This window comes from Rhipicephalus sanguineus, chromosome 7 (genome assembly GCF_013339695.2).
Source record: "Rhipicephalus sanguineus isolate Rsan-2018 chromosome 7, BIME_Rsan_1.4, whole genome shotgun sequence".
In the NCBI taxonomy this organism is placed as follows: domain Eukaryota; kingdom Metazoa; phylum Arthropoda; class Arachnida; order Ixodida; family Ixodidae; genus Rhipicephalus; species Rhipicephalus sanguineus.
Window position 1 is genome coordinate 105,165,178 of NC_051182.1, and position 144,179 is coordinate 105,309,356.

The 144,179-nt window shown below is 46.9% G+C and overlaps 4 protein-coding genes across 5 annotated transcripts; 2 read left to right on the forward strand and 2 right to left on the reverse strand.

The window, feature by feature from the left end:
- The first annotated feature begins 4,382 nt into the window (after window positions 1-4,382).
- LOC119399699 (uncharacterized) lies at window positions 4,383-11,210 on the forward strand. 2 transcript variants are annotated; one of them, XM_049417821.1, is made up of 3 exons: window positions 4,383-4,436; window positions 7,068-7,199; window positions 10,956-11,210. In XM_049417821.1, the coding sequence occupies exons 1-3, from the start codon at window positions 4,412-4,414 to the stop codon at window positions 11,159-11,161; spliced, it is 363 nt and encodes a 120-aa protein (XP_049273778.1). In that variant the 5' UTR covers window positions 4,383-4,411; the 3' UTR covers window positions 11,162-11,210. The 2 variants fall into 2 exon arrangements, with proteins under 2 accessions (XP_049273778.1, XP_049273779.1); XM_049417822.1 differs by having other exon boundaries at window positions 10,983-11,210.
- A 1,443-nt stretch (window positions 11,211-12,653) lies between these two features.
- LOC119399695 (sorting nexin-29) lies at window positions 12,654-54,578 on the reverse strand. Its single transcript, XM_049417816.1, is given in 24 exon segments — window positions 12,654-18,424; window positions 19,506-19,645; window positions 20,073-20,213; window positions 23,445-23,480; window positions 23,482-23,538; window positions 23,642-23,704; window positions 24,364-24,480; window positions 25,326-25,429; window positions 25,796-25,881; window positions 28,923-29,051; window positions 29,823-29,886; window positions 30,409-30,567; window positions 35,693-35,808; window positions 37,046-37,175; window positions 38,001-38,233; window positions 38,907-39,000; window positions 39,612-39,743; window positions 41,150-41,220; window positions 44,344-44,518; window positions 52,111-52,166; window positions 53,100-53,177; window positions 53,443-53,495; window positions 53,760-53,821; window positions 54,328-54,578. Coding segments are annotated over 24 exon segments (2,445 nt in total). The 5' UTR covers window positions 54,335-54,578; the 3' UTR covers window positions 12,654-18,282.
- A 1,316-nt stretch (window positions 54,579-55,894) lies between these two features.
- Window positions 55,895-65,017, forward strand: LOC119399698 (60S ribosomal protein L10). The gene is made up of 5 exons (XM_037666530.2): window positions 55,895-56,077; window positions 56,198-56,256; window positions 57,902-58,148; window positions 61,522-61,684; window positions 64,803-65,017. Exons 1-5 carry the CDS (start codon window positions 56,055-56,057, stop codon window positions 64,971-64,973), a joined length of 663 nt encoding a protein of 220 aa, XP_037522458.1. The 5' UTR covers window positions 55,895-56,054; the 3' UTR covers window positions 64,974-65,017.
- A 13,591-nt stretch (window positions 65,018-78,608) lies between these two features.
- LOC119398898 (endothelin-converting enzyme 1) lies at window positions 78,609-83,997 on the reverse strand. Its single transcript, XM_037665712.1, has 3 exons — window positions 83,950-83,997; window positions 83,597-83,803; window positions 78,609-80,588 (listed from the first exon to the last, which is right to left on the reverse strand). Exons 1-3 carry the CDS (start codon window positions 83,995-83,997, stop codon window positions 78,609-78,611), a joined length of 2,235 nt encoding a protein of 744 aa, XP_037521640.1.
- Between the last annotated feature and the right edge of the window lie 60,182 nt (window positions 83,998-144,179).

The following is a 144,179-nucleotide window of genomic DNA, read 5'->3' on the forward strand; positions in this document are numbered from 1 at the left end:
TCTTTCTTCATTCTGGCTCCTGTAAAACGCGTATGAGCCTTTTCGCTGTCGTCTTCGTCTTTCTCATAGCACGCACGTGGCAATATTAACGCACGCAAAACCACATATAGCATAGCCAACTGTAGCATGCGGCGCTCGCTCCACTCCCCTCTTTTGGGAGAAATAAAGTTTTGATCATCATCATCATCGCTCCACTCCGGCGCGTGCTCTAGTTTCATAAGAGACCGCTAGAGGGCCACAACTGCGCGCTTCCTCTCTCTTTCTACAGTCGTCAGTCAGTGCGCTTCGATACTAACAACATGAACGAAGAAAACAAGGCGGCTGAGCGGAGGGCTCGCAAGGCAGCAGCATTGCGGGCTCGCCGCCTAGACCCTGCGGTGAGAGCTCGCTAGGCCGCAGAGAGACGTCAGCGTCGTGCGGACCCCGAGATACAAGCCCGCGAAGCTGAAGCAGCGCGGAAGCGGCGGCAAGAGAACCTCGAAGAGGTACGGGCGCGGGATGCAGCGGCCAAGCGCCGAAAGCGGTCGCTGCCTGAAGCTGGTGGCGCCTACGCGCGCTTCTAGCGCGATTTCCTCCACCACACGTTCAGCCACAGCTGCAAGGTCTGCGACCGCTTGTGGTTAGACAACAACCTGACCACACTCGCTACTATAACAACGTGTCACGTCGTTATATGACAGTAGAGGAATTGTACGGTGCATTCACGGTTTACCCGATTATCTCCGAGCCAGCTCCTGTATCATCATTCACTTCGTGGATATGGCGTGATTTTTTTTTCATCTCCATACATACTGTACTTTCATTCAGCTTTAGCCTTTTTGTCTGCTTAGGGATGAACACTTGTTAAGAAACTTCATTACTCCCGTATTTTCACCCCCGGTGTGGCACCCCCTGGCTACGCCACTGCAACACACACGTTGGAGCAGTGGGAGGCGCGACTGTTCAGCTCTGACCTGGCCGACCAGCAAGCGCTGGATCTATATACCAGGTAGAACGGGCGGCTAGGGCCAGTGGGGCCCTCGACTAAGGCACCTCGATCCCATTCGAATAACGTATAGTTTATTAAAGCTTTTCCGTTCTGTTGACAGAAAACTTCGTTTTCTTTGACTCGTTATTTTCTTCTTGGTGTAGAATATGTTTCTCCTCTTCCATTTCTGGCCTTTTTCCTTTCGCTCATACCATATATGTGATAATTGTCTCCGATTATATTGGTCATTCTTAGGCTCGTTCATACGTATCTATAGCTAAAAAGTACCAATTAACATAGCTTTCTCCATTCTGCTGTTGGCCGCATATGTGCAGTGATTATTCATGAGAGTCTGCGGTCATCATCATTCCTTGCTACGGCGCTAAGGCGCTAATTCGACGTAGTCGTTCTATGCCTCGTGCAGTCACGTGTTCAGTGCACGTGCGCGTCCTTCGAGAAGAAGCGCACCTCCGGCCTACCGGGCTGCGAATTTCACGAAACGCCACTATAGGCCGTGGTGCACACGCACGCGTCTACGAGCAACCAGACCGATTCCGCGTCATGCCCAAGAGCTACTGCGTCGTTGCGCGGTGTCCATCTAGGGAAGTGTCGGACGTCGCGTACCACAAGTTTCCCGTCGACAGCCACCAGCGGCAGCAATGGATCGACTTCGTTCGGTCGTCGGGACGCGGGCTCACGTGGACTCCGCGCGTATCGAGCCGCGTTTGCTCGCGTCACTTCGCGTCGTCCTGCTACCGGCATGATCCGGTGCGGCTGGCCCAGCTCGGTTTCTCGGCGAAGGGGCTCCTCCTCGTACCGGGAGCACTGCCGACCGTCTACCTCGGTGCCGACCCACGCCCGGCATGGGCCGCTGCCTCCGCTGCAGAACCTTCGCTCGCCAAGCGTCCACGACACGAGGTTTGTGCGGTCGCTGTGCGCTCACTGCAGTCACGTGCTCGGGCGTTTGCGTACTTCAGACAAAAGGGGTACCAAAGCGTGCGTACGTATACATAATAGGCAGCTTTAGAATAGGGTACGCAGCGATAGCGTTCGTTGGGTACGACATATTAGAGAGTTTTAGTGCCGGGGCCCCAAAGCGGCTTGCGTACGTAAGCCCTTGCGTTCCTTTGTATTCTCCGTGGATGCGGCTGGGAGTACAAAGGAACGCGTGGGCGTGCGTACGCGGGCCGCTTGGGGTCCCCAGCACTAAAACTCTCTATTTTCGTCGCTTAACGTGGGTACCCAAGAGGATAGCCTAGGACGCATGCGCGGTGGCGACAAACGCGAACGCAAAGCTTTGCGGAGACGTTAGGTAAAATACGCTGTTTCCGTAACTTGACGTTGGTGCCCAAGAGGACAGCGTATGACGCATGCCCAGTGATAGCAAACGCAAAGGATAGCGTGCGCAAAGCTTCGGTATAACCTAATCAAAATCTTGCTGAAGGCCTTTACTATTTTAAAGAAACGCATTTTTATTACTTATTTTCGGTAATACAGCCCCTTCATCAGAACTTCGGTCTTCCACAATTCGGGCGGCCCCATTTTCCCGATTGGGGAAGGGCTCGTCAATTTTTTTACGCTCAGTTTACGCTTTCGCGGCATACACTTTAAACATATTTTAGGTATGTTCTGGGTGATATTAGACGCTAATATTTTGTAGATGATGTATGTGTGTTCACACGAATCTAATAAGTTATCTCGCCTTCCAAAATTTTTTGTGTTGATATTCTAAGATTGTCGTTCTGCGTCACGGTTGGCGAGCTTGCGGGGAAATTTCAAACGTATCCGGAGTTACCTGTGTTTATTTTTTTTTCGGCCTTTATGCATTATTAAGTTATCATTTAGCTTATCAAGCTAAATAAAATAATGTGACCTAACAATTATTTTTCGCTCAATGTTACTAGTAATACTATCACATTTGATCGTCGCAGCATATAAATACTTGACTGTCACAAAAACTCTTGGTGTGCAGTTGTTTGCTCAGCTGTCCCGAGACGTGCATGTAAATTACTTCTGTAAGATGGCTTCTTCCGTGAGAGGGGCTCTCTCAGTATGTCGCAATCTACGTCCTACAGGCACCGAAGTGCAGAATTACAATGCATTATCGAACGCATTTATGTTTTGAGATTTAGTATGGTGTATAACAACAAAAAATAACATGCATGCAGGCGCCAGGGGACGACATTATTCAAATTGACAATCTGTAGACTTTTCGCTTGTACTACACAATAGTCTTCAGAATTTCTCGGGAACTACATGAAACACTTAGCATCCTTAGAGAGGCGTCGCATCATTGCCAGTACAAGAAATCCTGAGATATGGTCAAGTCCGTATTTCAATACGGACTGTAAACACAGTGATTAATACGTCACATATGCTATTTACGTTGAACAAATACAAAAATATAGAAAAGTTTGGCAGGAAAGAACTCTCGTACTTTCTTGTAATGTATCGCGGTGGTCTAGTGGTTACGGCGCTCGACTGATGACCCGAAGATCGCGGGATCGAATCCCGGCCGCGGCCGCTGCATTTTCGATGGAGGCGGAAATGTTTGAGGCCCGCGTGTACTTAGATTTAGGTGCACGTTAAAGAACTTCAGGTGGTCGAAATTTCTGGAGCCCTCCACTACGGCGTCTCTCATGATCATATCGTGGTTTTGGGACGTTAAACCCAAGATATTATTATTATTATATTATCAGTAATGTATCAGATGTGATTATTATTGTGCGCCTTATGTATCGTTATGAGTGTATACTGTGCAACCTATTTTGTTTTCTTACCAATTGTTAATGTGCTAGACTTTAATTTCATGCTGCGTAATATAGCTGGTGCATGTTAGATTGTTTTGTATAGCATTGTATGTATGTTTTCTAAGCACCGCTGTGTAGTGTCGTACAAAGCTCATTGTGTTCAAACTTTAAATTTAGGTAACTCACCGCGATGGAAATAATTTCTGTCTGTCCGTGATTTTTTTTAACAGCAGTTATCCGCGTATATTTCCAGTTAATTGCTGAAATTACATTTGAATAGACATCTTGCTGTAGTACTGCTTTGTCTGGTCTTTGGCTCGCGTCAGGCAACATATGTAGGTGACTCGATCAGCCTATAACCACACCAACCACGTGTAATAGAGAATAAAATTGATTTTACTTTATTTGTGTGTGCGCAATTGTTCTGTGCTGGTGAATAGGAATTCACTAATGTGCTGGACAACTTACTTTTTATTTGCGAATCACGTCTTGCAAAGATTACAACGCCGACCATTTCTTTGACAAACAGGCTGCCGGGCTGGTTGGTACTGCATATAATTAGGTCTAACGTAATGAGCGCCGTATCCTCGTGATATATATGTTTTCATTGAATTATTTCTTTGCCTTTTCAACGCAGCGCCGTTCAGACATGAGACGTGCGCCCACTGTCTCGGTGGTTAACCGCGAGGTCAAAATGATCAGCAGGACGACGACGACAGGTACTATGCAGCACTCACGTGCCGTTCCCAATGCAAGAAGTACAGTACAGTTCTGGCGAGCGAAAACTGGCGCAAGATACGCAGTAACTACCGTATTTACACGATTGTAAGTTGACTCGAGTGTAAGTCGACCCCGTAAAATCGCACGGCAAAAAAAAAAAAAAAGCGCGAGCGCATTTCTCAGAGAAAATTTATTTACGATGTCGCTGAAGAAAACAAACTCGAATTCCGGTATGCAAAGGTGGCTTCACGGCAGTGCTTCAAAACCGTGCAGAGAAGCTAGCATCGCGACAATACGCGGGAATCGGTTTTAGAAAACTTTCCGCGAATCGTTGCCGCGGGTGCCGGTTGTACACGAGTAAATGCGGTGTGTGTTAATAGTAGAGCCGTAACGTAAACATAATGTCGTAACCATGCACAGCGTGCCTCGTTTCTCATTGGCTTCGATTGTAAGTCGACCCCCCCTCCCCAACTTCGGATTTCAAATTGAAGATAAAAGGGTTCGACCTACAATCGTGTAAATACGATGTACAAGCCGATGGATATCGTGGTTGTTATTTGCTTTTATAGTTTTGCCAGTTCCCACCGACCCCGCACCGCAGAAAGTTGCATGGCTGCTTCTCACTGGCGTAGCCAGGTGGTAGGGGGCGGGTTCAAACCTCCAATCCCAACATTTTTCGATTTTGCATATGTATGTGTACACGCACACATACAAACGCACGCAAGGACATACACAAAGGGTGGTTGAATGCCCCCCCCCCCCCCCCCGAAAAAATTTTTGGCTGGACCGCTTCTGCCCCTCATTGCTAATTACTAAAGCTAGAAATTCTGATCTATACTTTTGAAATAATGGGACAAACACACGCGTATAATAGAGTGTGTGTGTGTAAGCCAGAGTTGCCAGTTCCGCTCGCGCATTTGGGCTTTTTTGTTTCGCCGAGTCACTTGTAGAATTTTCCGGTCGCTTGTCGCGTTTCTTGGACTTATTTGTATTTTTCCAGCAAATATAGTTATTTTAGTGGTCTTCACGTTCACCAATAGCGCGTTCGTCGATGACTGAGTAGTTGAGTGTTGAAGTCAAACATACGTTGGGGGAATCAACAAGTAACGTTAATCATGCACCGGGAAACGTGCTTTCAAGCGAATAGAGATCTGCCCTGGAGACAATGTTAAAAGGTAAATATGTGCTTTCGTTCATAGTTACGCATATTTCCAGTGTACAATTTTAATTAGTGATGTTTTCAACTCCGGGCCCTTTGTATTTGAGTGCCATTTTTTAATTACATTCAAAAATAGTTCGATGAATGGGAAACATTTATTATATTACCGCTCCTTTTGTCACGCTGCTTTTTTTTTTCGGGGGGGGGGGGGGGGGGGGATAGGCTTCTTTTGTGATAACTCCGGTGTAAGCCGACCATCTCAACCGGAGAGACATCTTTATGCAATGCTAGTGTTGCATGTACGCAGTGGCCAAAGGTAGTGTAGTCGCCCCCCTGAACTTTTCCTGACCCCTAGCTTGCTCCGTTGCTCCCCTAGAATGTTAAAATGCTGACCCTATAGTCGGGTACGACTGTGGAAGTCCTGCACGTCCTCCTCAAAGGCGGATGCGCACAAGCCTGCCCCAATGGGCGAACACTCCAAACTGACGTTATAGGCACTATACTGATGTCATATGAGCCGGATGGTCAGTGACCGCGCCTTTGGAGAGCGGGACAATTTTTTTAGTCGCGGAGGCGATCGGCTGCCGCGCCTCGGTCATGTGTTTGGGGCCTCTCTGGACTCCCTATGGTGTAGCCAACTACAGTTAGCTCTCTCCATGGGCTTCCGAGGGGGGGTAGAAAAGGCTGGGGGGGGGGGGGGGTTGCCACCCCCCCCCCCCACTACTCATGGAATTTCGGATAACATTTTTCTACGCAGTAGCAATAAGCTACGCGGCTTGATTAGCATACTCAGGTCTCGCATATCCGTGAGAAACGCCTTTTACGATTGCGAGCAACCGTTTCAACCTTCCTTAATTACTATGACTGATCTTGCCGGTCATTTCACGGCAGTGAAATAATTAGGCTGGCTGTTCTGGACGCCCCGCACTCCCCTGCAAAAAGTTCTGCGACGCCTTTCGTTCTCTCAAGGGTGTCCTTACGCTGAAGGGTTAATCTACATTGTATTTGCTCCCCCCCCCCCCCCCCAGTGGCATAGCCAGGCCCGGGGAGGGGGGGCAGCAACCGGGCCTTGTGCCCCCCCTCCCCGGAACTTTTTTTGTTTTTTGCTATGGCATAAAGCCCAAAATCACACTTGACCACATCTGCCTGCCCGGCTCCCACTTCAAATCAAGGAGGTACCCCCCCCCCCAAAAAAAAAAATCTGCCTACGCCCCTACCGCCCCCCCCCCCCTTTCTCCCTAAATCCAGTGAAAAAATCCTGGCACTGCCCACATGGTACGTACACCGAAGGAGTTCGTAAATAGCACGTACACAGTTTACTCTAAGGCATTTAATGCTTCACTTCCATCCGCATTCCCTGCACAGTTTTTACTGCAAAGAGGCGAACACACGCGCTGGCGTCTCGCACAAGTTTTGTATAGCCGCGAAAGCGCGCGCTGCTCATTGTGATCGCTTGCTTGATTTCATGCAGACAAACTGAAGGTTGACGCAACGACGCAGTGCGCAGTCTCCATGACGACCAAGGCCACCATGGCGAGCCTGTCAAAGAGCACGAACACGCGCACGGTGTGCTTGCAAACGGGACGCATCACGGAGGAAGTGGGTGCGTATACTTCTGCATGTGTACCGTAATTTCTCGCATATAACCCGCCTCTGCCTATTAGCCGCAACCCCTAATTACTTTAACTCTACAAAAAAAAAAAATAAACATGCATACAACGAAGCAAGGTGTGGGAGCGGGCTATTCCATAATGTTAAAGCTTCAGTGCAAAATATGCTCAGGCAGACAAAGAAACGACGAGGACAGGCGCCGACAGTGCAAACTCTCATTTATTAAGGCACCACACAAATATATGCCTGACACACGTGATCACGTCATCTCTGTGTAAGCTTGGGGGCGATAAAACAAACTAAAACCAAAAAGCAGCAAAAATATACGCGTAACACTATGTGCAGGTGAATTTAAGTAAGCTGGCCTCTTAGTGTTAGTGCGATAGATGGCTTGCTGACGCAACTTCCATTAGCTATTTAATAAATGATAGTTGGAATTCAGCACTTGTCCTCGTCGTTTTCTTTGTCTGCAGCCGTGCATTTTTTGCGCTGAAGCTTTAACATTGTGCATATAACCCCCACATATGACCCACACACCCACTTTTTCAGCGCTTTTTCGTTTTTTAGCGTTGGTTATATGCGAGAAAATACGTATTTTCACTGTCAGTTACGTACAAACAAAAAAATAAAATGCATACAAGCGTTTACTTTGTGGTGCGTATCAAGGTAACTATGGTGAATCGAAGATGCATGGTGCTCTTACGGTGTCAAAACAGACTCGTGAATAGTATACACAGGCGCCCTGTGTGTCTGCGTGCGTGCGTGCGTGCGTGCGTGCGTGTGTGTGTGTGTGTGTGTGTGTGTGTGTGTGTGTGTGCGTGCGTGCGTGCGTGCGTGCGTGCGTGTGTGTGTGTGTGTGTGTGTGTGTGTGTGTGTGTGTGTGTGTGTGTGTGTGTGTGTGTGTGTGTGTGTGTGTGTGTGTGTGTGTGTGTGTGTGTGTGTGTGTGTGTGTGTGTGTGTGTGTGTGTGTGTGTGTGTGTGTGTGTGTGTGTGTGTGTGTGTGTGTGTGTGTGTGTGTGTGTCTCTTGTCCGTCGTCGTCTTCGCGCCTTCTACATCCGATCATAGTATACAAACACTCGCACCTCCCAGGCTTGTCTTACGAGGACTCGAAATTCAGAGCCATAGCTTCTACTACTGTGAAGATGGAAAGCCATCGGCTGCGGCTTAATTCTCGTCGTTTTCGCGCCCATTCGCGTTTCTGTGCGTATTGGCTCTCCTTCAGATTCCCGCTCTTCTTCCTCCGAGCGTACGACACGCGTCCGTCCCATAGCGAAGTCCAAATGGCAACTCTATGTCACGCGCGCGATCTCTATGTCACGAAACAAAGGGACGCGTAGCCGCCGCCGAGTATTGCGGCGGCTATGCCCCTTTGCCGCCGCCGAGTATCGCGACGCTCTTTCAAAAGAAGCATTTGTGGTGGCGAGGGGAACCTGTGACGAAGGGGCGATGCGTGAGGGGCGCCGAAAATTGTTCTGCGTGTCTTTTTGTAAGGACGCAATATCTGCCAGTACAGCTTGGCTCTAAGCAAAACAACCCGCCGCTGGTATACGTACAAAGCCCACAACATTCGCAGCCTAGCGCTTTGAGGTCACAACACACCTTGCATTCCCGTATCTGCTTGAAATCTAAACGTTCCTGACAGTACATAATGTAGTAACTGGTGCCATGTACGACGCAGTAGCTGGAAGGGTATTGCTTACGGAATCAAACGCAACATCAAAACTTTTAAGTACAACTGGTATGTGCTGTTGCTCGATATAACCATATATGTAATGTGGTTGCGCATCTGGCCACTGAAGGTGATGTCCGTATAGGGTAATAAATAAGTGTACGAGCCAGGGGCGTAGCCAAGGGGGGGGGTTGGGGGGGGTTCAAACCCCCCCCGAAATTTTTCAATTTTGCTTGCGTATATAGGCACGCACACATACAAACGTACGCACGAACATACATAAAGTATGGTTGAACCCCCCCCGAAAAAAATTTCTGGCTACGCCCCTGGTACGAGCTAACACCACACTGATGGGACACCGATTGAGCGCATATTGGGGACGAAGGTATTATTTAGCCCTAAATTGAAGCATTTCGTTCTATGACCATTGCACATAAAGCTGTTAACCATAATTAATTGCTCCTATGAGAACACCTAATATTAATTGCTGGGGTAACGTCCCAAAACCACGATTTTATGATATGAGAGACGCCTATGTGGAGGGCTCCGGAAATTTTTACCATCTGGTGTTCTTTAACGAGCACCTAAAGCTAAGTACACGGGTCTCAAGTATTTTAGCCTCGATCGAAAACCTATGAAAGCACCTGTGCCAAAGAATACGGATTAGTATACCTTGGAGGCTCCAAACGCTCAAACGATGGAGGAGTCATGGGAGGCTCGGTGTAGTAAAATGCTCAGAATTTTTTTACTGTCTGGTAGGCATGTGCGAATACTCGAGCACTTCGAATGTTCGAACGAATATTACACCATTCGCATTCGCTTCGACACGAATTTAAATTATTCAAAATTTCGAAGTATTCAAAATGAGCAAATATAGGCCGCATGCAACCCCCTGTAAAGGTGGTTTCACTGCAGCGTAGGAATGCTATGCCGTGAAAACGTCTATAAAAAAAAAAAATCCGCCCTGCCACAAAGCCCCGGTTCAAGGTTAAATGAACATATACCCTCACTTCGATTAATAATATTTCAAGTTTAAAGGCTTATTATACAGGCTTATATGTGCGAAGTGTAGTAAATTGCAACACGTTACATATTTTACCGGTTATCACTAGTACCCTACTGAGATTCAGATCCTGCTACTATTCAAAATTTCTTCTACCTCACTACGAACCAAGGAAGTGACATTCGCACATCCTTGTTCCAAGCTTTGAAAATATTGTGCAGGTTAGTTGGGTCATGACAAATATGCTCATTCTTTATATGTAGGGATGGGCGAATAGTAAATTTGAGGTTCGAAGCGAATCCGAAGCGAATAGTGATTTGGTCGAATAATTTCGAATCGAATAGTTCGAACAGTATATAGCGCATATTATTAAGAAAAATGAGCATTTTCGTCATGACCCTTGCACAATATTTTTAAGCATTGGAACTAGGTATGAGTGAATGTCACTTTTTTGGTTTGAAATGAAGTGGAAGAAACCTTGAATAATATAAAAATTTGAATAGCAGTTGCTAGGGTGCAAGTTATAAGTGGTACAATACGTTACAATTTAAAAATTACTAGACTTAGTGCACATAAGCCCATATAACACGCTTCTAAACTTTAAAAGAAAATATGTACATTTAACCTTGAAGTGTGGCTTCGTGGCAGTGCAGATTCCTCCTGAATTGGTGGTTTCACGGCACAGCAACCGAACGCTGCAGTGAAACCATCTCTACAGGCAGTTATGTGTGGTCAAATATATACATATATTCGTTCATTTCGAATACTTCGAAATTTCGAATAATCTAAATTCGTATCGAAGCGAATTCGAATACTTTAATATTCGTTCGAATATTCGAAACGCCCAAATATTCGCCCATCCCTAATAATATGCAATATATACTATTCGAACAATTCGATTCGAAGTTATTCAACCAAATCACTATTCGCTTCAGATTCGCTTCGACCCTAAAATTTACTATTCGCACATCCCTACTGTCTGGGCTTCATTTTAAGCGGACTTTTCTTTAAGCGAACCCAAGCATACGGATTTCAGTGTTAAAGCGGCGTTTGAGGTTGCCCTTGCACCCAAAAGGGTGTTTCTGTTTTCCACACCTTCTAGGGCCAGCAAAGGCTGATGCGTCAACGCAGTGCGCGGTGCGAATGACGCTGAAGGCCACTCAAGTATCAGTCAACCCACGGGGCTCGAGGACGGTGGCCGTGCAGACCATGACCAGCATGGCAACGGAACCATCTAGTGGGTGTGCATCGACGCACTGTGGTGTGATGTATTTTTGCTGATTGTAAATATTCGCGCACATTGAAATAAAGGACTTATGACTTTACCAAAGACTCCCTTTTGCAAGGAGTGAAATTATCATCTCTGTGTACTGTCTAAAAAGTCGTGTCAGTTGGGGAGTAAACTTTTCTTAAAGAACGTAAATGCTCCAAAGTATCGTATAAATGCTGGCATCATGACGAATTGTGGCGTTACCTCGAAACGCCCGGCTAGAATCATGAGAAACTGGCACCCTAGCTATTGCGGTGAAGCACCATAAAATCACATGCGCTCAAGCTTTGGCGACATAGACAGCGCACTCCATGAATGGAATGCGGGGGGGGGGGGGGGGACATGCTGGAAGAAATAAAACGAGTGGGCGCTGCAATATCCGTTAGCATGTGACGCAAGAGAGCGTTCTAGCACCAAAATTTCTATACTACAATGAAACACATGTGACGCACCCACTTCACTGACAAGTGTCCTTCCTCAGAAAAAAGAAAAATTCTTTAAAGGAGAACTCCGGCGATGTTTCAGTGTTCACTGATTCCAATAAAATTGACAGCATATGTTGTCTCTGATACGTTGACGATATGTGCCAAATGATATTTATGGCATCTTCATCAAATCGCACCAGTGCGCGCCTGGGTGCCCTGGCATGCCGTTTTGTCCAATCATTGTGGCACCTTTAGTTCCATTAGGTGCTATTAGTTCCTTCTGAAAATGAATTTTGAAGATTAATAGCCAATTCCAGAATCGTGCCTTTAAATGTGGGCCACCCTGTGTTTGTGACGTAGTTACCTATCCTACGTACTTGATGGCCTCCGTCTCGCCAAGCAGAAGCAGGCCCTTTCTTCAACAGGATGACGGCGATGACAGCTGCCACAAATTATCGACGAGTCTCTAACCACCCTAGCAGTTACAGGACTGTCACTAGGATTTGAAAATGGCAACATATGCCAGAGTTCCCCTTTAAGCTCCAGTGTATTTTTTTTACCATATTAAGATAATGCCATTTCAAAATGGCATTGACAGTCTTGTAACACCTAGGGTGGTTCAGTTTGCTTAGAGAGTGTGTTGCTTAATTTATGGTGCAAATGATTTGATAACGCTGTGGCCTACGCCACAATTTCAAAAGCCATTTCAGAACTCATGATTAAACAAGGCGCAACGGACACGATATCGAAACGAAGAATACACGAAGACAGGCGTTTGTATATCACGTCCGTTGCGCCGAGTTTAATCATGAACTCATACCAACTCGCCCAACAATCAGTGTTACTGAACGCCATTTCAGGAACTACTTCTAAGAGCCCCCGAAACGAGACGTGGTATGCATGGCGTCTTAAACCGTCTTGTAGCACAGTGCAAGAAACACACTTTCTAGGGAAGTGGTATGTTTGGTTGTTCCAAGTGTCACATGGTTTGCTGCTGCACTGCAAAGTTAAAAGCATCAAACATTCATGCACGTAGGGAAAGACTTTCGACACGGCACTCTTGGCACACATCAAGCAGTTTGAAAGTAAACTTTTTTTTTTATTCATAACATTCATTCAGATGCTTTACATGTGTGGACAAAGTACAAACAACGCTGCATGCAGCAGCACGGTGTGTGTGGTACGTTGAAATGTAACCGCAAAATTTCTGTACAGCAAAAGTTCGCAATTCGGCAACATTTTTCCTCCGGCTGTCCGCTCTGAATGCACGATCAAGCACAATTCCGATTCTTATCACAAGACAACAAAGCTGAAAGGAGTCCGTCATGTTTTCAAACATTTCGCCCACATTAACCTTTGCCTCTCGCGGCTGCCGAACACACAATAGCATATCTAGACCAGTATATATGCGAGAAAGATTTGGCAAGCTGCTGTGTACATGGAGATAGAAAGTCGCTGCACATGGATGAAAAATAATGGCGCAAATGGATTACAGGCATGCAGATACACATAAATGTGTCACAAACAACATAATGCATGCACATACTCCAGACCAGAAGTCTCATTATACGAAGCTCACAAAATTCTTCTGCGTGAACGTCCTTAAATTTTTGCTGCACTTTCTGAAGCCTAATCAGCCATCATCACCACTACAATGTGACGTAAGTGCTGCCCGCAGAAAGCTCTGTGCACAGCCAAGCACCAGGCTTAGGTTTTGAAACTTCTGCTCTAGACAAAGCAAACATAGGCAGTCATGTTCTTTCGCCGCTCGCCACATCTACATGGTCTCGCAGCAATCGCCAACTCTCGCACTCTTCTGCAAACAGCAGATCGCGGAGTCGCAACCTCACAACCTTATCGTGACAGTGACCTTCACTGCTAAATCCTGCTGATGATGTGTCATAGCATGTGCCGTTTAAAATCTTGCCTCACGTCTTCAATCATGACACACATGCAGGTTCCATGCTGCACGGGAGTTCCCATGCCTTGTACAAGTACGACGCTTCCAATCACAGTTAATACACGACCGTTTAAACCTTCGCCATCTTCTTATCATTCGGGGCGCAAATGCTATCTGCAACAGCCATGAAACGTAACAACGGGTATGTGTGCTGCGATGCAACAGGGATGAAAAAGTGTGCACCGTGAGAGTACGAATCCATACTATACAGTATATATTCCGTGAGTGCAAAGTACAAGTGCACATATATATGTATAACTACTATTAATGTTTCTATGTACAAACAAATATGCGTAATAATAATGCAGGCTACAAATAAAATACTGGCAGGAGGGAATGTGTTGCACGTTAAACAACGCGCAGTGTGTGCACAGACTGCATGACGGTACTTAAAAGCGAAAAAAAAAAAAACAGGAAACACAACAAAGGAACCTTGCATGCAACCTTACAGTGCTACCCAGCTATCTGTTCCCTTAAACACAGACTGCAACCAACTCACAGATAAAATAGCAAAGGTGTTTACACAACGTCCTTGTAACTATCCAATGAGACATACATCGTATCTTCATGATTATAAACTTTTATGTGTGTGTGTAGGTAGGAAATAATCAGATGAAACGAGCACTCTGCGTAATGTTTAAAAACATGCAGAGCAGCTGGATTTCGGCATAGCATGACTGGCAGAGTGCTAAAATATACGCTTTTACATCTACCTCTGTGGTTTCTAATTATATTGCAAATATCTTAGCTCATTATTGTAAGTTGTACTCTGAATAAAGTCTGGTTTGGGCTGTTGGTTCACACTTTTATACAAGGAAAGAACCCATCGGTTCTTTCCTTGTCTGTTATTTTTTCTCGTGCTTTCTTCTAATATTACATCATCATTATTACTATATTATTGTTACTTATTTCACTGCTGCATGCAAAAACTTGCTGCCGTTTTTCTTTTTTGGCAGCAACGTTTTTCTTTCCTTTGGTTTAATGTCAACAGATGTTTTCTTTACAAACTTGCTCTGCTGTACTGCAATTCAAGTACAAACTTCATTTGCACATAATGCTAACAAGCTGACCTAGGTAGCAAATAATATTCAAACAACAGCAAGCATTAAATGTCCATAAACATTACTGGGTTACTGGAGTTGTAGGTGCAGTTGGTAAAACAAGTGGAAATGGCTGATGACTTGCCCAGTTGCGATGTGCTAGTATTACAAGTTGTATTACATGCGGGTCTAAGAAAAACGTTGCAAAAGCCTTCACGTAAACAACCGCCAATGCGAACAATAAAGAGTCAAGTCCAATGTGGTCAGTCACTAATAACAGCCCTGCATTCTCTACAGTTACATCCTGCACCACCACAGGACACTATGAACATCGCTCCTGCTATCCACATTTTACGGTAACCCAGCACTTTGCAATAATAGTTTCACACACAGTCTATGAGCATGTAGCAATTAAGACAGTGTAAATGCAAGCTTGTGCAGCTTCAAAGTCACCAAGGAATGGTAGTGGGTCATACAGCACTTAAAAGTATGCGCACATCTTAAACTTACAGGTAGAAAAGCACAAGAACCTCCACAAAAGTGTTTACACTACGTGGCACAGGTCCATCAGTTGTGGCAATATTTTGCAAAAGCAAGACTCTGGCTAACATAATGAGATACTATACCACTATCAGAAGCCATGCCGCACTACTACATCAAAGACACAGTCGTCATATCCCACCACTAGTTGCAAACTCGCTTTCCAATGCTGTGACAATTGCATTCACGAACCTGCAAACAGCTGAATGATGACAAAGCACAGTAACAAAAAATAAACACAGTGACAAACAAGGTAAACTTTTTTTTTCATTTAAAAGACATTTCAGCTCTTCTGTCGGAGCTGAAACGTCTTTGATGGTTAACAACACTGCCAAACAGGCATGTAACAGTCTTTTTAAATGAAACAAAACTTTAGCTTGGTTGGCACCGTGTTTTGTTTTTTTTGTCATTCTTGATTCTTCCCAAACTAGATGGGTTTCCGTCTAACTCGACCTCATAAGCCTGACTAAACATGGCCAGATATCAACTAACAATCTGTGAACTCCAAAATTACGCCTGAGATGCCTAGTAAAATGCTGTTCTGCGAAACTTGTGTGCAAAAACACCAACAGCCTATCTCATTCTACGAGTATTCTTGTTTTCTGACTGCGAAGTGTTGCACTGTTGTCTTGCAAACCTAAACCTTCTACGTGTATGAATGCCAGATGCAGCAACAATGGTCGAAACACTACGTATAGCTCTTTCGAAGCCAGCTGCAAGGCAGCAAGAAATGCCTGTAGCAATCACTAAGCCTATTTGCTAGAGACGTGCAGCAAATGACTCAAAAGCTGTACGACACAGCACCGTGTGATGTGCATGAATGTGTCATGGAGCAGCTGCAACACACAACCTTATTACCAAGGTCAGTATGCATGGTACTAAACAATCTCAAAGTTCTGCTATATGATGGATTAGAATTTCCAGGTAGGGCTACGCTATGCTTACTTTCAAGACCTGTTGGCTGAAAAAGAAATCTGGTTGCTTACTGCTTGGCTACCTCTTGGCTAATTCGATAATCACTATTGAGTACGGCAGTTACATCCTTGTATTTATATACTTAAATACTTTAAATACCGAGGTACCATAAAACACTGGCATTAATCGAATTTCACAATAAAAATGGGATGCATTCAGTCGCACTGCATATTCAAGCATTCCATAACGCTAACGTGTTGGTATTCACATCCGAGTGGCATAGCATTCCTGTGACCACTATTCAGCCCCAGTCTGGCTATTTTCAGCATTGCTTATACCAGAATACATATATACTACCTAGTTTCAGGTTACTTCCAGTAAATGCTTTGCACTAAGTAGTGCAGAGCATAGATTCCTCTGACCACTATTTAGTCGCAGCTTGGCTACATATCAAACTTGTTGCCAGAACTCGCTCATTTTCGGCTAGTTTTAAAAATTCTGACAATTTTCTAACTGTCAGCCTAGAAACTTGATCGTGACTATGAACGAATATGCTGACCATGTCTCGAGACGCAAGGCTGAGTGGCCTCAACTTGTTGAGGACTATGACAAATATTCAGTTTATACTAACCTTGGCATTATCAAATGGCTATTCAATGACAAACCTTCAGTCAGCACCATCCATAATATACTTTTTTTGTTGTTGTCTACTGTAAATCTCAATACGTGTCATTTCTACAATTCTAGCAAATAAATGTACTTGCGTACCCATAGCTACGTACAGTTGCAAGTTACAGGTACAGATTCTATAGCATGTGACGCTATTACAAATACAAACTAAGCAAGGTTATGTGCTGGCATGAGTGAATCCAAGTTTTTTTTTTTGTTTACTGGCAGTAGAAGTATACTGTAATCTTGCCTGCTTCATAACACCTTATGCAGAACACATCTAAACATTATAGAAATGATTGGTACAGACATGTTTCTTGCTTATGTGGCATCATCAAAAGTACGCAGCAGCAGAACAAAATGACAAATTCCAGTGAGTTTCAGCTACATCCATGAATGTAGACTCTGTGCCCTCAACCCTTGGAAATACTTCAGGTACACGGAACATAACCATTTCACACGTAGTGCAGGGAGAAAAACGCTGCCATCCACTTTACGCAAATTTCCCTGATGCAAGTCGTCAGCATAAAAATCGAGAGAAGACTGCATGCAAACTGCCTAAACGCATACAACCACAGATCTTTCCTCTCATGCAAGCTTTGTATAACCAATTTCATAACACAGGTCCTACAAGAAGTCACACAGACACATTTCTGTTTACTTTATTACGCTATTTTCGTTATTAATTACAGTTCCAAGGTCTCAACTTTGGTATCTACAATTTAAGATTGTAAAGGCTGAAATAAGGCCTTAGGCTCTCAGCACAAAACAAAACTAAACAGCGATCCAAACTAAGCACAGTATTGGATCACTCGAATGCATCAAACGTAGAAGCGTTCACGTTTCAAATAAGGAACGATGAACAGCCTATTTTCAGCCCTCTGACTGCATTTTCTTCGCTACCTATGGCAATACTAGACCAAAGCTGTCGTGCTGCGCTATTCAATATAGTCTACTTCGCTATCCAAATGCAATGTTTAGGTGAGCAGCACCGGTGCCATTGAAAGCACAGAAATGGTGCAACGTGAAAATACAGCCGGTACACTGCGAAGGTGAGAGCGCCGCCGCGTCGTTCTCCGACAGGAAGTTATATAAACTCTGATGGCTACGACTTTGATAGGCAACGTAGACATTCGCGGAAAACGTCAGCATCTGGGCAGGCGTGGGACGGCCCGCCCGACTGAGGAAAACAAAGTCTCGCGTGCCTCCCAACAACGGCGGTCATGCCGCAATGCCCCGGGCACGCAACAGGTGGCACGATCGAGCCTGCGCAATCGGCAATGTACGGCATTTTCTCCACCACAAAAAAACTGCCATTCGTGGGCGTCAGCACCTGTGGTTAAATACATCGTTGCGACAGTGAGCAAACTCTTCGGAAAGAGCACTCCTGCGTCGAAAGGAACATCGCCACTTTCACGACGGGATACAGGGTGAAAGACAGGAAATGCACGGCACTTCCTCGACCTTTGGTAATGCGAGACGGCAGCAAGATGGAGGAGGACGATGGGAAAGGGCGCCAAGACTTGACAAGTCGCTGAGATTCTCTGAAGTGGTTTGGTCTCTTCTTGCCCCCCGAGTGGCGTTCAGTGACCCATGTAGTGGCGCACGGGTACATGGGCCGAGCTGGCACCTTGGCTCGGCGAACTGCCCGCTACCACTGGCACACGGAGCCGCTGCGCAGTGCGCCGTGCCTGTCGTACCTTAGAGTGCGTCGTGTCTTGTTCCCTGGAAAAGTGAACGGGGATGTTCCATGTGTAAATGCTGCCTTTAGGAAATCTGTATGTATTACAACCATCAGATACATCAGATTGTGTTTGAACTTTGAAGGACGTTATGGAACCTGTCGTATGCACATGGGACACAGTTTTTGGTACAGACTATGACACCTAGGCTTTCATGTAGATGATATGCATCATCATCATCATCATCATTTAATTAACCATATGGGGAGGGAGAGGGACAATCACCAGTAGTAAACAAAGGTCATACATTTGAATCAATTTTCACTCAACACACACAGGACTAAAGGGAAACAGTAAATCGGCCCAGAGAGGTCATTTTCAATTTCTTAGTGCAATGGGCAACCAATAATCGATAGTTGCCAACCGAACTTTGCAAGTGCATGCTAACATGGCAGCATAGTTGAGCAGGAAGAGCGATGTTATAGTTTTGTTATGTCCCTGGCATCCCTTCGAAAATGAAACTACTAAATTCATCAATTTAGTATCTGCCAATGCACACAATGTGCAGAGCAAGGCAAGCCAAGTGAATAAACTGTAACAGCTGTGTTTGCGTGATTTGTCATGCGTGCTTCTTTTCGCGCACCCAGCATTTCTTAATTTGAGTTTTAAGCAGTGACACAGTCTCGTGCAAACTTCTACTCAACAGCATTCACATTTATATGTAATCATCACTGGCACAAGACTGCCAGTGCTGCCAGTGTGGCACAGTGCTTACGGTGCTTGGCTGCAGACCCAAAGGTCACGGGTTCAATGTCGGCCACGGAAGTTGCGTTTCAGTGGAGGAGAAATGCTAGAGGCCTGTGTACTTAGGCTTAGGTGGTCAACATTTCCGTAGTCCTCCACTATGGCGTGCCTCGTAATTATATCGTGGTTTTGGCACGTAAAAACCCAGAAATTATTATTAACTGTAACCACTGGTACAACGAATGCCCACTTTAGAACAAGGGCATTGGTTCTGTAACAACAACACTTGTCTGCAGCTGTACTAGTGGTTCAGTCCACCACCAGTCGACTTCATAAGTTGCAAGAACACATAAATGATCTCATTATGATCAGTCTCTCACCTGAAGAAAGGCAACAGCCTGACGAGGGTGGCTCTGTCAGGACTGTCGATCAGTTCCTGTGACGTCTGCGTGAGGAAGTTGAGGACACTCCGCAGGTATCGCTGGAGCCGTTGACGCCTCTCTTCTACGACCTTGGCATCCTAGAACAGCCCGAAAAACAATGACAGACGATGAATATAACCCCTGTCGAAGTTTGTCACCTGAATTGAATAAATGGAACACAGCCGAGGAAGTTTGAAAAAAGTTGTAGTGGCCCCAGACTGACGTATAATAAAGAACAGCCACCGACTGAAGATGTGAAAAAATTGAGCACTCCTGAACAGAAACTGTTTGAACAAAAATTTTACCCTTGTTTTATGCACTTATTTTCACGAGTTACACATAAAAATACTTTTGTTTTTATCTCTATGGTGCTGTGCAGGCTATATGTGGAAACACTGGGGATCAGTTGAGCTTCGGACATGTCTATGTTACTCTGCGTTTCTAATTTCATGGGCACTACTCCCCCACCCACCCCCACATTTGAAGACGACACGACTTGCTTGCTAAATGACCTGAGTGGCATACCTTGTTGCCTATTGACTTCTTGGGCGGGAAGTCAAAGGAGTAGACGACGGGGTTTTTCTTGCACAGCTGCTTGTGGAGGGCATAGAACTGTGAGTAGCGTCGATACACGTTCCACTCGTCGTCTCTAATGCGCACGTACACCTGAAAACAGTGCGTAGGCACGCACAGAATAATGACACTTGCACCCATCCAGCGAAATGAATCAGCAACAATTAGTGTCACATTTCAGCATATAATGGTACTTATTCCAAAGTCCTTTGTTTACAATAAACAGTGAAACTGACGGTTCGTGTGCACGTGAGATTGTGTACACAACATGTTGTGGAATTAACAGGATGGGAGTCAACCTGCAAACGATCTACACATGCGCTCTGTGCAATCTTGCTCTTATTCAAAATAACTGCCTTTGATATTTACAGCGCGTACGAGACGACAGAGAAAAAGGCATGCATTCTGTAAGTATGGAAGCTAATAACCAACTCGCCCAACATATTGAATTGTGTGTGCTTTCCACTACAAATGAGGAACCCATTTGGGCTGAAACGTAGTGCTTTAGTCATTTAATTTTCAAGTTTTTGTGAGAGCATGTTTGATTTCAACAAGTACATTGGAGTCTTGATAATTAAAACTCAAAGGGACCGCAGGATTTTGTATGAATAATCAGAAGTTCTTATAAATATTGCCACGCACACTTCTTTTTGTATTTTCATGTAACCGGTCTGTTACACGTATAACAATTGCCTTGTGCAAACCGCACCCGAATATCTGGGAACCTTCCAGATTATTTTAGAATTTTCCAATAAGACTGTGCGCTGCATGTGAACAATAGAGTTTATTTTGGAACTAACATCGGCCACCAACGATAACAGTGGAAGCTTCAATGCCGCAGGTATAAAAGGCTAACACGCTTTAGTGCTGATAAGATTACCGATGGCCGACACTGTTCGCCGCTATCAGTGCGAAGCGTATGTTGTGTGTACGTTGACTTTTTGTTTCCCGGGCACAAGTTTGCCCAAATAAAGAGCTTCGTCCTTGAACACATCGACTGCTGCCTTCTTCGATGTCATGACCACGTGATAATATGCATTGTGATGTTTATTGTGATGTTTATTGCTTCTCGGTGCTGCAGCAACATCATAGACAGCTTTGCATGATTGCCAGTAAAGTCTTTAGACCTCAGCAATCATACTGGTACTTGTCATTATACAACGCATGCACGCGTGTCTAATTAAGGGACGAAATGTGTTCAGTCTTGCGACAGCTTGTAGCCCCTTCCCAGTCTCAGGGCGCTTTCCCGCATCACACCAGTTACCGTGACGAAAGTGAAGTGATGAAATTTTTTTTTCCTTCCTCAGTCAGCATGCGATTGTTGGGGTGCCCGGTATGGCGAGTTTGGCCATTTTGTAGACAGACAATCGGCCTTATTTGCGACTGTGAGGGACATAAAAACGCAAATGTTCAGCTGGAAGCAAGAAAGGCAGGAGATATTTCTAGGCACAGACAAGCAAAACGTTTGAATTAACCTGATTTGTGCAGTGGGGCAGTTTGAATTAAGGGGGGAGGCTACCTTGGAAGGGCAACTTTTTTGTTTGTCGAGATATCCTATTGAAATTTTCAGGGTAGGCTAATAGCAAAGCCATTTGAATAACCCCAAAATTTCATGCATTTATGCTCACTGGTTCCCAAGTTACAGCCATTTATCAGGATAGTCTACATGGGTTTCTTAGTCAGGCTCTGGTGAATTTGGTAAATGTGCTAGCACTGTGAAATTCACTATGATGATTCCTGGATGGGTGCTCTACACTAAGACAAAGCTCATTTTTAAAATTTCCTTGCTGAAAATTTTTAGCAGGGCACTGGATTTAGTGTTTGCCATTAGGCTTTTATCAATGAAATTTTAATTAATTATCACAAATTACAGACACAATAAATTTAAAAAGCGGCTTTGTCTTTGTTTGGGCAATTTATTCAGGTGCATAATAAAAAAAACCTGTCGGAAATCGGATGAATGGTTCCAGAGATATGTCTCGACTAAGCAGTATCACCAGCCAAAAAAGTCATTTCGAGATATTGGGCTTCGAAAGTTTCGATCACATATCTTGTTCTGAAATGACCCTGTAGATTAAAGAAAATTCGTTTTTATTGATTTCTGTTCTTTGCCACCTTTACTGGCTTTTATCTATTTTCATACGAGTCGGGGTTGCGATCGCCGAGGTTGATTCGAGACGCCAAGCTCATTTCAACTATGCATTCACGTGCCGCTGGCGCACACTGGAGATACGAGGGCTGACACCGTCGATGCAATCGTCTTTACCGATACAGAGGTTGCTTCGCTGTGAAAAGGGCCATCATAATCGTTGTTGGAGGTGCGCTTGACCACGGTAACACAGTTTATATAACGATTCAGCGCACCAATCCACCGAACGCGTGTACCGTGACCAGCGGCGTGTCCGATAACACAACGATCGCAGGCACATGACACTTCTTAGTCGGCGGGCAGGATGCGATATCGTAAACACGGTGTAGAGTTCAGAAAGTGCCGCGAGCGATAACGAAATGCGAAGCTGCGATAACAAAGGCTGGCTGCACGACGGTGAGGCAGCTAAGAACGAAGCAAGCGCTAGCACTAGTCGCAACCGACGACGCACGGAGCAAGCCGCGGAGAAGGCCATCGCGTCATCGCGCGCGGCAGCCAATAGCAGCCGCGCGTTCCCCCACTCTCTCGAGGAGCGCGCGCTTAGTCCAATGGTAGCTGCGCGTCGAGACGCGGGAAACTCAAACCCCTGCGAGCCCCCCCAATCATAAGCGAATCATGCTTCGGCCGCGCCACCACCCCTACCGCCGCGGGCGGTAAAGAAATGCGCGGGAATTCACGAACAAAACAAAACCAAGATGGCGCCGATCGGTTGAACGGCGCGGGAACGGTGCTCGCTCGAAGTTGGGCTTGTTTCGGCGCTTGTTTGGCCGGCGCAGCAGCTGCCGCTGCTCGTTATTACCCGATTTGACGTACTTTTACGATGTTTTAGGCGTTCATAATTACAGGAAAGGTCGTTTGTAATACGTACAGCCCAAATATACGGTTTTTCAAGAACCGAGATTTTCGCGATTTTTCGATTTTCAAAGGGCGCGTCCCCCCTTAAGTGGCTTTAAAATACATTCAAAACATGGTGGGCCAACGAAAAACTTAAGATTTGTTTGAATTAACTGAAATTTTGAATGATCGAGACTCTACCGTAGATGCTGAGACCTGCCAAATAAATGCAATATGGCCTTTCAGTGAGTCATTTTTCAGTGAGTCATTCTTTTCACAAGAGCCTGCTAACCTACCGCATCCTCGTGAGAAAAGCTAATGGTTCTCTGCACTGTGCTTACTTGGTAGACGTGGAATGCATGTGACTGATGCCCAGCGAAGGAATGCTGAAGGTATCCACAAGTTGATCAGCGGCCTCAGAGATGCGCTCTGCGACTGACCTGCAAGCAAAAACCAAAGGGGTGGCAAGCTCGCTTTACAGCATGTTCAAGACAATGTGATTAAACAAAAGCGGAAAACGAAGCAAGGAGACGACGACTCACGCATCATAGTCCGATGTTACGCTCAGGTCGTCATCGGAAGTCTGGTTTTCATCGGGCAGCTGCAACCAAAATTTCGAAGGTGCTAAAGAAACTGCCTCGAATTAGGCAACAAACTTGGAATGCATCAAGAGCTTAGTTTGTCTATGTAATTCCACAAAAATTGCGCCAAGGCTGTTAAACCTAGGCTTGGAAACTCTCTTGTGGATAATGTTGAAATGAGACGGTAGGGCGGTGGCATCAAGCAACAGTGTCGGTCTATGCCAGGAGCCACACAAATTTATAAATAATTTTATCTGAACAAATAAAGAATAAGGTACCGTGAACGATCAGTTGCCCTACAATAACCATGACAAAACCACGACAAACCAAATTAAAACCATGACTAAAACCATGACAAACCAAAATTATGATACTAAAACCATGACAAACCAAACCACAACAAACCATGACACACTAAAACCATGACAAAACCAAAAGTGACTTCATGTTTATGAGAATAAAACAGAAGACATAAAGATGAATGTACAGTATAACAGTCACGCGTCCTAAAGAGGAAATTTGGCTCATTACTAGTAATTTGCTAGGACATTTGGCCATCATCACGTCAGCTGGAAAATTAAGGACATTCACTCAGAAATCTCAAATGCGTCGTTAAACTTGGAGCTGTTAGCAACCTTAGTTCAATCACAGCAGAAGGAAGCCATGACATTGTGCTCACCGGTCCGCGCAGGTCTGTGAGTTCTTCTCGTAGCCTGCGGATGGTGCACTCGCGGAAGAGCAGCATACGATGCAGCCGCTCGTTGAACTCCATCAGCTCCCCATGCATCTCAGCCACCTGCAAATAGCACCCACAACATGATCATCATGTACGACAGGCGAACGTAGCACACAGCCCTGAAAATCCGCTGGTTTATGCAGACAATTAGAAATTACGTTCATTTATTGTGCATGTGAACACCACGTAGCCACAAATATGTGATGACGACTTTGACAATAAGGCATATAACTATGACGCGATTTGACGTTGCCTCTGCTATGCCTGCTACGCGTCACCTAAAATAGCAATAGCTGTCTAGATGACGATAATAATTGTGAACATAGTCAGTTCAGCCCGATGAAGACAGCGACGATGATGACGAAGCACAATCGTGACACCCAGAAACCGTTTTTGGACAGCAACATTGGGCAGCAAGTGACAAAGCTACTCCAATGCTCCAAGTCACAGTTTTTGCCCTGCAATGTCCTAGCTCTTCTGCGATGTTAAGAAGGCAATAGAAGTAACAGATGCCGAGTGCATTATCATAATTTTTAGACAGAGGAGCCCTCCATTGTAGCTATTCCTGTAAGGTTAACGTCCATTCACGTTCATTCATTCATGTCGTCACCTTTACATGACATGCTTAAGCACATCTAAAGGATCACTGCAAGGATTAAATATATGCAGCTGTGCTCATGACTTGTTCTAAAGATAATGCATTGATATTGGCAACCCCTTACCGAACGATTTACGTGCCTAACATGTTTGCAGGAACCTAAATTGGAGAATCTAAACTAGGCAAAAGAAAAACAGCAAACACAGCTCTGAGAGTAGTGTTGCCTCAGTGCAGCTTCGCGCAACTCGTGGTAAAGCAACTGCGTACGTAGGCAACTGCGCTTGGTGCAGTTGGCAGCGTTGCATACCTGAACCAGCTTCTTCTCATACTCGCTGGCCTCGAACTGGTGGTCGATGTGCGGCTTGGCGTCCGGAATGGCGGGCTCGACATCTCCCACCATGTTTCGGAGCTCTGCGACAGCAAGACCAAACACCAACAATCGCATGCACATTTGCTGCTTTACTAACTTCACACGTCGCATTCATGAAGGACTTGCATATGGCCCACTAGTATAACCACTAGTCTTGGGCACAACCACTCAATGCGTGGCCCTGAGTTCATTTGCGTGATCGGCCACATAAAATCAGTACTAGCCGTAATACAAGATTTCATCAACGCATTCCCAGTCCAAACAAACATAAAAAAAAGTAGAAAGAGCAAGCATTCTTCAGAGCAACTGCGTCATCCATACGCAATCCAGGGGTGGATATATTACCATGTTTTACAGAGATAATCGAAAGATTCCAGCCTCGACAAGTTTGGCGGGCTAACGCTTACCCTCGTGAGCTGCCAGGCCGTCCCGCTTCAGCATCTGCACTGCTGCTATGTACTTCTTAAGCTGGTGCTTCAGCAACTGGTTTTCCCTGCACCAAATCAGGGAAAAATCGGGTTTTGCCGTTCGACAGTCACAAACAAACAGCCAGTTCTGCACAGGTTGCTCAATTCTCATCCACAAAAGTTGCTGCAACCCGAAGTAGGTCGAATTTAAGAGACTCCGAGTGAAAAGCGCTACAAAAAGAAGCAAGACTGGACTAGTTCAGTTGGGTGCCTTAATAAGGAACGCCTCTACAAGAAATTGATTCTTTATGTCCTAGCTCTATTGTGAGCACTATGGCACATGACCTGTACCATGAAATGACATGCATTTCAAAGGCCTCAAGAACTTTACAAAAACGTTTGACTGTATTTCACGCTGCAGAAAAATGGCAACACGAGTCGAGGACTAAGGATACGCGCATTGTAGTATACTGCAGCGTTCACGTATTGTGTACGCCAGTCCTCACTGATGGTACTCTTTTCCACTATGAAAGAAAAGTGAAGAGGTTAACTAGAAGCAAAGTCCCCATTTTTTTACCCAGTTTGTGAGCTAGGGGGAAAAGGAGAATAAACCAAATGCAGCTCCACTACTGGGAATCCTGAGGAAGTGCATAGCACGGTCACGTAGCGATTCCTGTTCGTAGGGTTCCCACCAGGCCCATAGCCGGGGGGGGGGGGGGGGGGGCAAGCTCGCCCCCCCCCCCTATATTTTTTGAAGTAGGTGTTTTGACTAAAAATAAATGATAAAAATAGTTGTTTTTCTCAAATAGTCAAGTTTTCAGCAAGTGGGCCCCCCCATCGAAAAAAATTCCTGGCTCTGGGCCTGGTTCCCACTGCTCCGTTTACCTCATTGACGACAACGTTAATGTTTGAGGTAAGCGTGTAGGGTTTCCCCGAAACAGGTAGAATCTTGTTAGGGAGATTGGCAAACTCGGTGTGCTACATGCACACAACTTTTTGATGCGCTTTATCGACTCCTGCTTGTCACGGCACTTGGGATACGTGTCGTCGGCAGCAAGTTCCGTCAAGTTGTTTCCCCCTGCAGATCTAGTGACCAAGCGCCGGCGAAGTGCACATGGGAGGAGCTATCGGGCTTATGGCGAGGCAGTGGCGCCACCTCTTGTGCGCCACGAGAGTCAAGACCATGTTTCCGAAGCGTATTTAGCGATTTTAGGTTAATTATTCCAATTACTTCTTGGTGTTTTCTGTTAATTAGAGGCTTGTGCGAATATTCGAGCACTTCGAATATGCAAACGAATATTACAGTATTCGAATTCGCTTTGATTTGAATTTAAATTACTGGAAATTTCGAAGTATTCGAAATGAACGCATAGGTGTATATTAGTCTGCATGTAACCCCCCCCCCTGTAAAGGTGGTTTCAATCAGTGGAGGGATGCTATACCGTGAATACACCTTTCCAGGCAAAATCCGCACTGCTGCGAAGCCTCACTTCAAGGTTAAAGGGACGCTAAAGAGCAAAACGATTTTTCTCATATTAGTAAAGCACTCTTTCACAATACCAAAAACACCACGCTTGCGGCAAGAAGCCGCTTAGCAAGCGAGAAAACGCGCCAAACAAAATGTGGGTGGCGGCGCCACCTTGATGTTTCCACACCATTCGCCGTGATGTCACATGTTTTGACGGCGCCTACTAGGGACTATGTACTAGCTCCTAATCGTTGAAAATAAGTGCATTGTCCTCTGAGGGGGCCATAGACTTAACATACCAAGTCTGGGGTAATTTTGTTGAGCTAATGGCGCCAAAATACGATAAGTACACTTTTAAATCCGTGACGTCACGCGGGATTTCGGCGCAAAATTTAAAAATGAAGCTTTGAACTTGATTTTCTCCTCTATTAATAAACGTATGATGGCGATATTAACGACATTAGAGTTCTCAGAGCACAATTTATCTATGTGAACCGATTCATCGTTTCTCTTTAGTGTCTTTTTAAATGAACATATTACCCTCACATTGATTCATTATTTTTTAAGTTTAAAAGCTTGTTATACGAGTCTATATGCTCTAAGTATAGTAAATTTTAGAATGTAACACATTTTACAGCTTATCACTTGCACTGTACCGAAAGTCAAATCCTGGTACTATTCAAAGTTGCTTCCACTTCCTTGCAACCAAAAAAATTGGACCATCTCCCCGAAGGGAACGCTGATGGGATGCGAAGCAGCAGCGTTGCGCACGGGTGGCGTCACGGGTTGAACGGCGCTAACGCGGGTGCTGCGGTGAGCGCTGGAAGATTCGTTTGAAGCGAAACTCGGCGTATCGTGTACTGGTGTAAACGTTTGTTTGAAACGCAGACACGGGAGGCGAGCGGGCGTTGGAGCCGGCAGCTGCGGGCGCTCCGGCGGGTGAGGGAGAGAGTGACGTACGCGCGCACCTGCGAGGGAAGCGTGCGAGGGGTGCGTGACATCAACGCCAAGCTGCAGCGTGACCTACTTGGCACCGCTCCAACACCTGCGCCGAAGGAAGCGCGTTGCCTTGCTTTTGTGCGGATGGAGGGACAGCGTTACACAGGCTAGTCAAAGAGCTGCTTCGCATCTAAAAGAATGACATTTGCACATGCTGCCTTGTTTCAATTTAACAAAAACATTGTGCAGGTTAGTTGGGTCATGACAAATATGCTCATTTTTCTTTATAACGTATGACATATACTATTCGAATTCGATTCGAAATTATTCGACCAAATCACTATTCGCTTCAATTCGTTTCGGACCTAAAGTTTACTATTCGCACAAGCCTGGTTAATTATATTGTTTTAGACCTTGGTCGTTCATTTTCACCCAGTTTTGAGCGGTTTTGGCCCCTAAAGTGCTCCGCACTTGAGATTCACGTGATAAAAGTAGAGGCTTTGAGGCGCGAGACTCTGCCAACCAACGGAACGGGGTGCGCGGGAAAGGAGACCAACCCGACACTGCGCATGTCCGTTGCCATGACGACGTACATGCAAGGAGGAGGAAAGTGACCTTGTCTGAGCTTCAAGGTCAAACACATGCACAAAGTCGTATTTTGGGTTTGTACAGGGAGGAGTACGAGCTATCACTCTAAAAGGTTTTGTATTGATACACTACCTGGTAAGTGTCTGTATCCGGGACTCCTGTTTGTCCAGCCGCTCAATGGTCTGCTTTTCAGCCTCCCGGGCATCGGCCCGCAGTTTGGCACTCATTTCGCTCTCCTGCTCCACCATCCTTCGCAGGGTACTGCACAGAAGCAAGTTGAATGGATGTTAAGCACCAGGCTGTATGCATTTTAACGTATGTGTACTAACTCTTTCTGTTCCAACAATTCTTTTTTTTTTAAATAAAACTACCTTATTATCCTAAATTTTTGCATAACTGACAAATTTTGAACAGTTTCTCTTAAATAAAAATAAACCTTCCCTTGCTTCAAAACGGTCCACCGCGGTGGTGTAGCGGTTACGGTGCTCAGCCATGGCGGTCGCATTTTGATGGAGGCGAAATGCTAGAGGCCCATGTAGTGTGCGACGTCAGTGCACGTTAAAGACCACCAGATGGCCGAAATTTCCGGAGCCCTCCACTATGATATGCCTCATAATCCATATCGCGGTTCTGGCACATAAATCCTCAGATATTATTCCTTCAAAACGCTCCATATAAATGCCCCATGTGGGTATTGTAACACTCGACTTTAGCCAACATGCAGATTAAAAAATAAATAAATAAATAAAGTCTGTTAGCATCCATACTTTATTTTGCTTATGATTTCACCTGAAGCATTGAAAAACTCTTTCCATTCTTTATATATATCTCTTGTTTATGAAATTGCATCCCTGCTTCCTTTAACATTCCTGAATTCCTTGCTAGCCACAAGATAACTAGCGTGCAAACATTTCAGCAAGTTAGTTACGACACTATTTCCTCCACTCCAAATTTACCAAACATCAGCAAATCGCCCATTCATTCAATAAATCAATAAGTAACAAAAAAAATTTCTTTTAAGGTAGCACTCACGTGTTCTCCTGTTCAACATCCTTGATTTGCTGAGTCATCACAAGCAGGGCTTGCTTGAGCTCATCTGCAACATAAAGAAAGCAGCAGCTATCAGACAGTCTGACATTATCTAGTAACATAACATTTCATATGCTTCACAAGATTCATGTCTTGAATCTTCACAAAATTCAAGTTCCACGTCATCACAAGATCTTTGACGCGATGATGTGATCATCACAGGATGTTCACCATGATGACGCGATCATGTTATGTCATCGAGTCAAATGTGACATCACCACTATGTCACGTGGGTTTGGGCACCATAACGTGTTAACACTGCATTTTTCAGTTCGTGGGCCTTATGATGCCTTTGCACTTATAAAAAATGGGTGACCCTGTCCACAGGTGCGGTAATGGTTTTCCACAGCTTCGCTGGACATTCACGTTCGGACGGCCGGGATGGCGAGTCAACATTTCTTTTTCATTTAGGTGGTCTCGGAATGCTAACCCGCAACACCACAGTCACTCATCCACAAAGTGCTAGCTGGGCAACAGAAAAAATACAAGCAGTAACACACAAAATGTGCAAGCTACTTTGCCTGCTAACCTGGTGTTGCCGACGCCATGTCAGAGGAAAGCTCAGCTTCCACAGCCGCAGCACTCGGCGACTCAACGGCGCTGAGCGCGAGAGACGACACGTTCTGCGCCAGCATTAGAGCAGCCGCTGCCGTCTCCGTGTCTTCACTGTAGCTGGGAATGGAGTCCTCTGTGCAGAAAGAAAAGATAATAATACTTGTTCGGGTTTTACATCTGAAAACCATGATACGATTACGAGAGACACCATATTGGAAGGCTCCGGAAATTTCGACCACCTGGGGTTCTTTAACGTGCACCTAAATCTAAGCATACGGGAGGCGGAAAAGAAAGAACAAAGACAGTCTCACGTTACTTTTATGCATCAACGAGCAAAATATCAGAGACATATGAAAAGAAAAATGTGTATCATGTGACTAACTGCTTCACATTATAAGAATGATCTTAAATAAAATGTAAGGAAATTCTGGGGTTTTACGTGTCGAAAACTGGGATGCGATTGAGGTGTGCCTTAGTGGGTGACTGCGAATTAACGCGAATGCAAGAAGACTACATGTAGACTGGTCTACATATGTCCAGAATCAACAATGCTCTTGGAACATGGGGCAGCAGAGCGGATAGCTTTGGGTGGGGTAGCATTCTGCTGTGCAGCTTCATCGGGTATAATTGATAGTGAAGGTAGCGTCTGGGTGAGAACCAGCACCTCCACCACTTGATGACATACTTTCGTGTTGAGCCCATGAGGCATTTATCACAGAATTAGCACAGGTGAAGTGATCAGCAGTCAGAGCAGTGCAAGTACAAGCACAAACAACAATTCTCTTTATAGCACTCTGAAACGCGGTTCCGAAAACACAGCGCGGTTTATTAATGTATCTCCGCCATTGTTCCAACTACTTCTTCCTTTTTCCTCAGCCGACTACCCACTACTAGTCTATGTCCCAAGTGCGTCGTGCCAGAAGAAGAAGAAAAGTATGCCACAGATAGGCCCCCCCTGCAGACAAGTGGCCGTGGGCACTTGAAGAAAAAAAAATGATCAGACGGAACTTGTCAGAATGGGTGCCGGCTTGATCCTTTCAATGCTGACTGTGTCTTCATGCCCATTACGCAGGATTGTAAAATGATGTTCAGAACGCTTGATGACTGGGAAAGGACCGTCATAGCGAGGCTGAAGAGCACGGCGAGACGCATCGACACGAACAAAAACGTGTGAAGATGTCTGTAGGTTTGCCGGCAGAAAAACGTCGTTCTTAGTGTGAGCTGAAGTTGGTGATGGGCGCAAGTTTTGCATGAAGACCCGCAGACGCTGGACGAAAGAAGATGGATCCGAAACACTCTGCGTAGTAACGGGGCTGACGAGGTCACCAGGCAAACGGAGTGTGCAGCCATAAACCATCTCGGCTACAGAGCAGGCAAGTTCTGGCCGAAGTGTTGAACGCAGGCCGAGAAGCACGATGGGGAGGTGTGATACCCAATCTTCGGCGTGAGGCTGCGAGGCGAGTGCTGCTTTTAGATGACGGTGGAGTCTCTCCACTAAGCCATTTGATGCTGGATGATACGCAGTTGTGCGAATACGCGCACAACCCAGTAGAGATGTGACAGAGGTGAAAAGCGCTGACTCAAACTGTCTGCCTCGATCGGTAGTCACCGTTGATGGTACACCGAAACGGCTAATCCAGGTAGCAAGAAAGGTACGAGCAACTGTTTCTGCCGTGATGTCACGCATTGGAGCTGCTTCAGGCCACCTAGTGTACCTGTCAATACACGTAAGCAAATACGTATTTCCCCGACATGGAGGTAAAGGCCCGACAATGTCCAAATGAGTGGTGTCGAAACGTGCATCAGGGAGAGGGAATTTTCCCCATGGAGGCTTGGTGTGCCGTTGTACCTTGATACGCTGACACGCTGTGCAAGTGCGAACCCAGTCACGAATGTTAGCGCGTATGCGCGGCCAGACATAGCGTTCAGTGACCAGGTGTTGCGTAGCTCTTACGCCTGGATGGCAGATGGAGTGGAGGGTGTCAAAAACAGCACGACGCAGCTGTGAAGGAACATAGATACGAGTGCAGTTGTGTGAAACATCGCACCAGAGCGTAACGTCGTCGTCGGGAAAGTTAACTTGTTCCAGTCGGAGGGAAGTAGAGTATCGGAGTCGTGGAAGCTCATCGTCTAATGCCTGTGCCTCCGCGAGCGAAGACAATGAAAGGTCGGTGGTGCCTGTCGTGGCATTGATGGTAATACGACTGAGAGCGTCCGCTGCACTGTTAAAGCTGCCTTTTACATAACGTATGTCTGTGGTGAATTCGGCAATGAAAGCAAGGTGCCGAAGTTCTCTAGGAGTGTGCGTGGCACTGCAGGAACGTAAAGCCGAAACAAGTGGCTTGTGGTCGGTGAGAATGGCAAATTGTCGCCCTTCAAGGAAGTACCTGAAATGCTTCACCGCAAGGTAGGCCGCGAGGAGCTCCCGTCCGAAAGTACTGTATCGGCGCTCAGTGTCGCGTAACTTGCGGGAGAAGAAGGAAATTGGAGCCCATGCACCATTGATCCATTGATGAAGAGCGGCTCCAACTGCTTCTGAAGAAGCGTCCACCATGAGGCTAGTGGGAGCAGTTGGTGAAGGGTGATGCAGGAGGGTGGCCTGGGCGAGTTTGGTCTTAACCGCGGAAAAAGCTTGATCCGCGACCGTGTCTCAGGGAAGTGCGGCTGACTCGGCTTGCGAAGTCGAGAGTAGTGCTTCCAGAGGCTGCAGCAGTGTAGAGCATGTAGGGATGAAGCGGCGATAAAAATTGACGAGTCCGAGAAAACGTCGCAGACTACGTATGGACGTGGGAGGCGGGTACTCGAGGATAGCTTGAACCTTGTCAGGTAGAGGAGTGATGCCATCTTTAGTGATCTGATGTCCGAGGAATGCTATCTCCGAGACTCCAAACTGACACTTTTCTACATTGATGACAAGGTCGTAATCACGCAGTCGAGTGAAAAGCTCACGTAGATGTGCCTTGTGCGTTTCAGCGTCCTTGCTGGCAACGAGAAGATCGTCGATATAGGCGAAACAAAACGGCAAGCCTCTTGTGACTTCGTCTATAAAACGCTGAAATGTCTGAGCTGCGTTTCTCAAACCGAAGGGCATTCGTAAATACTCATAGAGTCCAAATGGGGTAATTATTGCAGTTTTGGGAATGTCAGAAGGCTCAACGGGGATCTGGTGATAAGCTTTCACGAGATCAATCTTCGAGTATACTGTTGTGCCGGTTAAAAAGGCAGTACAGTCCTGAATATTGGGTAACGGGTATCGATCTGGAACGGTGACTGCATTGAGAGCCCGATAATCACCACAGGGCCGCCAGTCATTGTTCTTCTTGGGAACCATGTGTAGCGCCGACGACCACGAGCTTGATGACGGACGAATGATCTGCAGCTGTAACATATGCTCAAACTCGTTGCGAGCAATGCGAAGTTTATCAGGGCCAAGTCGGCGAGGGCGGCAGTGAACCGGTGGGCCTGTGGTTACGATGCAGTGGGTCACAGTGTGCTTGGGGGTCTTATCCATTGGAGACTGCGTTGTAATCTCCGGAAACTCTTTGAGCAGAGCTGTATATGGTGACGTAGGCGGTTTCACGAAAGTGGGGTTTAGGGCCGTAGCGCGTGACAGAAAACCATTGACCGATAAGCCGGTATAGCTATCCACCAGGCGACAGCGGTTCATATCCACGAGCAGATGAAAATGCCTTAAGAAATCGGCGCCTAAGATTGCGTAGCGTACGTCTGCTATCCAAAATAACCACTGCAGTTTCCTCTTGAGACCGAGATCAAGGGTCAGAGACTTCTGTCCGTAAGTTGCGATGACCGAAGAATTGATCGCTTGTAAAGGAGTTGACTTCTCGCGGAGACGCCGGTCAGTTTTGGACGCTGGAATTATGCTGACTTCTGCTCCAGTGTCCACCAGCAAGCGAAGACCTGTGGTTCTGTCGGTGATGTGGAAGAGGCGGCTTGATGCTTGGCCTTGATCGCCCGCCGCTGTTATTGACGATCGGCCGGAGCGTTTCCCATGCGCCATGAGCAGGGTGGCACACATCTGCGAGCCGCGGCACGAAAACGCCGGTGATAGTAGCATGTGTTCCGCGGTGAAAAGCGGTGCTCGGGCTGGTGGCGGGGCCGTTGCGGAGCAGGCGACGTGAGAGATGGTCGGTGTGGACGAGGCTGGTCATTTAAGTTGCGAATGCTCAGCAATTGCAGACGCAAGTTGGCGACTTCAGCTGCGAGATCTTTTACCGTTTCTCGAAGGGAATCTGCTTCGGAAATCGGAGAGGTGTGGGCAGCGTTTATGACTGCCGGAGCCACGTCCATCATGTCATCGGCCATTTCTGCCAGCTCCGACAGCGTCTTATCCTGAGCTGGGACAAGAGCCATTCGCACGGTAGGTGGAAGACGCTGTAGAAACAACTCACGTAGTATGGATGTTTCCAAGCCGTCCGGCTGGTCCCCAAGTAGATGCTGCAGGTGACGTAGAAACTGTGTAGGACGGCGGTCCCCGAGCTCTTCGTTGCACAGAAGTTGCTGAATGCGCCGATGCTTAGGCGGAACGAGTCGGTGAAGAAGAGCCTGTTTGACTGTCGTATATGGAGTGTCACCAGGCGGGCCCACGAGGATGTCGCGTATTTCGGCCATTGCCTGTGGCGGCAACGCTTCAACGAGCATCTCATGCTTGCGAACTTCTGACGTGATGCGATGAATGCGGAACTTGTTCTCGACTCGAATGAACCATAAGGAGGGATCGGCAAGCCACAGCTGTGGTAGCGTTATAGTAGTAGTACCTCCAACAACACCGGAAGAGGGTACATGGCCAGGTGCAGTGGCAGCGGTACCAGGGCTGAGGCCGTCGAGATGCTCACGCTGCTCCATGGAAGGTCGCGTTCGTAGTCCGGGTCACCAATAAATATAGCACTCTGAAACGCGGTTCCGAAAACACAGCGCGGTTTATTAATGTATCTCCGCCATTGTTCCAACTACTTCTTCCTTTTTCCTCAGCCGACTACCCACTACTAGTCTATGTCCCAAGTGCGTCGTGCCAGAAGAAGAAGAAAAGTATGCCACATCTTCATCTCCGTCTTTTACTGGTGCTCCTATTTGCACCCTAACAATGCAGCAGCAGCTGGAACAGGTTTTCCTCTCAATGAAGTTGCATCTTACAGGCAGATACCTTCGTTAAGTGGAGCATTCACTATAACTATGAATGACATCGGCGAAGGAAAGTATGGAAGACACTACAACGTCATTGCAAGGGCCAGTTGTCGCACCTGATCTAGCGCCATCTTCCGCGGGATGGCACACTGGAATGAGGTCCCCGATGGAGAGGTCCAGGATTGGCGTCAGCGACGACGGCTGACAGCTGGTCCCCGCTTCCTTGCCATGGCTGCAGCCAAAGAACAGAAAAACGACGTATCCCGTATAATAGATGAGTCTGAGATGACACTTAGGGAGGATACCGCGTTTGAACACTGGCTTAAAAAGTCTTTATTAGGTGCGAAGCCCCTTGTGCACTCAGGCTGTCGGCATGTCCTGTCGTTGTAGCCCGTCAAGGTGTGTCCTGTCGTCACCCATCACGGTAAAGCAAGTGGCAAATAAGACAGCACATTTGCTCAAGTAAAGCTGTTTCTACGCTGGACGCTGTCTGTAGCAATGAGAGGACACTGTCCTCTCAATGCTATTGACGTGTCCTTATCAGAGTTTTTACGTTTGTGGAGCTGTTTAACGCAGCCATCTCTAAACTGCTCCAATTTCGACTTAGATGAAACTTGTCGAGTTTATGCGCATTTGTTACGCAGATTTCAAATATGCAATTATTTTTCTAGTACAACGTGTAGTTTTCAAAATATCTTCCATTCCACGTGCCGTTTCGGAGCTACAGTTTGCCTAGACTGAGAGAATTACAAAGTAAATCAACATATCAGAATAATTTGGGACGAGAACTGTACGCAAGAAAACAAAAATGGATGACCAAGACCCACGTGAACAAAAGTTACGGTACGTTGGACATTCGTGACTGAAATCCCAGCTTGACATAGACTCACTTGCGAATGTTTATAACATACCTTAACTTTTGTCACTTCACTTGGCGCTTAACTTCCTCCCAACCTTTACCTAGCGACACTTTAGAATGCTACTGGTGCAATACAAAAAAAAAAAGCTGATAATCCAAACCATGGAAGTCTGACATTGTTGGCCACTCCCTCTATGCTTCTGACTTATAGCAGGACGTAAATTTCACTAGACCATGACTTCTGAGATCACTGGCTCAGCTATATAATTGAAACCATTCACGTTGATAAATTAAATTTTTTTTCATTCAAACATCTTTTGGGTGATTCAATGTCTACCATTACTGGCCCAATTTGTGGGCTCTTGGTTGGAGTCAGCCTCGGGAGGCAAATACATATGTTGAAATTATATGCAAAAATATTAGGTCAGGGGCCTTTATTCCAAATTTATTATTCTTATATCTGATTCCATAAGCTTTTTTTGCATTAAGGGGTTCAGCTATGGCGAATGGCAAAACTCATGCAAGCTTTTCCACACATTTCACTGATAGCGAGGCATATAATGCTGAGGAATTATTAATGAGTTAGCAGTATTAACAAAAGGCCTGTCACCTCATTGGCGATGAGGACACAGAACTGGGCAGCTCAGGCCTCGGTGATCCCGAAGACTCGGTTGACCCTGACCACGTCTTTGCTCGCTCGACCGGGATGGCCGCTGATGGCTTGCCCCGTGGGTTGGGCTCTGCAACCAACGCAGAAATCAATCAATCAATCAATCAATCAATCAATCAATCAATCAATCAATCAAACAATCAATCAATCTCAGTAGTAGTCATTGATACAATTACCAATCAAATATAATATGGAAAGGCCCCATAGTAATATCTATCAAGGGGACTCTTCTTAGTACACCCATAAAGATGTAGAACATTCAATAACACTGCCTGGTAAGTGCTAGTGTAACAACAGACTGCAGAATTGGTGTGCCAGAAGCTGTCAGCAAATTCAAGTGAATTTATTTATTTCCCCCATCAAATAATGATGCCAGGACTACAGGTATATATGTGTAGCTTGACATGCCTACAGCCCCATTTTTTAAGTGCATTTTTGCAGTAGTAAATACAGTGCAAAATCACACAACAGAAGCAGATCACAGCATGCTTAAACAAGTTTGTTTGGCTAGATATTAAATTCAGGATTAAAAATGACATTCTTGAATGTAATAATCAAGGTATGTCCCACACCAGAAGCAGCAAACATCAAGCATAAACACATTCATTAGGCAATACAATAATCAAGGTAAGATATACGTTTCATGTACCTCATGATACAAACATACCCACTGTGTTATCATGAAGACTGTTAAGAAGCGGCGGATTATGTTCAGTGTAAAATCGGGATGTGCAGTGTCGTATCCAACGTTTGTCTGTTGGCGTTAAGAGCACTGATGCTAAGAAAGTTGCAAGCCATGACGTGCTCAGTGGTTTCAACTGCCAGGCTTTTTCACATCCTGCGACACGGATGGACAGCACTTATTCTTTCCAGAAGTGACGTAGCCTTCACTGACCTCTTTCGTCGGACAGGTTCCCATCGGAAGTGGCAAGGGACTCGACACTCTGAGTGTCGTCTGCCGGCGCCCTTGCAGGCACGGCAGTGGTGGCTCCCTCGTCATCGGCGGTGTCTCCCGCGGCGGACGACACGTCACCGTTTGCCTGCAGGGTTGCAGCTGGGAACTCGGTTGCCACGGGAGACGAGACGCATGTCGCTGGTGCACTGAAGCAACTGTGGTTGCCCAGAAACCTGCATTTCGGCCGCATGCAGCGATGTCTGGACTCCCAAAGAAGTGCAAAATTCTTTTTGTCAGTTTGCCAAAGGAGAATTACAGTGTGGAAATTATTTAATGAAGTGAGCAAGGGGCACAGTACTACACAAGCATTATTTTTATAATATCGTTGTGAGTGAATACCCAACGTTAGGCAACACTAGTTAACATTAGTCGGTAGTCAGTAGTCACTTTGCGGTGTATTCACTATGTTCCAGTTTAATTGTACTGGTATAAACATACACCAAGATACTGCAAAATGTACAAGCAAGCACCCGGCATCAACACATTCTCATACTGTGTTTATAGAAAAGCATACAAAACTTTTGCAGCACTGGCCAAGTGCACTAGACACAAAGGGAATTCTAGGTGCTCGAAAATGATCTTGCCCACTGACCACTCACAATAAGACTGGTCATTTTGTCGAGGTAGAACTTTTGGCGATCCTTTATTGTGCATTTAAACATCGCTGCATGTATGTTCTGCAACCACAGTTCACGCACTAACTAATTGTTCGTGCTGGCATGATTCGTTATGCAGCAGCAGTGGAAATAGAAAACGTCGATCAAGACACGACACGGACTTCAAGGCACAGAATGAGAGGACAACAAAAGGGCTGCACAGAGCCAGCAGCCCGGAAGAAACCCTAACCTGCTGTCCAACGTGTAATCGTCGTCGTCTTCGTCGTCGAAGGAGACCACGTTGGACCGAGGCTTGCGGCGCTTCTTCTTCCGCTTGCCCTCAACTGTGAGATCAAAACACGGTTGCTACAACCTTAACATGCGCCTAAAACATTCACTTTAACATGCACCTAAAACTAAGCACGCAGGTGTTTTTGCATTTTGCCCCAACCAAATTACAGCTGCCATTGCTGGGAAGTGAACCTGTGCCCCCTTGGGCTTAGAAGCGCGACACCACACCCATTAAAGTGAGTGAATGAGTTAGTGGTGTGGGCGAGTGAATAAGCACCGTATCTTGTCGCTTATAACTCACAGAGAAAATGTTTCAAAATTTGAAGCTAAGGTCACGACAAAAAAGAAAAAAAAACGCAATATTCTGGTCTGCAAAGGTGGATTCACGGCAGTGCTTTACAGCTATGCAAGGAAGCTAGCTTCGCAGCAATAAGCACGAATCATTCTTCGAAAATCTTTCGCGAATAATTGTTGAGGGTGTGGGTCATCCCCGAGAAAATACGGTAAGCAAAGGAAGTAAGTTTAAGCCACCACAGTAGGTCTTCAAAAGGTTCACTCGCTGCCCTCCACCACATGCCTTGCACAAATGTGCAAAATAAAAGGCTCATTTCTCAGTTTTTGAAATTCGACAAGCTAGTTGCTTCCAGTGACAGGGGAGCCATACCCAAGCCTTTGGCGAGAACTGGACGTGTGTCTGCGAGTCCACTCTGCGTGAGACCCCGCACGGTGACGCTCGACTCGGGAGGGTTCAGATCGGGATTGTCAATGTTGATTGCAAACAGGATGGATCCCAGACCTGCAAGAAATACACAGTTCTTGGATTGGATGGCTACGCCGTGTGATCGTCTAAGCACATACACAGTTTATGACAAAGACGCAAAAGTCAGCCTGTGCACAGTTCGTGTTCTGTTACATTAAGCAATTTGGAAGTTGCACATTTTTTAGAGCGCAGCTCTTAGGCGCCCTTTGCTGCGTTGAGCAGCGTCGGCGTAACCGGCAGAGCGAACGTGGAATGCAGTGGAGGATAAAAGATGGCGATAGCGAGGAGAGCGTGAGGAGGAGTGAATGACAGTGGCGAGACGACAGGTTCCGCGGCGCCACAGTAGTGCGTGCCGTCGTGTGGTCGCCGATGACGTCATCACTAAGGTATGTGGCAAGGGCGTCCACCGATACCATATATGGAAATAAAGCGCTGCATGAACGGAGGCCTGTCTGCAACAGCTGTTGTGGAACGTGCCCACACGCTGCCTTCTGTGTTGTGCTCACAACTTCACAAGCACTGAACATGCTTCATGCTTGTGAAAACGTTAATAAGTATAGTGAACACAAACAGATGTTATCAACGAGCATTTATAATGGCCGTTTAGAGAAACAGTAAAGAGTAACAGATTCACCTAAGCTGACAAAGTGTTCTTTTAAAAATACATTTTTGTTAGCTTGGGGTAAGAAGAAAATTAGAAAAAGGTAGAATGGAGCCAGAACTTCCTGAAGGACATGAAATTTTTACAAAATGTCATGCTGAGGCTTCAGCCCCTTTATATCAGTGTGAAGTCACAGATTTAAATGTATTTTTCAATCAGTTTCAAATAATAAAAACTGATTGATTGCAAGTATTTCCTCACATTTTAGCCACCGTGGCTTCACAAACATTCTTTGGCCATATTACATCCAGTTTACAGATTTTTTTAGCTCTGTTTATCAACATCAAATCAACCACATCCAGGAAAATGATATCAAAATACACTACGTCAAACTGACTTAGTGCAAGAACCTCAACCCGGTGTGTACATCTGTGTTTTGTTTTGGTGTCGTATCTGGCTTATCGGGTCTGTGTCGTTTGCGCTCCTAATCAAAGACCTTCCTCTTGTGCAGTATTGGCTTTGCGTCCTCTGATACTGGCGGTGATAACGCTCGAGCAAAGAACACACAGATAACCTGAAGAGTGTGTTTTGGACCCTTGACGCGTGCCCGCTGTAACAGTTGTTGCGAGACGCTTAAACGCAAAAACAGGAGGCACTCACAGTACCACTATGTGCCCACCAACAACTATCTCTGGCAATGGATGGAAAAGCTAAAAGGCAAATGAAACGCAAACACCTGAAAACTACTTTCATTGTCTCATTCACGTTAGTTTATGCCACAAAGCAACAAACGTAAGCATTTTGTTCATTATAACTGATATATCAAAATGAGCCGACTCACCTGCCGACATGGTGGGAAGCATGCTGCTTTTTTCCTGGTCCATCAGGAAGGCAGTGTCCTCGTAGAATTGGCTGCAGGCAATAGCACAGCAAACCTCACTGTGACCTCGCATTGTGTACAATAGTAATTTGTTTCTCTGTACTTGAGATTATATATTCCAGATGTCTAATTTTCCTACTTACTTGCAATGCTACTTTTTAATTCTGCAGTTATTGCTTTGCAGCTAATTATGCATTAACAGACACTATGCTGTCAGTTGCTAGTTTTCTCAACTTTTGGACATCCTCCTGTATTAATGAACAAATGAATGAATGAATGAATGAATGAATGAATGAATGAATCAATCAATCAATCAATCAATCGATCAATCAGTCAACCAACCAACCCTCGGCAGAAGCCAATTCCAAATTCACCGTTATTGCTGTCCAATGTTTGGATGCCAGTGACTCAACCTCATGAGTCATTTATCAGGTGTGTATCACCTGATATCAGGGTGTATCAGTCATTTATCAAGTTATTTTGGAACATGGCAACTGCTACATCAAAAGAAACGATTAGTTGGAGCGAAATTACATGTATTCTGCAGAATATGTCACTGATATTGAGAAAGTGTCCACTGAAACCATCCTGAGCATCAATGAGTGAATGTGGCTGATATCCCAAATCTGCATCACACACTCTATGCAGATGACCTCACGCTGTGGGTTACACGAGGTAGCGACGGCCAAATCGAAGAAACCCTACAAACAGCCATCGACCGCGTGGGCAGCTATCTCTCTACGGTTGGCCTGTCCTGCTCGGCAACCAAATCCGAGTACATTGTTATTCCATCACAGGGACGCAAACCTAAACAGGTCTCTTTCCATCTCCAAGTACAGGGGATGCAAATCCCTCAAACAGATCACATCCGCATCCTAGGACTGCACCTACAGGCCAATGGTGGCAACTCCACCGCTCTTCAGCGAATCGACCAATCTGCCATCCAAATTGGTCGCCTTCTCAAGCGGGTTGCCAACAAGCACGCAGGCATGCGCGAATCCAACCTTCTTCGGCTGGTTCAGGCATTTGTCTGCACACGCGTCACCTACGTGGCCCCCTACCTCCGCCTTACGCGCGCTGATCTCGATCGCCTCGATGCTTCGCTTCGCAAGGCATACAAGACCGCCTTAGGACTCCCAATGTCCACTTCTACCTCCAAACTTATGGCCCTTGGGGTGTCGAACACGGTCAACGAGCTTATCGAAGCTACCCTCACGTCCCAGTACCAGCGACTCTCACTCACGCATGCGGGACGCGCTGTATTGCACCAAATTGGACTCATCCCCATGCGGGCGGCCACCACTTACCAAGACATACCGACAGCTCAACGACTCAGCCTCTGTATTCCTCCACTCCCCAAACACATGCACCCCGAACATCACGCGGATCGCAGGGCCGACCGTGCGCGCCAACTACAGAAACGTTTCGCAAGTCGCCCCAATGTCACCTACACAGACGCCTCTCGGCACCCACATCGTTCAACAATGGTGGCTGTCGCCCTGGCCCCACACCGCGGTTGGAGCACGGCATGCAGTGTAATTCACTCCACCGATATAACAGTTGCTGAAGAGGTTGCCATTGCTTTGGCAATGACCGACCGTACAACCAAGGTGATCGTAAGCGATTCCCAACTCGCCATCCGAAATTTTGACGCGGGCCGTATCTCTACACAGGCATACTCAATCATAAAGGACCACACCCCCCCTACCTCACCTCGCCTTCTTATCTGGGCCCCGGCCCATGAATCTCTTAGTGGAAATCTGCAGGCACACACTCTCGCCCGAGATCTCAACTACCGGGTGGAGTTCCTTACGCCTCACACTTCCCATTCTTCGCCCTCGCAGGCCTGCGAAAAACAAACTCCTTTGTTTACTTACACAGACATTTTACAGCACTACAGACTAGGCCGTCTCCACTACCCTCCAGCTCATAAAGACCTCCCCCGACGTGATGCCGTCCTGTGGCGCAAGCTTCAGACGGGTGTCTTTCCCAACCCCTGGCTTTATAGCAAGGTATACCCACACCTCGTGACACCACACTGCAGATACTGCTCACAGTCAGCCACCCTTATACACATGGCGTGGACGTGCCCACAGTACGCTGACGCTTCACACACAGAAGATACGTGGGAGTCCCTTCTGCGTACCACCGACTCGGCACAGCAACGCCGGGTAATCTCACGCGCATTGGAGGCCGCGGCGTCCCAAGGCATTCCCGCTGACCTCCTCTAAGCAGCGTAACCGATCTCTGGGTCGGTCCCCTCTTTTGGGTGAAATAAAGTTTTGATCATCATCATCAGCAGAACATCTTAAAGCTCATACTGTATCAGGCAGTGCATAATAACAATGACCATTTCTTGCAACACAGACATCTTCTGTGTGTTTTCTATATTATGTGGATGCTAGACTCACTGTTGGTAATGAGCCCAGGTATAAGGTGACAAAGGTGTCGATGATGACAAAGTATACAATCCGAGTATTCGTTTTTCTGCACAGATCCACAACCGCTTTCACAAATACCTTGAGCACACGGTACAAGCTGTTTTGATTAGTGCACGATGCTTAAAGGAACACTTAAGTGAAACACTAAATCAGTCTAGACTGCTAAATAAGTTTCCTGCAAACTTTGTTGTCATTAATTTCATTACAATAGACTATTTTTAGGCTCTTTTTTTTTCTTCTATCGCATTAAGGCCTCAGCAACTGAATGTCAGACACTACAGATTTCAATGTTTTGTTGTTGTTTTTTTGTTTTAGCCATATTGGCTAAATAAACGTTGCATATAACTTGCCATGTTAGGTTTCTGGATCCCTTAGAACACAATGTAATTCATTTCCAGCAATAAAGAAATATATAGGCCCCAGCAGACACTGTTGGAATCTATGCACATTATGGCAGCTTGGTGCGGGATCCTCAAGGCAGTATCCTCCGACACAAGTTACTCCACCGGTGTTTCCTTTTCTTGTGTTTTCTGGCTTACTGAGTGTCTTGTCACTGCAAAGGTAGTGCTTTCGACATTGAGAACGGGTAATTTGTAATATGAAAGAAGACATTTTTTTCTTTAGTGCCCCTCTAGTACAGCCACTAACAAGGCTGCATTCAAACCACCCATGTGCTGTACAGCACGAGGATGCGGAACAGAGCATATGGCACACCTGATGTGCGCAGGATCGCCGACGAGCATGTGCATGTACCGCTCGAGGGCGTGCTCGTTGAGCGCGGACCGCAGCCAGGCCCGCCCGCGGCCCTCGTCGGTGTTGACGTGCCGTAGCACCAGGTACCGCTCCAGCTCGTGCTTGGTCAGGTGGGTCCGCACGTAGTGCCAGAACACTGTGATGTGACAATGGCTAAAATTAGACGCATCAATGCTCACTTCCCCAGCACTTCTGATGGTTCACTAGGACTCATAAAGCACGTCAAAGGGGCCCTGCAACATTTTTTCAGCATGGTCAGAAAACACTGCCGATCGGTAGTCGAGGCTCTCGAGGACACGCGAGCCAATTGTTACAGCGCAGCACACAGCCTGGAATTTACAATTAATTCTCAAAGTCAGCTAGAAATCGTTCCCTCTTCTTTCTAGGAATGATGCCATGTACCCAATGACCGCGCCATGTACCCAAATTCACAGCCATTGGCTGATTCGAGCATCGTGAGCTGCACAGTTACCGTGGCCGCCACAGGAAACCGCCACATGCCTGCGCGCGCGCTCTCGATCACACTGAAAGTAAGCCGCGTGTCCGAAGAAAAAAAAGAAAGAAAAAGTGTTCAAGGTCCTGACGCATGCACGATGTAACTTCTTTTCCCATGACATCCCTCCCTGCTTAGCTTCCAGCGCGCTCCTCAGGACGAGAGAAGAGAGAAAGCAATCACAGCGTGCGACAAAGCTCTGTAACCCTGCTCGTACTTTTGCGGCGGTTGATTCATAAGGCAATAAACTCCGTTAATGAAGCCATTCAATGGCTACTTGGAAAAATGTTGCAGGGCCCCTTTAAGAGGTGTAGACTGCAGTCCTGGCCACATGCCAGCAAACCTGCTTATAAGTCAGTTTGCCGACTCTTGATTAACAGTCATGTGGTCACTGACACCCTGTTAGTTATCGACTCCCAACTCCCAAATCACCGACTCCCCAGGTAGAGACTGACCGACTAAAAAATCATTAAGTCATATGTGGTCACAGACCCCAAATTTAGTCACAGACTCCTTACTCCCGAGTCACCGATTCCCCATGTAGTCACCGACTACCAATTCACCAAGTCATGTGTGGTCACCGACACCCAATTAGCCACAGACTCCCGACTCCCCATGCAGTCACCCAACGACTACCGATTTACCGAATCATGTGTGCTCACTGTCACCCATTTAATCACCGACTACCAGTTCACCAAGTCATATGTGGTCACCGACACCCAATTAGCCACAGACTCCCGGCTCAGTCACCCAACGACTACCGATTTACCGAATCATGTGAGGTCACCGACACCCATTTAGTCGCCGACTTCTGAGTCCCGAGTCACCGACTACCAATTCAACAAGTTGCATGATCACCACAGGTTTGAGTCTGAATGTGCAAAAATGAGCTATGGGTTGGAAAAACTTAGAGCACAGCAAGGAAGTAAGACAAAGAAACAGGAAAAGATTTCATCTTGCATGTTACTTGTGTTTTAAGTTTCTAATAATACAGTATGAACTAAACCGCTTTGCCATTCGGAAGTGTGTTTTCATTTAACTGTGTGGGAGGACAGGACACAAGAAAATTAGAGGTGCACACGAGTATACAATTACAACTGTTTTTACAGAAAACGCTTAAATACCTTTAAATATCGTCCAGCAAGAGTGATGACAAGTAAGGGTGTTTGCATGCACCACATTTCAAGGACAGAAAAAAAAAAAGAAAACCAAAACAGAAAACAAAGTATACTGTAACCTCACTATGACAGTCACATACGACACGAAAATAACTTCGTTATATTTGCAAATTCGTTAAAAACGTGCATTCATAACACTGTAACTATGACAAGACTATTTTTCATTTTCTTCGTTATAACTGATAATTCGTTATATCCGCGTTCATTATATCAAGGTTTGAGCGTAATACCTAAACAGCCATCCCCTTTGCTACACCAATTTGTTATGTTCCCCAGAAATGCTCGTGAACACCAGGAGACCATTTTATACAGTCAATACATTAGACTATGAGAAATACGATTCATGTTTTCGCTCCGCTTTATTGTTTATCTATTAAATCAATATGCTTTCATTACAACTGACTGGCCCACATTAGGCCGCAAACTGCCACACAGCTGAACCATCTCTCTTAACCGAATGATACCCTTCACTGAATAATATAGCATCGTGGGGGAAGCTGTTGATACAACGTTCTTGTTGCCAACACTTGCAATCCATAAAAGAATAAAGGAAACATTCAATACAACAGAACAGGACTATCTCCATCAAGACTAATCCATCACTGGCTCTGGCCGAAGGGCATACAAGCATGAACGCACGGATTGCCGCTGATAACAGTGAAAAATTGAGGTCACGGCAATGTAGGCTAAAACTCACCTGGGACAAGTAAACAAAACAAAAGAAATCCACTGACGTTCTAATGCTCATAAAGCCATTGTGTTCTGCTATAAGTAGGAATGTGTGATTCATTTCTCTACAACACTGATTAATCCTTTGTGCAATGAGGTAATTGAAGCAGATTTTCATATTTATGGCATGGTGCCTGTAAATATGAAAAAATGACGACAATGTGAAATGGAACTGTTCGTTCAGTACCATCACAAAAACGTGCTCCCCATAATCCTGTTAGATAGTTCTGTCTTTCCACCCTCCTATTGATGTATGAAACTGCACCTGTCACCTGTTTTTTTTTTCTTAATGCATTTTCTGCTCTTATTTTTTTTTTCTTTTCCAATACCTGAAGCCCCACAGGATGCATTTGTCGCCTCGCGCTAAAGCTCTACTATGTTAAAATGCTTACACCATGGTCTCAAAATGTTTTTTTTTTCCATGTTTCTTTTTTTTCCTTCCCTTGACTATGGTCTTATTATGCGAGCCTATTTTCTTCATATGCACATACCACTAATCGCTCTTGTGTTGCACTTTCTTTGTAATTATTTGTTGTTTCCATTGTATCACAATTTGTGTTATTTTGTATTCAACTACTGTATATGCCCTCCTGCTATGATCCCTTTGGGATTGGCAGTATTTACAAATAAATAAATAAATAAATAAATAAATAACGTTCGTGATGACATTTTTACTATTGAAAGACACATCGGTTGAAATTACTGTTACGAAAGCGTATGTAAAAGGCGTTTGTGTTAAGCTTGGTGCAGAATTTGCCCTGTTCGAGTTGAGCGAAGATAAAATAGGTAGATAAACATACAGTGTAAAATGTTACCGCAAAGTAAAGAGATCAATTAACGTCACTGTATACAATACACACCGAAAACCGCACTGCAGGGGTTATTCCATAAGGACGATGTGACTCCACTATTGTATTGGATGCAAGTTCTATGGCTACATGATCTGATTAACACAACAAAAGCACGGTTGTAAGGCACAATCTGTCACTGCAATTACTGAACACTAACAACAAAATGTGCACAAAGGGAGTATTCCAAGAAAACAAGAAAAACTCATTCACAGTGTATCAGTGCTGAAGTACTGATAACATAATTACTGAGAGCTCCTCTGCAATACACTGCGACCTTACAAACGTCATGTGAGTGCGACGCCGCAACACTTCGAAACGATAAGAAAAAGGACGACGCCCGCAGGAGGCACGTACCAGGACGCAACAAAGGCGTGCGCCGCTCAGAAGCCTCGCAAACCGTCGCAACTTGACAGTGCATCTCCATTGTTTTAGACTCTGCTTATCAGTGCGTCGATGTCACGAGTGTGGAGCTTCTAAAGCCGTGTTATCAGCGCTCTCGCGTCACGAGTCCACTTTCGCCATGTAAGCATTAACGTGATGTCGAGATAGCCGCACTGCGCGTCACACCTCAGTTTAAGCCCTTGGCTTCCAAGGTTGTATGCAGTGAGGTAAGACTTCTAAGAATCGCTAACGATCGATTAGCATGGGTCACTGTCCCGCAACCTTGGTAGATTAGCTGACGATGGTTGCCGATATTTCTTCCAATTATAATGAAGGCTTGAAGCTTGCTTTGGGAGGGCCTCGTGCTAAAGCGGAGTGCTTAGTTTTCGAAATACCGCGCCGTTTACTAAACTGTGGCATTAGCAGGCAAGTCGTAACGAAAATGACTGAGAATTGTGCCTCTGCAAATGAATATGTGCAGATCGAAATTCCGTTGATTGTATTACTGAGTTTAAGCACAGCGTTACTAGCCATTACAAGTAACCTTCTTGGGTAAATTTACTAGGTTGTGGCACCAACTGCTCCATTAAAAAAATGAAAAGAAAAAGTTACGAAATGGTAATGATGATGACTTTCTTATAATTTCTAACGTCTTGAATGTTCCTAGATGAGGTTCTTCTATTTTTAATGAACAGATTTAAATTCTGAGATTAATATTGGTGCCCATATCCTCCTTGGTTATACCATGGTGACAAAGCATCAAACTAAGCCGAAGCCACAACATAAATTTTACCAGGGCAATTGACTAGCTGTTTAGAAAGGTTTTATGGCTAAAAAAAATGTGCACAAACTTCTTATAACGTAAAATTCACATCAAAGTGACTAAATACCTTGCCAGAGTTGGTGACTTCTGCACCAACTTATAACACTATTACAAACTTTTACACAACGGTGTCACTAAATTCTGTACATCAGCATTACCACCTTTCATATGTAATGACACATTACGACATACGACAGCATTATGGACCATCATTTGTAATGGAAGCAATGCGAAAGCTTCCCTAGTTCGTAATTCAGATGAATAATGAATGCTGTTACATTAGACTTATTGTCAACATTGAGCAATATCGGTATCTACAAAGAATCAGGTCAAACATTGATCCCAGAAAGTCACAGGCTTAAGCTGGGAAGCACTGATCCAATTATGTTGAACGTAACTGGAAAAGCTTTTCTTTGTATTGGTCATAACGAAGCAGCCAATGAGGGGATGCAAACAGAGCACTAACAATAACAATGCACCAAGGCATCACGCCGGTATCAAGTTTTAAGACACTAAAACAGCTACGTTCAAAAGCACAAGATGGAATGCGGTGGGCAACAAAGCTTTGTGCAGGCAGGCATACTTCCTTTACGACTGAATACTGCGATCTAAAATTATTCAACAAGCTGAACAGCCTCACAGGACCTCTGCTTTAATGAATTCCTTGTTTCCCACACTCAATTCAATTTAATGCTTCCCACAGATCATTGCTTTAGACTGCATTCACTTCAGCCAACTCACCCTAACTGCTATCCTAATCCAATTCGCATCCATAAATCCAGCTTCTGGATAAGCGGCACAGGCTTCCATGACATCGAAAGAATTGCACCATGCCTTTTGCGCACTTTGTTAATGCTACAAACGATATCACCAGACGAGCACACTTACACGACAACGCTGGGGCACAGCTCTCTCGGAGTGGGAACACATTACAAGAGAATCAGAACAGACTAAGCACACACTGCTGGCTAGAGCCTGCCAACATCGATGTTTTCATAGCTCAGCTGCAGAGGGTAGACGTACAGAGCCCGCGGTTCGCAGCTGGCAGAGTCGCTACAGACACGCTGCAAGACTGCACTGCTGTCTACCTTCATACTGATTTATGGGTATGTCCCTTTTTTCTTCTTTTCTTTTTCCATTTTTTCTTTTAGAGTTCAGTGCACTGTGCATTCCTTTTCCGTAACTCACAATAGCAGCCACATCATTTTCTGTGACTGTCACGTTTTAGGTCAAATGAACAAGCGGCAAAAACAAAGATAGCAGTATTCATTCGTTCGTTCGTTCGTTCGTTCGTTCATTCATTCATTCAATTTCCCTCAATGCCAGGGGGAATTGGGGCAATGAATGCTTACAATGGTAATAAACACAATATAAATGACAGTTACGACAGAAATCATAAAATGGTACAAAAGTTACACAAGTGCTGACAAATCAGGGATGTTACAGCATTTTGAAGAGGAATTAATGCTTTTAATGGCAGCGACAGTAGATGAAAACAGGTGCACGTACTCGGAGCAAACAAGTCGTGCCAACACTTTGTTGCCGTTTGGCAAGCAAAAGTAAGTATGCAACAAAATGGGTCATTCTGTGACAAAAAAAAAAAAGAATAAAAGCTGGAGGGAGAATGCTCTTGGTGAAGTTTCGCTTGCTACGTTTGGTTGTTAACGACACAGGACATCTCAGTGACATAACCTAACCTAACAATGAATTCCACAGGGAGGTGACAGTTTTCCTGCACCATATTTGCTATTGTTTTGCCTGAAGTTGTTATTTTTCCTTACAACATTTAGAAAAGACAAGTCCACTATGCAACGATTTTTTAAAGAACACAAATTGTCTTAAACGACTAGTATTTGAAAAAAAAAGAAAAAAAACATCAAGTTCATTCACAGAAAGACCATCAAGACTGTCCTCCTTTCTACTAGAAAAGGTTTTAGAAACTAAGCATTTCTGCTAGAAAAAGCTTCAAATAACACCAATAAAGGCATAAATAAGAGCAATATTTTGAAAAAGAGAAATTAGCATCACTTAAGTTAAAGTAATGATGTTCACAGTTTTGTTGTTTGTGTTCCTGTTGTCATTCCATGTGATCCACTAGCACTGATATATAGTACATTACATATTAATATTAGAAAACATATACCACACCCCTGATATTCTAGCAACGGGATTAAGTTAAATTCTATAAGTCCTATTTATTTGTCCGGCTCCTCGGTGAATATTCGTGCACAAAAGCTCTCACAGCACAAAATCTCTCACTGCAAGGGTTGTCGAAGTGACAAAAACACCTCCACAAGTCAACGACAACAAAGTAAACATGAGCACAAGAAATGGCAGCAAGAAAATAACACGTTCCTTGATCCAAAGCAATGTGTTTTGTCCTTGTCGTCAAGGCAACGGACAGCCAACTCCACAAAAATTTAAACTTGACGAAGCTCGACCGTCGCAAAGCAGCCCCAAACTGACAGGTGTGCATGACATGTTTTGTTTGCCAAAACCGTAGAAGATTTTGTTGCCTGCTGTAAATGTTTGCACCGATAAGATAACGTGGGGCGCGGGCACTCGGCTACCTTTGAATAGGCGCAAGTCGTCATTAGTCCGGCAAACACACGATTGTTATTGACAGCTCACACGTGGCCTTCGCTGATAACGGGCTGCTGACTGCTAGTGCGTCACTCTGAGGTTAAAACGGGAGAAGTGAGTGATGTACGCTGAACTAAAAAAAAAGCAGCAGGTCACGTTGAGTCACTGTCCATAGCTTTTTGTCCCATAGTACTGTTTAGTTGGCTATCTCTGCAGTGCTTCATATGCAAGCACTGAAACAGGTATGCATGACACCTTACATAGGAAATGTTGGTCATCAATAAAAATATTTAACGTGATCAATAAGTATCTTTTCTTGGATCAATTATCGATTGAACACTAAGCACTTCCCAGTATCATTCAACAGTATTAAAAAATAAACAAATAATTTCCATTTTTTCCTTGTACTATACTTAAGGAGATTAGTTCTCGGGTTTAATGTGTCAAAGCCGCAATACAATTACTACAAGGCATACGGTGTTCGAGTATTGTGAATTAGTATTTACTACCTGGGGTGACTTAACGTGCACGTCAATCTAAGCATGTGCGTACTTTTGCATAATGCCCCCTTTAAAATAAGGCCACCCTGGCCGGGAATTGAACCCACATCTTTGTGCATAGCAGTGCTGTTGAGCTGCCATGGCAGCAAGCTTTCAATGGCTAAACAATTAAACGAGGAAGCATTCTTACCGTAGTCAGAGTCGCTGTTCCAGAGATTCAAGCCCTTGACAATCTCTGAGACTTGCCTGCAAGTTTTGGAGAAATGTGTCATGGGGTTTTTGTCAGTCAGATGACAAGGGCACCTAGATGTTTGAATATTCCAAAACATGCGGCAAGTGCCGCTGTCCCTTCAATTTCAACTGAAACACGCTACTTTGAAAAACCCCTATGGCTTGATTCCAAGCTACACCGCACCATTTTATGAAATATATCAATGTAAAAGCATGCTATAGAAAGAATGCTCTGCATGCTGTACAAATGACAAATTAAGTGAAGATACCTGAAAAAAAAAGGGACTAGTTTTAAGAATCACAGGTGTGGATAGCATGGTGCAGTACTTTATAAAACAGAAAGTTTTTGAAATACAAAACTGAAAATGCCACTGCAGCCTTTGCTGATGTCTGGCAATGATTGGTCACACAGGCAGCTCCCATGCTTACTACGCCCATAGTGTTTCATCTAATCAAGTAAAATGAAAAGACAATCAGTCAGTACCAATAGAGTAGTTTAACCAATCAAATGAGAGGAACGCAACTTCATAAGAGAAAATTAGGCCACGGTGTAACTCGCTACTCCTGGAATTTTGTGGGAATGCTTTATTGCCTGAAACGGTTAATAAAAGATCAACCAGTGATGCATCGAACCTCTGGCAATTGTTGATAATAGAATGGAAGAACTGATGAAAATAGACCATGTCATGTCGCACAGGCTGCCGATTCAACAATGAGAAAATTAATGCTAGCGAAATTGAAAGCCAGGTAAGGTTAAACAAGGTCTATACAGTACACAAGATGGATAAACAAGAATTCAAGCCACAGGACAATGTCTCGGTGCGATAAACTTTAACAGGTCTCACTGGCATTTATATACTCACGATTTCATCATGAGTCGATAGAAATTTGATTACAATTACAACAACAAACATGGACAAATGATGTAAAAGAAAGTAATATAGTCACCTGATCGAGCTCAATCCTTTGGATTTTTTCATCCCATGCTGCAGGACGGCCTCGAACTGCGTGCACAGGTTGACAACCCTGTGACGGGAGCCAAAACAAAAACAACCATAAGCGAAACTAAGATATAACCGGCCTGACGCGCCGTAAATGTCACTGTCGCGAAGGCATGCAAGCAGCTGCACATTCGCTAGTTAAAAAGAAAGTTATCAAGTACAGGCCGCTCACGTGCCAGATGTTCAGAGAGCGTAGCAACGCGTTGCCAACAGAAAGGAACAAATATAAAAACACGCACAACGTTGCAACATTGGAAAGTGACAGGACTAGTACGCGTGACGAAACGCACCTGCTATCGCTCTCCGTGGCAAGTTCCTTGCGTCCCCCGAAGCGGATCTGGCACTGCGCACCACAGAACGATCGGGTCAGGTTGTAAGTACGTCACTCGATTGCTGGATAACTGCCCACAGCGATGTAAGCACGTGCTCGGAAAGCTCGCCGTCATTACGTGTACGTTTGCAACTAGTCATCACACGCTAGACACTTCACACAGTGAAAATCTCACACAATGACAATATATGCTGGGAATATTCCACGCAAGAGTCAACGAACTCGGTAACAGAGAATGGATGGTACGGGGAATTCCCGCCCGCGCGGTCAGGTCACCTGTTTAACGGCGTCCAGCAAACGGGAGAGCAGGATCTGACGATCCGAAGGACTCGTATCCTCTGAAACACGCAGAAAAAAAAAAAAAGATGCACACCACAGGGATGCGACACAAAACGTCAGAAACAGTACAGGAGGAACACCATACAAAGAGACATCGCGCGTCGTAAAAACTGAAAGGTGCGCGCTTCGCTTGACATGCATACATCCGCTCTCAAAAGAGACGGCCGAAGCGAAACCATGCTTACGCATATTTTTCGTGCCGCGTGCCGTCAGAGAAAAGACCGGAGCTTGGAAGAATTAGAGATCGCGCGGCGGTGAAGAAGCGCTGTATGAAGTCCACCCCTTCGGAAGACACACAACACCGCGATTCGAAAGACAGTACTGAGACGCGAATCGTACTACATCTACGGGCAGAGCCAAGCAGCGCGAAACGATACTCCCCCCCTGACTTCGCGAACGCAACGACTCGGGTATCTTTCGTGCAGCGCGTCCGGAGTTGCATCGGGTTACTAGAAACACCAGGCTGCGTTTGTATGGAAATCAAAGTAAAGACAGGAGATCTCACCGCTCATTGTCGAAGAGACCGTGCAGCCGCGGCGTTTTCGCTTCGTCCCGTCAGCGGCTTTGCGCGCACATGATGTTTCCCTCGGCTGCACGTTGACGAACGAGCACGCGGGAAATAATTATCTCGCCGATAACGCGTGGCGCAAGATTACGCCTCCGTCCCGGAGTCCATCACGACGGACGAAAATCGCACAACGGAGAGAAGATATTTCGCAAACACCTCCCCACGATCGCTTCCCACATCACCCCACACACGGCGAGAGCGGAGAGAGGAGCACATCGCTAGCGACTGCAGCGCTGTTTTCGGCCACAGACGACAACCTCTGGAATCAACAAAATCAATGCGCTGGCCGCTCTTGTGGTAGCGGCCGCGCTTTCGTTGCGCTGCTGGACGTCGTGACTAATCAATCGTCGGCTTTTGTTGACTCTGCTGCCCCCCCGTACGGTCCTTATTGCCACTTATGCTCTGCCCGTATCGATCTGTTTTACGTGCAGGCAATGAATGATCCCACGAGCTGTGGACTTGAGGAGGAGCGCGACTGAAGTGGCTAGTTGCTATGTTGCTCTAGATGTCCTGGAAAAAATAAAGAAAAAAAGAGAACATTTGCGTGATCGGCCTGGAAGGATTAATCATCCTCGGTTAGCGGGAACCCGGTCAAATACTTCGAGTGAGCATTTATATGTCCCTGAAAACGGTAAACCCTCTGAAACGTGTGAAATCCTTCTCAAATGTTTTTTTTTTTTTTTTTTTTTCACGGAGGTCTAATGTTTGAAGCATGTCCGTGTGAGCTGTTTATGGTGACTCCGAACTATTTGTAGAGTTAATAACGGCGAACTGAACCTACCGTTTAGCTACATGTGTGTATTCTTCGGAAATGTGTGTTTCTTTCTTTATTGAATACAAATTCAGTTCTTCAAGAAAAGAACGGCAGAAGTTGAGATAATTGGTCAGGATTCATCATAGCAAAACTTAATCGTGCAGGCTGACACAGTCACAAACAAGTAAGCGGAATAACATGAACGTGCAAGATGAACGGCAAGGAACAAATTTGCCTTGATGTAGCTGTGTGGCTGTTCCACTGATTGTACACTAGTGGGCTGCTCACTTCCACAGTGTAGGACGTTACTGCTTTAGCAAAGCCATTTGTATTTGTTCAAGGTCGTTTGCGTAGATAATTTAGTTCGAAACTGGAAAGTGCATGCTTTCAGGCGCGATGGATGGATACAACGTTTATTAATCAGAAGAAGAAAGAAAAATAAATAAAAATAAAAGGAAGGGAAATTTCAAGGGTGGGTTCCCCATTCCAGGACACCAGTGGCCGCCGCTGCTCGCCCGGCTTGATCCAGGAGACCCTTTTGGGTCTTCAGGTGCGAGTATCACTGCGCGGCTAGCGCGGCTGACGTTCAGCAGCACTTGAAAAAAGAGCGAAACCGAAACCAGTTTGAAATGCGCATAAATCCAAGCCTAGTTTTATCTAGCCAAAGTTGGGAAAACGAGGCAGGGGGCGCCGTTGTGCTTCCGTTTCTTTTCACCTCTTGCTCGGTAAGCTGTACGCTCGTGCGTTCCTTGAGAGTTCGATAAATCTAACTTAATCGGCTTATTTAATCGCCGAATCTGGTCGTAGAATAGCTTAATACGAATCACGATATTCCATTACTATGATGTAGAACGCGATTTAGTGATTGTTTCGCCCTTCTTTGTCGTTTTCAGGCACTTCAGCCAGCAAGATGGGTCGCCGACCCGCGAGATGGTACGTAGCATTCCATGTCATGCCGTATTAAGGAATTTCGCTGGTTCGTGTAATCCTGCACAGAATGAGTGACAGTGTCGCCGAGTGTTTCTAATATATTCTTTTGTATTCGTTTCGTAGTTACCGCTACTGCAAGAACAAGCCGTACCCCAAGTCACGGTTCTGTCGTGGTGTACCCGGTGAGTAATCCGGCACGAGGCCTAGCTGTCAATGAAATCGTAGCGTTTTTATCGTGCAGTCGTTGCTAGTTACAGCATTGCACGCAAGAAATTACTTCCGTTACGACTTGGTTAGCAGCTTGTGTAACGTGTTGCTCTTATTAGCCTTTCTTCGCGGTCTGATGCTTAGAACTGTCCAGTTCGTGGCGTTGCATGTGTAGTCTGGAATGCTTCTTTGGTAACTTCCGACAAGCATAATTGCCTAGAACATTGCTTGAAAAGGCGCTACATTTCAAGGAACTTCCTAACCATGTGAGGCGAAGCGCTGCCGTTGCTCACGACTTCAGGTTTTTCGTGGCATGCAGAGCGATATCGGCAGTGGACAACTCCGTATCGAGTGTAAATTCGGTGTGCGTGGCCGATAGAGAGAGGCAATTAGCTGGATTGCCTTATTTGAATAGTTGTCAGTCAAGGATATTATACAGCCCACGTGGAAGCAGAGGTACGTTTACCGGTTCAGTGCCTGCAAAAGTTGGTAGTGGTGCGAATAAATGGCCTCGCCTTTTATTGCACATCTGGATAGTCAAGTTTTTTGTGGATTTGAAATATAAATTCACTGCTTGCAAACCTGGCTGTAAGCGCAATTGTAAGATGAGGCACTGGTTCTCGGCCATACAAATTTGTATACAGGGGTGGCTGTGAGCAAGTATGGAGCTCAGTAATTGCTAACATATTTAATCTTGGCATTAGAGTCAATTTTTGCCTGACGCACTCTCTAAAGTCGACACTAGTGCAATGTCAGGCTATAGCGTCAATTAGACGAACATGGTATCTGGCACCATCACGGCTAGTTGCGATGTTAGGTACCGTATTGCGGTCATTTCATGGTCTTGCATGCACATGCGACGCATGCGTACCATGCTCTGATGTCAGGGTGCCGTAGGATCTCTAACTAGCTTTCGAAAAACATTTTGTAATTAATCTTGCAGGGCGCACCCGTGCTTACGGTCGTTAGTTGGATGATGCTGCCGATTGGCAGTCGAGGCTCCTGAGAACACTCGAGCCAAACATTATAGGGCAGCATGCGGCTTGGAATTTATACAATTCTCAGTCCGCTAGAAATGGTTCTCAGTTCTTCCTACAAATGATGCCATATACCAGAATGACCGTGCCATATACCCAAATTTCATGGCTATGGTCTGATTAGAGCATTGTGAGCTGCATAGTTACCGTGGCCACCACCAGAGGCCGCCACGTGCGCACCTGCACACTGAAAGTAAGCCACACGTTCCAAGAAAAAGTGCTCAAGGTTATGACGTGCTCTTGACAAAGCTTCTTTTCCCCGTGTAGCTTCCAGTGTGCAACAAATGTTGTCCAACTCTGCACATACTTGACGGATTCCAAAAAAAATTTGCAGCGGTTGATTCATGGGGCGGGCAATGAACTCCTATAATGAAGCCATTCGATGCTTACTAGTGTTTCGGGGCCCCTTTCACGACAACTGGCTTTTTTAAGTGAGCTTTAGAATAGCGTAGCTCTTATTATCTAGTGGCTTATGGCTGATGTAGCATAGCTGTAGTCTCTTTTGCGCTGTAAAACCTGATTTAACTAACGATCCAGTTCGGTGTTGCTGAACTGTTGCGCCGTTTTTTCCGCCTCTGTGCAGACCCGAAGATCCGTATCTTCGACTTGGGCCGCAAGAAGGCGCGAGTGGACGAGTTCCCACTGTGTGTGCACCTCATCTCCAAGGAGTTTGAGCAAATCTCGTCCGAGGCGCTGGAGGCTGGCCGCATCTGCGCCAACAAGTACCTCGTCAAGACCTGCGGCAAGGACGCTTTCCACCTCCGGATGAGACTTCACCCCTTCCACGTCATCCGAATCAACAAAATGTTGTCATGCGCTGGTGCTGATAGGTGCGTTTTGTTGTTTGCCTCGTATCCTCTTTCGAGCAAGGCTTGGTTTGGTCGTAGTATCCTGCTAGAGTGTGTGAGAATGTACGAAATTAGTTGAACCAGGATATATCTCATCTGAAGCTGATTACAAAATTGTTATATAATGTGTAGGCTATTTGACATTTCAAATGTTTTACAGGGGATTCTAACAACTGTTCAGTATTCCCAAGAATTCGTTATATGTTGGTTTACTGTATTAGGTACAGGCGAGCTGGACGGTCAAAGCTACGACAAGCTGCCAATATTCATACAGAACGAATGTAAATAATGTTTGAGCAGGCAGAGCAAAAAAGCTCCATGGGGACGATAAGTGCCGTTGCATCAATCCTTAAATAACAAAAGCAACCACAGTGTTCCTGTGGGAGTACTTGCTGGGATGACGAACCACTACAGCTCAGTGCCATCTGAATTGTAAAAGAGCTACCAACTGCTGCATGCAGCCTCGTCAACATAAAATGTCAGGACTAGAATGGCTAGATGTTTTAACGCGATAGCTTTACAGCGCACGACCGAAGAAAGGCTGCCTGTGTGAAAGTTTGAAATAAATTACTGCATTTTTGCTCATTTCCGGAAAAACTTCATTGAATCGAGTTCAGGGCCCTGGCAGCTTCGTTAATCTGAGTTGATGACAACATTGAACTCTATGGGTACCTGCTGGCGAATGTAAATTTCTTTGTTAGCCCAATTGGGAAATTTGTAAAATCTTGTTTCGTTAGATCAAGTTTAAACTGTATAATTTTACGCTTTCCGTCTCCTTATGTGACTGCACTCATTCCATGTCGCGCAAAAAAAAAAAAGTCCCATGCCAGTGAGGATAGGCCCAAGTACAGGGCTTTCCAAACAATTTTCACATGAATACAATATGCAGATCAGATTAAAAGGAACCTGAAACGCTCGACAATTTTTATTTTGTACAAGTGCATTGAGGTGGCTGTGCAAGAGCTTTGTATCATGAGCAGACCATTTTAAAAGCCTGGCAAAAAGGGCTTGAACGTGTTTGAAAGAAGGGGGCGGCAGAAATAAATTGTGTCAGCACTACTGCCCTTTTCCGGAAGTACAAGGCATCTGTACGTGATGCATGTGTAGCTTCTTGTGATGTGTGCTCAGGACATAAAGGGCCCCTCACCGGCCTCCGAAAATACAAAAAGCGAGCGCAATATTCTCCTGGCATTTCTAGTCTTTCGGCGCACTTCATGGCGCAGAACAGTGATTCCCGCGACGTCTGTATATATAGTACATACTCTCAATTAACCCTTTGAGGGTCGAATTTTTTCGCGAAATCCAGTCCAAAATTGTGTAATTTTTTTATTGCTGAAATAAATTCTTCAGACGATTCTATTTAAGAAAAAAATTGTCTAAAATTTTTTTCGTGACCGTAAAGTGACAAAAAAATCAGTTTTGTTGCTACATACATATGGTTTATTCGTAGTAAAATCAAGCAGAATCCTAAAAAAAAAGCTTCACCGTTTTTTATGAATAAAAATTATGCAGTGTATTAAAGATAGCTCACAAACATACAAAAAGAAGCGCACCAGAGTACGTTTCCGGTTAAAAACGCTCGTGCTCTAACACTAAAAACTTTTCAGCGTGTGATAGTCTTTGAAGCATGGCTCCCCGCGCACGCGTTTGAGATGTCGCTCCTTGATCGTCATCGGAGTCTGAACTCGTCAAAAAATGCTCGTCTGACGAACTGAAATCCAATGAATCACATTCTGATCGGCAATTGGGGAATAGTCCGCATCGGAAGAATCGCTGCTCGACTCACCGGCAGCAGCGCAACCGACGCGCGCTTCCATAGCGTGAGCGAACTGCGTCAGTGAGCGCACGGAAGAAAACTCTATGGTTCTGCGCCCGTCCGGAAAGCAAAACGAGTGAAAAAGCTACAGTAATACTTCGTCTTATCGCCAACAAGACGTAGTTAGTTTTTCCGAGAACCCAAAACAGGAAACGCAATCACGGCGGCGTCGTTTGTGTAACTTAGCGCCGCGCGGAAACAGATGTAATCGCGCGCCGGGGTGCAATAAATGAGAGAGTAACAAGCGGTCACCCTTTGAGAGATTAGAAACCAAACAGCCATCAGCTTTGCGGGCGCAAGAAGCGAAAACCACCCGAAGGACGAAACCGAAACGAGCCGGACAGCGTGCGCGCGTTCTGATGCGAGACTACAAGCCGCCGCGCCTCTTTGAAAAAGAAAACAAAAAAAGACGGGGAGACATTGCCGCATTAAAAAAATTACACGTATTCCCGAAGCGTGGCAGCACATTCCAAGCAAGAGAAATGGGAGAAGGCGCGCGTTTGAAACCAAACCGCGCCGCGGGCGCTCTCGGTTGCGCAAGCGATAGCCGGCGCGCCATTTTGCGAAGCATAAAAAAAGCAACAACGGAGAGACATCGGCGCATGAAAAAAATTCCACGTATTCCCGAAGCGTGGCAGCACATGCCAAGCAAGAGAAATCATCGAAAAAGGCGCGCACTTTAAACCAGCTGCACCGCGAACGCGCTCGGATGGGCAAGCGATAGGCGGCACGCCGTGTTGGGAAGCGAAAAAAAAAATACAACGGAGAGACATCGGCGCATGAAAAAAATTCCACATATTCCCGAAGTGTTGAAGCACAGGCCAAACAAGAGAAATGATCAAAAAAGGCGCGCGTTTTAAAAATAAACGCTATGCCGTACATGTACGACGAAAACCCTTTGGTACCAGGAAGCTTCTGCCGTACATGTACGGCGAAAACCCTGAAGGGGTTAATCCATATATCCGAAGTATCAGATGTGAATGGTCTCCCGCACTGCTTTGCCATGCAGCTGCCCATCTCTTCTTCCTAGCCTCGTATGACTATCGTGCGTGATGAACTGATCTCACTGCATTCTGTGTTTGCGGCTGCGCAAACTGAGATAGCTGCATGTAGCCGACCAGCGCGAATTCTTCATAGGTTCAACGCTTCTAGTGCCGACATTTCGTGGTCCCTAGACAGTCCAAAAGATCTACATTGACTGTAGTAGACTTTTGTGTTGCTCATTTTGAATAGGAAACTTCAATGTCATGGTGGATTTCATCAGGGGATGTTAGCATTGTTGCTCAGCCAAACATAATATTTTAGGTAGTAACGACGAACCTTCAGCCCTTAATATGTGAAGTACTTACGGTTCAAGCGGAAACCAATAACAAGACTGCTCACAGGTGAATGGCAAGCTCGCCAGATATTTAGGTTGTAACAAACTATCGATGGAAATGGGGCCTGGAAAAAAAGAAAACTTCTATTTTTAGGGGAGGTGATATTATACAACTTCAAAGGTGCTCAGAATGGGCCCGATGTCTTTATTCTGTTTTGCAGGCTCCAGACAGGGATGCGTGGTGCCTTTGGCAAGCCCCAGGGTACCGTTGCCCGGGTGCACATCGGACAGAAGATCATGTCCGTGCGTGCCAAGGAGCAGCATAAGGAGAACGTGATCGAAGCACTGCGACGTGCCAAGTTCAAGTTCCCGGGCCGCCAGAAGGTTAGCATTTGTCTTTTTTTGTACTCAGTGCTGTTCTTGGCAATGTGCAAGAGCGGTATGCCATGTATGGGGCTGTTTTGATGTAAGCCTACGCCGAACCGCACCAGATACTGAAGGTTGTCTGACATTGCCCCAGAGCAGCTTTGGAAGGCAATTTGTGCGCATTTCATGGCGTGTCACGGTTTCGCTTCGATGGGACGACTAAGCCACCTCTGGACCTCCTCACCCCTCCCTCCTTCACCAACCTGTCTGGATACCCAGTGGCTGGTCCGGCCAAGGCCGCTCGTGTCGATTCCCCCTGTGGTGCAACCTAGATTATGCGACTTAGAGGGGATCAGGGCTGGGCAGTATCGCGATAGTATTTCAGAGATACTTTTGTGTATCTGTATTTCTGTATCGAGATACATTTGAAAAATGTATTTGTATCTCAGTAGTGAAATACATTTACGATGTATCGCTTGTATCGCGATACTATGCAGGACACGGGTATCTTGTTACATTGTTTTTTTTTTTTTTTTTTTTGTCGGAAATGAGTTGAGGCGTGTTTCCAATGGGGGAATGCCGTTTTTTTTTTTTTTTTTTTTTGTGCCAAGACAAGCAAAGGCGCGCCGCCGGTCGCCGAGAGATAGGGAGGCGATGGTTTCCCCTCAAGCACAGAATGGTCCATGTGGTAAAGCGCGCTACGCCGCAGACGGCAGAATCGCGGGGGCAGTGTTGTCGGCCTCTGCCGACGAAAATCGCTGTCTCTCAAGGTCAGTGCAGCACGCCTAATTTTTTTCGGGTGGCAAGCCATTACTTCGCGACCCCCCGCGCGGATACCGTCTTGGAACAGGCTTTGCAATGCTTCAAGTGCGTTCAGTTCTCAAAGCGGCGGCACTTCCAAAAGCAGTTCCCGTAGTCGCGGCGGAAGTGACTATAAGATGGCTATCTTTGACGCGCTTTCAGCCACCTCTCCAATGTCGGGGTGCGTTCCTAATTGATTCCATGCATGAAACGGTCTTTTGTGGTAGCAGGCTCCCCCACCGCCGGAGCCGACTTCGCCTGTTGTGGCTTTCTGAAATGGGTGCTGGTAGCGTTGGTGGTGGTGACAGCTTCATTGAAGCCGACAGGGTCAGACGGCTGAGGATTCCGAAAATGGGGACAGACTTCGGGTTCTGAACAGTCAGAACAACCCAAGTGAGGGCGGAAGTGTTTCGGTATCTAGATGACCTGAGAAGAGATATCGCCACGCTGCAGGGCAATTTGGCTATGAAGGCGGTATTTATTCACTATAACACGAATTTGTGCTCGCCTTCAGCGGTAGACAGACTTTCTTTCTTTCGTGAGTCTTGTGCTGAGGCTGAACCGACGCTGTTAGAAGACAGCCAATTTGAGAAGCCTACACAGTAACTTTCTCAGCAAAGCAGATCTTATGTGCAAAGTAAATACATACTTTTTCTCAATTCACTGGTGTTCATTAGTGATTCGAGTGATTTGCTTAAGGTGTACTATTTCTAGCATAGCTTAGTTTGTTCTCCAAGTATGTCGATTTCGGTGTCAAATTCTTGTTACTGTTGCTGTGAAATAGTGTATTTTTAGTGCATTTGATACTTGTAATTATGTCATTATTACTAATTATGTACTTTGTGCACCCCCCCCTCCCCCGCAATGTCTTAATGGTGCTGAGGGTACTGTAATAAATAAATGAACTGAACGTTTCGATGCGCTGTATTTTTAATTACAACATTATGCTGCACTAATAAGTGTCTTTGCGTAGTATGAGCATCCTTCATATTTAAAAAAAAAAGTATTCCAGTATCTGTATCGCTGTAACTGTATTCCGGAATACTTTTTTCGTCTTATTGCAAAAGTATATCCGAAATATCCCGTTACGTTAAAGGCAAATGTATCTCAGTATCTGTATTTTAGGCTTCCAATTAATGTATTTCGATATCTGTAATCCGGAATACTTTTCTGAGTATTTCTGCCCAGCCCTGGGGGGGATCATGGTAATCTGTTCGTACAATATGGGCATTGTATAAATGACAAATACAGGCAGTGACACCAAGCCTTTCTAAAAAAAATTGGCACAGATCGCCTGAATAAGCCTGCGCTGCTCTAAGGAACAGCTGCTCTAGGGAACATAGATTACATTACTTTTAAAATAAATGACAGCCAGGCATTTTATTGTAGGTGTGAGCAAATCTTTATTCTCACCTTTAGAAAATGTTGAATTGAACGCGCCACTTGTTTCTACAAAGAGACTACAATTGGCTTCGCGTTCTAAATCGGATGTGCATTGGATTTCATTAAAAAACGGCTTTTCTGTTTTCCACGGACGGTACCAGAGAGCCGTGGTACAATGCAAGGTCTGTGTTAAGACCCATGGACACAGAATATCTGTTGCTGGCATAAATGAAATGCGCACTGGTCTACTGGTAATACATGCGCTGTCCAACTTTTACCTGGGATGGACCACTTGATCTGAAGACAGCTGCTCTTCTGTGCCAGCAAAATATGAGTTGTAAAGCTGGCCAACTGGAAGTCAAACTAATCCTTCGCCTATTCCAGCGATTGCTCAAGAAGCAGAAGCTTTGATACATGGCAATGCTCTCTGATGGTGTTTCACGATTTCATTGCAAATGCTGTTTTACGATTCGTAACTTTCCATTTGCGTAAAAAAAAAATTTGACATTAAAGTAACGATAAACATACAGTATTTTTCTTTTCTCACAAGGGACATAAGAATTCCCTGATATGTGGATGCCCTGTGTCAAGGGAGTTAGTATAGTCTCGGAAGCAGCAAATCATGAAGTGTACTCCGATATGCGAGGCCGCTGTTCTGATAAAACCTGTTTCAGCGCTGAGAATGTCCTCTCCTCAATGGCCTGTGTGACTGAAACCCTTGAGTTAGTACGTACATACAGCTACGGTTGCCAACTCATTTGGTTCTTCCCGAAATTTCCATGCGAACTTCTCCTTGAACGGAAAACTGGTAAAACGTATTTTGGTTACGTGTTTGTTCCGCTCAAAACCGTTTTTTTTTTTTTTTTGCAAAACACTAACTCAAATATCATACCTTACATATCATTGTGTGGCCTGCTCAACTCTGATCAATCTCCAAATTCTCTCTTTGCAGGTGCATGTCTCCAAGAAGTGGGGCTTCACCAAGTGGGATGCCGAGGAGTATGAGGAGATGCGTGCCGATGGCCGCCTGAAGCCCGACGGCTGCTACTGCCACTACCGTGGTGGTCATGGTCCCCTCAACAACTGGATGAAAATCCAGAGGGAACTGCGCGGCCTTGAGTAGACGCTGCCCGTCACAGAGACAATAAACACCCTCCTTGTCTTGCACTTGATGTCTCGTTGTTGCCATCACTTCGCAGATTTTGTGCAGGATCGGTTACGCAATGCTGTGCCTGCGCGCTTTCATGTTGATTATAATTTATTTCCTCATGCACTGTATTGCATGCTGCAATGGCTGCTTTGCAACAGCAGCTCAGGTTCAAACTTGCTGCGTGCTTGATAAAATGGTGCACGTTTCGTTTGCCCGTAGGTTTGCAAAGTGTTGCTATCCCAACTTGGCAGCATAAAATTTTGAGCCGGAAGTAAAGAGACGTTCTTGCTGACATTTTAGAAGGGGTAAAGAGTCTATTTTAATGGGGTAGCTTTAAACAGCTCGTTTCGTAGAAATTCTGGTGTCTGCGTCGTCGGTTGTGAGCGAGACATCTTCGGTTCGAGTGGGAACTGAGCCCATGCCTTGTGCGTGGCAAGGTGTACTAACACGCAGCCTCGCCAGTGTTTGAAACTGTTGCTCTATGAATGTCGTGTAGTGCGTGTTCTACTTAATCCATGTACCATTGCGTGGCAGAAACGTAGAATCGCACCAAGCGTCGATGAATTGTGTGACAAGGCTTGAACCTCCCAGCTACGCCAGTGTGTGTGCAAAACCCTGTTGAGTGTTCCACCAACAGTGTGGACCATCATGCATTTTAAAGGGCCCCTCACCAGGTTTGACAATTTTGAGCTAACGAACGCAATGCATGCACTGGGCGTTCACGATCACGTCTGCCAAAATTTGCAACGCTACGCGCCGCGGAAATGGGTCAAATTTCAAGCTGAACGCCGCTTGCCCTTCCTCTCGCGGGCGCGCGCCCAGAGAATGAGGGGATGATGTACATGAGAAAATTGCCCGACGTAGATGGTAGTGCTGTGACGTCGCTCCTCTAAGTAGACTGCTGTGCTTTGACGTCGCCATTTTTTTTCGTGAATTGCAGCGAGGTGCGGGGCTAATGTGCCTCCCTTTCCCATGCGTTCGTGTCCCCGCGGTTGGCGCATTGAGCAGACGCTAGTCCTGGAAACGAAAGTAATGCTCTGGCGCGTTCGAGCACTCATTATGCTCATACCGCGTCCAAGTAAACGTTAATGCGGCACTGGCTCATGATACCGCCACTCTCGTTCCCGTACAAATGTCGCAGCTTTCATGCCCGTCCCGCAGAAACAGGCAGTGCACCACAGAGAACGTCAGCACAACGCCCACGGCCGCTACATAAAAGAAAGGTAGCGGGCCGTGCAACGCCGCTCGCGTGCTCGGGCTGGCTCGGGCACGTCATGCGCACATGACGATGCATGCGCATGACGTGTTCATGCGTATGTGTCAAGTGAAGAGGGTAGGGAAGGGATTTGGCTTGCGAAAGCTACACGGGGCGAGTGGCAAGGGTTTTAAACTCGCCTCCTCGCATCATGGTTTCGCGCCGCTACAAGTTATTGTTTTTCTCAGCTCGTAATGAACCGATTTGAAAAATTCTTTCAGCATACTTCTCTTCATTCGGCACACAACAACTTCCAGCGTCTAACTAAAATTTGTTATGTGGCCTGGTGAAGGGCCCTTTAAGCACTATGCTGTGCAGAACTTTACATTTGGAAATCCCACCTGTAAAAAAAATCACAGCATATGCACGGAGTGAATGATGATGAGTGGGCGAAGCTGCGGAGGTGGGCGAAGCTGCGGAGTGGGCGAAGCTGCGGAGCTGCGGGGGAAGCTGCGGAGGCGAGCTGCGGAGCTGCGAAGCTGCCTTGCCCGATTCCTGTGGCGCATACCCACCTGAGGAGTTATGCACGACGGAGCACAAGTTACCGATAGCTTAATAAAAAGGGCCTTAGATTATTCCCCGAAAATCTGAGCTCTCAGTAATCACAAACAGGAACAAGAAGGATGGCCCCTCCAAGGATAACACTTGATGGTAGCGCAGACTAAGGACAAGGACACAAATTTTAAAGAGACACTAAAGAGCAAGACGATTTTTCTCGCATTAGTAAAGTAGTGTTCCACGATACCAAAAACACCACGCTTGCTGCGAGAAGGCGCTTAATAAGCGAGAAAACGCGCAAAAAGAAAATACAGGTGGCGACGCCACCTTGGAATTCCCGCACCATTTGCCGTGACGTCACATATTTTTCACGGCGCCTGCTTGGGCCTACGTAGTTCCTAATCGGTTAAATCAAAGTACATTGTTCTCCGAGGGGGCCAGAGACTTTACATGACGACTTTGTGGAAATTTCGTCGAGCCAGTGGCGCCAAAATACGTTAAATGCTCTTTGAAGTCTTTTACGTCACGAATTACAAAGTTCAGCGCGAAATTTAAAAATGAAACTTTGAACTTAGTTTTCTCCTCTAATAATAACCCTCTGGTGGTGAAATAAACTACACAAGAGTTCTCTGAGCACACTTCATCAATTGTTTCTCTTTAGTGTCCCTTTAAGGCACACGTACTCCACGAAACACAGCGCTAACTTTCAGCAACTGGTTCATTATTCGCTCATCCCGCTAGTATATACTCTCACGACGTCATACGTCACGTGTGCATAGCTTTAACGAACATAAATTGTACACTACGCGCATACATCACTAAGACATGACAAAACAATATCGCTGACCACGTGCAAACGGATTTATCCAAGTTACTAAGCCAAATGAAGTTTATCGCGAACAAATGTAGTCGAGTTCTCTATTTGACAACACAGCTGATGGACTGCTCATGCATGTGTCACCAAAAGTTGAATTTCTGCTGACCTCCATTGTCAGCCGCGCCATCTCCCACCTACTCCTACTCATGATAGCCGTTTCTTTAAATCTACGCTTGCACTTACATCTCCGGCAGTGAAGGACAAGAGAACTGCCAGGAGCTACGTCACTTACCTTGCTTTGCTCTCGCTACCTATCATTTATACACTTATCGGTCTGTAAGTCCAGAAGTAAGTGGAATCCACAGGTAAGTGGAATCCTCAAGTGGAATCCGGTAGACAACACACGCGCTACATTCAACAATTTTGTTCCCATGCTTCTTTTCACATACGCTCTCTGTTGTTCTATCTGATACTGTGTTCCTACACAGTCTCACCAGTTTATTGGGTGCTTAAAAAAAAAAACGCTTGCGTCACACCTTTCAGCGATTTTCTGTATTCTATGGGGAGAACTTATGTACTTATGGGATGACGGCAATATTCTTTTTTTTTTTTTTTTTGAGCTCGTGCTATCCACTTGCTCGGAACGTTTCTCTAGCGCTTTCCTATGCGGGCCTTGGGCAACTGATGCGATGAGGTGTTTAGTGTAAACAGCGTCGCTTAAGCGTAAGACCTGCTGCCTGGAGCTTTCGTGTCTGAGGCATTGGCTTAGCTTCTTCAGTGCTTCACTAAAACACATGTTCGTGATTCTCCGCTTCATAAATTTCGTATGCGAAACTGTAACAGTGGTTTATATGCTCTGGGTTCATAACGCCAGTACGTCATTTCATCAAAGAGTACAAATTTAAATTAAAGGAATCTAATCCTTCCGCCGCCCGGCATTTCAAATGTTACTTCTAGGGGGTTAAGACAGTTACGAAAAACGTGAGAAACGCCAGTACATTGACTAAGAAAACTTTCAGACGTGTGATCGATAAAAACTAAGGAATCAACGTACCTAAAGACTTACAACATTTGATTTTTGCAGGTGCTCTGATAGGTCCCTTGGTCCCTGCCCAGTTCTGCTAGAAACTGATTCTAGCAGTTGTCAACAGACGTACCCGCTTTAGAGTCGGAGGCGTGACTGAGCCTTTTGACGAAGGATTCGATATTTTAGTGCGCAGCTCTTTATAGGCGCCCGGGCCGTTTCTGCGTTGAGCGGCGTCGCCGTTGCCGTCGGTGGCGTCACCGATAGAGATGAAAAAAAAAGAGCAAAAAATACGAAGGCTCGACCGGTATTTGAACCCGGGCCCTCTGCGTGGCAGTCGAGTGTGCGACCACAGAGCCACGGCAGTTTTTTCTTTAATATGCATAGTTTTCAATTTCATGTCACAAACATACATCTTCAACACACAAAATACAAACGCACGCGCACAACAATGATGGTGCTATTTACAAAGAGCAATCTGTCGAAAATTTAAAACCGCTTCAATGAAACCAGGTCATCTAACATAGACATCCATATTGGTGGTTCTTCCTGAACTCGATACGTTTCTCTTAAATATATTGCGCATTCAATGACATACTCTCTAGCGGAACGAGCTTATAGATCATTTTGGACCGCCATTCTCGTTTTCCATATGCTGTGCATGCATGCCAGCATAACCATGTCATAGGACAAACCTGTTGCATCTGTGGGAAAGAAGGGAATACCACAGAGAGTAACCGGTAATTCTTTCTTTAAAGCTTTTCGCCAACTGCAAAGTCCTCAGCCATATTTCTTCATCGTCATCAGCCACATGCAACATCAACAAAGTGCACATAATACCTTACAGATGTGTAGCGGGTACCTCGTTTATCCACATGAAGACGAATAAAGGCGTAGTGGGTGCTGTCCTACTTAAAAAAAAAAAGATGACTTATGGCGTACTCGATACCGGGCTCGGTCGACACCGGCTTTCGAACGGCGTTGAACGTTCGACGCTCCTGCCGTGCTGTCCGTCTTCGGGGCTAGGATCGGGCGGCAGTATCCTTCTTCTCGTTGAGAGTTTATTTCATTTTTCTTGCTCATTTTATTACCTGTACTAGTTATATCGGTCTTTCTGGGCTCAAGCGAGTCAGACCATCTCGATGTCATTTTCTTCTCCTGGTCAAGGGCACTCCCCTTGGCTAGCCTCTATACCGGCCAAGGATTGGCCTATTGATTCTGTTTTGCGCAGTGGAGTCAGCAACGTCCCTGTGGCTCTGGTACCTACCAATGGGGGTACTATACCGATGAAGAACCCAAAGGCGCTTCAAGTGGAGCTTCGTAAAGCCACTTCGCATTACCAGCAGATTACCGAGGTTCGCCAATTCGGTCGTGGAGGCATTCTGTGCTGTTCTGCAGATCAGGAATGCGTTCGAGACCTCCTCAATTGTTCCGAGTTTGCAGCGCATCCGGTGAGCCCGTTTATTCCAGCACATCTTGCATGTTCGAAGGGCATAGTCCGCGGTGTAGATACGAGCATGACACCTGCAGAAATACTGGATTTATTCTCGGTAGCCGGTGTAGTTTCAGTCTACAGGTGCACCCGAATGATTGACAACAGGAAATCACCGACCGAATCGGTGATAGTAACCTTCGTAGGAACAGTTAGGCCATCAGAAATTAAAGCATGGCCACTCATATATAAGGTAGAGCCACTTTCCCCAAAACCCCTACAATGTTTGAGATGTTGGCGATATGGCCATAGCGTAAAAGGGTGCAGGTCAGTTGCTAGATGCCGTATCTGTGGCGAGAATCATGACAGCCGCGATTGCAACTCTGCACAAGAGAAGTGCTGTTTATGTAATGGAGCCCACCCTGCTGACTCTGTAGACTGTGTGGCAAGAGAACGAGAACTTGGGGTTCTTGAAATTGTGGAACGAAGGCGTTGCTCCCGTAGGGAAGCAGTTGCGGAACTGCAGGACAGATCAAAAGGCTATGCAGGCGTAACAGCGCGTCATTCCGCTGCCATGGATGCATCTTTGGCAAAATCTATAGCAGAGGCCATAGAGAAGGCTACTGAAAAGGCAATGGAACGCCTGGCAAATAACCTTTTTGAAACCTTGGCACAAATGCTATCAAATCAAGTGACTCAAATCCTTGGTGTAGTGTCAACGAGAGATCAGGAGTCTCAAGCTTTAGTGACTCCAAAGCGTACGGAGATGGAAAAATCGACAGCACATCAGCGATCTGGCTCTCCTCAAGCAGGACCTTCCAAAAACTTGGACCAAGCTGATCTGGAAACCCTAACAGATGATTCCGACGATATTGCAGATATGGACGCGGACTCTCAAAAGACACTGAAGCGTACTAGGTCGCCCCCTGAAAAAATGTCTCCTCATAAGTCGAAATCAAAAAAGTACCTGTCAAAGAAAGACTACTTTGAGAACCTCTCTAAAAAAGACTTCTTGAAAACGGATATATTCGATCAAGCAGTTTCAGCTACTGTTCTAGCATCAAAATAGGCTCCCTAAACATTTTGCAGTTGAATTGCCGATCGATTGTTTCGGCAGCCACAGATTTATCATACATTTCTTTGCAACTTTCCCCAGACCTCATTGCTCTCCAAGAAACCTGGCTTACAAATGGTCAAAAATTTTATCTAAAAAATTATCGACTATTTCGATTGGATCGACCTGGCAGAGGAGGTGGACTTGCCTTCTTGGTATCAACTAAGTTTAGTCACAGAGCCAAGATATCTTATCAGTGTATGGCTACTGACTGTGAAATTCTCGTATTAGACGTAACACTGCCAGACTGTTCTCCTTTTTCTTTTGTTAACGTATATTTTCCGGCAGGAGTGCAAGACACAAGATGTCTAGACGTCATGTTAGCTTCCTGCAGAAAGGACATATTACTGACTGGGGACTTCAATTCACACCACGTGTCTTGGGGTTTCAGAACAGATTTAAGTGGAAGACGCTTGTGGGAATGGGCTGTTGACAATAATCTATCTTGCTTGAATTCGCACGTTGCTACTTTTGTTAGAGGTCAGTCTAAATCGGCAATAGACTTGACATTTTCGAGCTCCTCTTTAAGTATATCTTCATGGAAAACTTTGGACTGCGCTACAAATAGTGATCATCTGCCTGTTACCTTTGACATTAAATTTCCGAGGATATGTTTCGGCGAAAAGGTTGGCTCATTTGTTAATTATGTAAAATTACAAAAAGACTTAAAGGCTACTTTGATTGCTCGCAAAGACATGCACGAAGATATTAGGGCTATGAGCCTGTGTGCAGTATTGAAAAGATCATTAAAAAACTCAACTTTTAAATTAAACTCGGGCACAGAAGGATCTTTTAGTTCATGGTGGAACGCAGAATGTATGAGGGCTTATCGAAAACGAAAAGCTGCGTGGAAACAACTGCTAGTGAACCAATGCCCCAAAAATTGGTGTGATTATAAATTCATAGCCGCTGATTTCAAACGCACTATACGCAAAGCAAATGATGACTACGATATTAACAAATTTAGTTATCTTTCTCGGGCTAAGAATAAAAAAGCGCTTTTTAGATTTTTACGTTCCCGAAAAATGCTTCCACCGTCAGAAAATATGGATTCTACAATTCTTTCACCCCGTGAACTCTCTGAATTATTAGAAAATATTGCTAAAGGATTAGAAGATAGATTTACATCAAATATGCCAAAATACATGGTGAACCCAATTGCAGGCGAGGACTTCGATGAGGTTAATGTAGAAGAAAAGGCGGATGTAATAAGGCATTTAGCTCCTGCAGCACCTGGACCAGATGGGGTGACCTCTGCAATGATCAAAGTAATATTCGAAGTATCGCCAAATGAAATCCTTAATCTGGTCAATTATTCTTTGAAAAATGCTTGGATACCTGCAGATTGGAAGCTATCCAAAGTAATTCCGATACTTAAAAAACAGGGAATTGGATTTGCCCTTGACAATATAAGGCCAATATCACTAACGTCTCACCTGGTTAAACTCATAGAAAGAGTTTTGAATGTCCGGTTAAATAAATATATAGATGATCAATCCATACTAAACCCCAGTCAAATTGGCTTTAGAGCTGGATGCTCAATATGGTGTGCGCATGTTGATTTAGAGAGTCGCATACAGCTGGCTCGGCGTCAGCGAGAATACTGTGCGTTAGTTACTCTGGATTTAGCTAAAGCGTACGATAAGGTTGAGCATTCGATACTCATTAAACAGATGGAAAATTACCGATTTCCAAACTACATAACAGCGTGGGTTTCAGAGTTTTTAAGAGAAAGGGAATTTTATTGTTTTAAAGATGGCTGCTCATCTAATAAATATAGGCAGAAACGTGGCGTACCACAAGGGGCCGTGTTGTCGCCCGTATTGTTTAATATATTCTTAAGCTCCATTCCTACTCATCAGGATATTCAATTGTATGTGTACGCAGATGATATTGCTTTCTTCGCGTCAAATAATGATCTGCACTCACTATATCTGACGTTACAAAACTATCTCAATACGCTAGAATCATAGCTTCAAAATATTCATATGACGTTGAACGTCAAGAAAAGCGCGCTTCTTGCGTTCTCTTTTAAGGAGCCTGTCAACATCTCGCTGATTTACAGCCAAGAGCTCATTCCACAGGTAGATTCCCTTAAATATTTGGGCATCATATATAATAAAACATTAAACTGGCGATGTCATATTGAAGAAGTTTACTCTAAGGCAACACGTGCAATGGGGTGGCTGCGGAAGCTTGGTAACCGTAGAACGGGATTGCGAAGAGATACGCTGTTAATGATTTATAAAATGTATTTGAGGCCTATCTTGGAATTCGGGTGCGTTTTATTTTCTGGCAGCGCAACTTATAAAATGAGACCCCTAGTACTATTGGAAAGGGAAGCTATGCGTTTGTGCCTTGGACTTCCAAAGTTTGTTGCTAACAATGTGTTGTATATGGAGGCGCGACTACCTTCTTTGTTAAATAGATTCAAATTACTTACTGTTCAAACATTCCTCAAGATATACGATTCGCCTCAGAGACGATCATTTTACGTTTTCATTAAAGAACCGAGTTTATTCTTTGAAAAACATTGGTCGAGACTACACACCCCACAGATTATATTTGTACAAGCATTACTAGAACCACTGAATGTAAAAATTAAACATATTGTCTCAACAGGTAATCCTAATTCAAATCTTCAAATACAATTTCACGATATTTTCCCTTCTAATGCGAAACAGATGCCATTTCGGTATCTAAATAACCAGTTTGAAGATTATATAGCTCACCTGAAAATAAGCAATATAATTGCGACTGATGCATCAGTATCAAAGGAAAAGGCGGGGGTTGGCATCTTCTCTCCTTTTCTTGACTGGTCTTTTTCGGTTCGACTGCCAGATTATACTCCTATATTCATAGCAGAATTATTGGCAATTGTTCTAGCATTACGCAAACTTCCCTCAAGTGAATCAACAGCAGTGATAATTACAGATTCTCTCTCAGTATGTACTGCACTTTCTGCGACTACAAATTTAACACTCATTCGTTTGTTTAGTCACCTAATACCGGCAAACTTACAAAAAGTTCAGTTGCTATGGGTACCAGGACACCGCGGATTAACTTTGAACGAAATGGCTGACTCATTAGCCACAATCGCCCTGAGTGGACCCCTCATCCCAATTTTACCAGATACGGCTTACGCGACAGCATTGAGATTCAGAAGTGCTGGTTTGCAAAGCGAAATAGGCAAATTCTCATTGGATAAATTTAAAGACTTCGCACATCTAAGATATGGCTGGAATAAACAATGGTGTTTATCTCGCCAATTAGAAGTTTCATACACCAGATTAAGATGTAGGATTCCGCAGTTGAATTATTACCTTCATAAAGCTGGCCTCAAGGCGTCCTCGTTATGCATGTTTTGCAATGAAATTGAAACAATAGATCATTTCTTTTTATTTTGTCGCCGCTACTCTAATCAGAGAAAAAGATACCTTGTAGCGCCATTTAAGAAGTTAGGATTAGCAATGAATGTTCCAGAAATTTTATCATTTGGCGACACTTTGTTAGGGTATAGCCACAGGGATGTCTGCTCTGCTGTGTTCGATTACATCAATGAAACAAAAAGATTACCGTGTTAGTCTATCTCTGTCCATAATCTTGATTCGAAATCTGTTATTATTTATCTTAGAAACTACCGAAACGATAGTCTGTTCGCTTGCTCCTTCAACAATTACATTTTTTAACCTAAATTTAAAGATTTGTTTAGTATAATTAGTGATTACTTCAAGCATCCTGCCGCCCAGTTCTTGGCCCATCCCCCTTTGTGGGTGAGCGCCATAAAGACGAGGACATCATCATCATCATCACCTTGCGAAACGGCAAAACTTAAAACACAGTTGGCCTTGCCACAACACGAAGCTGCGCTCAGAATTTGCGTTAGCTAGTGACGTAATCGTCGGTGAATTTTTTACTTCGACAAAAACCTCAAAAATGCTGAGTTTGCGGGAACGCAGAGAACTGATATAACAGAATGTTGACATGTCGAGCTTATCAAGAAAACAACAAATGTCTACTACATCAACGCACCAACCTTTTGCTTTATTTGTCACTCCCGCCATGCGTGTGCCTTGCATTATTACTGTTCAGTCACCCTGCATACTTCCTGACCTTTGAACACTTTGTTTCGCTTCTGTCGACGTTCATCGGGGGCCAAACAAGGAATGCGAGTTTAGAAGCTCGCACAAATTAAAATGGCCTGTGCCCATCTACAAACTGCATGCTCTTTACTAGAATGATAATAATAATACCGTCGCTCGGCGGAGTACGCTCTTCGATGGCATGGAGATGTCATCAATCATATTACCGAGCCAAAAGAAAATACTGAGCAGTAAGCACCAAAGTGCACATTTCAGCCACGACGCATTACGAGGCCTACCCGTGTCTCCGGTCCCGCGAAAGATACCCAAGATTCACCATTGAACGTCCCGAACGTTGAACGACACCGCTAGAACAGAGGCGGTATTCATAATCCCATAATACCGATCCGTGCGAACGCAGCCGCCCAAACCGATCCAGGAACTGAGGTGTCCAATGCCATTGGGCACGGCCACATATACGTACCTACCGCATCATGCTACATACCCACGCCGCAGCTACCCTCGTTGGTTTGGTAGTTACAACCTGGGTACATCAAACCGTACCCCCCTGATACTCGACCACCCTTTGCTCGTCGTAAGCAGAGATAGCGACCGAGCCCCGCGGCCTCGAATCATGCATAAGTGTGCTTTATAGGAGAGTCTGGAGGTGCTTATATATCGAGCGCGTCCTCGGCCGATGCTTGGCAACGCTTGCGTCTGAATTAAGTCGTAATCCAACCCATTGCCTTTCAGTAGTCATCGTAACATCGTTAACCACTCGGCCACGGCTCTCCTACGTTAAGCACGGTATAAGTGTTCCCTTTATTATTTGAGCTCCGCCGAGCTGTGCCCAGCTTGAACGATGACTCTGTGAAGAGAGCGTTTTTGAGGGAGCCGCCGCGGCTGAGATTAAGTAAGTTGGTCGGCGTAGCTGCTTAGGTAGATCAATTGATTGAGTTAATTCGTTGCTTGAAGACAAACGAGTTTCGGAGATCTTGCCGGATAGCAGAAAAAGTCGGTGTAGCGTCGGTTGACTATACGATTTAAATGCGAATTCTTAGCGATCCATAGGCACTTTGAGCGTTTCTATCTATCTATCTATCTATCTATCTATCTATCTATCTATCTATCTATCTATCTATCTATCTATCTATCTATCTATCTATCTATCTATCTATCTATCTATCTATCTATCTATCTATCTATCTATCTATCTATCTATCTATCTATCTATCTATCTATCTATCTATCTTGTCACTGGCGGCCAATGAGGACAGGCGTTTCGCAGTGACGTAAGCTAGCTTGGGCGTGAGCATTGTTCAGGCATGTTCGGACGCGTGGCTCGTGCGGGGAAGACCAACGCATGGCTCGCACCGAGGAAAAAGGCCTGGCGGCGTAGCCACGGTAGCCATGTCGCCGATTAACGGCGGTTCCCGGCGCTCGAGCCGTGCGGGGCCAGCACACGCCGTAGTTGGGGAACGAGGCGCCAAAGGGGAGGGCGCGCTCGATTCTCGCACAGTAAAACGGGGTACAAGCGTATATTGCCATCGGGCGTCACACCATGTGAAGTGCATAACGAGTTTAATGGTTTAAAGCCGGCCACCTATTACAAAAGACAAACACATTACTGTGCGTATTCCCTTACGAACACGTACGTTTTTTCGAAATTGCGATGCACCCATGGTCCTTGTCTCATGCTGCCCTGGCACTGCCCTGGCAAACGTGCGATGCACCCATGGGTGCATCACAACTTCGAAAAAAAGTATCACGCGTGTAATTGCTGCTGGTTTAAAGAATGCCACCCGTTACAAAGTGCATACGCTTTAGTGCGCGCATTCTCTTACACACATAGTGGGTACACTGTTGTCATAAAAGTGCTGTTGAAGATGGCGGAAACCTTTACCTTTAGTATGGTATGTCGAGTGTGTGTGTGTGTGTGTGTGTGTGTGTGTGTGTGTGTGTGTGTGTGTGTGTGTGTGTGTGTGTGTGTGTGTGTGTGTGTGTGTGTGTGTGCGTGCGTGCGTGTGTGAGACCGGGCGACTGAACATGACAAGCGAATAGAGCACGATGAGGATGGGGCCGGATATCGCTATCGCGTCCAACTCTTAAAGGCGATTAAGCGTCCCCCAATTTTTTCAAGCGTTGCTCGGCCCCGGAGCAACACATTAAAATATGCTACACATCTTCACAACATCGCAACGTAGCGTGCGATGATGTGAATATTATGCGCAGCATTGGTTAGTGTATTGCTCCGAGGCCGAGCAACGGGAAATGTTAATCACACCGTAGCGAGCGCTTCGTTTCAATAAAACCATGTCTGTGCTCTAAAATGAGTGCTGACGTTTCGTCAGACCGTAAGTTACCCTTTAAATGCCAGTGTACATAGTCGGCGTGCCTGGTAAGTGCACGATGTGCACACAACTAATGCATTTACAAAAACACGTCGATGCACCTCGTAACGCTTGACTCAGCAAAAAAAAAAAAAAATTGAGAAAATGCAGCATAGACAACTCGCTTACTGCATCTCATGAAATCAATTCCTACAATGCGTGGGATCCGCCGAATTTTTTCATTGAACTTTCTTAAGAGCCTAAGAGATTTCAGCCAATCCCGATGCCGGACATATCACTGGATAAGGCAGTCAGCCAATGAGAAACAATACATACCAATGAGATGCTTTGTGAATTCGGTCGTCGCCGCCTTCCTAGCGTCGGAGTATTCTCTGGGCTTGTGGTTTGGTGCATCTCTGCTTGGTCGGAATCTCAGTAGTAGAGAAAAGGGTCTGCTTTATATGTTCAAGGTACTCCGACAGAAATCACTAAGCATAGAACTGCCCTCCAATTAATAGCTTGCATAACTGTTGATTCGCTGTGCACGACTAAGTGGGGAGCGATAATATACAGTGAAAAGAGACGGATTGGTCAACATTGAATGCGTTTTGTATTTGAAGCAAATATCCACTGAACGAATTCGTACTGAAAGCACTCTAATCAAACTTAACAGTAAATTGCGGGAATCGCGTGTTATAAGGAGAAACAATTGCATTACAATTTCCATTAGGATTTTAGAATAAAACGTAACAAAAAAAAAACGCTTGTTGATATTTATAAAGCATTATGCAAGAGCTGCCGCTCATAAGCTTCAGTTTTTTTCGAGGCGATTATGCAAGGACCAGATAAAGAAAACGACTAAGAGATGCCTCGACAGAAGTGGCTGACCCCTTACGAGACAATTGGTTTTACGGCCAATGACTATAAACATACATTTGCAACAGATTCGACAAGGTGGTTGCATAGCTACCAACGGTTATAATGCACACCTCTGCAATCTTGTAGATATACCGTAAAGAGTGTCCAAGCCCGCCGAGGACCGCGGACGGATTCAACTCAAAGAAACCTGCAACGGTGCGATGGATTCATCGGCGCTCCGGCCTGGCATCGAAACGCGTCCGCAAACTCGGGCACGTACTGCAGTAGCGCGTTGCACACGGGGTCCTTGTTGCCTCTCATGCTGCCCTGGCACTTGTTGTGGCACATGGCGATGAACAGCATCTGCATGCTGCTGTACGCCTCCATGCCTTCGACGGCGTTATCGGCAGTTGCGGTGAGCTTGTAGGCGGCCACGAGTGCGCTGACGCCGAACGCCTCGGCCAGGAGATCCTCGATACTGTCCACCGCTCCAAACTGTCCGCGGATCAAGCAGGACCGCGCATCGGCGAGCGCGGTGGCCGATGCCGGGTCTCCGTACCGGCGGTAGGCGTCGAGAAAGAGTCCTCCCAGCGCGCGACCGACGACGGCTCCGAGGCCTCCGTAATTGACAGCCGCAGGCAGGCTTCCTTCGTACATGGGGAAACGGAGGGCGTACGGCATGAGTTGGAAGTCGCCTTCTCCCCTAGGTAACACGTGGTAGCGGAACTTGTAGACGGCGTAGAGCTCAGATGCGACGTCCTCCATGGGCGTGTCTGTCAGTGACGCGGCGAGGACAACCCAGTTGTGAGCGAGGGAGCCGACGTCCATGTCCACTAGGGGACCCCGCGCGAACCTGTCGATTTCAGCGGGGGCGAAGGTGCGGAACGGCGCGTCCAGCGAAGCCCAGTTGGAGACCACGGTGACGTTCTCCTCGTAGTGAGGCCACGCTTCGAGCCTGTCTCGGAATGCGCTGCGGACGGATAGCGTCACCTCCCGCGCGTCAACCATGGCGTCACTGCGTAGGACTTGAGTAGTGTAGGGCGCGAATAGCGCTGCGTTCGACATAATCATGGCGCGACTGACGCAGAAGGCGTCGCTGTAGACCTGCGCCTTGCGGCTGTCCTTGTCGTAGTAGTTGAGTATAAGTTCTCGGTTGGTGTACAGGGCGGCCACCTGGACCGTGCACCAGGACACAAACGAGTACATCCCAGCCTCGCCAAGTGCCGCCCACAGGGAGACGAACGTCTTAACGTAACTGGGAGACCTGGTTGCTACGTTCAGACCTCCCGTAAGATTGATCCGGAATCGGGAGAGCGCTGCCGTCCATCGGGCTTCCGACAGGCCGGCGTCGGGTGCGTCGACAAATTCCTGCGCCCGCGACAAAGTGCCGTTCCGTTCGCTTACCGAATAAACTTGCGCTAGCTTGCCGAGCGCCATGTTTTCGACGGCGATGGTGTCTTCGTAGCTGACTATTCTGGCAGTGACGTTGCGCCGGTCGCCTCGAAACGCCCGCATCAGCTCGTTGAAGTAGACCCGTTTTCCTTCCTCCGTTTCGAAGCCGACCGTCTTGTCGTAGACGAATGGAAACGAGCTGCCAGGCTTGACCACCAGGGCGTCTTCGAGGGGAGTTCTCGAGATGGTAAATGTGACGACCGCGTCCCATCCGAGTCTCAGCGAGGTGTACAGGAGGGTGTGCAAGAGGTCGCAGGGGCCTTCTGGCACTTCGGGCCACGTGATATTCGCGCCGCGCAGCAACTCCGTGACCAGGGCCAACTGGTCGCTCCTCCCGTGGACGACGTCGTCGCAGCTGCGGTACAAGGCGGCCGCCATCTGCGTCTCGTTCTGTCCCTTTACCGGGATCTCCATTGCGAACGCGAAGTCGCGCACTCGCTCCACGACTTCGGCGAACTGGTGCTGTCGCACGCTGATGACGTTGTCGCGCTCCCAGCCGTCGCAGACGAAGTGCGTGAAGCTGCGGCATGGGTCGACCGACGTGTTGATGGACGTCTTGAGGCTGTCCGAGTAATCGCGACATGCCGAGCTCGAGCACAGCATTTCCGGTCCGGAGGCGGACAAGCGCCTCCCGATGAGCACAGAAACGAAGAGCAGGGAGGCGCACAAGAACACGGCGACTACAATCAGCGCCTTTTTGGTGTTGGACCAGCTTTCGCGATGGGCCTGCAAAAAAGACGTATACGAATAGATTTCACTCTGGTTAAGTCAACCTACGTTGAAGAGCGTGTGCTGCTACGGTTCGGTCGCGATCCTCTACACCAAGGGTCGGCAACCTGTGGCCTGCGGGGCAGCATTGTGCAGGCCTAGGCACAATGATTGAACCACCTCCTCCCCTTGTCCCTTCCTATCTGAAGGCCGACATAGCAGTTTTGTCCTGGTATGGTGTTAGACAAGAACAAAGAAATATCATTTCAAGTTGGCATTGTTCCCCATCTTCACACATAGCTAGATAACGTCTTCATTTCCTTTCTTTGTACAGGTCGGAAAAAAAAGATGGGAGGGGGGGGGGCGAGAAATGTTTTTCGGTTAGAGAAGGACCTCCTTCCTATAGGAAAAGGGAAACTCGTGTCTAGCATGTTTGCAGACGTATAACGCTTTTGAGCTGAAACTCAACCTTTTCCAACAGCAAGCGTGTGAGTCTAATCTTCGACACGTCCCGTGCTGCAGAAGTTTTTGTGGGAAATACGACCTCACCGTTTTCCACAGAACAACTCTGTCATATATTACGGGGTTCAAAGAGGGAGTTCGAGGTTAGGGTCCCTGACTTTCAAAAACATTCGAGTAGCATCCGATTCTTTCATAATCCTTTTTCAGGTGGGACTATCACTTGGAACTGGCTGATCTGCAGACAGACGATGAGCTCTAAATATAGCAGGGAGCTGAGCTAATTGGTACGTATTCATGTTAAAAGACTAGACGTGCGAACCAGGGGCGTAGCCAGAAATTTTTTTCGGGGGGGGGGGGTTCAACCATACTTTATGTATGTTCGTGCGTGCATTTGTATGTGTGCGTGCCTATATACGCAAGCAAAATTGAAAAATTTCGGGGGGGGGTTTGAACCCCACCAACCCCCCCCCCCCCCCTTGGCTACGCCCCTGGTGCGAACACGGACAGAATCAAGACACCACAAATGCCGTGGCGTCATGACCGTGGTGACTGGTGTTTGTGGTGTCTTGACTTCTTATGAGGCGTGACAGGCCATGGCTCTCCCATAGATAGAGTGCGTGTAGTACTCTAAAGCGTTTACAATTTTTTTCTAAACACGTATTATTGTGTCCTTGTTTGCACGCCCAGTCTGTTAACATGGATGAGCTCAAAGACGCATTTGATGCGAAAGAGATTTACACTGATGCGAAAGGTTTTATACGCTGGCCTCACAGATTCAAAGTTCTCGAGTTGGAAGAAACTATAGCGCGCAGCCACGGTAACTGTGTTCGCCAGTACATATATCGTCTGCGAAGCGACTTTCTCTAGCATGAAGTTCGTGAAATGAAAATTGCGTTCCCGACTAACCGATGAACACCTCCACGAACTTCTGTGCCTGTCGGTGAGCAACCTTGATGTATATATTTGCGATATGGCTAAAAATGTTCAGCAGCAAAGTTTCATTGAACGAGGTTTTTTTTTTGTTCGTTGCTTCTAACCTACGTCTGCAAAGTGCAACCGTCTGACATGCTTGCTGACAATAGTTATGATTCCTGTCCCAGTTTTTGACATTATTGGATTCATGCAACTCGCCCTCCGCCTCAAAAGGTTGCCGACCCCTGCTCTACACTGTATGGCTAATCAACGGTAACAGCCTTGCGGCAGCGACGGCGCTGATTAGGAACTTAGGAAGTCCATAGAACTGATTTCAGGGAAGCTTTCTTGCGCACCACACAGTACAAATGCAATGGTTTCTCGATGGCAGCTTGGACGAAATGCTGAGACGTTCAAGTGTGCATATCGTTACAGCGATGGACAAAAATAAAACATAGGAGGCGAGACACTAATGCTCCTCTATGCAGCACACGTAGTGGCGTCTGTCCTGTCACCTTTCTTGTACTCCTCTCAATAACGCTACTCTTAGTGATTCATGTGTGGGACCAAGAACAGGTCTAGAAGAAAGTGAATACTCTGCCGTTGCTACCTTGTGTCACGAGAGCCACGGGAGCCATGACTCACTCAGCCATATAAAGGCGTTCGCCTGAATAAAGTAGTAATATTGTCTCGTAGTTGCGACGGTCAGGAACGAAACAGTGAAACCTGCGAAGATTGAGCTATTTATTTGGCGAACCTGCGCCCAACAACAAAAAGCTGTCACAGTGCGAGAAGTGCAACGATCTGAATCTGACCTACGCAACTAACGCGTATAGGCTTATATATGTTCATGAATCATCGTACATTCCAGCACAGTAGCCGGTGCTCACGTGCGTTCAGGAATGTACCCCACTGTTCGCATCGTACACGCAAACTGGCTAGACCAAACGGAAACATTCGAGAATGTCTGAATACATTAGGGCGCGGATTGCGTCTATAGCGACAACACGTGTTAACAGTTCTAGTCGGCGAAACCCGCGGTCACAATGAAACGTGAAAACTAAGTGCGCGTGCACAGAGCGGTTTCGTACTACTTTGTCATGCATTTCGCACACAGCGTCAGTTGGCGTGAGCGAAATTCATCGAAAGTTTATTTGACCGTCCCATGCAGGCACGTTTTGTTCAGCGCATCGTAGGCGTGCGCAGTGTTCCCCATTAGGGAAGGCAAAGTTTCATCTCAGTGGCCCCCCTCCCCTCTTTGTTGGTTGAGCCCCAAAGACAACGTGCTTCACAATGGATTAAAAAATGAAAGGCGATGACGTCTTTCTCACAGTGGCGTTCCTTTGGTCCCTGGCTTTCAGGGAGTAAAGATGAAAAGTAAAGAGTTCTGGAATGCAACATCCGGGGTCTTCGGCCGCCATTATCGTCAAAAAAACTACGTGGCCATAACCCTGCTTTTTAAAGAATGACGGGACAGGTCCGACTCAGTGACAGTGCGAAGCCGACCTGGTCCCCCTGCCCCCTTCGTTAAGTGATTAGTAGGGTGCCCCCCCCCCCCCCCCCCCACCCTCCCACCCTGCGGCTGTCTATGGTCAGCATAGACAGTTGAAGCGAGTATATCACGATGAGCGCGTACTGAGTTTTCTACTCACCACGTTCTCTGTGGGGTTCTCGTAGATCGCTAGGTCTCGCGTGAACTGCGGAGCATCCTGGTTAAGCAGGAAATTCCGAGTCGACGAGGCAGCGTACGGTGTGACGACGTCCGCCGAGCCGTCGACCGCTTGCCATGGCGACGGCGATGGGGCGCCGCTGAGGATGGGAGAGCCCGACTTGCTCACCGTCGACTCGAGAGAGCGACGCTATAATCAACAAACGGTATCACAGGTCACGTCGAGAAGATCACAAATCTCGACGACGACGTTGTGTTCACAGCGCGTTTATTTAAACCACACGTAAAAAGAAAGTGATGAGAAATTGTTGAACTGCGAATGTCGTTGGGGCCAACGTCCCGACAACAGGACTTGTCTTCATCAGGACTTGTCTTTGTCACCATGACCAAGGTAAATCTTCTCGATACGTTGTCTCCAGCGACATTCCATGTTCAGCGATTTCTGATCTTTTCATGTTTTCATCTTCCACAGGCCTGTAGTTCCATGTTGTTTGGATATGAAAAAAAAAAAAAAACCCCAGTAACATGGGTCATAACGAGATTGGACGGCAATCGCGCGTTCGCCAACGATTTCAGATGGATAGTGTATTGAACAGGGTGTCGGAAAGAAATGTTTTTCGTTTCGGTTTTAGTTTCGTTCCACCGCAAAAAGTTCCGTTTCGTTTCTGTTCCGGAACGAATAAAAAAAGTCACAGTTTCGCCGCAACGGCGAAGCAATGATTGCGATAGCAATAAATTGTAATGTAACGCGAAGAACGGAAAGTAGCTCGAAATTGCCAGCACATCGCTCGAGCCCAAAGGACGCACGAAAAGAACGCACACAGGACGAGCGCGAACTAATGCGTCACAGCTCGACACTTGAAGCGCACAGCTCAACCATAAAGCAGGACGCACGAAACAAACGAACAGGTACACACAAGACGAGCGCGAACTAATTGTCACAGTTGTTACTTATTTCTGTTTGAACAGCGCGCTCCTTTCGCAAACGCGGCCGCTGCAGCGAGCGTAAGCAAAGCACCCCACCGGCCGCCCCTTCTTTCCTTGTGATAAGCGCACGAAAGCGACGACGCCCTGTAGAGCGAACAGCAACGGCGTTCGCAGGGGCGGGGCGACGATCTTTAAAGCGCGCAATACGCGCGCACGTCGCGTCATTTATGTGGCCACTAAGAAAGCATGCTGAATTGCATGGTGTATATAAATAGCTCACCGTTAGCAGGCTGAGAGACGGTGCTGTCGTGGCGTATCGTGGCCTAACGTCTAACGCGGCGGGCTGCAAAGCGAGAGGTCGCCCGTTCGATTCCGCGCGTCGGAAAGAATTTCTTAATTATTTTTCTTTGTGGCCTTTCTATATATATACATACTTATACATATACGGTGAATGACGGCGACGGGGACGGACATTTTCCAGCCGAGACTGTCCATGTAATTGCTATCGCAATAAAATGTTCCGTAACGGTTCGTAACAGTTTTTATTTGTATGCAAAAATTTGAAGTTAGAGTAATCATAAAAAACACTGCATTTCTGGTATAGTTACTTGCGATCCTCTTAAGAAAGTGGGACAGGGGTAAAACACGTACATCCCACGTTCTTTAAAGCAGCGGTAGTAACTGTACCACGAATTCCTACCAACTAGCACAAACCAGTACCCTTCAATGCCATAGCATTTATTTTCTCAAAAGTCAATTACGAATTTTTTTAGCAGGTTCAATGCTTTGTGTCAACGGAGTGACACAATCTCAGAAGCAGCATATCATTGATGTGCGAGACCGCTGTTTTGATAAAAAAATCGGCAGGCCTGCGCGGAACACGCAGCACCGTCACAGCGAAAGCTGGAAGAGAGGCCTTTCTAGAGCACGTTGTAGGCTCTCTTGGGGCAACTAATAGGAGTACACATGCTTGGTACCAACTACGCCACAAATCATCGTAATTTTTCTGAAGTAGCGAAGCACCCACTATGCCACTTTTCGTCATTCTTCGGAGAATCGTGGTACTCGCTACACATCTGTAAGGCATTATGGGCACTTTGTGCTGTGGCTGAGGACGATGAAGAATTATGGCTGAGCCCTTGAGCCCTTTGTAATGGGTTGGAAGCATTCAGCGACCGACTTGTGGCGCAATTCGCATTGTGTGACTCCAGGTTGTTACTTTACTCTTCTGCCACGCTATATTACATATGTTAACAGGATTCCTTGCCCGACATTACGCTAGAGTATTTTTGCGAAGGCGTTACGAGCACCAGCGTGGTTCTGTGCTATAGAATACTCGACTGCCACGCATAGGGCGCGGGTTCAAATCCCATCCGATCCCATAGAAATTTGTTTTACATTTCATTTTTTTTTCTTATTTCACGCGATATCGGTTACGGACACCGGCGGCGGCGGACAACTATGGCGCGAAAGTCGACTGTTGTGATCTCATAACAGCTTTCGCTATAACAAACTTCAGTGCCGAGAATGCCCTCTCCACGCTTGCTGCGTGGCAGACACGCAAAAGTCAACTTGCGTTAATATAAACATCTCTGGTTGCCACTGTTTTCATTTTTCACACAATTTGAACACATCTTTGCTTTGGAATTCCTGCATGAGGTACGCGGTTATACTGTACCCTGAGATATGCATAACTGCTCACGTTGCATGACCTCAGTTGTTCTGGATTGCCAAGTTTTCTCGGAAACCGAAAAATGATTGAAACAATTTCGGTTTCACTCCGGAACGATATAATAGATAAAGTTTCGGTTACGTTTTCGTTCCGGTCAAAAATGTTTTTTTCGTTTTTCGTTCCGTTCCGACACCCTGGTATTGAAGCGATAGCGTTCAAGAGCCCGTGTCACAGAAATTTCGGTGGTGGCGTCAGTAGTGCGTACAGCTAAGCGTTAGTGCGGTAGTTATTGCGTTAGAGCAGTAGTGCACAGCTAGGCAACAGGCTGCTATAGGGAATAGTTTAGGGGTGCTGCGTGCCGAGCTAAGACGCGTTGCTTCTGTAACTTCTCAAAGCTGAGGCACGAATAGGTTTTAAATGCGAAGCATTTCTTAGCGAACGTTTGGCACAGAACGTTTGGCACAGCATTTCTTAGCGAACGTTTGGCACAGAATAAAAATTAGGATCTATTAGGAATCGAACCCAAGCATTCTGTGTGGCAATCAGGCATTCTACCACAATGCCACGCCAGGTCTATAAACTGGTTTAGAAAAACAGCGTATGCAGCAACGTCAATTTTGGTTGTGGTGCTGGATCTAATTTTACAAGAAAGCAATAGGCACTAGGTATGTACTCCTACGATACAAGCGTCATAGCAGATTAAGGTCTGTGGTTCCAGTGTTGGCTCCGCTTTTATAGCCGTCTAATAAACATTACATTTTTATTCATATGGTTAAGCAAGCTATATTGAAGCAATGCTCGGCCCCAGGAGAATACATTAAGGAAAGTTACCTATGATAATCACACCAGACTGACGCCCTCGTGCGGCGTCACAATAACAGACAACACCTCACGCTCGCCGCTCTTAACACTGTGCCAACCTCGAGACCACGAAGACACAGACGCAACCAGCCGAATCGGCGACGTGTATGATGCGCACATAAATTACGACAGCGACATCGCGCTCGCCGCGACTTACCTGAAGCCCGGAGTGCAAAAGGACTCCGTGAAAAGCTTCTCATCAACGTTTCTTGGAAATTACGCCACAGCCGCGGTGACTACTCGCAACAATTCTGCCGAGAGGAGCATGCCGCTCATCATTGCCGGCGACTACAATGTGGATGTGTCGAAACCCAACATCACCTGGTTCACACAGTACATGAAAGACGCTTTCGATGTGGACAGGGCCTACCACGACCTCGTGCCCACGACGAGGAACGGAGGTGTCATTCATCATTTCTTCACAACAAGCATTCACGACTTTCAACAGCTCAACTATACAGTACATAGACGTCAGACTCTGGAGTTTCCAAGATGTGTGGCGCCACCTGTCGGAGAAGTATTGAGTAGTGCATAGACCGACTCTCTCTCACAGTTTGCTATGGGACGAGGTGCCACTAGCGAGTGCGAAACAACGATTGAGCTTAATATCGCGCGTGTGTGCGCATTTAGCACTCAGAACGAGAGCTGTGAATTGCTCTCCGCTAGTTGGACGCGCCACCCAGCCGTCGTGAAGTGCTTGCTGGATCACTCGCCTGAACGACGGCGAAAACAGCAGCAGACGAGAGCCCTCCGCACGCTTCGAAGAAACGCCGCAAAAGACGCACTGTTGCGTTGTGCAGTGGCGTAAATCCCGGGGGGGTCAGGGGGGTCCTGACCCCCCCTGTGTTTAGACTGGGGGGGACCCCCTATGTAATGGTCCCCCCCTGAGATTTTGCATTCGAACATCTTCCATCTTGGCTCAATTGCTTGAAGTTTATTTTCACACGTGCCATTCAAAATCGCCCCAGAGTTCCAGCTCTCAGATAAAACGAAAGAAGTAAGCACAAACTTACGATAATATTTTTACGACATCTTCCCTGCGATGTTCAAAGTCTGCAACCACATCCATAGCACCAATCACGAAAGCCGCTGCCATGCAGCGGCCGTTTATCCACGTGGTGACGTATCATTGCGCCTTCTAACTCGCTGAGAGCAACGAGATTCGTGAAGACATTTCTTCAGCACCGAGTCTGAGGCGAGAGAAATTGAGTAAAAGATATTCGGCCTTTGCTTGCAAATATCGCCACAAATGAGTCATCTTTTCACACCCAACTGAAACTGCACGCATTTTTCAGTACCCCGATTCATTCCGTCGCCCCCATATGTATACTTCCGGAGCCCCTGGCTGCGCGCGCGTTTTTGACGAACTTCTGGGCCCGATCCACCCGATCGTTCAAACTACAGTGTTCTAGAAGTGTTCGCAGCGTCACCTTAGAGTCACTTAGAGTCAGAGGTAGCATATGCAGTAGCTCTATGTCACCTGAAACTTTCCGGCGGGTTGCAGGGCGTGGATAGCTCGCGTTGCTGTTTTGCGCACAAGAAAAGTCTGAATTACGGTGCGCAACACGCGAAACTTCTTTTCATGCAAATTTCTGTGAGTTGTGAAATAAAGTGCTGTCGTTGTGACCGATTTACAGAGGGTGGGCGATATTTTAATAGGCTATGATGAATATGAATGCTCCTGCGTGTGGGGCGTTCAAGTTTTTTTTTTTTTTTTTTTACTGCTGGTCGATACGATTTTCAATGCCCTTTCGCCACTGTAGCGATCCTAGCGACTTCACTCCCGCCTTTCGAGCCCCACTATACCGGATATAAACAATGCCTCATTTTTTTATTTATTTGCTTTCGCATGAGCTGGTCTCTACGACTAACCTACTTAATGCTGTTTTTTTTTTCGCGAATCAATAATCGGCGGAATCACTTGGCTTTGTATTAAATGTATCCGCACCGTATTCTTAATCTTTTTTTTATATTTGCAGACATAGATCATACAAGGTTACCAAAACTGGTTGGACTCGTAGGCTATATATATTGGTACGCGCGGGTCCAATGAAAAAAAAAAAAACAACCTATACATAGGTATTACGAGTACATAACAAGTAACATACATTACGTGCGTACATTTTTATTACACCGCAGAATTGCACCACCAAAATAACACTCGACAGCGTCACGTGCTGACAAACTAATTTTATTTACACGGAACCCTGCCTATGTATGCGCAAATACTGGCCATATCACAATATGGATTAACAATGCATGCATGGTCACTCGTGATAAAACAATAAACTGCCGATGACAACCGTCGATCTAACTGGAGCATCTCAAAGGAGCCCAATCCACGCGTGGGCCTCCCCCGCTACTTCAATCATCCCCCTTAAATCTCTTTTTTTTTTTTTTTTTGTACATCGATCTCTATCCAGCCCGTTTCATATGGCAGTAGTTCTGTGCTTAGGACTTTGAGCGAAACAAGCAGCCAGAATTCTTTATCATTTTTTAGAAGTACCCTGACCGCTTTACCAAAGCACGAGTAAGGTTTTGCTGTCACCGCCCTCGTATTTTCTTGCTTTTATTGTTATCGCACTTGACTTTGCGTGCGTCCAGCTGTTTTTTGTTGTCAAACGCTGCACCAGAAATTTCTCTGCACGTACGCTGCATGCTCTATGTGCACGACCGCCGGAGACTGTAAAAAGCGCCTCCCTCCCGTCCAGATGCAGCGGCGGGACGTCTTTGAGACAGTTGCAATGTACGGATAGACACAGATGCCGCTCCTTCAGAAAAACAAGCATACATAAGTGCAGCAAAGCTGCTCGCGTGGTGCCGACAAAGGTCCTTCAAGCGAATGAATGGCGGGAACATGCGCTGCAGGGCATGCACGAATGGAAACAGTAGCTTCTACTACTTGGGTAAGCTTTAAAAAAGAATAAAATGCTCAACCCCCTTCTCCCTCCGTTGTTGTTTTTTTTTTGTGATCTCTTGTTGTGTCATTGTGGTGGCCCTCTCCCCGCCTCCAACCCCGCGTTTGTTGATACCCCCCCGGAATTACAGCGTAACCAGCGTAACCCCGACCAAGAGGACGCGCTTCACACCCCGCAAGAGAAGTTTTCAGGAGAAACTGGCTGCAAGACCCCTGGCGGGCGCCCAAGCAATCGACGCGGAGAGGGCCGTGGAGGCGCTGCGCAGAGATACGGCAGTGAGCCCACTGCCCAATTCTAGTACACTGTAGTTCAAACGAAGACGCCTGTCCTCCGGTTTCACTTTGTGGCGGAAAAGCAGGGGGGCAAAACTTTCTTTAGTAGGTTGGACGACGACAGAGAATCAACACGTCCGCTTGGTTTGAACGCATCTCGAAGACTGCTTTGTTTGTTCACTATTTACAGTGCTCTCGTAGAGAGGGAAAATGAAAAGGAAAATAGAAATACAGAAACACAAGCACAGTCAAAAGATTTTCTCTGCACCCCGCACGTGCAACAAACTTGAAGAACAGAGGGAGAAAACGCTTTCCCTGTGTTGGGTGACGCTCCCTGTCGCTTTCAGTGTTCTTTCACGGGGTGGGCGCGTGGGTCGTAAAACGACGAATGTCAAGGACGTTCTCCGCTCTTCCTGTACTCATCGTCGCCTTCAACCTCCTTGGTTGCAACCCCGAAAATGCGTCCCCCGGGTTGCCCCTCTTCCTCCTTTTCGCCGCGGGGTTTTCCAATTAAAGCTGCTTCGAAGTGGGGGCTGCTTCCCAATATTCGACAAATACGACATCACTTGTCAGTCGTTCGGCAGTTTCAGCCTGCACGCGTCCACAGAAGTGCTGCCAGCACTGCAACCGGCCGCGCAACCTTCTTGGCGTAATGTGCTTGTGACTTTCAACTGGACTGGGAAGATGCCGCACAAGCGGCAGAGTTCGCTGAGCTCGTTCTTTCTGCCGAACTCCAAGCGACCTTCTTCGGAAGACAATGTCACCAAAAACACTGATGAGGTGAGCCTTTTATGTAATTGATCATTGATTATAATTTTGTTTTGTCGGGTACCCTTAGTGCAACATACAAGGATTTTTATTCTGATTAAAAAAGGGGGAAGTGACAGTTACTTGAATGCCGCCTTGAAAGCCCAAAATGGCTTGCAGTCATTAGACAGGAGGATAACTACCACGTTACGTTAAACAACTATATAACAGAAATCTTCTACATAACTTTTAAATCAATGGTTTCGTGAACTACGTTGCAACTAGCTTCAATGGAGCTATTATTAGGACTACCCTAATTCATACAATTCGCTAATGTTTGGTGGTTTCATCCACCGGTTCCAGGATCACGCACCGAAGGAATTAATGCCATTCAGAAGAGCGATTTAGACGCTTCGGCCAACTCTTCATCACCTTAGAATAATAACAGAGAGACGAACTAGTGAGCCGCAAGCGGAGTTTGTGGTACGTCTTGACTTCTCTCTTGTTTCCGTGCTTGCACGCCCAGTCATTTTAGCATGAATCGTCATCGCCTTGGAGTTGATAGAAGCGCACGCACAGCAGTGACATGTTATCAAGGCATTGAGTCCAGTGACGAGCTACCCGAAAACTCTTCTACGCACCATCTACATGGCTTTCCTAGCGCGGTTCTTGAATCACGCGAAGGAACCTCGAAACTTTGTAATGTTCAACCTCCCAGCTTTCCTGCAATATGCCAGCAGGCGAAAGCTTCCCCACGCACGATCTCCAGGCTGGTGGCTAACTTTCGGACAGTCTGTTTATTCATGAACAAAAGTGTTTACAATCAACGAACACGTAGCCGTGAGAATTTTTCGAAACGCTGCTGTAATAGCTGAGTTACACGTGTTTGATGATACAAAAAAGGCCCTCGCTCGTTTCTCTCATTCATTCGTCTTGTATATGAAAGAAGATGAGGATGGTCGCGTGGGGACATGAAATAAAGAAGATGATGTTCAGGCATCGGATGCATCGTTTCTCTCTGTTCTAAATACAACATATTGGCGACGAGATTTCAACCCATGCAAGAGCAAGAGTCCTGGTGATTTCTGCTGCATCACCACAATGAGCATTCCGGGATTGCAACCGCCACCGCCTTTCCTGCCTTCGCCTGGTCATCCGGCTGTACCATGGGGCCAGTGGAAGCAGGCCTTTCAGACGTACATGGTGGCTTCTGGAGCTTCAGAGCTTCCAGCCGAACGCCGAAAAGCTATCCTGCTCACATGTCTTGGTATGGAGGGGCAGCGGATCTTCTCTACACTGAAGCCAGTGGACTTGCTGTCTGGCTCTGCTTCCGCTACTAGTCCTTCGAGCACAGGTGACGCTGGGTCGACGAAAGACGCGTATGACTCTGCAATCGCCCTGCTTTCGGACCATTTCAAGCGTTCAGTCAACGTCATCGTGGCTCGACAACGGTTCAGTCGCCGTGCTCAGCATGCAGGTGAGACAGCGGAAGAATACGTTGCTGCTTTACAAATCCTCATTGCCGACTGTAATTTTGGAAGCCTCGCTGATGAGATGCTACGTGATCAGCTTGTCTCGAAAACGACGAATAATCATTTACGTGAGCGGTTACTTTTTGAAGGCTCCTCACTGACGCTCTCACGAGCTCTAACAATTGCTAATCAGTACGAAGAAGCCGTGAGTCATGCTAAGGAATTTTGCGACGATGCTTCAGTCCGTCACGTTAAAACAGCGCAAAGCTCTTCTCGGTCTTCTGAACAACCAAAGGAACGCACAACTTGTAATAAGTGCAAAGCCAAATCATCTGAGCATCCCGTACAAGGTGCCACGAACCTTCGAGCTTGCTATCGTTGTGGAGCGACTGATCATCTTGCAAACAGCCCTGCATGTAAGGCCCGCAAGCGCAGATGTCGTCGCTGCGAGAGGATTGGCCACTTAGATTTTATGTGTAGGTCGTCTGGATATTCAGCTAAAGTTCAACAAGTTGATGACGACGACGACGCTAGCTCCCAGAGTAGCGGAAAAACAGTTTGTGTTGTCAATGGACGCAAGCATGGCATTTACGCATCCGTCGCTGTGGAAGGTCGCCCTATCTCGTTTCTAGTTGATACGGGATCTTCTGTCACTATTCTGGCTGAAGAACTCTATCATCAGTTTTTTGCAAGCACTTACCCTTTGAAACCTACCTCAGTGCAGCTTTTCGACTACTCCAAGTCAAAGATAAGAGTTCGAGGATGCTTTGTCGCTTCAGCTGCGTTCCAAGACAGAACTGCTTGCATTCTTTTGTATGTTGTATCTGAAGGCACCACTGTACTGGGCTTAGACGCCATTGCGGCACTACAGATGAATATTGAAGGTAAATCGCTTCAGTGTCTTGCATTGGCCTCCAGCACTCCTACATTGCCAGCTGAGCTACGTTCTGAGTACGAACACCTCTTTGACAGACAGCTCGGACTTGCCAAAGGATTCAAACACAAGGTTAAGGTTCGTGATTCCGTTCCACCCGTTGCCAGCAAGCTACGACGGCTGCCGTTTACCCTTCGTGAACAAGTGTCGGCTGAACTGCAGAAACTTGAAGCCCAAGACATAATCGAGCGTGTTGACGCCTCCCAGTGGGTCTCTCCTATAGTGGTTGTTCGCAAGAAGGATGGTTCTATACGAATGTGTGTTGATCTGCGAGAGCCCAATAAAGCTATAATTGTTGATAGCTTTCCACTACCACAGACTGACGAGCTGCTGCACAGCTTAGCTGGCGCCAAGCGATTCTCGAAGCTGGACTTGGCGTCTGCCTACCATCAACTAGAGCTCGATCCTGAGAGTCGTGATCTGACTACCTTCATCACGCACGACGGGCTTTTTCGCTTTAAGAGAGTATGTTTCGGCTTGGCTTCAGCCCCGTCAGCATTTCAAAAGATGATGCATCTCATACTGAAAGGGTGCAAAGGTGTACTTTTCTACATCGACGACATTATCGTATATGGTCGTTCTCGAGAAGATCATCTTTCAAATCTCCGCATTGTTTTGCAACGACTTTCTAAAGCGGGCCTGAAGCTCAACCAGAAGTGCGTTTTCGACGTCACGGAACTAACGTTTCTGGGACATGTTGTGAACGGCAAAGGACTCTTTCCACTAGCGTCATCTATCCAAGCGATGAAAGAAGCTCCGGCGCCTTCAAACATCAATGAACTTCGTTCCCTGCTTGGTCTGGCGGGATTTTACTCCAAGTTCGTTCCCCATTTTTCGGATGTTGTGGAACCTTTACGGGCATTGCTTCGAGGCAACGAGCCATTTGCTTGGACGTCAGCTGCCGAAGAGAGTTTCGTCCGTTTGAAATCACTGCTGACAACTTGCAAGGTTCTACATTTCTTTGACCCGAACCTACCTGTCATCGTCACGACCGATGCCTCCGGGTATGGACTGGGTGCTGTGCTACAACAAGATAACAAGGGGATTCTACAGACGGTTGCCTTTGCCTCCCGTACCTTGAGCCCACAAGAAAGGAAGTACTCTGCAGGCGAACGTGAAGCCTTAGCATGTGTTTGGGCCTGTGAACATTGGCACGTGTACCTTTGGGGTCGCCCCTTTGTCTTGCGAACCGACCACAGTGCTCTTGTCACCTTGCTATCAACCAAAGGTGTTGGACATCGGCCATTGCGAATTTCACGTTGGTCAGCGCGACTTCTTTGTTACAACTACACCGTAGAGTACCGTAAGGGAAGCGATAATGTGGTGGCTGATGCGCTCTCTCGACTGCCTTTGCAAGGAGAAACCAATCAGGTTGCCGAAGATGAGTTTGTTTGCCTTCTTTCTCCGATGCTAACCATTGCAGAATTACAAGCGGAGAGTGCATCTGACAGTACAATCGCAAAAGTCATGGACTTCGTTTTGTCATCCTGGCCTGATAAGGCATCTCTGGAAGCGGAGCTAATGCCATATTTTCATGTACGTGCAGAACTATCCATTGTACACGACTTGCTTTACCGTGGTGACAGGATCGTAATTCCAAGTACCCTTACTCGTCGTTTGATGGAAGTCGCACACGAATCACATCCGGGGATCAGTCGTACGAAAAGCCGTTTGCGAGAGTTGTACTGGTGGCCTCGCATGGATAACCACGTAGAACAACTGGTTAAAACATGTGTTGTTTGTCAGTCATGTGACAAATCAGCACGGCCAACCGCAGCACCTATGCAGCCAGTAGCTTTCCCTGACAACCCTTGGGAGAAGATTGCCATTGATATTATTGGCCCATTTGAGCAAGCTCCCATCACTTGCCGTTATGCAGTGACGATTATTGATTATCACAGCAAATGGCCAGAAGTTTTTTTTGCAAGACAAGTTTCTACGGCGAAGGTCAAGAACTTTCTGGTACAAGTGTTTTCTCGTGAAGGCTACCCGAGTGAAATGGTTTCCGACCACGGACCGCAGTTCAGCTCGGCTGAATTTGAAGAGTTCCTTCAGGAACGTGGCATACGCCATTGCTTTTCTTCTGTTTACCATCCGCAAGCAAATGGGCTTGTAGAAAGATTTAACAGAGTCCTCAAATCGGTTGTCCAGATGGCAGTATACGAGCGGCGTGATATCCGTGTCGCCGTGACAGACTATTTGGGGGTCTACCGCTGCACACCTCATGCCACAACGGGAGTTGCACCCGCCGTTTTGCTGCACGGACGACTGCCACGAACACGCTTAAGCATTGTTGGATTACCGGATTCTTCATTTCACGAAAATCCAGCACAGGCGATGAAATGGCTGCGTCAGCGTGTCAGACAAAACCAAGCTTCTTCCAAACTTTACACAGACTGCCGTCGCGGAGCCCGGACAAGACACTTTGCCGTCGGCGACTACGTCCGCGTGAGAAAGTCGTCAGTTCACGGGAAAATATCTTCGCGCTTTTCAGAACCGAAGAAGATTATTGAGCAACGAGGGCCAGCTTCATTTCTTTTGGATGACGGGCGAGTGTGGAACGCCTCCAAATTTCAAGCGATACACCCAGAAGCTGCGGAGAAGTGCACAGGCAATCGACCGGGTATTCTAGAGTGGACTCTACCACTACCTGACGAGTCTCTTCAAGGTGGTGCATTTCCTGCGAGTGAACAACATGCTGACTGTCCACCTACGTCACGTCAAGAAATAGCAGCACAAGCCAGCAGTGAATCAAGTACTCAGCCGTCTTCACTGCAGGACAAAATGACCGGCCAACCGCCACGGAAGAGCGCACGAGTTAAAAAAAACGCCGTTGAAGCTCAGGGACTATGCGTTACGCAAGCGATAGTTTTTTTTTTTTTATCAACCGGGGAAATCTTGTATATGAAAGAAGATGAGGATGGTCGCGTGGGGACATGAAATAAAGAAGATGATGTTCAGGCATCGGATGCATCGTTTCTCTCTGTTCTAAATACAACAATTCGTTCATCAGCTCGTCTCTCCTCTCAACACCTTCTCGACTGCTATGGAAAAAGAGGTCGCGCAGCTACGTGTAGCCGCGCGTCCTCTCACTCCATAGGGAAAGGGCGCGGCGCCGAGTCCACACGCCACGAGCTGACGCGTTGTAACGCGTACGGGGGGTTAGGGCTTTAGAAACCATGCACCCTCGCAATGTGAAGGCTCAGAGTTGCGTATTTGCGAAGAAAAAAATATTAAAAAGCGCATACTTGAATCTCCCGTATATTAATGACACAAAACATCCCATGATGGCATGATGCCCTCTTCGTGTTTATTCGGACATCAAGCAGGAAGTGATGTAACACAGAGCGAACCGTCCAAGGGCGTCGCCCCATGGCTCCTTCAATCAACCGCTCCCGCGGTGAGAAAGCAAGGAGAAGGCTTTATGTGTATACCGGGCTCTAATTTTGTTATGCAAACATAAGCTGCGCAACGAGTTCTTGATATCTGTAAAAATATTTTGTGTATGCACCTGATGAAAGGGACATGAAAGTGACTTCGGTCACCTCTAACTTTCTTTGTCATATGCTCTTTCGGAGAGAACGAGGCGAGGGGGAATAGTGTGGGGTCGAGTGTGGAACACTCTTTTTTCTGCCTTCTTGGCGTCACGTAGCACGTGATCTATATACGAGCAGGCAGCTGACCAATAATCCTAACACTCCTAAGTTTCCTGAAGTTTCAATCCACATATATACCCTATAAAGTGGACGGGGACATTACCGCCGCCGTAGCGAAGTGGTAGAGCATCGGACGCGTTATTCGAAGGTCGCAGGTTCGGTCCCTGCCGGCGGCAAGTTATCTTTTCGTCCACTTTACTTTCTTCACATTTATATTCTAATTACTACAAATAACACCCCCTATACTTTTCTTGGCATTGCTGTGTGTTAGTTCTCATTAATACCAATGTTTCGCCATACTAGTGAAGATGTCGCGAGGTGCTGTCAACTCAGATGAGCATTCACGCTTGCTTCAAAATCAAATTAAGATAACTGAAAGCTAACGTCCGCCAGTTATAAACGGCCCGAAGTACCCTTGCACGCATACAGATATTTCCAGTGTGTAGATTCATCGAATACTCACCGGCTGTTTGGAACTGTGTTGTAGAAACCAACGTTTATAGAACCAGGTAAGTTGCAAAACTCCCCGTGTCAGCCAACCCCTCGCGCGGCGCCGGGGCAGCTTCCGGTTTGGCGGCGCTGGCGGCGCAACAAGCTTCCGCTAGCAGACGAAAACACGTAGTCTGCGTGGCAAGACGCCGCGGCAGCCGTTCAGAAAGGGCTCCGTTGTTTACTCACCGACTGTAATTATCGACATTTTCCGTTGCGCTGCCACGTAAAACTGAGTAATATTTAGCAGCGGAAAGGTAAAGTCAGTTAAGCTATGGCTTTCTAGACTGCCCACGATAACTGATGCTTGATAGCGTAACATATGAATCGGTCTATTACCCTATAAGGAATTAACTATATGCCGCATTCCCATAGCGTAAATTCTTTATCTATAGTGGATGCTTCGGCGCGTTGGTACTTCTGTCTTTTTGTTTTGGACAGTCCAAGTATTGCGCGGTGTTAACGAATAAATCTTTGTTGCAAGTCAGCGCGGTTGTTTGTGTAATCCTTTTTTCTGGTGCTCCGTCTTTTTTTTTTTTGCGCTGTTTTCTTTGCGATAATTCTTTACCTTTTTTGAAGTGAGGAGTTTTCACTATGCATCGCGGCTGTCGTTACTTGCAGTTATTGAGTGGTAAAATCGCCGTGTGTGCATGTACTGCAAGCCACAATTTCAGTCCTGCTACATAAAGAAAAATTGTATTTATTTTACGCACGCAATGCAGAGAAACAGTTTTTCAGATATTGCATGTATGGTGTGATGCACACAAACGGCACAACTTATTTGCAGTCTCAGGCATTAAACCTTATCAAAACAGCTCTAATTAATTGTAAAAATTATTTACCGCACAATTTTTAGGATCACTCAAATCAAGGCAAGTTCGAGAATATCTTTGGGGCGCATCCTTCGACGATGCTCTTTTCCGCTGGCGATTGCAGCCTTAATTCTTACCATTGACCATGTGAGCGAAAGTCTTCAGGATATCTTCCTCATGAAAGTGCATATCACATACAATATATCGGACACTTTCTTGTCCTCACGATCGAGAAATGGCGCGATTCCACGCCGCTCGCTGGTCAGGGTCACGCGGGGCACAAACAGGTTACGAACTTTCTCGAATTTCGTGGGACTGTCGCGACTTTTCATACAGCGTCCCGAGCCGTCCCTGTCGGGACAGCTATATGTCCAGGATTTATTCCGGACCGTCCAGTTAGAGATTTTTGTGATCCAACGCACACTCGACACCGCGCGTCACGCTCCAGGACACGAAGATCTCACGAATACCACGCACGAAGCAATGTTGCAGTGGTACAGCGGTGGCTGCCAAGGGCTTTGGTTACTTTGACTGTACTTCTGTGCGCAGCGCGACAACTTTTACGGGCACATTCTCCAACAGGAGGAAGTGTTGCGAGCAGCACGTAGCAAGCTGAAGAGGCCGAAACAATGAAGAAACAACACCCCCCCCCCCCACCTCCCTTCCCGACTCCCTTCATTGAAGAACCTTATACGCCCAAAAGGAATGTCGTTGTGTCTCGGATTTCCTGTAACCTAGCAAAACGTTTTCTTGGGCTAGTTGGTTCATGACTTCTGTGGGAAAATTGTAGCGCAGTACAACACAAGGACCACGGCCGCTGGATAAAAAGTTTTTTCATCCAGCGGCCGTGCAATGAATACGTCCCGTGTTCTTTGTCGGTCCTTGTGTTGTTTTGCGCTACAATTTTCCCACAGAATTCCTGTAACCGCTCCTACAGCCGGGAACACAGTCGGCATGGTGAAGACACGCAGCACATCCGAAGCACAATAGAAAGCGCAAAACTGCTCACGCAGGATTAAGCAGCCTCCACGGATACTGACGCGCCGCAACGCCGGCTGAAGAGAGAGGAGCGAGTGAATCCTGATGCGACAGCAGAATACCCGGAAACACTGCCGCTCCGGCGTCCCAAAGAATTACGTCATGATGACGTCACCGACACCATCTTGAATAATTTGCTAGTTCGGCGGCCTTTTGAAAGGGGCCGTAACTGAAGGTGAAATTGGCGCTAGTGTTCATGGAGATTCAAAATTAAAGCAGCCAATGGCAGCCTGCCGCCGTGCCGGCAAAGCCGTGCACCCCGCGCCGGCCGCGGAGGCCGCGCGCGCGCCGCGACGCTAGTTTTGAATTCCTCGAAAGTTCCGTTGTAGCACGAAGCGAGTGCTGAGAGCGGGCACCAGGCTGGCCGTGCAGGGAGGCTATGCTTGGCGGACACCTGCAAGTCTCCCGTTGTGGTTAGCGAGTCATTATTCGCTCTTGAAACTTATCGGAGTGTTCGTTATGTCAGCCGTGCTCCGTCGCCGCCATACAGGAGCCCGTCCTAGTCGCCGGCCTTGATATGAAGTTTCGTGATGTTCCGTTACATGAAGCGAGCTTTGGCCGGCGTGTGGAGTTTTCGTGGTGTTTGCGTGTTGTGCGCTCTTGCCGCCGTGGTGGTTAACGGCACGCACCATTCGTACATCATGGAACGGTGCACGGATACTTCAAGACCGGCCGAGTTCCGCAAGATTCTTCGAGGTTCCGAAAAACTAAAGGTGAGCATGCGGCTTGCGTTCGCAGCCACACATTTACGAATTGCAGTTGGACAACACAGTTATTGTTTTTTTTTTAATTACGGCTGAATCGTGAAAAGCACGATGTTGCAGTTAATATCGCTGTTCCTAGAAGGAATGAAATTAAAGAACTTGAGACTCGTAGTTTAACTTTTGCGTCTATGACAGAACTGCGTGATGGAAGTGCGTTTTGCTTTTTTTGCCTGTTTATCACTCGCCATCGTTTAAATACGCGTTCCTGAGACTCAATAGGCAGTTTTAGAATAGCGTACGAAAAGCTTTGCGTTGGCTTTTCGCGCAACTGTCACGCGTCGTACGCTAACCGCTTGCGGGCTCCCGTAGTGACGGAAATAGCGAGCCGCAAAACGCTAAAATAGCGTACGCTATTCTAAAACTGCCTAATGTATCGCAGCTTGCACTGAGCCGAGACGACGAAACTACGTTTGCCTCATGCGACTGCGTAATTTGTATCGTTGGAATTAATAGTTTTCAATTGCTTTATTTCAGGACGGAAACGTTTTCGGAGTATTCGAGAAGGCAAGAACTGATGCGTTTGCCCAAGGAGGGGTTAACAGCTGTAAAATCAGCGCTCTGCGAAGTCTCGATCCGCAACTCAAGTGGACCAGCTTTCTACCCTGCGCCCAGTGCTTCTTCTCGGTGCGTGAATGTGCTATGTACTTACGGCTGAAGAAGTAGTTTGTGTGTTTATATATTGTCTCTGTTATTGCCTATGGAAAAACAGCTCTAAGGATTCATGTGTAGGCATGAGACATGTCCTATATGCAGAATTTTACTGTTTGTGTTTATCACAATGAAGTGCTCAGTGTACCCAACATGACGTCCTCCCTTCAGTGGCGTTATATTCAGCTAGCCATTGTATTCGCGGTGAAAGAAAAGCTGCGTATAGGCTTATTTCACCTGGTCGTTGAGTAATACGCTTTTCTTCGAATGTCATGTGCTACTGCATAAACTGACCATGGCCTGCATCCCGTTGCCACCAACTAACTTTCAAGAAGTGTTCAAGTACCATATATTGTGTCTTGGTCTTTTTAGCGCAATGTACTACTTACTGTCCTAAATCTTATCTTTTTCATTTTGTTTATCTGGTGAAGGTGTCCAGCATTTCATGTATATTTGTGCAAAATCTGAGCAAGTATGTAAGTGGTTGTTTTGGTTTCGTATCATTTCAACGGTTAATAAGTAAATCATTGCAATATTATTTCATATTTACATATCTTGCGCTTCGTTATGTTTTTGTCATGCACTGACATTTCTTTAAACTACATGATTACCTCTCATCAGAGGCTCCTCTGCACTTTGCTCGGTATTGCACCAAATGAAAATCGTGTTTCTTATATGTGTGTACGTCAAAGGGCCTACACTTTCCAATGTGTTCGATTTTTTAATTTCTAAATTTTACTATGAACTTTTGTGTTTAGTCATGCACACACTGTGAATTCTTCCCTTGTGTTCTTCTCCTGAACTTGTATCGTGCCCCATTACATGCAAATCTTGAGTTTCGGAAACAGAACAATAAAAAGAGGTAACAGAAATGTTGTAGGTGGATTCATCCTTTATGCTCTAGCACATGCTGGCTGCGGGCAAACGCGAATGCGCGGCCAAGCACAGCACGCGCGCGAGCGCACGCGAACAAAAAAAAAAAAAATCCCGGCGCGGGGCATAGGAGAGGAGAAAAAGCAAGCGTACAAAATAAAAAACGGTGCGCGGCATGGGAGAGGAGGAAAAGCAAGCGCACAAAAAAAAATAGAAAGAAAACGGCGCGCGGAGAGGAAGGAAGAGGGGGTGGAGGCGAGCGGCTGTTGTTACTGTTGCCATGACGACGTAAGCAACGTAATCGCTACGTCATCGCCCTTTGAGCTTGGCGGCCTTCTGCAAGGGGCGTAACTCAATAGCGCTCTCGGCGCTGTCGGCGCTTGCGTCGGCGGAGCGTTTGAATTTCGCGTCCTATGGGAGGTATACGAAGAAACCGACCCTAGCGCCACATCTGTCGCTGATGGCGGCGGCTCCGCGCAACATGGCTTAGTTTTGCAACTGACCTGGTTCTATAAACGTTGGTAGAAACTAGTTCAGAACGTTGTATGACTCATTCGTCGCGCAGTGCAGATCGTCAAGAGCATTGCAAAACGCGATATATGAATATTTGTGTGTTTTCTTTTTGTTTTATTGTAAAGTTTTCATTTTTGTGTAAAATAAAATGCACATTTCTAATAATCAAGATGGCTGCCATGCAAAGTCCGGGACCCCCCCTGTTGTTTTGATGGATTTACGCCACTGGCGTTGTGAATTGCCACGGACGTAAAAGACCGAATAACAACGTTCAGTTTTACCGATTTCCATAGTTGTCGTACGAAGAAGAAAGGCGAGAGCGCTGGATACGGGCCGTTGCGAGCGTGTTGGGTAAGCGAAGTACCCACGTTCTCCACAGCCGGTGGCATGAATGTGTGGCTCTGCTGTTGTTTTACGTAGCCCTGATGCAAAACCGTGGTAACCTTGACTATGAAGCTCAGCAGAGGCTCTGGCCGCGGTGTTTGTCGTGTAACACGAAGTGAGCAGCTAGAGGCAGACTGGAGACGCGTGATACGCACACCGCGACGAGTTGGTCGTCACAACACAGCATCGCGGACGTATGTACGTTTTGAAGGCTCAGAGTTCTGGTTCTAACTAGCTAACACCACGTGCGTCATACAAGTAAATCGCAGAATGTTGGTCGTTACCCCATTCAGGTTTGTTTCGCCCGTGTCCTCCGCGGTTGCCGTAGCTATCTCGGAGGCCACGGTTTTGCCTTTGATTGTACCCCGCGAAAGTGGGCACGCACGTATCCCCATTTGCAGTACATACAAACGGAAGACGACCATCAAGAGACCATTTGAGGATGCGTAATAAAACACTCCAATGCACAGGAAGCGAGAGATGAATTAAGGGAGAATACAACTGAAAAGGCGAAAATCGCCGGAGCCATTCGCCCCTGATGAACCGAGTTTTCTACCACTGATCGTAAGATGCATAGCTTAGTAAATTGATCGTGTATGTAGGTACTTTATCGCTGTGGCATACTTATATACCCAATTTTAACGCATTTAGGCTCTAGAGAACGGATGTCGGAGGGCTTGCCTCGAACTCGGTGTCGTGTGATGCTCGCTTGTACTTGCGAGTTGCAGCGCGCGGGAATAACTAAAACTTATTTTGCATTGTACTCGCGGTTCGCTTTGATCAGCTTCCTTTGTTTCCGAAGCGTGGATTGGCGGAAGAAGCTTTCCAGGTCCTTGATTTTCAGGAAACCGCGCCTCGACAGCAACGAAAGAGGAGGGTTATATTGCGGCCTATGCACATTCGCTTGCGGGCGGCTCTCTTTGCACTACCCAGTTAGTGCCAGGGCTACGATGAGGGCGCTGGTGGCGGTGTTTTTCGCAGCGCCGCCTGGGCAGAGTCTGACGTCTATAAGCCCCTAGTCGCCGCAATAACGGACGCATCTGATAACAACTCTTCTTCTGCTGGTGGTGCTGACTGATCATATTGATCGTGCCCAGGTTAACGAAGTGTGAACAACGCGCTCCACACATGGACGCGTATTCGTGACGCGTATACATGTGTGTTAACCACTATGACGGACGAATACAAGAACAACATTTCAGCCCGTTAGTCGTGGCGTCGTTACGCAACTGTGAAAACCACTTCTACACCATTGCGTCGTTTCTAGATACCAGGGGCGTAGCCAGGGGGGGGGGTTGAGGGTTTTCAACCCCCCCCCCCCGAAATTTTTCAGTTTTGCTTCCGTACATATACACGCGCACATACAAACGCACGCATGAACATACATAAAGTATGGTTGACCCCCCCCCCCCCCCCCCCGAAAAAAATTTCTGGCTACGCCCCTGCTAGATACGTCAGTGCGTATAACAAGTGTAAATATATTCACTGAGTACTACACCCGTCCGCGTGATGCTAAGTGGCTAAATACATGATGATAAGTATATAGCTGATGTGGTGATGCTGATAATAAAAGAGTGACGTAGAATACTTCCTTATGCATGCTTCGTATATCATTGGTTCCCACGGGACGTGGGATCTGCCAATTGTTTTTAGCATTGTGGAAATTGCCTTAAGGGTTAATGACCACGCCGAAGCTTAGCAGTGAGCGACAAAACGACACGTGACGCACCAGGCCTGGCCATGCTTTCTTCCGAGCCGTGGTGGCAGCGCCGATGTGGAAAGGCATCACGCGACCGGGCGGCGGTAACGCGCCGTGACTCTCGCTGGACTTTGACCCCCTGGTCGGTGACGCTGCCAAACGTTCGGCGACGGATACTTTCGAGGGCCTTGGAAAAAGCACGGTGCGGCTACCGTACAGCAAGGGCTGTGACGGCTCTTGCGTAGCTTGGGCCGGAGATCCTTGTGATGCATCCTGGGCAGACGGTACAGTACGGCCGTGTAAAATGCGATAGATATAGCACGGTGGTCTTTACTCGCCGTAGTGATAGTGGCGCAAAGTGCTGTCCTGCTGGTCGCAGGACCAAAGGTCGGCCGCGGCGGTCGCGTTTCGTTGGAGGCGAAATGCTAGGCCGGTGTGCTTACATTGAAGTGCACGTTAAAGAACCCCAGGTGGGTCGTAATTTCTGGAGCCCTATAGCTTCACTACGGCATCCCTCGTAATGATATCATGGCTTTGGGACATTAAGCTCCAACAATTATTCTTCTTCTGATTATTATTATTATTAGTAGCAGTAGTATTATATGATATTGCTGGAGCCCTGCACTCGGGCGATGCTATATCGTGGTACTGGGACGTAAACCCACTACAATCATTGTATTATTATTAATGCGTTAGTCTTGCATTACAAAGGTTCAACGTAAGATGAAAAATTCGTGAACACGGTGTGTCGCTGGAACTAACGTTTATACAAGCGGACTTTTCTTCAAGGTTGCATCTGTGAAGATAAGTCCGCATTTCGAAACGCTAGCTCCAGCGACACCTCGTTTTCACGAATTTTTAGGGGCGAAGCTCCTTATAGCGGCACCCGTTCGTCCCGTAGTAGTGTGTAACCAGTCTTAAAAACGGAGGGGGCGTGCACACATGAAGGCTCCCTAAAGAAAATGCGCTGCGACAGTACGTGATATGTATCGCCCTCTCCTCTCCTACGCTTCCCCCTCTTTCTCCTCTCCTACGGTCCTCCCCCCCCTATCTTGCCTCGCGGCGCAGCGGCGCCGACGCAGGCAGCGTCGCGAGGCAGCGTCTTGATTGAAAAAATACCGACCGCTCGCGCTGCACAACCGTTCACTGACCACCCCGTATATATAGGCACTGGATTTTGACCTCCAAGGTAGTGCGTGTGTGCGATTTCTCCTGTGCGTGATTAAACAATGAAAAATTCACAGCGTACATGTAAAATTAAAGTGAGCTGCAAGTCGTCATAACTCTCATCGAACCTTTAGTATAAACGCGCCCGATCTCACGTCGGTGATGATGTACTGAGCAGAATTCACGGAAGATTCACGGTTTACCGATGAACCTCCGCAGCTTCGCCCACTCATCATCATCACTCCGTGGATATGCTGTGATTTTTCATCTCTTCAGGCTTCCATATTGCTGGTATTTAAGGGTTTAAGCCAGTGGCGGATCCAGGGGGGGGGGGCGATTGGGCGATCGCCCCCCCCAAAGATATAAGCCAACCCAACCCCCCCCCCGCTTTTCACCTCACCGAAGGCCATTTTTCAGAACGTAGAATTTTTTCAGGTGGTCGCTGTGTCCATCCCAATCCGAGACTAGGGAAGCACCCCTCACACAGCCCAGCGCTTTTGTTAAGAGCGAAACAGGCTTTCTAGAAAAGATTTCTTCTGCGTCCTGCATCTTTCAAATAGGCACCGACGAGCACAAGCCTCAATTATTTGCTAAAGCAACTGCTGCCTTTATGGAAGCGAGCTAAAGTTTCCTCCCCACTCCCAGGGCCATCAGCTCTTCAGCAAAGCGAGGGGTCTTCAAATTCTCCCATCTTTTTCTCAGAGACAGGAGTCTGTTCTGTGTCATTCAAACTGGCATCTTTCGTCCCACCACGGCCGGGCTAGACTGCACGTGCGCGCTTGAGCGCGCACGTGCAGTCTAGCCCGGCCGTGGTCCCACAAAGCGTGCAGAACAAGTTACCTTTTAGTCAACCTTCAGCGGCTGGTCCAAAAAAAAAAAAAAAAGAAGGAAGGCAGGCAGTGGTGCTGTGAATTATATTCGCCGAAGTACCGAGCAAGCCTCCGAGAGCACGTGCGCGGGGTATAATCGAGCGCGACTCCGAAAGCTCCGTTTGACCGTCCTTAGGCTGCGGAGATAGAAAGGGCATTTTCTGGCAACACGACCGGCCAGAAAAAAAGGCAATGGGGAGGAGGGGGCGGGGTAACAAAGGGAGGCTTACTCCGAAACTACGTTCAAGGAATACTAGAGCTCGCCGTTGTGGGAATACTCATTTATCGAGCAGGTGGCCTGCCCTTCCCTCTTTCACCCTCCTCTTACCAACAACACTGATACGTGTTCCCCAATGTTTAGCGGAAATATGCGAAATTTTAGATAATGAAATGGCACTGAGCAATGCAACTGAGAACAAAAATAATGAGCATTTGGTTACTAACGTGAAGTTTTAAAGTTGGGCAACGCCCCCCTCCCCCTCTCCCCCCCCCCCCAACAACCAACCGCCCCCCCCAAAGCAAGCGCCTGGATCCGCCCCTGGTTTAAGCAGCGGTTCGTTATTTCCGTTTAGAACGGCATACGTACATGTTTATGTTTGAGCCTTTGCGCACAAACCTGCTGCTATATTCTGAAGCGACGAGTGCTTATCCTCAACTGGAAATGAAACGCACAGTTGCGATGTTGTATCGAGTAGGCTAAATTAATTATAAGGGAATAGTATTACTGCGGAAGTAATCTTGGCGTGGATAGTTTTGTAGCGAGGCAGAGAGATGTCAAGGTGGCTAGCGTAGCCGTGCCGTTCTTGCTACTTTATTAGAAGGCCATGGAAGAAGCAGAGCGGCAGCGGCTGCCGGCTTGCAGCGCCCAGGAGCTTGAGCACGGTTTACAATTGCTCGCGCCTCGAGCTCTGAGCATCAGCTGCGCGAGAGGCGCGGCGCCTAAGTGGTAAAAAGGATGATGGTGATTGTGAGGGATGATGATGATGCCGCTACAGATTACTCTCCCCCGCAGAAATGAAGCCGAAATGAAAAACGATGGGGGCGTATATACAAGAAGGTTCGTGACGCGAGACAAAGTGTGAATGGGCAGTCCAGATCGTCAACGTGAGATGACCATCAGAGACCAGTGGTTCTCTGGCGGGCGGCTCTGGGAGTTGCGTAGCGGGCGGGGGTCGCGACGAATGGACGCTGTAGGCAGGAGCCAGAGCGCCCGACTCTCTGCATGTTGGAACCGATCCGAGAAAGTCAGGTGGGCATGAGGAGAGGCGTTGTACAGGCAACAACAATGCCGGTGACTGGTGGGCGCACTCCGCGCACGTTGTCTGCGGCGCGAGACGAAATTCCGGCAGGTACGGTGGCTGTAGAGGTCTGCACAGCGCGCCTGCACAGTGGCCACATGTCGGGTGGGCGGCCATCCTGTGTCACGGGGTCCGGAGCAAATCTGCGATGACATCGAGCAGGCGTATATAGTCGCTGTGGGCTCGGATGATGCACCTGTGCGCGTTGAAGCACCCTCGGCAGGTGGCACACGAAGGCTCGTGCGCAGGTCAGGATGCTGGATGCCGGCCGACGTGGCAGGCGTCACATGTGGGGCTTGTTCTGCCATTGGCGAACCAGCAGGCATGTCGTCCTCAGGCGCTTCCGTCATAGTAGCAGCGTCCTGCAAGTGCGGCGGAAGTTGGTAAGGGGCACGAACTTCTGCTGCGGTAGCCGTCAAGGGCGACGCTGGTCGCTGCTGGCAAGAGGCGCAGAGCTTAGAGGTCGGTGAAAGGTCGTGCTCGGGTACCGTCGACGGCGAAACCTCCGCGAGCGAGGGGCTAACAGCGGGCGAGAGGTTGTCCGTATCAGCTTCCAGGTCGGGCAGCAAGGTAGCCAGCGTGGAAGCCGAGGTCAGGGACGTGTCGTGAGCCGAGGACAGGGATGACGGGCGGATGACGGGCATGCCTGATGGACCGTCGGCCGAGGGCGTCGAAGCAACGCACCTCGTGGCGGACTGGTCGATGGCAGCAGCAGCGACGTCGGGCGCGGAGACCTCGGGCGTGGGAACCTGAACATCGTCGGGCGGGTCATCCGTCACGGGAACCGCTGCGCTGGTGGCCGGACGAGAGGTGGAAAGAGACATGGCCGGGGAAGGTAGGTCGCGGTCACGGGAGGGCTGCGGGCCGGGTGGTACCGCTCGCGTTGACGGAGGGGAAACCCGAAACTCACGGGTCCCCGTAGCGGGCGGTACGTTTCGCCGTAGCGGGCCAGCACCGCAGCGCAGAGGTTGTCGTATGGCTGCGGGCTGGATGACGACGCGGCGGACAGATGACGCAGCTCAACCGGGAGGGCGTCAAGCAGGATGTCGTGCATTAGTGGCTGCGAAGTGACGCCATTCACCGCGAGGCAGGCGTCGAGCTGCATAAACCACGCTCGGGGGTAGGCCGGGTGAAACGGCGGAACTGGAGGGCAGAGTCGCGGAAGCATGGCAGGGGGCCGCTCGGCGAAATGCGTGTTCTCCGGGTCCCCAGTTGTAGCGAGGCAGAGAGACATCAAGGTGGCGCTCGCGCAGCTGATGCTTAGAGCTCGAGGCGCGAGCAATAGTAGAACGTGCTCACGCTCCTGGGGGCTGGAAGCAGGCAGCCGCTGCCGCTCTGCTTCTTCCATGGCCTTCTAATAAAGTAGCGAGAACGGCACGGCCACGCTAGCCACCTTGACGTCTCTCTCTCTCGCTACAGTTTTGTCACCATGGCCTTCACTTATAACCTTGTTCAAGACTCGCGCAGTTTATAAAATGTAGTCTCGTAAATCACAGTGACGACCTGCAGATAATTGAACGGCCACGTATATTAGGCTCTACCAGGAGGAGGAATAACTTTGGTTAAAACCAGCAGTTTAGTTGGCCTACGATTTTTTTTGTAGCCTTAGAGACGTGCGGTTTTCCGCCGCGGGAAACTTCCATATGATTTCGTGTATACTTCGTTTTCATAGACAAAGCCCATTTCACCTATGTATGGGAGGCGTTTGTCCTCTACGAGCTTCTCGCAGTGCGACCTGTTTGGAGTTTAGTCAGATACAAAAGTCCGGAGAAGCCCACACGGCAGAAGCGCGGCAGAACCCCGCTGATGCACTCCGCAATGTTCTCCGCAGGCGGAGTCACCGACACTCGAGCGCATGACGTCAGTCTGGAGTGCACGTCCATTGATGCGGGCTTTTGTGCATCCACCTTTGAGGAGGAGATGTCGCGGACTTCTAAAGCTTTATGCGAATATAGTCACGTAACCGCTGTTTTCTTCAAGTTGCGCAAGCAGCACGCGTAAGCAATTTCTATCGCTATGCCGCGAACCGGTGGGTGCCTGCAGGTGCGAGCGTATCGATGTTTAGAATCGCCGCAAGTACTATCTTGTTCCACTCACGTGCACCGATTCTGCAGAGCTGAGATCGCCCTTGTTGACTACGCAGCCGAGATACGCGTGTTGAGGGCTAGGAGGCGGCGGTGCGCCAGGAGGTGGAACGGCGGTCGATGTCCCTGCAACGTGGTAATCAAGCGAACAGGGGCGTAGCCAGAAATTTTTTTCGGGGGGGGGGGGGGGGTTCAACCATACTTTATGTATGTTCGTGCGTGCGTTTGTATGTGTGCGTGCCTATATACGCAAGCAAAACTGAAAAATTTCGGGGGGGGGGGGGGTTGAACCCCCCCAACCCCCTCCTTGGCTACGCCCCTGCAAGCGAAGAGGGTGCTGTTGCTTTCAAAATGAACAGCGTGGAAACAACGCTTATGCCAGGCCCAGGTTCACCGAATGACCACGATACATTGGCTGTTTTTCAGTCACGAGTGCGACTGCGGCGTGTATGTCTGTGTAGCGCGCCCGTTGTCGGGTGTACATTACACCGAGGCGCTCTTGGGGTCATATTCTGACTTGGAGATAATCGCCGTTGTATCGCTTTCAGTGCGCGCTGATTGGCTGACTAAGGAAAGGCGGGCAAGCAGTCACTTCAGTCATTGGACACGCGAGATCATACGTCACGCAAAATCACAATATCGCCGCAAGCGATCGTCTCGGAAAACGGGCCCTTTCTTACCGGGATCGACTCCCTTTCTAACAGATAGTAGATTTTGATAACCAGTTCTTTTTTCCGCAGATAACATTTTTTCGCTTATTTCGCATTCAGTTATGGTAGGGAGCTGCTGCTGCCGACGAGAGGTGGAATCACGTGTATATGTACCAAAATTCTAGGAATGATTTGGGTGGAAGCAACGTTAAGTCGCGGTTTACAGGCGTTATTACGAACAACAAAATAGCAGTGTCATGTTTACTGTAATCTGCAACATCGGGGCCTATACTTAATGCTATACGTCTTCCCAGCGAAAAGTACGTAAGTCCCCGAAGTATATAAACGTATAGAAGATGCGAAATGAGGAAAAACGCTGTTTCTTCAAAACGACTGACAACCGGCCAGAACGTGTCAGTGGAAAGACTGAATTATTATGACACAATCGAGCACTGTTTTCGCTATTTGAATATGACTTGTATCCATTGTGCTTGCAAGTTACAAAACCTTGGCGGACAAGCCTTGGAACTGCGCGAATGAGCCTTTATGATTGCTGTACGTAGTAAGCTGTTGTTTAGGCTCAGTACAAGGCGTGCTGAGAATTATTTAGTGCACTATTAGGCATCCCCACTTGATTCTATGCTTATAACGAAGCAAAAGGAGTTGGCGCGGGGAAGCTGCGCTGCCTTTGCAGCAACCACAGGAACCATGTCGAGCCGCGGCGCATACGCATGGCGCGCACGCATGCGCAGCGAACCGCGGCGCCGGAAGACGAAGCGCTGTCGCACTCGCCTGCCCCTGCTGGCAAACATTTGTTGTTTGTAGGACTTCGCCGCCGCCGCAGATCCCAAAATTCTCATAAAAACTGGGAGACCGCTTGAGCTTCGCTTTGAAGAGTAGAACGCGATAGCTTAATCGCACCGTGTTCGTATCGCCTTCTCAACCGCTAGCCTGGCGTTGCTTCTCGGTCGACTCCTAAAACCGTGCCGCGAGGAAAGCCAAGGTGCGGACGCGCCGGCTGTATGCAGCGCGACGGAACACGGAAAGCGCACCCATGGGCCCTTCGCGCTATCTCGCGGGATCTCTGTCAAGCCGCTGAAGTACCGCCGAGACGTGCGTACCCCCAAGACTAAATGGATTGTATAAATAGCTCGCCGTTAGCATGCTAGATGATGTATGCGTGGTGGCCGAGCGGCTAAACACCACGCCACGGAGCGAGTGGTCGCAGGTTCGAAACCTCCCGTCCCATTCGAGGCGAATATTTTTTACTGTTCCTTTATTTGCGCTACCTCGATTTTTCGCTCACAACCAAAGACGCCGCCGCCGACACTGGAATTTCTGCCAAATGAGATAGTTTACGCTATCGAGTTAAAATGTGTCACGGCGTTTTCCGCGTTACAGTTCCACGACTATAGATACTCTGAGCGGTAAGTTTACAGTCGCACTAAGGAAAACAAGAAATGAAAAATCCTTGAACACCGGGTTTTGGTGGAGACCAGGTTCCGACAAGTGGCCTTGCCTTCCTCAAGACAGCAACTTGTCTAGAAGACAAGAAGGCCTCTTGTAGAAACGTCGGCTCCAGCGACGCCCCCTATTCAAGGATTTTTTTTAGCTCTTCAAGCTTCCATCATCTCCTGAACTATACTGGCTTGTTTAGACAGTATAAGAAAACCAATACCATAAAAAATGGTCGTCCGTCCGTTTTATCCAAGTTCTGCGTTCTATAGCGATATTTATCCTTAAGTTCTGTAGACGCCGAAGTATCCGTGCCACCCCCCTTCCACAGCGCTGACGAGTGAATGAGAGCGAAGCCAGTCAGCCGCTTACCCGGTGCAGGTGGAACAGCGGATTGCGGCGGACTCTTAAGTGCGTCGTTGCTCTCTGGCCTTGCAGTGTGCTCATGCTGGTGTTTGCTGTGCGTTTTCTTAGACTTTCCCTTGCTGTGCGTGGTCTCGGCAGAATGGCTGGGCTTGACGTCCATGTTGAAGATGAAACCTGCAACCGTCACCTGCCGCTGGCGCCGCTCTTCTTCTTTATCTTCACAATGACAGATGCCACGCAGACGTAATTTCGAAAAGAAAAAAAGAAGTAATTTCGAAAGAAAAAAGTCCTAGCGCAGAGGAACGAATATTCACGCATAAGCAAATCAGGTTAATATTTGTCCAAGCGAGAGCATATGGATTCTTACACGCATGACGGCGCACGCAAGTTTCGCCGCTGATGTCCTCCTTTTACTTGCATTTCATTATTTTATTTGCTTATTTCATTCGCATTTGATGCCATTATCTCATTTCCTGCTCCCACGAGGACAATTAGGCGACGAACACTGAAGTGGGAGACGGGTCGAGATTGCAACTTTGATAAAATTGGTGCAACGTCGCTGTTTTAAGGCGAAAGCCTTAGATGCCTCACCAAACGTGAAAAGTGATCGTCGGCGTGAACGCGAGTGATGAAAAAGTCGTCATCAGTCGCCAAAATTTGCCACGTCACCATGACGTGACAAGATGACATCATCACATGACATTGTAGCTTTGGTCAAAGGTGGGCCATGCCGGAGGCACTGCAAAACCACTTGGGGTGCAGAAAGATTCTGGGAGGGGGGGGGGGGTAGTCCATACAGTCGACTCAGAAAAAGAAGATGGCTTTCGCCTTCGAGTAAAAAAAGAAAACGTAAAATAAACTGAAACTGAGTCGTGTTAGTCATATGTATATGGTACCTTGAGCATTTTAAAACAGCGACAGCCAACATTTACTGGCAACATGCAAGATGAGCAATTACTTATCAGACGTCAGCCATCGCTCACATAACCATAGCTATAGTGAACTAGAAGTACTTCTAGTTCACTATACCATAGCCATAGATATAACTAGCGCTCTTGCGCAATCGTCACCGTTGTCGGTAATGATACATTCATAACCGCGGGTGATCCTCACTGTGGGTAACGATAACATTCACTATCATTAGCAACCGTGGCGCCACGTCTCTTGCGTAGCTCCTGTAAGGTGACTGCAGTCGCGATCCACGCGAATAGCGGCTTGGATTTCGGCCGCTGTGTTAGCGGCCGCTCCTAGCTTCGCCTTGGCGCTCTAAGGGCGACGAAAAATCTATCACTACATACTGGCACCGTCGCGTACACCGTCGTGCGTCAATGCATGCTGGTAGTGCGCGCGATAAATTATGGTAGGCCAGGGCCGCTTCACGGCGTTTGTTTTCGCACGAAAAATACAGTAAAAAATCAAGCAGCACGGAGAGCGATGTGGAAATGTAATGCACATGACGCTCGTTTGAAATAAAGGTGCCGGCGCAGTGCCGCACTGAACGGGCATAACATCCCATGTAACACAAAACCTCTAAAAGACGTCTCGAAACGGCTACGGACGGCTATAGACGTCTTGGTTTACGAGAAGATCAAGAATAGACATTTTTGCAAAATAAAGCACTTGCCTCTCAAATACGCCTGCGTACTGTTTATTACCGTTTTCAACAGCTACGACATAGCCAGAGTGTATTCTGCCAAAGAAGTCCACAACGTCTACTTTGAGACATTTTTAGACATTGTGGGGGAAAGTGAGCGCGCAACGACTATTTAAATGATTCTTCAAATGTTTTGTCCCCGAGCGCAAAGACGCCAAAACGGCATGTCTAAAGAGCGGTGACTGTCGCTTTAGTGAAAGAAGAGACGCAGAAAACAAAGCCCTCAAAATAATTGGTTTCGCTCCGCAACGCGGGTTTCTATCACGCGCAACGCTCGCGCAACAGCGAACGATAACAGAAGGAAACGCAGGCAAGCCTTGATGCTGCGCAGTCGGAGGCTCGAAGCGGGTGTTGTCGAAGCGCGCATGCCAGCGCATGCTCCTAGAGGAGATCAGTATGGTGTGCTGAAGTAGCCAATAATTCACGCGGCATATATGAGTGACCGCAACAACTTGATTCGGTCCGCAATAAACGCGAGTAAACTCGGCGTCGAAAATTTATATATGCAACAGTGAGGACATGCGTGGGTCTGTCACGCATGTGACATACCCCTACAATTCAGGAGATGCTCAGGCGGAACAATTGCCGGCCATGCAGGCCAGGCTAACCCCGCCTGCTGCAACATCACCACCACCACCACCACCACCACCACCACCGACATGCGTGGGTGAACAGTTATGTACGTATGTTAGTGATCTTGCTTGATTGTTTGGTCACTTGCTCGACGACTGACATAGGAAGTGGGAGAAAAAACAGGAAAGTGCTCTCGCGGGAGCTCTTTCGGTCCCTTCAATCTCTATCTTCCTATGGTAGCCGTAAGGCTGCCGACCAAACATGCTGCAAAGACAGTTATAATAGTTTATTTTATATTTCGAAAGTCCAAAATTTCGAAAACGCCGAAAAAACAAAAACGTCTAGAAAACGCCTTAACTTGGTCTTGTCAAAACGACTTTTAAAGACGTCAACTAGCGGGACATTAGCACAGCTATCAGACGTCTAAAAGACGTCTACGGCTACGGAAATGTCTTGACCAAGACGTCTATTAGCCCTTTTTGGTAGCCGTTCAAGACGTCTTTTAGACGGCAAATAACTTCTTTTGTGTTGCATGGGATTGGCCGTTAACTGCTTGTTTAATGAGGGCGAAGACAATGTGTGACGCCAACGCACAAGAACTGGTTTCATTGCCGTCATTGAGGCTTGCGCAGGGTTTGCCATTAGGGGAAGGGTCTGACTAACGTGACAGGTCCGACTATGTGTCACCGTAGTGCCCCCTTCCCCTCATGCTGGCCGAGTCCAACCGAGACAGAAGAACCCCCGCAACCGACGTAAAAATGAAAATGAAGCGGTCATGTGCTTCTCACAAAGGCCTGCCATGGTACACGGCTTTCCGGGGTTGAAAGTGAGAAGTAAATTGTTCCTGGAATGCAACGTCGGGGGTCCTGGGCCACCGTTATCGTCGAAAAACATGCTTGGCCATAAGCCCACACATTAACCAATGACGTGACAGGTCTGGCAAAGTTCAGGGATAAGTGGTTTCGCCCCCCCCCCCTTAGATGACTAGGTGGAGAGGCACCCCTAATCATCTAAACAAGGAATGGGGGGGGGGGGGGGGGGGGTGGGGGGAGGGGGCTAATCATCTCATACGGTCTTAAGAAGACAGGCGCTGGCGCGCTCGCCCTAGTGGGTATTGACGACACATTTTTTTTTTGTTACAGTACAAATCATTTCGGTATACGGACCTCACAAGCCACTGTAGCAGATGTGTGAGAACACGTAAATGAAGTTTTTACGAGCAGAAATCCTGCATTAACGACACTATAGTCCTGACAACTGTCGTCCTGTGCAGTCAAAAGCGGCGATTCCGTGCACGCCCTGTTTCTGTTTACTTCATTTCTTTCTTATTAATCAAAGCTGAAAGCCCACAAAGAAACGAAAATTCCGGTAGATCCCACAAATTGTGGCAGTCGGTTTTATGTGAAGCAGTTAGCGAGTAGCCTGCGCTGAATTTTTTTTTTTTTTTGCGTTGAGCCAATAGTTACGAGGTGGATCAGCGCGGTGGTGTAAAATGGAGTGTTGGCACGCGTGAGCGACGCAGAGACGAGGCGTGTTGTTGAGAGTCTCGGTACCAACTAGTTTATTTCTCCGCCAACCGGTTTCCCTTCTCTCCCTCTCCGCGCCTCCTTCGTGCCTTTGTTACGGCGCAGAGGGAGAAAAAGGAATGTCGTTCTCTATCCGCTGGCAGCGCCACGGCTGCACCGCGGCGCATTTAGAGTTCACCACAGTACTCCCCCCCTAGTGAGAGCACGAGCGGAATGAAACGCCAGAGTGGCTACAGGTCGAGGCGATTTGGCGCACCTGTCCGTCTTCCACTGCGTGTGTGGTAACTGTTGCTGTCCGTCGCTGTCTTTGCTGTGGGATGTGGCGCTGTTCTGCAGGTTTCTGTAGGTTTCTGAGGTTGCTGTCGTGGACCGGTTGGTCTCCATATGACACCACTTCTTGGCGGCCGCGCCTTTCGATGGTAATCGTCTTTCTCCCATGGCAGAGAACTCTGAAAGGTCCATCGTACGGTGCTTGTAGGAATTTTCTTACTACGTCGTTACGCAAAAAGACGTGGCTACACGACTCAAGTTCGCTGCTGACATATATGCTTCTTTCTGTGGGCTGTCGTGGAGGTGTGGGTTGGAGTTTCGCCATGATGTGACGTAGGCGAGATGCGTAGTCGCCAGCAGTAATGTGGGCTTGTTGTTGGTCAGGCGCAAAGAACTCGCCAGGCAGACGCAGGGTTGTGCCGTAGACAAGTTCTGCAGCGCTGCAGCCGACATCCGCCTTGAACGCGTATGCCCCAGAGCACAATGGGCAGTGCTTCGACCCAGGAGTGCTCTTCGCTTGCCATTAGTGCGGCTTTCAACTGTCGATGGAATCACTCAACCATTCCATTACTCATCGGATGGTAGGCAGTCGTTCTGATGCGCGAAGTACCGATGAGCTTTGTCACATTGGCGAATAATGCGGACTCGAACTGGCTTCCTCTGTCGGTTGTAATGGATGATGGTACGCCAAAGCGACAGAGCCAGTGATTGACGAAAGCACGGGCAACAGTTTTTGGCTGTGATGTCGGAATAGCCTCTGCCCAACGCGTGAAACGGTCAACGCAAGTTAACAGGCACATTTGGCCCTGACAGGGTGGCAAGGGCCCGACGATGTCCACGTGTATGTGGTCGAATCGAGCATCTGGGCCGGGAAACGTCTCCAACGGTGTCACGGTGTGACGCTGTACCTTGGAGCGCTGGCATGCGGGACACTCACGAGTTCATTGTCGGGAATCGCGGTTGATGCCGGGCCATACGAAACGTGCCGTGAGGAGCTTTTGCGTAGCCCGGATTCCCGGGTGTGACATCTCGTGTAGCGGTGCGAATACCTCGCGACGGAAGTGCGTGGGCACAAATGGTCGTGGCTTGCTAGTAGACGTGTCGCAGCAAAGCCCTTCTGTACCTGGCAAGCGTAACCACTGCAGGTTTAGTGACGTCGACGTTTCTTGTAGGCGGCGCAATTCGTCGTCATCCCGTTGAGCAGTCGCCATTTCGTTGAGATCTATTCCTGTGGGACAGGTTATGGCGCTGACCGGGCTGCGCGAAAGGGCATCGGCGACAGCGTTGTCGGCTCCTTTGATGTGGCGGATGTCCGTGGTAAATTCAGATATGTATGACATCTGCCGCAGTTCACGGGCTGTATGGGCGCCCCCCTCAGCATTCAGTGACCGCAAGGCATACATGAGAGGCTTGTGGTCCGTCAAGACAAAGAATTCTGTACCTTCTAAGTAATGCCGGAAGTGCCGGATTGTCGCGTAGACGGCCAGCAGTACGCGCCCGAAGGTGCTGTACCGCTGTTCGGTGGATGTCAGTTTCCGGGAAAAGAAAGCGATTGGTCGCCATACTCCTTTGATGAGTTGTTGAAGTGCGGCACCCACAGCTACGTTCGATGCGTCGACCATGACGCACTGCGGAACTCCCGGTTGCGGGTAAGTGAGGAGGGCGGCGTCGGCAAGACGTCTCTTTATCTCTTGGAAGGCCGCTTGGGCGTCCTCCGTCCAGTAGAGCTCCTTAGCGGCATCCTTGGTATCCTTAGCGGCACCCTTCTAGTTGCGCGCATATCGTGGGCTTACCAGACACGTCGACTGTACAGGCGCTTGTAGGGTAGCTTATGGCCTGACGTAACGTCAGCACTCACGTTATACAGAGCACAGACGTTAGTTTTATCCAAACAAAGTGCACGCTCCAGTTCGACGATGTGCATGTGACTATATATGGACATCAATGTGATGCTTGGTATACCGTATTCTTCCGGTTTCGAGCAACGCTTGGATATAACTCATTTGTCAGTTTTGTTATATACGAAGTTAAGTAGGCGACTCTGAGAATACTCGTACACAGACTGCTGGATTCCAGTTATTTATCGGCGCGCAAGCAAAAGGTAGTCATTGGTGACATCAATTCATCCTGCAGTTTTATGAAATGCGGGGTCACAGAGGGCTCAGTTTTAGGCCTTATATTGTTCTCTCTTTATATATATGACGACCCATAGGCGCGCGCACAGGGGGGCAGGGGGGACGGCCGCCCCCCCTAATCACCTAAGAGGGGGGGGGCGCAAATTCTGCCCCGTACATTGACCCTTCTAGTCACCTAAGAGGGGGGGGGCGCAAAATCTGCCCCATACATTGACTTAGTAGGGTGTGGGGGGACGCTGCGAAGAACATTTGCCCCCCCCCCCTAATGGGGAACCCTGCGCACGCCTGTGTGACGACCCACGATCCCTACAGGGGTCAAGGGCTTTGCTGCACGCGGATGACACTGCTTTAGTTTTTGCAGGACATTCCCGAGCAGCTCTACAAAATGACGTGATGACCGATCTGTCGAACGTTTCGGTATGGTTTACCAAGAATCAGCTATTAACTGTACTAAAACAAAACACGTAGTGTTTCACTCTCGCAAGAAACACTTTGATACTGAATTTCTTAACCTGTCATTAAACAACGCTCCTATTCATCAAGTCCCTTCTTTTAAATACTTAGGGGTCATTTTTGATGATAATTTGCACTGGCATTAGCAAGTACAGAGTGTATGCGCAAAGGTAGTCTATGGCTGCTACACTCTGATAAAAGCTCGCCAATATTTTCCACAAGCTACACTTCGTACACTCTACTTTTCAATTTGTCACTGTCACATAAGTTACTGCCTGGAATCATGGGGTGTGACGTACAGGAGTTATCTAAAAACTCTTGAAAGACTTCAAAAGCGAATATTAAGAATCATAAGCCAAGGTGATCCAGTAGGTAATATTTTTAAATCACAACGCGTTCTTACAGTTCCGATGTTGCGCGAGCACTGTGGCGTAGGCAGAAATTTTTTTCGAGGGGGGGGGGGGGGGGAGGGGGGGCACCTCCTTGATCCGACATTGGGTCTGGGCAGATTAGTGTGGTCGAGTGCCATTTCGTTCTCTTCATCCCATGGGAAAATTCTTTCGGGGGGGGGGGGGGGCACGGGCCCGGTGTGCCCCTTCCCCTTGCTACGCCACTGTGAGCGTGCACAAAATTGCTGTTTCAATAAATAGCATAACTAATAGAAACTCACCTTTGCTTGTTGATTTTTCCATTCCAATACGCAATACGCGACATGCTTCGAACAGTAAGTTCGATCTGCCCAAATGTGATAATGTTTATGGCGAAAGACTAATCGAATTTTATGGAACTAAAATAGGAACATGGTCCCCTTTGAGATTAAAACTGCACGTAATTTTAGCTTAGCACGCAAGTCATTTTTTGTATCAATTCAGGACATGTAAATCTGTGTATATATGTTGGTAGAACTTGTTTTTCGTTGTACCCCGCCACGGTGGTCTAGTGGTTATGGCGCTCGACTGCTGACCCGAAGGTCGCGGGATCGAATCCCGGCCGCGGCGGATGCATTTTCGATGGGGGCGAAAATGTTTGAGGCCTGTGTACTTAGATTTAGGTGCACGTTAAAAAACCACAGGTGGTCTAAATTTCCGGAGCCCTCCACTACGGCGTCTCTCATAATCATGTCGTGGTTTTGGGACGTTAAACCCCAGATATTATTATTACTTTTCGTTGTGTTCCTTTTCATAAATTCATATGTATAGCAAGCTATAAGTTACAAACTAATAAGCATGTATGCATTACAAGACCAAATGTATACGGGTATATGTATATATTTATATGATCGTTTCTTTTTCTTGCCTCTTAGCTACTCTATACATTCTTTGTTTGCACGTTGTATTGGACCGGCCACTAGCCACATTTAGGCTATCGGTGCAAAATAATCGTTGTATTTCAGATTCCTGTTCATGAAAATAAAGTTCCATTGATTGATTGATTGCTGCGGCTAGATAGGTAGGTAGTGTGAGGGCGCTGGTGTCGGCCAGGGAGAAGAGGACCACGAAGAGGCGCTCGGGCTTGGCGCGCTCGTCTGCCGCAGCTATTCCCCTAAGGAACCAACCAACCAACTGAACAGTGGTCAGACGGGGCCTGGGGCTTAGCAATAAAAGGTGTATGCTCTTTTGGTTGCGCCTGGCTGCTTGCGTCCCTCACTATAGATAGATAGATAGATAGATAGATAGATAGATAGATAGATAGATAGATAGATAGATAGATAGAAACTGTCAAAGTGGCTTTGGTTCGCAAAAAAGATGTATGCAGTTGCACTCGAAGTGAAAGCTGTAGGAAGTGCGCCGCAGTGATACTCCTACCCTTCAGGGACGCTTGCGTTCGCGGGCAAGCGTGTGCTTGCGTTCAAAACGTGCAGCCTGCTCAGCGTCCATTGCGAGAAAGGAATGCTTCATTTATGATGCAGTGGCGCCCGCTCCCCTCCCTCTTTCCCTTCTCCTCATCCTCACATCAGTGCGCGTCACCCTCACTTCCTTTTTCCTTACTGTAGTATACGTTGCACGGCTATGCTGTGCTTTACCCTCCTCCTCCTCTTTTCCTTCCTCCTAAACCTCCCGTCCCGCTTCTCACTCACACTTTTCTTTTCCACCCCATTGCAATACTATACTATACACGGCTATATATGTGATGCTCTATGCTCCCCTCTCCCTTTCTCTCCTCCTCACCTTCACATATAGGTACCTCACCCTCACTTCCCTTTCCCACGCCCTTGCTATACTGTACTACTATGCTATATTCTACATAGCACTACTATATTACGCTCTACCCTCCCCCACCTCCTTTCCCTGCTCCTCATCTCACACCTCTCTTCCTCCCTCCGAACGGGTGGCGTACTGCGCCAGCACGAAGAGAAAGGAGAGCCACAACCGGACTAGAGGGGCGGCACGCGCGCACTCGTGCGCGCGTGCCGCCCCTCTAGTCCGGCCGTAGGAGAGCATAGTATCCTCACCCTCACTGCCCTTTTCCACACCAGTCTTGGGCAGTAACTAGTTACTAGTAACGCATTACCGGTAACTAGTTACTTTTTTTCAGTAACTTGTAACTGTAACTAGTTACTTTTAAGTTAGAGGAACTTGTAACTGTAACACTGTTACTTTTTTACGCAGTAACTGTAACGGGAAATAGCGTTACAGTTACTTTCCCATATCTTCTCCACCTTTCACCTTTCCACAACACCGCTCCCCTCGCAGTTTGGGAGGGGAGGTCGCTAAGTTCAAGTCCGTTTTTTTTTTTCGACATACATATACTTTTTGGTCACTTGAGCTGCTAGCTCTGCTCTTGATGTACCGATGAATCATTAGGACGCCAAGTTTAGTCTCCTTGGTCCGACGCTCCGAGCTAATCGTGTTTAATAGGCGGCTAGAAAGCAGCAGAGCGCAAAATGGTTGAGAGTCAGAAATACCGTGAACATGCGGATCATTGTTAAAACATCTTTGGAACTGATTCTAAGAGGTTAACTCCGACTCGCAGTTTTTTCTCGCCACTCAACTTCGTTCGCGAGCCAGCGTCATCGCACTGTTTAGGTCAAAGCTATGTCCACTTGTCCAGCAGTGTCCAACAAGCCCCGTTTTAGAACGCGTTGCATCAGTTGCTTTAGCAATATACCGTTTGTCGATTCTTTCCTGCCCGTTTCGCCGATGTTAAGTCGCGTCGCAATCCCCGCATCGCGCTTGTAATTTTCACGAACACTTGTTCCAAGGAGAGCTTGCGCTCAGCGGACGCAGAGCCCCCCGACCAGGGTCTGATACACCTTGAACTAAGGCAATAGACACAATGGGCGTTGTCTTGACTCGTGACGCACTCCCCGCTCTTTTTCGCATGCGCTTCTGGGTATCACTATAAACGTCCTAGAATAATGCTGTCGTTCCAGTGCATCAACTATGCTTTCCACTTCTAGTGTCCAAGGACGTTTATTATTTGCAAATAAAGTCCATTTTCACCAGCGGTGCATGAACAAATAAATTGATGCAACAAAATGAGGCTTACACAAGGAAGGCTGGTGTTGGGCCATCTTTTAGGTTTCCTTCGTCTGTGGTTTTACAACGCGCAATTTGTGATTTATGGCGTAGTGGGTACCTTTCTAGTGTACTTGTATTGTAGCCCCAAGAGAGCTTAACGGGCTCTAGAAACGCCGCTCTTCCAGCTTTCGCTGTGACTGTGCTGCGGGTTCAGCGCAGGCCTGGCGTTTTTTTGGAAACTCTGTAACTGTAACTGTAACAGAGTTACTTTTTGGCTTAGGTAACTGTAACTGTAACACTGTTACTTTCACTGGTAACGTGCCCATGACTGTTCCATACCATTGCTATGCTATGTTAAACTCTACACTCCGCCTCCTCCTTTCTTTCCACCTCACCCTCACATCTTTGTTCCTCACCCACACTTCCCTTTTCCACCCCGTTGCTATACTAGCGTAAAATGCCGAGCAAGTGCCCCCTACGGTGAAGGATAACCCGACCAGATTTAGGGGGGGGGGGGGGGGCGCTTGCGCGGTCCCGGACCGAAATTCAAGATGGCGGCTGGAGAGCCACTAAAAATAAAAAAAAATGCCCATCTATGTTTCTAATGAAAGGCTTCAAGCAGCGACCGATTTTACCAATATACGACCGGCCACATGACAACGGAATTTCATACAATTCAGTGTACTCATTCTTGTGGCTCTTTTTACACAAGCGACGCTCGTCTTGAAAAAAGAAGTGGCCGCAGAGGAGGAGCGGGAAGGGGAAAGGGGGGCGCTTGCCCGGTCATTGGCGCTTATTTCAGGTCTCCCGAAGAGGGAGGGGGGCGCTTGCTCGGGTGGGGGCGCTTGCTCGGCATTATTGCTATGCTATACTCTCCCTTCCTCCTTTCCGTACTCGATCTTCACCCTCGCTTCCCCTTCCCATCCCCATGCCGTGCTATGTTTTACCCTCACCCTCCTCCTTTCCCTGCTCCTCGTCTCACCTCTCTCTTCACACCGAACTGGTGGCGTACTGCGCGAGCACTAAGGAGGGAAGCAGAAAAAGAGAAAAGAGCGCCGTTTTCTCATCCGCACTAGAGTGACTCCTGCGCGGGCCTTTTGCGGTGAATTGCCGCACCACGCCGCTGCTGCGCCGGACGTGCTGCGGGGAAGATAAGGAAACGGCGGAGCATGTTCTGATTGAATGTGGAGATATCCACCCAGATGTACGTACGTTTGGGCTCGAGCCTACATGAAGCCTTGGGCTTTAGAGACGACAATAGAAAGCTGAACACACCCGTGATTGAAATACGGTTAAAGTATTGGTGGCAGAAAATTAGAGAGAAATGACAAAAAATAAACATTGGAAAAAAATAAGGACATTCTGCCGTAAAGGGTAGAGAACTGGGCTGAGAATTTACGTTTTTTTTTCTGTAGTAAGATAGATTCAATTGAAGTAGAGACACTAGGCCAACACTAAAAAAGAAAAAAAAAGTGTAAAGGTTTTTTTTTTTTTTTTGTCGAGCTTGGTGGCACATCTGTCAGCGCCAGCATTCATCCATCCATCGTTAAGGTCCCTGTATTAGAAAAAATTGTAAAAAAAATAGAGGGACCTTACCCTTTTTACCCTTTTTTACCCATTTGCTGTCCGCTTCGTGCGCTCTGCTTTGAAACGGACAGGTGGCGCCATCTACGACAAAACTGGCAAAACACGGATGCGTCGGCGCGCGGTTCACTAATGCAGAAAACGAAATCGCCATGGCGGGCCGCAGTGATCAACGGCCGAAAAAGGCCAAAAAGGCCTCTTCTGTGTATTGTTGTGTGGGAGGATGCCACAACAGCTATAAAAACACCGCAGGAAAGCTGCCAAAGGTGGAATTCTACCGATTCCCCTGGAGGAAGTACGAAAATGACAGGAGGGAACGGTGGATCAGGCCTGTGCAACGAACTAGGTAACCGGCCGTTCTCTTTGTTTCCTCTGCGGGCGATCGTTTTTATACGATAAATTTCGTAATGTCATCACATGTATTCCTTTCTTTTAGGCCGGAGAGGCAGCTGTGGCAGCCTGTGCGGGGCGAGACTCGGATATGCAGCGCACACTTCGTGGGAAACAAGAAGAGCTCCGTTGTGACGCACCCGGCTTATGTGCCAACGATATTTCCGTCGTGCGGCGGAAGAAGCGACGACGTTTCAGCGCAGTCAAAGCTCGCCAGATTCAACAGGCAAGTATCGCTATCCAAGTGCGTTTGTTTGGGCCAGGTCATCAGTTTTTTTTTTGCGCATGCGTAGTTTCGGTGTGTGTGGCTCTGCCTCGCACGCTGCCGTGTGCTAGACGTATAAAAAGGAGACGATGCAAAACAATTGGCGCCGCTTTACGGTTCATAGTATATTGTGGGCTTAAAATCGGGGGGAGGGGGCGCTCCCCCACCCACCCTTTATTTTTTTAGAAGCCCCCCCCCCCCCCCCCCTCGGCAGCTGTAGCACTGCAGCAACCATTCGGCAAGCGTTTGAGTAGACTATTTTGACAGTACTACATTGTGCGGGGGAAATTGTAACTCTGACATTTGTCGCAGAGTTACAATTTAATCTCGATTGTTCCGTTGATGTGGTGGTAGGAAAACGGGTATCGTGGTTACTGCTGCACGCATTTCCTCCATACACTGTACACGACATGTTGCCACCGTGTTCGACTGGGCATACTGTTTCAAGAGGGACCTGAGCGTGAAGCTACGTGCTAGCGACTTCGTGGTTACTCCTTACGTTACCAATTGGTTGTCATTCGTTCATTTGTGCTTAATATCAATGACGCATGCATTTTGCCTGCTTTTCTATGTAAGTATGTGTGAAAATAAAATATGTCATTTTCGTGACTGACGTTATCAATGCAGTGAGTAAAATGTTCTGCGTTGCAGCTACAGTTATTTGCTTCGAGCTCTTTAACACTTCACATCCCAAGCTATTTTTGAAGAATCGTTTCCAAAATGCCACTAGTTTGAGTGCTTGATTGGATCAACATGTAGACGTAGCGGCCATTGTTTGCGAGATTATTTGCATATTCACAAATAAACACAAATAAAGGCACGTCTGCAATACGAACTTGTTTGTGTAAACAAAAGCGTTGCTAGGTGAACATGGCAGCAGTGACCAGACGACTGACGTAACTTGGGCACAGCTGCTCGGATTACAATGCACACGCATGTGCTTGGTGTGTAAACAGAGGCTGTCGGCCAAATTCACAGATGCGCTGACTGTAGCTCGAGTTCACTGGCCACATTCGGTGCCCCGCAGGGTGTCCATGTGGAATTCAAACTTTGACTGCCTTCCCTCAGTGGTGCTGCTATAAACGCATTAAATAAACATCCTGAATACACTTGGAGTGATATATTCATTTTTATAACATTCATCACAATTTGTTCAATTGTAGAGACGGCGTCACTACATTGATATTGTCTCAAACAACTTCTGTGGCGTGTGAGAGTTGTGACAAAACTGCCTTTCACACAGAATAAGAGTTAACCCCTTAACTGCTTTGGACGAGCAGAGCTCGTCCTGCCCAAACTGTCCCCAAACTGTTTTGGACGAGCAGAGCTCGTCCTAGCGGAATAGGTACTCCCCTCTAGCGTTCAGGACAAGAGGCGCTCTTCTACAGCTTAGATTGCGTGTAATCCACCAGATGGCAGCATTTACTTGACAATTTATTTTTCTCCTGCGGAAAGAGCGCGGTTTTTGCATGAAAAGATGGCTGGCGGTGGCAGCCACCCATGCATAGCTAGCTCGTCAACAAGAAAAAGAAGCTTTTCATTTTCGTCATCTTCTTCGAGTGATGATGGTTCGGATACAGATGTTTATCTTGTGTCCGGAAGTGAAGACAGCGATGGCGGTGAATTGAGCATCTTCTCCGGTGATGATGAAAACAGCTCGGAAGTGAACATCGCGAGTGCTCGCCAGTGGATCCTGCTTGATGCGGACAATCCTCCTGTGAAGCCTCCTCGCTTTCCATTCTTGTCCGTTCCAAGCAAGACTTTCAACTTGTCATCGCAAGGTGGCCTTATGGAATATATTCAGCAGTTTCTTCAAAAGCGCTTCATTTGCTCTCAGAAGCGAGGAGAAAACGGGAAAAAGTTGAGAAAGGAAACTCGCTTTTGGTGCAGGAGCTGCAGCAGGCCCCCTTGCATTATTCCGGGTTTTGATTTGACGAAGTATGTGGTACAAATATTATTTCAACATCGACTAGGTACTTTTTAGTACAATCAGATTCGAAATCAGCAATAAAAAAAATAGGCACTTTTGGTTGGGAAATTTTCAAAAAAATAAAGCACTTAAGGGGTTAAAGGGGTCATGAAGCACCTCTTCGGCTTGTTGAAAAAACACACCCTGCGGAAAGGTGACACGGCTGTGAACTGTTCAACCAAATATTGCAGTCGTGTGCGCCGCGTAAAAGCTGCAAGTGGAGCGCGAAGGTGCTGTTTTCTCAGGCACCCTCTTTTCAAACAGGCCGGTTCTCACTCTCCTCGGGCGGGGCACCTGTCAGTTGAAGTCATGGTTCTGTTTCTCCGCGTAGCAAGAGACATAGCATCCTTGTTGACACTCTGTATTATAGTTGCTGTAGTTAAATTAACAGGCTGAAATATGGAAAAACTTTGTTGCGAGTTTTCAGAAAGATGACTCACTTCCGGTAGATGCCAACTGTTGTCTGCTGAACTCGGCGTGCCCGTGCACAGCTGAGCATAACCTAAATATGCCCACACTGCCTTTTCCGTATCGCAGCCTCTTGTGCCTCGCTTGTCTTGATTAGTTTTGAATGTCATAACTGGCCTCAGATCTTTCTAAATTTGTGTGTGGCGTTGATTTCCAATGCCATGGATCTCATGCTGAATTGATCAGTGCGTGCACAGATCGAGTTGCAAGCAGGTTCTTAATTAATAGGCCGGAGAGCGGCCCCTCGTGAACCATGAGGGTTGGATTATAGCTGAGGGTTTTAACACTATTATTCTTTTGACAGAGAATGCACACGATCATTTAACCTTTGGACTTCATGTCAAAGATATCCTGAAGATGGATTCAGCAGTAAGGTCGAAATAATACAACCTGAATTCCACTGTCAACTCACCGAGAGTACTTTTGCTTCCAGTCGTCTTCAAAGAACAACCATCGGCCTGTGTTTAAGCTTACGTAAGGCCACTACATAATTTGTGGGGCGTCATGCAGGCCAAAGTGAACACCTTCGGCTCCAGACTTCGGTTTGTCGTGTCGTGCCATTATATAATTGATAAACGTGTGCCCTCTTGAGTGCTTCTCTATATAACGACAATGCGTCGCTCGCCTGAAACTCGTGGATACCAGCGTGACAAAGGTATATTCAGTTGGCCGAACGTATGTGCATTCCATGGGCATATGCTGTGGGGCAATTTTAGTAATTTCTGCCGCGAGCTGCACGCGTCCAGTGGCAGCAGCATGTTCTGACCTGTTCTAAGACTGCATGTGTTTGCATTGTAGGGGCCTGGGCCAGCCGCCGCGCAGGACCCCTCAGAGACGAGGACGAGACACTGAGCAACGCGTCTTTATCATTCCAAGACTCGGCCACGACTCACTGTCAACTTAGCGCGAGCGTGCCCATGTCCATCGTTCTCTTCTACAATCGGCGCGCTCGCGGCTACCGCTCCCATAGCATATAAAAGTTACACACGCAGAGCCACAGTTACAAGGATATTGTAACGCGTCTACATTAAGTGCATTCACAGCGCACCTACTGTCGCGAGCTGCACGCAGGGCAGCAGTGCCTTCTGAGCAGCTGAACGATAATCTATTTCCGCAGTTAGCACTTATATATAATTCACGCTTTAGCGTGGCATACAGTGGTTCTCTATAACTGATATTTTGTATTTAGTTGCTTTCATACTCTGACACTACCTGCTATCTTACTAATTAACCATTATTTTTAAGCATCACGCCACTGCGTTAAAGCGAATGCCAAAAGCGTGTCCCGATGTCATGCTCATCTAGTAACGTTGGTCAAGCACAACATCCACAAATTTACCAGTGAAATGTCTCCCGCAAAATAAAAAAGTTAATGCACTTGTACTTCTCTCTGGTGAGCGTCCATGTGTACTTGGCACTCCCCTTGCACAGATGATGCAGTACGAATTAAAAAGAAGATATGTATTACAGTCCTCCTCAATGAAACAGTTGTTCTTCAGAAGATAATGGTTCGTTTGAATTGCTAGTGTACTATATTCACACAAGTAGCCAGGTTGGCTTGTTCACTATTCAGAATTTTACATACATAACATAGAAACATGAGGACTGTAGCGAATAGACACAAAACTAGAAAAACTCCGTCGTATGTGCACTTCCTCGTCCACCTGCACATTATGTTGAAGTTCACTTATACAACAGGCACATTCAGTTATGCTACGATTGATGAAATATCACCCAACCTACGTTAGAACACAGTGATGACGTGTTGCTCAACTGCCTGTCACCTATTTGTCTTCCACAATATGTTCTAATGTGTAAATCATCTGTTCTACTTGTTTGGTAATAAAACACAAGCCGTTACATTAAGCGAACAGTCTTTCAACAATGTGAATTGCATGCAGAAATTCATTTATTCCATTTGCACGCACGACAAATATAGTCATGGCTCAACTTATCCACTTACCACAGTGTTTGCACTATTTTATTGCAATCAAAACAGTAGCAATTCTCATGTCGGTGTGAGCATATTTATATTTCCATCTTTGTGCACAGAACGTGCACCCAATACTGAACATGTGGAACAACATATACAGTACAGCCCAAGCACTACATATAATTCACAGCACTAAATCAACATGACAGGGTGTAAAACCTCCTCATAATGCCTATTGACATGTGCACTTCACGGTGCCAGTATCTAAGCACAATCCAAAGAAATGGAATGCACAAGGAACTCGGTATCAGCTTACACATGAAGGCAACTAAATTAGTACAATAAAGCTAGCTTTACTTTTCAGAAATATGCAGCCATGCAGATAGGCATGTTCTAGTTTTTTTATTGCATTAGTTTGCACTATGGCATCAAAACATGTTACACGTGATCATACAGTTGAGTTTCCTGCAGAAAAGTCTAAAATTGATTTTAGATCCACTTACCACGATTTATCAAGGCATTCAGCAATGCCCACAAAATGACAACGCTGCCTTCATATATTGCTGCACTTATTTGCTCACAGATATCTGAAAACTAACGTAAATTTCTGGAATTATGCTTGGGAACTTGCCGGTGTTATCACATGACTACAATGTACCAATATTGTGCATAATTAGTATATCTATGTTTACAATACATCCATGCCAGCTAGTGCCATCTGCAAATTAAAGTTCTTCATATTTAATTCCTCACTTCATGGCTTATGCATAATTACCACAATGAAAATTAAGCCCAGCATTATGGCTTCAAGATGAACTTGAAATTAGGCAATCACGTGCCCAAAATTAATAATTTCCTATAAACAGTGGCTGATGGCTTGGCACATTGGATCCTAGGACTTGATATGCCATGAGGTTGAATAAAATTTGACCACGCACGTATATAGGCTGTAAAGCAGTCAGGTCTTAAGTTCATAGTTAAAGAAAACAGGAAAACAAAACCACAACACAAATAGAAATTAAAGGGACAGGACAACGCGGTACTAGCAACTGAACTTTAACACGTGCTTGGCTTTTTTAGACATGTTTTGACTCTTTCTACGACTGCGTGATTCTTCGATTCTGTAGTTTTTTCATACTGTGTATGTATACCTTTCGGTGGTTCGCATTAAACTTCAGTTGCTCGTAGTGCATCGTCCTGTGCCTTTCATTCTCATTTCTCTGTGCTGTGGGGTTTTTTCCGCACTCTCTTTAACTATGAATACACATCAACTCGCCCAAATGTCCATTTTAGGATAAAGTTAGCTGAATAAAGCCGGTTTCACTAAGTGTCATTTTGAACAATGCGAAATTTTCAAATGCACATGCCACTGGAAAGGTTGCACGCAGTATCATGCATAACACTCTCCGTCAATCCCAGTATTTGCCCAACCAAATGCTGTGGGATGTAAGAAATGTTCGAGATAGTGTACAGTGAGGCACAGTGGAGTGTTCGCACGATACACTGTCCCGTACACAAGCAGTGGGCGAGCAACTCTTGCTGCTTTGCCAGAAATGTCTTCCTGAAATTGATGCAAAAAAAAAAGTTCATTAAGCTGTCTGTGTCCATAAAAATGAATTGCTTGCCAAGGACTCACACTTGACTACTGATTGCAGACTGTTTAACAAAACATGAAACAAATGCAAAATTGTGAGGCTGCTAAGTAGTTTCTTGTGAACTTTTCACTTAAAGTACACACAGCGAAAAATACACGAAGGTAAAGAAATGCGAAACAACACCAGAAGTGTTACTCTTGTCCTGTGTACCACCATTCAGGTATATTTTGATGTCACTCAAGTTAGCATTATAGTTTAAAGGGGTGTGAATTTTAGCGAGGTTAACTTTGTATTTAAACACGTTGGACACTAGATTCTTGATCAACCACAGCTGCTCTGTTTAGGACTGATGATTGGGCGACTTGGTATTGATTCATAGCAAAATTTAACAGCGTACTTGTAATGAGGACAAAAGACCTGGACACAATACCGGTGCTTTTACCTTGTCAGAAATTGTGTCAGGAGTGAGAATACTGTGTACAGATCATAAACACTATGGCAACATAATGCAAAACAAAATAAAGAGAGGGAAGAAGCAAGGGGATTCAACAGCGTGGTTCAAGAGGTTCAACTGGCTTATATCAATGTGATTAAAATAGCCTTGCACAACTAATACATCACCCAGAGGCTATAAATATGCATATGTGACCCTGGCAAGTTCCAGTGCTGACATGTGACTAATGAAATGACAATACCATAAAATGCATGTTCTTTACAACACACACTGTCACTTAGCAGATGTCTTTCACATCAAATGGCCATAATTATGTTTCATCATATGGGTCATAATTATGTGACGATTATGCCATATGTCAACGCACACAAATTGTCTTCGAGACGGAGGATCAAAACAAGCAAATCAAGCATGAAAACAGCATAAACAGAAAACAAATTTGGCCTCAATGCACATTTCATCCATGAGACTGTTTGGCGTAGCACACACCCACAAGGACAAAGAAGGACACACACACAGCGCTGTGTGTGTGTGTCCTTTGTCCTTGTGGGTGTGCGCTACGCAAAACAGTCTCATGGATCATAACCAACTAGCCCAACAACGCGCCTTGAGCACATATCATCACATGACAGCATGATAATAGCGGCCTTTTTTTTTTGCTTTCGTGTATATACTCCTTGAAAGCACTCTGCTTCATTTATGCTTCATCGCAAGGAAGGAAATTATGTTGTACAAACATCTTTTTTCAAGGTGCACTCACGCATCTATTGACTGGCCGTGCAATATATTCACAGGAGTTTCTAAACACGCATTACACATCGTCGCTATGTGAGCTTAATAATTTCTTTCTTTTTGATTGCTTTTTCGATTTTTCATTGCACCTTTCACGCGACGCAATGTGCATAATGACAGCTGCAGCTGCCCGAGCGACGATAAGGACACGCGAACAGAGGAAACATAAGTGTTACTTACCGTATTGTTCCTGATGGTACCAGGAACGCAGCGTGTCCATCATCTGCTTGGTAATATACACAGCGGCAGGCTCGCTTGAGTCGCCAGGTCATCATCACACCATATCCTACCCGCAGTAAGGCATATTGCACTGTCGTCAAACCATGGGTTTCACGTCCAGCGGCGAGAGCAGGCACAAAACGCGCGCACTCGGCTGACACAGCTGGGCAGATCAGAAACGGTGTTCACAAGGCCAAGGTAATCCCATGACTGTTTTGCTTGGTCATCCCGCACACTGATGGGGCCAGTTGAAAACGACTCTCTTCTCGCGTTTCTTTCTTTTTTGCTTTTTTTTCCTTTGCGAGCGCATACGTCGCAATGCTTTCTTCCATCTCGCTTGTATTCCGACGTGTCTGATTTCCTCGCTCTTGCCGACAAGCAGGCGGGCTGCAGCCGTCCAAAGGTCGAAGGGCATTTTATCTCGTTTCCTCCCGTTCACAGTGGCCGCTTAAAAAGAATCACGTTTTTTCTGCACGAGATTTTATGCCGTGCATTGAGGCTGCCTTGGCAGCTGCCTTGGCCATTTCGTTATCTAAACCGTATACTGAGTGTACATGTCGTGCCAATTGGCCACATCGAGGGCTTGCTGGCATTTCCTTTTAGTTTAATTTTGATTTGATGGAAAAACGACATAAGCAAAGTAACGACAGTATCAATGCGAAGTATCAGTAGCAATGCAACATAAGCGAAGTAGTGACAGTATCGATGCAAATAAAGCGCGTGAGTGCTTAGACGCCAGACTGCACCGCGCAGCGAGAAGCAGCCGACCGGAACTATTAGTTGCCAGCAGCAGCCGTCAACTCCGCCAAGTTACATGGAAAGGAAACCACACAACATTGAAGCGAGGTGACGTAATGCACTGGGTGGGGCACCTCGAATGTTGCTGCCCTCTCCTCCGGAATGAAGCGAGTTGAGAGGGAATGCATCAGGTAAATGTAGCGATCGCTATATCTCCGGTCCTACTTTAGCTTTTCGAAAAATTCTTTCGGCTATATATTCCTGGGAAGGGTACGACTCATTCCAGGGTGTTTTTCATGCCAAGTGCGAGGGGTGGTTCATCACCCCTTTAATGTTTGTAGTGTGTGTGTATGTCTGTCTTAATGTAAACATATATATATATATATATGTACGAATGTATAAGGGAAGAGACACAACTTAGCGGTTATCTTAATTTCATTTGCCAATGGTTTCCACCGGTGGACCGGTCTTATGAGCTCACAAGTCCTGACGAAGACCGGTCCACCGGTCGAAACCATTGGCAAATAAAATTAAGATAACCGCTAAATTGTTTCTTCTCTTCCCAAGTACGATTGGCCCATTAGAAAAGCTTCTTTATATGAATATATATATATAGTTGCCAGCCTGTGACGCTACCCTCAACTCCATTAAAGGGAGGGTTTAATCCCTGCGTATAATGATTGTGTGCCATCTGTGTGCATTCTCCCGCTCGAGCTTTAAGTGTCGTGGTGCTTATGATGTGAAAATGTATTGCAGAGCTCAGCGACGAGCCTCGGCAGGCATAGCGATGCCAGGCGTGGCGACTTCGGTAGCTTCAGGTGTGGACTGGCTGAGTGGCGCTCCAGCAGCAGAGGCCCAGTCACAGCGCTTTGCATCTGTGGTTAGTTTTTCTTCTTTTTTTTGCAATGTCTTGCAGTTGTAAGTTGCATTAACTGCACTGCACAGCTGCATTGAAAATGGTGTATGTTGTAGCTCTGTAAAGGGACATTTCATCTTAAAGATATCACATTAACAGTAATTGTATTCAGAGTGTCGGAACGGAACGAAAACTGAAGACGAAAAACGAAAAAAACGATATTTTTGACCGGAACGAAAACGTAACCGAAACTTTATCAATTATTTCATTCCGGAGCGAAACCGAAATTTTTTCAATCGTTTTTCGGTTCACGAGAAAATTTCGCAATTCAGAACTGAGCTCATGCAATGTGAGCATATCTCAGGGTGTAGTATTAGCGCGTACCTCAGACAGGAATTCCAGGGCAAAGATATGTTGAAATTGTGCGAAAAACAAAAACAGTGGCGACCAGAGATGTTTATATTAAAGGGGCACTAAAGGCAAATATTAAGTCGACGTTGATTGTTGAAATAGCGGTCCAGAAACCTCGTAGTGCTACTTTTATGCCAAGGAAATTCTTATTTTGAAATAAAGTCACGTTTTAGTGGTCCGCATCGCGTTAGCGCATTTCAAATCACCCGCCTGAAATCTGACTTTCATACGTCGCTGCTGCCGTGCCCAACGTTGCCCGCCTTTACTGCGCGGCCGCCGACACTAGTAGCAGCAGAGCGAAAGTAGCGGGACCCACAGCAGCAACAACGGCCATCGAAGCCATCGAAGCTTGCCGCAGTCGCCGCAATGGATGTGGACGGAGAACTTGACAACGAGACATTGGCTCGCGACACTGGGCTCCAATTCAGCGACTTGAGCCCCGATGAACGCGGTATGCTGCTTAGGGCTCGTAGTGCCGGCGCCGTTGCATGCGGCATTTTGTCGAACTTTCTGTCAGAGCGACTTTCACGAGCGCGCAAAACACACGCGACAGTACGCGATCCCGAAACTACCACTGAGACGCGACGGCGTGAGCGAAGCGCAGTTTGGCGAAAACGGAACCTTTGAACCACGCGCGCCGTTCCCCATGGTGACGCCACAGCGGTTCTTTTTTCCATGAATCAAACGGAAACGAACAAGCAGCATTTCATTACGTCTTTTGATGCACGGAAGGTTTTTTTTTATTGCTGCTAGTTTGATTACTAGCGATTTATTGTAGGCAGACTCTCATACGTCATCGGGATCACTTCGAAAATGTCCCACTCGTGGCGCTCATCATGTGATACATTTAGCTTAATTTCTCGGTAAGTAGGGCACTGCTGTTGATAATATTGCCGTTTTAGAAGTTGTCATACATTGAGCTTTCACTCTGACATAAATTGTTATTTGCCTTTAGTGTCCCTTTAACGCAAGTGGACTTTTGCGCGCCTGTCAAGCAGGCCAAAGTGGAGAGGACATTGTCGGCGCTGAAGTTTGTTACAGCGAAAGCTGTTATGAGATTACAACAGCCGATTTTGGCGCCATAGTTGTCCGCCGCCGCCGGTGTACGTGATCGCTATCGCGTGATATAAGAAAAAATTAAATGAGAAACAAAATTCTAGGATCGGATGGGATTTTAATCCGCAACCTCTGCGTGGCAGTTGGGTCTTTCACCACAGTGCCACGCTGGTGCTTGTAACTCCATCGCAAAAATACTCTATACAGGCGTCATGTCGGGCAAGGAATCGCGTTAACATATGTAATATAGCGTGGCAGAAGAGTAAAATAACAACCAGTCATCGCACAATGCTAACAGCGCAAAGAGTGTCTGGTTTAATGCTTGCCACCAGTGTTGCGGAGTTGCCACTCCTGAATTGGAATGACTCCGGAATCATTCCACATTTTCGCGATCGCGGAATGGAATGGGGACACGCTCGGAGGAATGGAATGGGAATGGAATTACGTCTTTTTCCCAAAATAGAGCACGTTTTCGTCTACGTGCTGTTTTTCAAACTTCAAACGTTAGTAAGTCAGAGCCTCGCAAATTAACAATAAAGCAGTATTTTTAAAATGGCTTGGCTGATTACAAGCACGGTACATTTATAAGCAACGCGCCTACTACAAACCGAGGCATAAGTTACTGTACAAACAAATGCATTATCCCTGCAGATAACGAAGGGAGAAACAAATTACCCCTGCGCGTTGGTTTCCATTGATACCCCCACCCGAAAGTGGCGAATGCTCTATGCACAGCCTCATCTTTATCTCACGAGCAGTTCAGTACCTGACACACGTAAATAACCTTTTTGACAAGGAAGACATTGCATACCTGCGCACAGGCGAACACAGAAAGTTCTCCTCACCCCACCTATGCTTGCGAGGCGCGCTTGACAAGCGTGAGTGCTGACGAGCAGTGCGGCCCAGTGTTCCGTATTCGATGCAAAGGCACTTTTGTCAGCATAAAAATACGCTATGTCGTCATTTTAGCATTAACATATTTAAGCTTAAACAATATTGAAACACCACCATTCGTTCAAACATGTTGACCATGCAAATACTATAGGTAGCAGGAGAACTCCCCTATGGGAATTAGTAGGGTGGTTGTACTGCACGAGATATGTCACCAAACTACTATCCCTTGACCTTCGTAATGTATTTTGCGTACTTTTGCAGTTCTTAATGCATCTGATGACATCAGCTTTATAGGGCGTTCATTCTTAACTCGATAAAACTATCAAGATGCCTTTCCTACGTTGAGGAATTACAGGAATGGAATCGAACTGCCACGCCATTCCCAGAGTACGAATGGGCTAAGTTTTTCCATTCCGAGGAATTGAAAGGAATGGAAATGCGGCAAGTTCTAATTCCCCGGAATGGAATTGGAATGGAATGGAGGCGCCCATTCCGCAACACTCCTTCCCACCCACTGCAAAGTGCTCAGCCATAATTCTTCATCATCATCAGCCACAGCACAAAGTGCAGATAATGCCTTACAGATGTGTAGCGGGTACCGCGATTCTCCGAAGAATGACGAAAAATGGCATAGTGGGAACTTCGCTACTTCAGAAAAATTGCGATGATTTATGGCGTAGCGGGTACCTTGCATGTGTACTTGTATTAGTTGCCCAAAGAGGCAACAACGGTCTCTACAAAGTCCGCTCTTCCAGCTTTTGCTGTAACAGTTCTGCATGTTCCACGCAGGCCTGGCGATCTTTTTATCAGAACAGCGATCTCGCACATCACAGAGTACACTCAATGATGTGCTGCTTCTGAGATCGTGCTCACTCTCTTGACACAAAGCATTGAGCCCACTAAAAAAATTCGTATTTGTCTTGTGAGAAAATAAATACTATGACTTTGAAATGAATACTGGTTTGTGCTAGTTGGTAGGAATACGTGGTACAGTTACTTCCGCTCCTCTGAAGAACGTGTTTTACCCTTGTCTCACTTTCTTAAGAGGAGGGCAAGTAACTACATCACAAATCCAATGTTTTTTTTAGGATTGCCTTACCTCCAATTTTTTTTCATACAAAAGAAAAAAAAACCGTTACGAACCGTTACGGAACGTTTTTTTTTTCGTTCCGGAACTGAACCAGAACGGAACTTTTTGCGCTGAAACGAAACTAAAACCGAAACGAAAAACATTTCGTTCCAACACCCTGATTGTATTTGTAATGAAAATTAAGTGAGTAACAGGTCCGGTATTACTAAACCCTTATATAAGTTCTGTGCAGCTTTGAGCTGCTTAATGGTGCTTAGCAAATCAATTGAGGGTTGTTTTTAAGTTATCAATGGCGAGCAACATGTCATTGAATGCATACTTTCTGTGGCCGTCTTTCCAGATGACTCAAACAGACAACGCCGCACAGGGACGCCGACTGACAACTTTACCTACCTGCACACTGTTTCTGTCAGTGACATCTGATGGCTTGGCATCGACCCAGGTGCAGTGTTGATGCAGCTGTGCCATTTTGCTACAATCCGACCTATCTACGTCTTGCTGCGCCAAGCGCAGTAAAGGTTGCGTTACCTGCGCCAAAGTTTATTGTTCTGTCCCTTCACACAGGAAGAAAGCTTTTGCCCGAAAAGCCATCTGGGCGTTTTGCAGTTGCGGCAGATAAGCTAGCCCCTACTTCTTTCCGCCAATGCATTGCGCGCTGCAAACAGCGTCTTCACACAAATCATTTTTGGATCTGTGGCAGTTTCTCAGCCACAAAAAGTCTTAACGAGATCCTAATGCAACACTTTGGGGTCTGAGAACGGCACACGCACTGACTGTGTTGGTAAACTTGTCATCTTTTTCTTCTCAACCAACGTATTTTGCTCCCCTCGAAAACTTGCTGTTGCATTTGCTCCGCCATTTGCATACTTTTCACTGTTCGGTGGTGTCGTTTGGTAACGTCATCGCATGGTTACATTTTATGCGACGTCAGAATAACGTTGCACATTTTGTTGATCTGTGACATTATGAAGGCAGAATGTCTGACAGCATGACTTCTTGCATTGTTCATGTTGACGCTGATGCTGATTGATGAGGCACTGAGAAACTGTTATCGGTAACTTCTACGAAAACCATCTATTTTGTACACACAGGCCAGCTTGAAAGAAGCTCGTGGATGAGACCTTCTCCACCAGGTACTGCAATGATCCCGGCGGCACACAATCTTTCAAGGAACTACTATATCAGTTTCCATTAATTGTCCAGACAGTAAATAGACCCTTAAGTGAAGTAAATGCTATGATATGTGTCACGTATCTCGGGAGCGCTTGCAATGTGTGATGGAGTTGGGAGAGAGAGCTGGGCGGGAGACCGTGGCGTCACGGCAAACACACTTTATAAGACAACATGGCAAACAAGAAGTTAACACCAGAGATTAACTAGAAGTAACATATTCAAAAATGCCCCGCGGTACAAATGAATACAACAAACACTTCTAACTAAACTCGGCCTGAGTGGCCCGAAAGTCTGGCAACTATGGCGTCTTGGTCTAGCGATGCAAATGGAACGGTCTTACTTCGCGTGAGTCCGTCGCCTCGCTTCCGCGCCAAAGTCGACGCTGAGTCCCGTCGATGCTACTCTTCGACGTCTGGGAGTCGCCGTCGTCGAAGCTGCCGCCTCGCTGGTCGTCCTCGTCGCTGACCCGTCGGTCTTCGTTCGAGAACGTCGTCTCGTCCGGTTAGGCCTAACCCTCGGCCTATCCTCTTGGTGCCACTGGGTCAAACTGCCGACGTGGCTCTCCAGGTGATTGTCGGCGGGTTGCCGTCTCGTCGAGCTGTGGTAGTGCCGTAGGTGCCCTGCGAACTGCTGAATGAGGCTGCTGCAAGCTCGGGGAGCCTCACTTGGGTGACGCCAAGGTCGACGGCTACCCTCCCGAGCCTCTCGTGCCGCTGCCCCCAGAACGAGGCCCTACTTCTCTCGTCGCGGGTGCGACGCTGGCTTGCCACACCTTGCTCCTGAACGACCCCACCGAACAATGACTGCTTGATCCTCTGGGGTTCCGCATCTCAGTTCGGGTCGCGTGGCATGCGCCTTCCTCCGGCCAATGGCTTGCGTCGACGTGGCGGGGGGTGCACACCATCGGGTATTTTTCCATTCCCCGCACACCATCGACGCCTTGCGCTGTCCGGCGCGCGCCCCGTGCCCCTTTACTCATGACATTGGGCCCCCTTTTGAAGAGTTTTTTCGTAAAAAACTGCTTTCATCCTCCTCCTTGGGGTTACGGCCCTCTGCTCTTCTGATGGTGTCCCGTAGCTTGTGATGCGTGCTTTTTCCTTGCTTGGCTTAGGCTCACCTTCCCTTCACCACATCGTCGCACGCTTTCACTCACAATTTGTCTGCACTTCACAACACCACTATCCTTAGTTCTACCCACCACATGTTCATTGTCCAAAACACTATAGTCCATACCAAGGTACCACACTTCACAATGACACAACCAATAGCTTCATTGGCGACTTTTCACGAATTGCTTCACATCTCTATATATCCCTGGCCAAAATGCCTCTCTCGTCACTTCTCTTCGCAGGTTCTTTGCATCTCTGAACCCATTCGCGTAGCAATATTCTAAGATTGCCTGCCTATAACATGTTGGCACCATCAATTGTGTGACGAGTGTTCCGCTTTTCCAGAACCTCCGGAAAATCAAATCATTGATCGATTCGTAAAACACTCCGTCTCTAAACCCTTCTCTTGTACATTTACGGCCAACCCTATCTCTCGCGTGCCTCAGGGTTCTGTCACACCTTTGTTCTTTCGAGAACTCCTCTGAGGTTACCCCTACCTGCTCCAAAATTCTCGATCTACTCTCGCGTTGTCCTTCGCCACCCACATTTTCCGCTCTAGCTTCTGAGCTTTCAGGGCTTTTGTTTGCCTTCTCTTTTCTCCTGTACTGCTTTCTTGGCCTGACATAACCACCTTGCTGCGCTGGGTCGTCCACCCTTCGTACCCCTGGCCTATTTCCTAAGATCACGTCATAAATTGGATCCTCCATACACTTTGCCGTAATTTCTCCTACGAAGTAAGGGGTCTCCAGCCGTATCTTGGCCTCTGGTAGTCTCACCTTGGACCCATCTGCAAAAACCACTGTTCCCACTCTCCCCGTGAAATCTCGTCCATTCACCAGGCTTCTCCTCACTAACACCGTATCTGCTCCTGAGTCCCTCAATACCGTTGCCCTTTTGCCGTTTACTTTCCCTTCCACCACTGGCATATTAACACCTTCCGACCTATCTATCACAGCACTGACTACCTCTTCCTTCTCTTCTGACCTTACTGCACATGCAGTATTCTCTAACGGTCTATTCCTGCACTCGTTCGCTTTGTGCCCCCTTTTCTGGCACAGTTGGCATATCACGTGGGATTCTTGTCGACTAGTGCTTGTGCGGCAGTTCATGGCTATGTGCCCTATTCTGTCGCACAAGAAACACCGCTGCTGTGCCCTTTGTTTGCCCATTGGGGCCTCACTGTTGCTCCCCTCTTCCTTACTGTTGTCTTTGTCTTTTTCCAAATTCCTTATCCCTTGTGCCTCCATGAACTGATCAGCCTGCTTGGCCATCTCCTCCACCGTGTGCAAGTTCCTTTCTTTCAAAAATACCGCTAATTTATTACTGCACCGGTTTAAGAACTGTTCGCCAACCATTCTGTCACGGACCCCTTCATACGTTTTCTCTGTCTCAGACAGTTCCACCCAACGATCAAAATAATTGGCCAGCCGACACGCAAACTGCTTGCCAGTTTCTGCATCTTCGGGCTTACACGTTCGGAACTTCTCCCGAAACCCTTCAGCCGTCAACCTGAACCTCTCTAATAAAGTCTTTTTAACTATATCGTAATCTAGAGATTCCTCTGCTGGCATGCGCCCAAACACGCTTAACGCCTCTCCCACGAGACACAAACTCAGAGCGTTTGCCCACTCGCCCTTCTCCCAGCCTTGCCCAATGGCGATCCTTTCGAATCGATGCAAATATGCATCAAGGTCGTCCCTTCGCTCATCGAAGGGTGCCATTAGCTTACGCGGGCAAATTTGTCTAGGCCTGGGAATAGGCGAGTTGGCCGACGCTGACGTGGGAGTACTCGCGTTACTAGGGTCGCTGCGCGGACAAGCGTTCAGCTCGGCTAGCTTCAGCCTAAGCTCGAGGATCTCCTTCTCGCGCTCGTGCTGTTCTCGCGCTTCGCGCGCACGCTCCTTTTCGCGCTCGTGTTCTTCACGCGCTTCGCGCGCACGTTCCTTTTCGCGCTCGTGTTCTTCACGCGCACGCTCCTTCTCGCGCTCGTACTCCGCCTCGCGTGCCCGTTCTTGCAGCGCGAGCTCCTTGTCATGCTCCTTCTGAGCGACCTCAAAAAACCTCTTCGTCTCCTCCTTATCCATCCCTAAGTCTTTGGCCACGGCCGCCAACTTCTCCCAATCCATCCTTGCAACCCCCGACGATACGTAACTGGGCCAAACGCTGGAAAAATCCTGGCACAGGCTCGCCACTTATTATGTCACGTATCTCGGGAGCGCTTGCAATGTCGGAATGTAGTTGGGAGAGAGAGCTGGGCGGGAGACCGTGGCGTCACGGCAAACACACTTTATAAGACAACACGGCAAACAAGAAGTTAACACCAGAGATTAACTAGAAGTAACATATTCAAAAATGCCCCGCGGTACAAATGAATACAACAAACACTTCTAACTAAACTCGGCCTGAGTGGCCCGAAAGTCTGGCAACTATGGCGTCTTGGTCTAGCGATGCAAATGGAACGGTCTTACTTCGCTGTGAGTCCGTCGCCTCGCTTCCGAGCCAAAGTCGACGCTGAGTCCCGTCGATGCTACTCTTCGACGTCTGGGAGTCGCCGTCGTCGAAGCTGCCGCCTCGCTGGTCGTCCTCGTCGCTGACCCGTCGGTCTTCGTTCGAGAACGTCGTCTCGTCCGGTTAGGCCTAACCCTCGGCCTATCCTCTTGGTGCCACTGGGTCAAACTGCCGACGTGGCTCTCCAGGTGATTGTCGGCGGGTTGCCGTCTCGTCGAGCTGTGGTAGTGCCGTAGGTGCCCTGCGAACTGCTGAATGAGGCTGCTGCAAGCTCGGGGAGCCTCACTTGGGTGACGCCAAGGTCGACGGCTACCCTCCCGAGCCTCTCGTGCCGCTGCCCCCAGAACGAGGCCCTACTTCTCTCGTCGCGGGTGCGACGCTGGCTTGCCACACCTTGCTCCTGAACGACCCCACCGAACAATGACTGCTTGATCCTCTGGGGTTCCGCATCTCAGTTCGGGTCGCGTGGCACGCGCCTTCCTCCGGCCAATGGCTTGCGTCGACGTGGCGGGGGGTGCACACCATCGGGTATTTTTCCATTCCCCGCACACCATCGACGCCTTGCGCTGTCCGGCGCGCGCCCCGTGCCCCTTTACTCATGACAATATGATATTTGTATAACAATTCTTAACTTGGATCAGAGCCATGGATTTTTATTTCAGTTAAGAGGCTTCTTATTTAAGAGCTTACTTACAGTAAACTGTAATTTCTTGCTCTTCCTGATTCACTTTACGGTTGGCTTAAAGGGACCGTCAACTGATTTTTCTCGACCCAGTTTTTTACAGCGCGACAGGAAGCTTACCCTTCGTAGCGTTTGTAGCTGCAGTGGTTTATCCTAAAAGCACGTAGTTATTTTATAAGCAGTATTTTTCGATCTGAAAGGCTCCAAACACGCATGAAGGCTTGCTCCAACAACGCTGAGAATTGATAGCGATGCCGCTAGTCCTTGTGAAAGCTGTCGTTATTCTGCTTTCGCAGAAGTTACTGTAGCTATGCTTAACCACTTTTATTTTGAGCTTTCCAACCACTTTTGAAAATAGCAAGCTGTTACAATGAGATGATGTGGCTTTATACACCTTCTCAGTACTTGTACAGCGTTGTGTGCGCTTGCACCCAAGGTAGCCTGTGCCTGTGTCATGGATGGTTTGTCCCGGCATGGGATCATTACGCCAAGCGAAGGCAGCGCCACTTTGTTGCATACAACTAACGCAGGCCTACATGTACATTTTTATGGAGTTTATGGAGTTTTATACATTTAATATAAAGAAATGAACAATATTTCAGTACTTACAGAAAAGTCATTGAACGCATACACCATCAATGGTCACGTGACCGGCTTCATCGGACCGTTTATGATTTTGCCACCAGAGGCGCCAAATGTCATTTTTCGCGACTTTCAATGAAGAAATAAAAATATAAATCCACCTCTCACGAGATAAACAGGGTTGGTTTGAGTCAATGCGACGGACAATCTTTCCACCAGTGCAGTCATCTCATTTCATGTTCTGGGCAGTTGTCGGTCCCTTTAAAGGCTATTTGTTCGAATGGCAGCAAAAAGTGGTACCGAGTGGTGCGGCGTCACAAACAACTGACGTTTTATCGGGTGTGCCTCGGGGGTCGGTGCTTGGGCCACTGCTGTTCCTCATTTTTATCAATGATCTCAGTGATGGTCTCATTTCAAATGTCAGACTATATGCAGATGATTGCGTTGCATATCATCCTGTGTGATGCGCTGAGGATGCGAGTGTTTTACAGTGTGATCTTGAAAAAATTTGTTCTTCGTGTGCCAAATGGAAAATGGATTTCAACAGAGCAAAATGCTACCATGTACAATTTACTAACATAAAGAACAAGGTGTCTAGTTCGTACTTTCTAAACAATGTATTAGTGCAATGTGCTAATGAAGTGAAATACCTGGTTGTCACTTTAACTGCGACATTGGACTGGACATTGCGCATTGACAAGACATGTGCCAAAGCATGTCTGTCACACACTTTGGTGAGGCCCCGCCGATCTAACAACGGCGTTGCGGCCACCTCGCAAGCTTTCACTTTACGCTTAGGCCTGCGACGCCTGAAAGGCCTCGAAGTGGTGCATTTTGAATTTTTAATGGCCGGTCAACCCGTGCCAGGTTGCACGTGTAGTGGTGTTCAGGATGACTGACGGACTCATTGAGCAGACACGGACATTTGATAAGGAATAAACAAGCATTTAATTAGAACAAGGGCAACGGCAAGAGGTACACTGTGAACTAAGAGGAAAACAAAAACGCCCAATGAAAAAAAGAACGACACAAGAAACTATGTACTAACGAATAACTGCAGGTACAAAACAATACAACACGTTATGTTAATGACTCGACACGATAGAGACTAATGGAAATTCAAAAGAAAGAAAAATATTGAGAAAGATAACGTGCTCC

Coding starts and splice junctions, on each gene's coding strand:
- LOC119398898 (XM_037665712.1), bottom strand. CDS start 83,997: ATGGTGACAAAGACAAGTCCTGATGAAGACAAGTCCTGTTGTCGGGAC. Junction 83,804..83,949: donor ACAAGTCCTGTTGTCGGGAC/GTTGGCCCCAAC, acceptor TGTTGATTATAG/CGTCGCTCTCTCGAGTCGAC. Junction 80,589..83,596: donor AGAACCCCACAGAGAACGTG/GTGAGTAGAAAA, acceptor TCTTTTTTGCAG/GCCCATCGCGAAAGCTGGTC.
- LOC119399698 (XM_037666530.2), top strand. CDS start 56,055: ATGGGTCGCCGACCCGCGAGATG. Junction 56,078..56,197: donor GGTCGCCGACCCGCGAGATG/GTACGTAGCATT, acceptor TTCGTTTCGTAG/TTACCGCTACTGCAAGAACA. Junction 61,685..64,802: donor AGTTCCCGGGCCGCCAGAAG/GTTAGCATTTGT, acceptor CTCTCTTTGCAG/GTGCATGTCTCCAAGAAGTG.
- LOC119399699 (XM_049417821.1), top strand. CDS start 4,412: ATGATCAGCAGGACGACGACGACAG. Junction 4,437..7,067: donor CAGCAGGACGACGACGACAG/GTACTATGCAGC, acceptor GATTTCATGCAG/ACAAACTGAAGGTTGACGCA. Junction 7,200..10,955: donor ACGCATCACGGAGGAAGTGG/GTGCGTATACTT, acceptor TGCACCCAAAAG/GGTGTTTCTGTTTTCCACAC.